Below are 144,179 nucleotides of genomic sequence, written 5' to 3' on the forward strand. Positions count from 1 at the left end.
AGGGTTCGAGGTCCTGTGAGACTCTAACGCCTCCACTCATCTGACAGGAGGTGGAGCTCAGGCTGTAGTGCGAGTGATGGGGAGTTGCTGTAAATACAGATGAAGATTTGCTTGCTCACCCGCTGCTCACCTTCTGCTGTGCAACCCTCCTGCTGTGTGGTCCATTGTGTCCGTGGCCCCGGGGTTGGGGACCCCTGCTCTAGAGGAGGATCCTCTCGTGCCTGTTTCAGCATCTGATGGTTGCCAGCAATGCTTGACTCGCAGCTGAGTCACTCTAATCTCTGCCTCTGTCACCACACAGCCTTCTTTCCTCTGTATATCTGTGTCTAAACTTCCCTTCCGTTACAAAAACGTCAGTTATTCTATTAGGGACTGTCCTGCAGTATGACCTTATCTTAACTTGATTTAGTTCCCTGTTTCCAAATAAGGTCACAGTCACAGATACCAAAGGTTAGAACTTGAACATATCTTTGTGGGGGACACAATTTAGCCCACAGCAGTCAGTGATCATGAATATGGTGTAGGGAGGTGGCAGGCAGGAGAAGATTCTCCCCAAGGACTTGCACTATGACCTTAGACGCATCCTTCAAACAGCTTTAGCCCTCAGTTTCCTCATCTGTACCAGCTGTGAAATGCCCGCTAATTGGATAATGTGCTTGCCCGGATCCCTCCACTTTAACACGTGGGATTCCATGAATGATCTCAAATTCCGTATATGCTGAACCTGAATTCATGGAGGTTTCTCTGTAATCGGAGCCCGACTACTGAAGAAAGCACTGCGCCTGGCGTGCAGAGGCAGGATCAGCCAGGGTGCGTTCACTTGCTGTGCTCGCCTGCCCGGTATCCCGGGAACAGTACCCTGACAGCAGCCTGACAACGGTGGAGGCCCTTCTCACACCGAAACATGTTCTCTATTTCTTTCTTTCATTCCTCAACCACTGAAATTAAAACATATTTTATTTTTACAAAACCTGCCTCCATTTTAGCAGATTACTATAGGGTCCAGCTTTGTTTCAATCATGACTATTGGCAACCTTTTTTTTTTTTTTGACACAAGGTCTCATTCTGTTGCTCAGGTTGGAGTGCAGTGGTGCAATCATAGCTCACTGCAGGCTTGACCTCCCCAGTTCAAGCCATCCTCCAACCTCAGCCTCCAGAGTAGCTGGAACTACAGGTGCACACCACCATGCCTGGCTATTTTTTTTTTTTTTTTTTTTTTAGTAGAGACAAGGTCTTGCTATGTTTCCCAGTCTGGTCTGAAACTCCTAAGCTCCAGTGATCCCCCTGCCTCAGTCTCCCAAGGTGCTGGGACCACAGGCCTGAGCCACTGTGCCCAGCCTATTGGCAACTTTTGAATGCTATTAAGAGCCAGGATAAAACACACAGCTTAAAAAACAAAACAAGACAGAAAAGCTCATACAGGAACTTCAGATGTGTTTGTATTCGTTCTAAGTCTTTTGAAGCCCAACTCTTCGGGGGGTAACACTGATGTCCATGTGGTTCACTGGCTAAAAATGGACTCAGAGAGTCATATCTCATGTGAACCTGAAATAAGAGGAAAAAATCCTTCGGTCTAGCAAACACTCCATAAAGAAAAATATTTGTTTCAAACTTATAAGGCAACTGAATGTATTTTATAGCCTGGAAGAACCCTTAGGGTCTCCCTAGAGCTTTATCGTGAAATAACTTTTAAATTCCAATGCTACTGAAGTCTTAGAAGTTACAGTTTTTATTATGAATGATGTTATTACCTGGGAAATAACCACCAGAATCACATTCTTTGTAAGAATTATATTGAATACAACACAAAGTGTAGATTTTTCTGTATGCAGACATTAAACAACATAAACTTATAACAAATTGATTATGCAATTTTTTTAAATAACCAAATCACAAGGCTTTGCTGTATAAATATATTTCTAGTAACTATATACTGTATTACACACAGTAAGAACTCTATTTTGCCTTTCTATTAAGTTTTACAAGTGTGGCTTAATATAATCCTAGTCAAAATAGAAATGTAGAATTTTCATCGAGAATGATAAAATGCTCTGGAATGAAATAATGAGTAAATCTCACAACTGTGTAATTAATTTCTTGATTTATGAGGAAAGGGTTTGGAAAGGTAAAATTCAGCATGGTTCCTATTAATTTAACACTGATTATGAACTGGGGCATCTGAATTCATGAGGTTTAATTTTGAGTGAAACTTTATTTTTGAAAAAATTTGTTTTGATTATATTAATTTTTGTGGTTGCATTCAGGATGTCTCCCCTAACTGAAAATGCTCACTCATAGTAATCGAAGAAATTACCCCAAGGATCAGGGGCACAGTTTTTAAAGACATGCCCGACTCTTATATTATTTGTGATTCTTGTGGGTTACTCTAATCTCGAGTTTGTAGTTTGTTCCAGAGCAGCCCACTCACTCCCGATAGCTGGGCGGTAGAGTGGTGCAGCCTAAAGAACTTGCACCCAGGTCAAACAGACCTGACTCCAAGTGCTCTTTCCATGGCTTCCTAGGACATAACCTTGGCCTTCCTTAACTTTGCAAAGGCTTGTGTTTCTTATCTGTAAAATGTGTCCAACTTCACAGGATAGTTAACAGGATTAAATGAGATAAATCCGGGAAGCACTCTTTAGTGCCCCGTATAAATGTTAGCCAGTGAGATAGGCCAGCACCAGCTCTTGCTCTTCTATCCCTGGCAGTGTCTAGCACTCATAATTGGCTTAGAAAATGTTTATTGAACAAAACTGAGTTGCCATTATATAGGCTGGAGGGCTCATGGAGGTAAAAGGAGATGGGATAGTTGGTTTGGATGAGATGATCTCACAGAGCCCCTTTAGGTTTAATGCTAGAGGAGCCTGTGTGGTATAAGAAGCAATGGAAATTTGGTCTTTGCTCTGGGTTCCTGGCACAGAGCTCTTAAAACTCTTGGGATCTACCGAGTGACACTGGTGATAGGAAACTCTTGTGTTATTCATAAGGAGCCTCTTTCAACCATACCTGAGTTTATGTTGATGACATAATTCTTGGTGGCCCCTAGATGGGAATTGGCTACCAGAAAGTTCAAGCCTGGATTAGAAGGTTGGAACTTTCAGCCCCATTCCACAGCCTCCAAGGGGATGGTGCATTCTGACTCCACGGGGACAGAGGCTCCCCAACTAGGGACCCTTTCAGACCTCACCCTGTGTAGCTGTTCATCTGGCTGTTCATTTTTATCCTTAGAAGAAACTGTATTGGTAAGGTTAGCATTTTCCTAAGTTCTGTGAGTCATTCTCACACATTATGGAAACTGAAAGCAGGGGCCACCTAAGAACTCTGCAAATTTGTAGCAAAGCCAGACAGAACTGTAGCAAAGCCACAACATTCCATTTGTGATTGGTATTTGAGGTGAGGACAGTCTTTTGAGACTAAATCCTTAAGCCTGTGGAGTCTGATGCTGACTCTGGGTGGTTTGTGTCGGAATTGAATATGACTGTTGGACACCCACTTGGTTTTGAAAAGTCAGAGAATCTGACAGCCTCTGAGGTTCATTTCTGCTAAGTTTTGTAACCCATCACATCTCGGCTGGGACCGGGGGAGGTGTGTGTATTTCTTCTTGGGGTCTCCACAGTATGTGTGCAGTTGCATTGATGGGGGGTTGTGTTTCTCTTCTGGACTGCTGCTATCAGATGGGCGTTTCAGGGTGACAGATTAGTGGCCTAGATGAGCAACGATAGAGCTAACAGTCAAGAAAATAGGGAGGTTGGCTCCCATTGCCACGGTCACCCTTGAACTGCAAACATGAAGCTGCACGTAAACCACCTCACATGACCATAGGTGCAAAACACTGCCCAATCCAGACGGAAAATATGCCTCTCAGCCGCTAGGATTTTCTCATTCACTGTGAATCTTTTTTGGTAATGGACAAGGTGCAGTAAATATATGAATAAACACACAAATAAATAGGTCTCCTCTTCATGTTAATGTCACTAGGATGAGTCTTGTTCTAAGGAGTTTCCATGTCCCCAGAAATCACGTCTCACCTCATGATTCATATTTTCCATTTTGAAATGCTTTCCCACAAGCCATTTTCTTTCAGGTTCTGGGCCTATGAAGCGAAATTAATTTACTTACCTCTTTTCTGTGGTGTCAGCTCAGCCCTGTTAAGTTGGATGCTAGAGGACATATGTTACAACGCTCCATGAGAACTAAAAAGGTTTTCCAACTTGTAAATTGCTTTTTGTTTATTTAATTGTGTCTTTCACGGACTATATATTCTGCATATTCCTCTGAGGTCTTCTGTAAGTTAACAATTCAAAAACCACTGACCTATAATCATATTAAAACTCCCATTTTGTCTCCAGTTTACCCATAATAGAATCCTCATACAGGAGCGGGGCAGAAGTCTTGTGAATAGCCAATCTTGCATCTAAAACACTAGTGCTTTGTGGAGTAACTAGGGATTGTAAATTCAAACTGCGAGCCATTTTATTATTGTAAATACTGTCATTATCATACAATTGCAAAACATTCCAAATTTTATTCATCAAGATAGTCATCTCCTGATCAGTTTATTTATTTTCTTTTGGTCAGTCATCTCCTGATCAGTTTTTTTTTTTTTTTTTGAGACGGAGTCTCGCTCTGTCGCCCAGGCTGGAGTGCAGTGGCCTGATCTCAGCTCACTGCAAGCTCCGCCTCCCGGGTTCACGCCATTCTCCTGCCTCAGCCTCCCGAGTAGCTGGGACTACAGGCGCCCGCCACCTCGCCCGGCTAGTTTTTTGTAGTTTTAGTAGAGACGGGGTTTCACTGTGTTCACCAGGATGGTCTCGATCTCCTGACCTCGTGATCCACCCGTCTCGGCCTCTCAAAGTGCTGGGATTACAAGCTTGAGCCACCGCGCCCGGCCCTGATCAGTTTATTTATTTTCTTTTGGTCAGAGTTACAGACCTTTCCAACAGGTAAAAATGAAAGTAGTTCCTAGTGAAAAAAAGAGCTTCCAGGTTCTTTGCAAGTGATGAATGAATCCTGGTTCTCTCAGTGATTCAAAATCAAGAGGCCATTCTCACAATCACCTGAGGGACTGGAATACATCACTTAAGCAGCTTGTCCTCTCAAAAAGTAGTTTAAGCTTGGGACGTTTGAAGTGTTAGTCGAAATTTGTTTCCCTAGCTTAACTTTGTCCTTATTAATCTTCCAGGTTAGTCCCTTGGCCTGTTTCTGAGTAGAAAATTCAAAGTATTTGTTTAAAACAACAATGACGCTGAATGTCTGCCAGGTTTTGATTACCTAGACAAGTAATAATGTCTGTCGTGTTAATGACAGCATGATCTAAATTTCATAATTCAGTTTTATTGTGAGTTGTATTATGAAAAAAAAGGAGACAAGTTTAAAGCTGCAGGTATACATAGCCATTCATCCAGTCAGTCTCTGTGTGGTGTGGTTGTTTAGACTTTTCAACAATAATTAAGGTTGATTTTTGCACAATTATTTGGATTACTATGTGGTTAAGCCATTCAGTCATTATGACTGCTAAGATAATAGACTATTCTGTTATATTTATATTGGCCATGTTAGGACAAATGAGGCTATATTTTAAGGAAATGTAACTGGCTAATTAAGTGGGATGATCTCAGTGGATACAAAAGGGATACAGAGTTATTTATTTTTCTCTTCATGGCTTTGTCCAATCTGTGTTCCCTGACCCAGGATAGCACCTTAGGCAGGTCTCATTGCTTTTGAATGGCTCTCAGTTGTAAGAACAATCTAAGGTAGTTATGATTCACTTTCAGGAGCTATAATGTCTCCTCGAGTCTCAATCAAAACTTCAATCTCTCATTCCATCCAGAGCTTCTTCCCTCTCCACCCCTGGCCTCACCTTGGCTCAGAAACACAGCAGGAGGGGCCAGTTCCTTCTCTCTTTTTCTCCCTCTCCTTGTCCTTCCGACCTCTTCTTCAAAATGCCCTCTCTGGCCTCTGGGAAGGGGTCTGTTGGGCCCTCCCACTTTGGGCTCAGGGCAGGAGGAAGAAGCTCTCGAACTGGTGCTTGATAACATTCTCTAATTGCTCTTTTCTATCACTGGCCTTTCTTACATAAGCTGGAGGTGGACTTCAGGAATTTTTCTCAATCATTCTCAGCATTTGGGCTATACTCAAACTATGTGATAAAAAGTGCCATTAAACATCTTTTTACAGATGCATATCTCACAGCACAGATATATGCCAGTGTAGAAACTTGTCTTTATATAATCAGAGGCTTGTCTCTTCAGAGACAAATATTAGTCCTAGAAGTTCTTTAGTAGAGTCCCTAGAAGGGACTCTAGGGAGTAGAAAAGAATAGCCAACATGGAGCTTGGGAAACTACTGCTTTTCGCTTTAGGGCCTGGACGATCTGTGTGTCTTATTAGATTGTGTCTGTCATGCACATGGTAAGATGATGCTGGTGTCCATATTGACACGGTGGTCCCCATTTGTTGGAAATAGAATTGGGACCATCTAGTTTCTCTTGGTACCACCTCTGGGGGAGAAGGTGGGTGGTCTGAATAATGTGGAGAGAAATTTTGAGCTTTGTGCTAATTTAATTTGTTTATATTTTCATTTAGCTATTCTGTTGGAAACATTAAATCAATGTGGATGAGTTTTTGAAGAATATAGTCTAGAAAATTCAATTATTTAGTGCCTGGAAGGGTTTTGAAGATTAAAATGCTATGTAAAAATGTGTAAATATTTATTATTACAATTAAATACATGTTTGCTCCATGCAATTAAATTTTATTGTCAAAATGGTTTGCATAACTCAAAACACATTTTGCATTATTCGTGTTTCATCTTTTCCTAATGCTCCCAGGCAGAATTAGAAATTGCTTTCCTCTGTTGTTCCCATAGCTTTTTCTTTATACCTTCATTTTAGTTAGATTCAATTTCATTCGATTTCTTTTCATTTCAAATAACACTTGTTAAGTGTAAACTATGTTCTAGGTACTGTGCTAGGCCTTGAAGAACAAAACATTGAATCATACCCTCCAGCAAGCATTGTGTGTGTGTGTGTGTGTGTGTGTGTGTGTATGTGTGAACTTTAATGCAATTAGTTCCATGGTAGGAACAAAATTAAGGGAGGCAGGGGGGAGGGGACATTTATCATTGTTCCTGGTGCTGAAGAGTTTAAAGGTAAACAATTTTGAATGCTTTCAGCAAAACTGCATCCTTTCTTTTGTGAAAGGATTCAAATCTTTGTGGACGGAGGGAGAAAGTTCTCCTCTTCTCCACTCCTAAAGAAGAGGCACAAGAGAAAACTATGGTGGCAAAATTTTCCTTTCACTAGTTTTGCTCTTGAACTTGATGAACACACTTTTGCAAACTGGAAATATTTCTGAGGTTTCCACACTGTTCAGATTTCCAGCAAGTCTTGCCAGTGGTAATGGCAGACTTCTTCCTGGAGTTAGGAAGTTTTCTTCAGTTGCTCATAACTCTGGCTTGTTTACTGAGGAATTAATCCTGAATATTAAACAGTTGGTATTCTAGAGAAAATCACTGGTAAGGAACAGGACTTATGAGTATAGAGTCACTGCAAATGTCAGAATTAGAAAATCAAGATATGGGCTGGGTGCGGTGGCTCACGCCTGTAATCCCAGCACTTTGGGAGGCCGAGGCAGGTGGATCACCTGAGGTCAGGTGTTTGAGACCAGCCTGGCCAACATGGTGAAACCCTGTCTCTACTGAAAATACAATAATTAGGTGGACATGGTGGTGGGCGCCTGTACTACCAGCTACTCGGGAGGCTGAGGCAGGAAAATTGCTTGAACCTGGGAGGCGGAGGTTGCAGTGAGCCGAGATCATGCCATTGTACTCCAGCCTGGGCGACAAGACAAAACTCAGTCTCAAAAAAAAAAAAAAAAAAGAAAGTCAAGATTTGGACATATTTCCTTAAGAGGATTAGCAGAGTTTTTAAAGGGGAAGGACCTTAAATAGACTAAACAAGCAAAATATATATATATAAAAATATATATATATAACAGTTAAAATACAAAAAGGAAGGATGATAATTACAAACCATTTGTCTTTGTTTAAAAAGCAAGATAGAAGTCACCCACATTAAACATATTTATTGTTGAAATGTTGGATTCTGAAGAGGATAAGAAAAACACTTTTCTGCTTAATTCTTGTCTATAAACATGTTTCATAACATATTAAAAGCTCCTTAAAAGCAAAAACCTTTTTAAACCATTTTGGTCAGGCAACAAGTTTGATGGAATATGGGGTTAACTGAGTGTAAAAGACCAATAAAATAAATAAAATGATGAAAGATAGGAACAAAAGAAAGTGAAGGGAAAAATTACAGAATAAATGAAGTAATTTTCATTTCTTACATGCCCTAAAACAAATTATAGAAGACATAAATTTTTATTCCTTGAGAATTTGGAAAAAATCTACTAGCAAAATGATCTGGTTCCAGATTCTTTTTTGATAAGTAGTTCTTTGATTATTTTTTCACTTTATTTTATTGTTACTGCTGTAGCATATTTTACTGTTTCTGGTTTCAGTTTTGGAAATTTGTATTTCTCAGACAATGTCCAGATTCTGGAATGTATTAGCATAGGGTTAAACATGGTACAAGAATTGCATTATACAAGCTTATACTAATCTATTTAGACAAATTCCCTTCCTATGAATTGTTGCATACTCTACCATTTCTAAATCTGTATTATTACTATTATTTGTCTTCATTTAATTCTTCAGATATGATTTATTTTGCTTATTTTTTCTTAAGTATAAAGTTCTTGAATTTGTTGACCAATTCCTAATCTTATTATTTTGAGATTTCTACCTCTATTATTTTCTTTTTTCGCTTTATTTTAGGTATATGTGATGTTTTTATAGCTTCTAGATTTCAATAATTAGTTTTTGTTTTTTCAGCCTTTCTTGAATTACAGTGAAAGCTTTTAAAACTTTGAATTTGTTTCTGGGTACAATTTTGAGCAAATTCCTTAAGTTTTAATATATACAGTTCTAATTCCTGTTTCTTCTAAATAGTATGCATTTTTATAGTAGCACAGTAGTATGTATATTAAACATACATATACAAATACACTTGTGTTTGTGTGTCTATATTATAAATCTCCAATAGACACTTATAAGCATAGGTATATTGTTAAAATTTTAGCTTCAGGGGGTGCATGTGTGGGTTTATTATATGCATGTATTGCATGATGCTGAGGTTTTGGTTTCAATTGAACCCATCACCCAAATAGTGAACATGGTACCCAATAGATAGTTTTTTTCCTCCCCTGGTAAATATATATTCTTATTTATTTATTTATTTACTTAATTATTTCGAGATGGAGTTTCACTCTTGTTGCCCAGGCTGGAGTACAATGGCATGATCTTGGCTCAATGCAATCTCCACCTCCTGGTTCAAGCAATTCTCCTGCCTCAGCCTCCTGAGTAGCCAGGATTACAGACACCCACCACCACACCTGGCTAACTTTTCGTATTTTTAGTAGAGACGGGTTTTTGCCATGTTGGCCAGGCTCGTGTCGAATTCCTGACCTCAGGTGATCCACCTGCTTTGGCCTCCCAAAGTGCTGGGATTACAGGCATGAGCCACCGTGCCTGACCATAAATGTAAATTCTTAAATGAATACAGACAGGTTTTAAATTAAATATATTGGTCAAATATTCCTGGGCTTCTTTTGTAACTTTACAGTATCTCCCTCCTTCTCAGTATGTAAACATATTTGACCTTAGAAATTCTTCTCTCAATGCTGGTACTTCTTTGAGGAAGTGCTGCCTCTCCCCTTACATGCACTGTATTTAGAAGTGTTGGCCACACTTTCACATACCAGGACTTCATTACTTGCTCCCCTGAAGCAAAAGGTTTGCATCCTTAAATTTCAAACCTTTTAGCATTCATTGAGAATCTACTCAAGGTAGGCAGTAAAGGTGTGATGAGATCTGTGATCTGAAAGAGCTTGCACTGGGTTTGAATTCCAAGGCTCACATCAAGGTCCTCTGACTTTGCTTGGTAGGAGACAGACTTATTCCGAAGCTAGTTAGGAAGAATGGAGAACAAAGGCAGAACAGTGGCTTCTCTGAGCAGTGGCTTCATTACGCTTTCCTCTTCTTACTCTTTTCTAGCTCAGAGAGGTTAAGAGTGGCGAGAGGAAAGGGCAGGCTGACAGGTTTGAGCAACTCTGGCTTTGAGGTCACAAGCATGGACAGCAGGACCAGTCTCCATGAATCTGGAAGGTGAATGCCATGACCAAGCTGCCAAGAACTTTTGTCTCTTTAGCAAGGGGTCAGTGGGACCCAGAGGAGGATATCCAGAGGTTTGGCTGATAATTTGTAGCTGTCAGGTCTTCCACTCAGAGTGGGGGCCCTATTTCCTCTCCTTCTACTTATAGGAATGCGATACCCTTTTTAATGTACTCTGGGACCCCCACCTTAACAGATGATTCTTATCTAATGTTACAGATCATGTTTTTCTGGGCACCGTCTCATCCCTTGTGTGACCCCCAAATTTTTAAGCCACTGCACTACTCTGCTATATATAACCCAAAGTGCCTTCTAATTTAAAATCAGCAAACACAATTTATATATACAATATTTATTTATCTTGCCCTCCTGAAGCAGAGATTGATTATTATAGAATATTGTGGCTAGAAAAAGTGGCATCCCCTATCAGGGAAAACCCCACCTCCAATATTCAACATGGGTTCTTTACTATTTCCCTAAGCATCAGCTGGTCTGAGAAATAAAGGGAAAGAGTACAAAAGAGAGAAATTTTAAAGCTGGGTGTCCAGGGGAGACATCACATGTCAGCAAGTTTCTGATGCTCCTTGAGCCGTAAAACCAGCAAGTTTTTATTAGCAAGTTTCAAAATGGGAGGGAGTGTACGAATAGGGTATGGGTCACAGAGATCACATACTTCACAAGGTAATAAAATATCACAAAGCAAACAGAGGCAGGGTGAGATCACAGGACCACAGGACGGGGCAAAATTAAAATTGCTAATGAAGTTTCAGGCACGCATTGTCATTGATAATGTCTTATCAGGAGACAGGGTTTGAGAGCAGACAACTGGTCTGACCAAAATTTATTAGGTGGGAATTTCCTCGTCCTAATAAGCCTGGTAGCGCTACAGGAGACTGGGGCTTATTTCATCCCTTTGTCTTCAACTGTAAAAGAGAGCCGCCCCTAAAGTGGCCATTTTAGAGGCCTCCCCTCAGGGATGCATTCTCTTTCCCAGGGATGTTCCTTGCTGAGAAAAAGAATTCAGCGATATTTCTCCTATTTGCTTTTGAAAGAAGAGAAATATGGCTCTGTTCTGCCCAGCTCATGGGTAGTCTGGGTTTAAGGTTATCTCCCTTGTTCCCTGAACATTGCTGTTATCCTGTTCTTTTTTCAAGTTGCCCAGATATCATATTGTTCAAGCACACATGCTCTACAAACAATTTGTGCAGTTAACGCAATCATCACAGGGTCCTGAGGCGACATATATCCTCCTCAGCTTGCGAAGATGATGGGATTAAGAGATTAAAGTAAAGACAGGCATAGGAAATCACAAGGGTATTGACTGGGGAAGTGATAAGTGTCCATGAAATCTTCACAATTTATGTTCAGAGATTGCAGTAAAGGAAGGCATACGAAATTATAAACATATTAATTTGGGGAACTAATAAACGTCCATGAAATCTTCACAATTGATGTTCTTCTGCCATGGCTTCAGCCGGTCCTTCCGTTCAGGGTCCCTGACTTCCCGCAACAACCCCCTCTGACCCCGACTCAGACACCCGACCTTTTCAGTGTTTGGGGTTCAAGGCTCCTTTGCCATTCAGGTTCCTCTGCTCTTCCCTCTCACTGTCCAGCCAGGCAGCCCTGCAGGAGCCATGCAGGACTTCTCGTGGGCTCTAGATCACATGACTTTATGTATTTGCATCTTCTTTTCTTTCTGACATGCCTTTGAAGCCTGTTTTTACCTATATCTGACAAACTTCTGCATGGTCTGCAAGACCCAGTTTCCTACAACCTCTAGGAGTCAAGCCTCTGTTGAATAACACTGACAGTCATTGATCTCAAAGTAGCTTTTAGTAAATAAAAATAACTAAATGCAGAGGTGCTGTGACTTCAGAGAATCCCAGAGTTGGTGAGGTCATCAGGACAGGCTTCTTCTCCATCTCAACTTCCCTCCATGTGGATGTCAGTCTCTCTAGGTCACGGTAAGGATGCTTGCTGGCAGCTCCACCAGGCTTGCATGTCCCTATCTCAGAAGAAGAGAGGAACTATTCCATGAGTTCCAGCAGAAGTCTCTGAGGAATGGTTTGCATTGGCCTAGCTTGTGCCATGTACCCATCCTTGAACCAGTGTCTATGGCAGAGAGACACTGTGTCCAGGGTGTAATTGGAAGGGCTCCTTCAAATGATATAAAAAGAGGCACTGGATTACCAGAAGACAGGGGAAAGGGTGCTGAGTATGCAGAAACAACAAAGGTGAAACATTCTACACAAAACCTTTCCTGTCTCTCTTATATTTAGCTACTTCTATCTCTGTTCTCCCATTGTACTTTCTTATTTCCCTCTTAGAGCACTTACTGCATTGTACAGCAATACCTACTTACTTGTTTCACTTTGCTATTTGTAGAATTAAGTGAAGGTTCTCTCTGTTATTTTTATCTATCACAATGCAATGCACATGACAGGTGCTCCATAAAGGCTTACCAAATAAGCCTTGTTTTGAATTAAAAGACAAGAGTTTGAATGTGGGGAAGATTATGGCAAGTGAATGTGGTGGCTTTAAATACAGATGCTCCTCAACTTAAAGGGGGTTATGCCCCAATAAATCAACTTTAAGTCAAAAATATCGTAAGTCAAAAATGCATTTAATACCCCATAAATTCATTGTGGGGTCAAAAAAATCATAAATGGAACAATAATAAATTGGAGATCATTTATATGTCCACAAATTCTTTAACACCCTTCCCTTCCAAAGCTGGAGTCAATTCCCTTTTTCTTGAATGTCGGCTGCACTTAGTGACACACTTATAACAAATAGAATAAAGAGGAAATATTGATGTGCAACTTTGGCAACTTTGGAGACTGTAAAAGACAAATGGCCTCCTGCTCTCTCTCTCTCTCTCTCTCTCTCTCATATCAGATGCTCAGGGGAAAGCCAGCTGCCATGCTGTGAGGATACTCAGGCAACCCTGTGGAGGGGCTCATATGGTAAAGAGCTGAAACCTTCTGCTCAGGCCAGTGAGAAGCAGTGGCATCCCGTCAGCAGCCATGTGAGTGAACCATCTTGAGAGCAGGTCACCCAGTCTCAGTCAAGACTTCAGAAGAGGGTGGCCTCAACTGACACCTAAGCAACCTCATGAAAGACCCTGAGCCAGAACCACCTAGCTAAGCCACTCCGTGCTTCCTAACCCCCAGGAACTGTGAGAGATGATAAATGTTTGACTCTTTTAAGTTAGTAAATTTGGGGTTAATTTGTTATGCAGCAATAGACAACTGTTACAGTGCATAAGAGCTTCACAGAGAAGTGCAATGAGGGTTAAAGAAGGGAGAGGTGATATCCACACATGAGGATAGACAGCAGAAAACTCTCCAAAGGAGAGGGGGGCCGTTGGAGATGGGTCTCTCAGAGGACTGACCCCACTTGTGCATATGGAGAAGAGAAGTAACATTTCAGGAAAAAGAATAAGGAGACGGAAAAGTGAAGATCATGCTCAGGGCCTAGGGACAGTCTCAGTGATTTACCTCAATGGTGCAAGTAAGAAACCAGTGGGAGATGATCAGGAAAGGTGGTGGTACTCAAAAGTAAAGCACCCTATGTGCATCCTCTTTCTCACTCAAACCCCTAAGGACGACCGTCTCTACTGTTTGGTCCTTGAACCTCTTCTCTTTCATTACTGAGTTGCTTGTTGATCTCCCCCACATCTGAGATGTTAATCAATTTCTACTGAATTGTTTAAGATGCAACCCAGTGATTCAGTCTCACACCGCCAACGGTTTGCTTGTCTTCTGCACCTGCATATGCTACCAGCAACTCAAATACTTTGTCTCTTAAATCCATCTTTCCTTCCAGCCATCCTGCCTTCAATCTCAAGAATGGCCCTGCTGTGGTTGACATCTCCCAGGTCGTTACCCCACGGGTTATGAATCTGGGTATAGATGTGGAAATCCAAGAGGCAAACAATCTCATGGAATGTTTCCAAGGACAGAATTTAGCACCACTGGATAGAAGTCTGTGGGACATTTCAGGGGAAGCATTGTCCATATCACTACCTTTAGAGTTTGCCACCTCCACCCCCGACTGAAGAACACACATTTGTCGTCCACATACCTACGCTGTTTACCAACTGTGGGATGGATGCCTGTTTTTGATCACATTGAAAGCAGCAACTTTCCTTTTATTCTAATCCCGAATGCTGCTCTCAGGCATATGTGTATCCATCCTGGTCTGGTTAAAGATGAGGTTAAAGAGGTAGTTAGTCCCTGAGGCTAAAAACCTCATTGCCTTGGCATCTCTCTGCAGTTCAATGTCAAGTCTCATCAATTCTGCCTTCCCATGGTCTCTGGCTTTCAGGCCCTGCCTTACAGCCAGGCTGGGCCACAACCCACAGGTTCTCCACCTGGCTGCAGTTGAGAGTCCCGGAATGTTTTGAAAAACTCCCTTGCCTGGATTTCACCCAAGACCAATTAAATCAGAATATCTGGGGGTGGCGTCTAGACATCTCATTGTTTGAAAGTTCATCCAGCAACTGGAATGTGCGGTCAGGGTGGAGGAGAAAAAGACTTGCCCATGCAGACCTGACCTGGCTGCGCTCGTTAATTACTCCCACCTGGGAAATCATTCGCACTTTCCGAGAATCAATTTGCAATTCTATAAAATGCAATAATACTTTCCAAGCAGGATTACCGAAGGAGCAAATGAAACAGCGGTATGAAAAGATGTGAAAATGTAAAGAAGTAGGTATTACTATTGTGATGATCACACTGTTACTGCTACTCGGTCTAATTCTAGTCTAATCACCTCCATGGGAACTGGGGAAATGGCTTTCTAGTCGCATGCTTTTCCTCCGGTAGCTGCTCTCCGACTCACCCTTTATACCAGGGCCAGGTCAGCTTTTCTAAATCATCCTTTTGCCCAAAAACAATTCTGCTTTTTCATTTCTACCAAACTAAGTCCACCACTCTACACCTACTTAAGTTGAAACCCAAAGAATTTTTCTAACCTTATTTTCTATTTCCTAAATATGGCCCATGTATGTCCAACCGTCACCACCCAGCTAGCCAGTCAGCCAACCAGGGTTTCAGTTCCTATTATATGACAGCACTGTGCTAGAACTGTGGGAAAATGCGAAGATGAAGCAGAGGCACATGAACCAAGAAGCTGACCATCAGAAGCTCATAGAAATGATCAGTTTTAGATCAATACAATCCCTGAAGCCATCTTTAATCTTCCCATCTCTCTGCCTCTGTATTCTCTAACACAAAGGTGTGCCCAATGCTCACTGGCTCTTGAATAATTCTTGAAAAAGCTTTGAAAGATGAATAGATACAATGTTCAATTACCAAATGGAAAAATAATTTGTGTCTGTTCCCCAGATCACAACAGTTGGTAGACCTGGCTTCATGGGCATGTGACCTGTACAATCACACAAGGTCCCACACTCAGAAGGGTTCAACATGTGGTTTAATGCTCTGCTGTCATCATCTTGAAATTCTTAATAACTTTTGGGCAGGCACCTTACATTTCCATTTTGTATTGGGGCCTACACAATGATAGTGAGTGATAATGTTTGATTATTCATCGATTTTCTTTTTTATTGTTTTAAAAAGGATTTAAGGCAGTATTAAAAATGGCTAAAATGAAGGAAGATAAAATTTAAAAGTAGTTCTTTAATGAGGCAAAGGAAAAACAAGATTAGGAAGTTAAGATGGAGTGGGGACTGAGTTCACTCCCTTGGAAAGCATGTCAGGATGGCCAATTCACCTGCTGGAAATTGCCCATGGCAATCCCAGCAGCCATGCTGAGAAGGAAGGAATGACCAGTTATAAGATGTGCCTTAAACATGATCAGTGGCTAACGAAGAAGCACAAATATCCTTGACAGGAGACCAGTGGGAAATTTCTCTCATTGGTCTTCATAATTGGGATACGCTAAAATACTCTTTAGGGACAACGTGACTGGCAACTTCCAAACCGTGAACCCAGCAACAAGTGGCACCAGGTCAGTTCTTTTGATGTTCCTCACACTGGAGGCAACACATAATTTGGTACAATTGCTTAGCATAGCTTTGCCCATGGCAGGGGCTCAGCCCATATGTGCCCACTGAGTGAATGAATGAATAAATACGATGGGGTACACGAAGCAAAGTACATGTCTGTCTCTGGTGGTCTGACTTAATTCTGGGATAGATTTTAGAGTATTTGAAGAACCATCCTGGCTAACACCGTGAAACCCCGTCTCTACTAAAAATACAAAAAACTAGCCGGGCGAGGTGTCGGGCGCCTGTAGTCCAAGCTACTCCGGAGGCTGAGGCAGGAGAATGGCCTAAACCCGGGAGGCGGAGCTTGCAGTGAGCTGAGATCCGGCCACTGCACTCCAGCCCGGGGGCTACAGAGCAAGACTCCGTCTCAAAAAAAAAAAAAAAAAAAGAAGAATGGATGGGGTCCATATTCTTTAGAGAATCCTCCAAAGAGAAATTCTGCTTCTCTTTTGTGTTTCAAAGGATACTATGCACCCTGCAGAATGGGAGAAATGTTTGCAAATCACATATCTGATAAGGAATAGTAATCCAGAATGTATAAAGAATGTCTAAAACGCAACATCAACAAAAACAAACAATTCAAAAATGGGCAAAGGACTTGAGTAGGCGTTTCTCCAAAAAAGATACGAATGGCCAGTCAACACATGAAAAAATGCTCAACATCACGAATCATTAGAGAAATGCAAATCCAAACCACTGTGAGACACCATCCATTAGGATGGCCATTATTTAAAAAATGAAATGAACAAGTATTGTCAGGGTTGAGGAGAAATTAGGACCCTTGTGCACTGTTGGTGGGAATGTAAAATGGCATTTCTGCCATGGAAAACAATAGGAAGTTTGCTCATAAATTTCAAAGTAAAACTACCATATGATCTGGTAATTCCACGTATGGGTATACTTGGAGGAATTGAAAGCAGGGACTCAACCAGGTATTTGTACACCGATGTTCATAGCAGCATTATGCGCAGTAGCTGAAAGGTGGAAACAAGCCAGATGTCCATTGACAGATGAATGAATAAACAAAATGCGATATACACATACCATGGACTATAAGCCTTAAAAAGAAGGGAATTCTGATATGTGCTATGGCATGAATGAATCTTGAAAGCATTAGAGGAAAAAAATGAACCACATATAAAAGAAAAATATTGCTATGAGTCCACTTCTATGAGGCACCTAGAGAAGTCAAATTTATAGAGACAGAAGGGGAAATGGTGGTTGCCAGGGGTTGGAGGAGGCAAATAGGGAGTTACTGTTTAATGAATACAGAGTTTCAGTTTGGGATGATGAAAAAGTTCTGGAGGCTGGGCATGGTGGCTCACCCCTGTAATCCCAGTACTTTGGGAGGCCGAGGCAGGTGAATAACCTGAGGCCAGGAGTTCGGGATCAGCCTGGCCAACATGGCAAAACCCTGTCTCTACTAAAAATACAAAAATTAGCCAGGCATGGTGGCCCACGCCTGTAACCCCAGCTACTCAGGAGAATGAGACAGGGAAAATTGCTTGAACCCCGGAGGTGGAGGTTGCAGTGAGCCAAGATCGCACCATTGCACTCCAGCCTGGGCAACAAGAGTGAAACTCCGTCTCAAAAAGAAAAAGGAAAAAAAAAAAAGTTCTGGAAACGAATAGTGGGGATGGATGCACGACAATGTAGATATACTTAATGCCACTGAACTGACACTTAAAGATGGTTAAAATGGCAAATTGTATATATTTTTTGACTAGCTTTAAAAAACACACAAAGTGTTGTTTCTCTCTGTTGGACCTTTGAAATTCTGTATAGCAGTGAATCTGAGGTTATTTATTTCGAATACTATGATACCTAAAAACTGCTCTTACTGTGGAAAATCAAAGCATATTGGTAGAAAAATCATATTGAGATGATTTCAGCAGCAAATAGCAGAAGGCAACACAAAATGGCTTGAATAATAAGGAATTTATTATCTCACAAAATGAAAAATGGCGCGGGGGTGGGGGGGAGCACCTGTAAGGTTGGTGAACTCAGGCAGAGTGGTACCATTCCGGTATCTATACAGGAAGAGGCTGTTCCCTCTTCTCCCTGTATAATGTTCTTCGAGGAAACTCCGCTCTCTGCTACGAGGTGGTTGCCGACATCCTACCATCATATGCGGATTCGGTAACATCCAGCAGCAGACGATAAGCTGCCGCTTTGCGCATCTCTTTTCGATAGTGAGGAATGCTTTCTCTAGAAGCCTTCTAGTCGACTTCCTCTCATTTTTCATTGTCCAATACTGGTCACATCCCACCCTTAAACCAATCATAGCACAGGAAATGGTACCACCAGAGGTTACTGCATAACTAGTCAGGATAGTCTGAGGCACTCGGGTTGGGGAGGACACTGGAACAGAAAAAGGAATATGCCACATGGGGGAAGGGCAAAATAGACAACCAACAGGACACAGCCAAGCCTTGAAGTTCACTGGAAGTATAATCCTGGGTGACTTGCATTCATATCTCTGAGCCTCAATTTCCACAACTGTGAACTGAGGCTAACAATACTCCCTGCCCCCAATTAGATGGCTGGGAGGATTGAGAGAATGTTTGCAAAGCACCTAATATAGTGATTTCTACACATTACTGTACTGAATATCATCTCATTGCGGACATACACAATAATGCTTCATAATAACAGCTATCATTACGATTTTTCTTCTCCCAAAAGGGAGAACACACTATTTCTTGGTTATCTTCTTCGGTTACCCATGGAGGTAAACACTCAGAAAATAAATGGCATCTAGAGAAAGAACGGCTGCAGGTTGTGGAATCCAATTCTGTGTCAACCAGAGTCCTAGGACATATTCACTTGCAGGGCTACCATGATAAAATGCCACAGACTGGGTAGTTTAAACAGCAGAAACTTATTGTCTCACAGTTCTGGAGGCCAGAAGCTTGGAATCAAGGTGTCAAAAGGATTGGTTTCTTCTGAGGGCTGTGAGGGAAGGATCTGCTCCAGGCCTGTCTCCTTGGCTTACAGACTGCTGCCTGCTCTGTCTTCACATTGTCTCCCCTCTGTATTTGTCTATGCCCATAATTTCCTCTATTTATTTATTTACTTAGAGAGAGAGTCTCACTCTGTCACCCAGGCTGGAGTACAGTGGCACGACCTCGGCTCACTGCAACCTCTGCCTCCCAGGTTCAAGTGAATCTCCTGCCTCAGCCTCCCAAGTAGCTGGGATTACAGGCACCTGCCACCACGCCCAGCCAATTTCCTCTACTTATATGAACATCAGTCCTACAGGATTAGAGCCCATCCTACTGACCTGATCTTAATTTGATGATCTCTGTAAAGACTCTAATCTCCAAACATGGTCACATTCTGAGGTACCGGTGGTTAGAACTTCAACATTTGAATTTTGGGGGACATAATTCAACCTGTCACATAAGGTGAAGATTGGCATTGGGAAGTCCATATTCCTTAAAACCAAGAGTGAGAACTCTCATGTCATGTCGTAACACTTTACCCTACCGACACCCATCCCCTTCTCTAATTTCTGTTTTAAATGAATTTGGAAAATAATCCTAAGTCTCACACTGACAGAGCTGGATCAACTGGGTTGTGATAGATTTGTGAAGAGATAATTTAGGGATAATTTCCCTAGAGGGGCTATAGGAAACATGACTCTGAAAGAGAGAATAGAAAGTCCCAACTGGTCATTTTAAATAATTTTTTTCTTTTCTTTTTTCTTTTTTTTAGACAAAGTCTCACTCTGTCGCCCAGCCTAGGCTAGAGTGCCATGGGTCACTGCAACCTCCACCTCCCAGGCTCAAGTGATTCTCCCACCTTAGGTTCCCAAGTAGCTGGGATTACATGGAGCCTGGAGGAACTGAGTTGTAATAGATTTGTGAAGAGACAATTTAGGGATAATTCCCCTAGAGGGGCATAGGAAACATGACTCTGGAAGAGAAGATAGGAAGTCCTGATTGGTAATTTTTAATGAACTTCTTTTTTTTTTTGAGATGGAGTCTCACTCTGTTCCCTAGGCTAGAGTGTAATGACGTGATCTCGGCTCACTGCAACCTCTACCTCCTGGGCTCAAGTGCTCTTCCACCTCAACCTCCCAAGTAGCTGGGATTACAGGTGCTCATCGCCACATCCAGCTAATTTGCATATTTTTATATGTTGGCCAGGCTGATCTTGAACTCCTGACCTTAAGTGATCCACCTACCTCTGCCTCCTAAAATGCTGGGATTACAGGCATGAGCCACTGTGCCCGGCCCATTTTAAATGAACATTTATTAAACACTGAACGCGTGCAGGGCATGAACACTTTATTCTGCATGATGCTGTGGGGCGTGGGTGTGCATGGGTGGATGAGATGGGTAAATAACAGCTTAGGATTTACTGACCGTTACAAATGTGTGAACAGCTAACTATGATATAAGGCAGAATGCAAGCGCAAAATAAAGCAGCAAACAATGTGTTATAAGAGTGCAAAGAAGGTAAAAATGAATGTGGTTGGGGAAATTTGAGTGAGCCTTGAAGGGGAGAAGGTCAAGGTGAGAGGCAGAGATGTAAATGCCCTCAGAAACTTTGAAATTACCATATCTTTTGGGATTAACAAGTACAAATGTGGGTTGCACTGCTGCATAAGGAAAGGTACAGAGGAGCTGTGAGAATGAGGATAAGGAGGAGCAGATCCACTTGAAATAATGGGGGAGATATGGGGTCCTAAAGTACTGTGAGCTGCAATGTCAGGCACCCTGACCTAAAATAGGAATGGCTTGGAAGAGACTGAGATGCATTTTAAGGCACATCAAGTGCAATTGCCTGGATTCTTTGGTCCATGGGAGGAATCAGTGCAGCAACTAGGGGAAAGTGCTTTGGGTTCAGCAGGCCTGAGTCAAGTCCATGTTCACCATTTACTGGTTACATCATATTGGGAAAGATGCTTAAATTCTCTAGGCATTTGTTTTCTCATCTGTAAAGTGAGGATAATCAAATTACTTCTAGTGATCTTGCAAGGACATGTATGGAAATACACAATCTGGTACATAGACTTAATAAATGTTTGCCAATAAAAAAGAAGTTATAGTCATCTATTAATTTTGGACATGGTTGATATGCTGAAGTTCCCTTGTCCTGTAGCAGAATAATTTGTGTCCTTTAAAACCATCAAATCTGCTGTGAACATTTAAGGAGCTGTGAAGCGACAGAAGGAAAAGGTTTGAGAAATAAACAGGGGGTCTTTACTCCATGCCCTCTCCCAGCACACTTCACCCACTGGCAAGGCAGGGAAGGAACAGCAGAGGAGAAACACTGAAGTCAGAGTTAGAGGAGGTGGGTTTGTGTAGACGTCTTACGTGGCATTTCCCTGTGCTGACCTCCTCAAGGTCTGACCTGGGGGATGTGCAGAGGCTGCCACTTCTCCTCTTGACCACTAGAGGGTGAACTGACTTGATCCCCTAGATACAGGTGCAATATAAACAGATGCTTGGATTCCTTGAGTTTGAATGATGACGGCAGGCAGTGGCTGAAAGCAGACGCATTGGGGAGGAAGAACTGCCTGAAGCTAGGTCTGGGCTTGGGGCAGGTACAGGGGTGACAGGTCCACTTGGATGAGGTGCAGGTGGATTACAGAAGAATAGACCCTGGAGAAACTGGAGCCAAATTCTGTGGACCACCAGAGGGCAAGACATTGGATTCAGACTTGGGGGTCTCAAAAAACAGTGGTGGGACCTCCTGGTTCCTTTGTTCCTTTTCTCCTTTCTCAAAGTGGCACCATTCCATGATCTGGCAGCTGGAGCAGCAGGTTTAGTTTCCAAATGAGGGGAGGGGCCAAGTGGATGCCAGGAATCTGACAGCCAATGGAAAGGAAAGGAGGACAGTTGGAACCACATGGGTGACAGAAGGTCAGCTGGAGGGAAGGTGAATAGGACAGATGGCGGAGGTGGCAGACAGTGGGGTGAGAGGGGAGCTCCACATTCCAACCCTTCCCTGGCTGATCACATGTGGTCACTCCAATCCATTAGGGAGGGTGAACACTGTCTTGTGTTGATTGTACAAGGAATGGAGCTCAGTGTATGATGATTCTCCTCTATCGTACTTATAGCAAAAACAGCAGCAATTTGCTAGTGGATGTGAGGATCTTACTCAACCCCGAATTGCACAAACATGATAAGAACACAGCAGATACCTGCTGTTTAGGAGGGTGTCCAGAGGACTTTGTCATCATAGTCTGAGCTGATATTTAGCCAGGACACACACCATAAAGGCCATACTGATTTTGTATGGCCATTGCCCAAAATGATAGATGGAGGCCTATGCCTGCAGATTGTTAACATGTTGCATGGTGACTGAACATCACTCTTGGCAATGGTCACATCATTCTAGCCAACTGTTTTGGAATGTGTGTTGTGCATATCAAAGATGAGGTTACAAAAAAATACAGAGGCGTGGTGGGGGGACTCATGCCTGTAATCCTAGCACTTTGGGAGGCCAAGGTGGTTGGATCACTTGAGGTCAGGAGTTCGAGACCAGCCTGGTCAACTGGTGAAACCACGCCTCTGTTAAAAATACAAAAATTAGCTGGGCATCGTGGCACATGCCTGTAATCCCAGCTACTTGGGAAACTGAGGCAGGAGAATTGCTTGAACCCAGAAGGCCAAGATTGCACCACTGCACTCCAGCCTGGATGACAGAGGGAGACTCTATCTCAAAAACCAAAACAAAAAACAAAACAAAACAAAAAACAAAAAAAAAGAGATGGCTTTGTTTAATCCACCACTACTTTTAGAAAAGCAATCTGGGTTATTTCCTAGATTGAGGTTTTAAATCTTTTGAGGTTTCCAAAATACTTCAGTATTTTGTTCTAGATGAAGTTTCATTGTCCTAAGTAGCACTGGGTTCTAAATAGGAAAAAGATTAGATAATATGTCAAATTAATACCTTTTGCATTCAGAACACCTTACCAGAATAAGAAGTCTGTGGGATTCGTTTATATAGGGCCCCAAAATAAAAACAGTTTTGAAATGTGCACTATATTGAGCAATCATTACTAGTAAACTTTCTGAGGCTAAATAAACTTTAAGATTTGTTTTTTTTTTTTTTTGAGATGGAGTCTCGCTCTGTTGCCCAGGCTGGAGTGCAGTGGTGTGATCTCGGCTCACTGCAGCCTCAGCCTCCAGGGTTCCAGCCATTTTCCTGCCTCAGCCTCCCTGGCAGCTGGGATTACAGGCTCATGCCACCATGCCTGGCTAATTTTTGTATTTTTAGTAGAGATGGGGTTTTACCATGTTGGCCAGGCTGGTCTCGAACTCCTGGCCTTAGGTGATCCACCTGCCTCAGCCTCCCAATGTGATAGAATTACAGGTGTGAGGACCATGCCCAGACTAACTTTAAGACTTCTTAGACTTTTTAAGACTTCTTAGACTTTTTAAGACTATATATACTTTAAGGTGGCTAATATCACATAAGGGAAAAGTAAATTTGCAGATCAATTTGGTTTAAACATCTATTAGGAAGGATGATAATGTGTTCGGTTAAAGACGACTCTGGCTTATCACTGACACCTTGTGAAAGTTGTCTAAACATGGGATCCCACTTCAATGCTTTTAAACAATTTTTTGAGGTATAATTTACACACCATAAAATCCACTCGTGTTAAGTGTAGAATTCAATGATTTTTAGTAGATTTACTGGGTTGTGCAACTACCACCCTAATTCAGTTTCAAGGTGCAATTTTAACATGTAAAATTCAAACATGTTGAGTAGAAAAGTCACTCTCAATATTGGGCTGGATTAGGATCTGCAGGGATATCAACCACTGAACAGGGTTTGCTTGTTTCCTCATCCCAGTTCCTCTCTCTCTCTGCCTTCTTGCCCCACTGTCTGCCTTCTTCTTAGTGTGTTAGGTGCTGAGGATCCAAGTTGAAAGATGATCTCTGCCCTCCCAGATCAGGAAGACAGTAATGAAAAGTGACTGAAGAGATCATCACATTCTTTTGTGAAAGTGTCATCCCCGACAGAAGGGCTGCCCTGGGTATTATGGGATCACATTAATCTCAGCTCCATGCCAGGTTCTCAGAGATTTAAGGGCTCAGCTCAATAAACATTTATTGGGCACCTGTGCTCCATGCTGCTGGTACAAAGATGAAGAGCTCATCCCTGCCCCAATGTAAGCAACTCTCATACAACCTCAGGTGACTCAGCATCAATCAGTGTTATAGATCTGACTGACCCTGTAACCCAGTTCCAGCATCTCGACCTTTGCCCGTGGGGAAGTGCAGGCACTCCCCACTTGTTCCCTCTGATGATGGGAACAGGCTTTCCCTATTTACTGGCATGACACTTTCCTTTTCTTCCTGCAGTTCTTAGCTCAGAAAACTCCTCTTCAGAAAGGCCCTCCCTGGCCACCGATCTAAAATTTCCCCCAACACACAGACTTCATAATGCCCCACCCCTGCTTTGTTTTCTCCCTTACCTTTTTCACTCTCCAGCCTACAAATTATTTATTTATTATGGGACTAAATTCCAACTTTTTTTTTTTTTTTATCTTGCCCAAATTCCTATCTAAGGGGTCTGGGGGAGTCATGCCCTACAAATCATAAATTCTCATCAGATAGGTTTTATTTAACTCTATATATCATGATTTACTTTCCACCCTGACTCTGGCATAATATTATAAGGCAAAGAAGAAAATCAAAATATTTTACCCCAAAACACGTTTCTTTGCCATATTTTGAAATGGCCCTGCAAAGCTGTTCTTTGTGGAGGAAAATTTGCATCTGTAAAGAATCCCTGTTAACATAGTGAGGTACTTTTCTTCCAGACCCTCTCAATCCTAAAGAGATTAACTAAGATCTGAATGGGAAACATTTGTCACTTACTGTCTCTATGGGCAGCTGCTATAAGACTTCAAAAGAACTGTGGTCTCCACAATCTTGATCTTAACCTGAACATTCCCTTTCTATCTATCTCAGGTCTTTAGACAAACTCAGCCAATTGTCAACCAGAAAATGTTTAAATTCACCTATAGCCTGGAAGCCCCTGCTTTGAGTTGTTCCTCCTTTCTGGACCAATATTTCTTAAATGTATTTGATTGATGTCTCACGCCTCCCTAAATGTATAAAACCAAGCTGCACCCCAACCACCTTGGACACATGTTCTCAGGACCTCCTGAGGGCTGTGTCATGGGCCATAGTCACTCATATCTGGCTCAGAATAAATCCCTTCAAATATTTTACAGAGTTCGACTCTTTTCGTCCACAGTTGTATTGTCTGATTCCTCCATTAGAATATAAGTTCTGTTAGGGTAGGAATTTGGGGGTGTTTTCTCTATCCTAACCCTAGGACTAGGTTCCCAGTACGTAGTCCATACTCAGTGAATATTTGTTGTATGAATTCACGAATATTTGGATCTTTATCTCGGTACCCAGTGCTGGGGTCCCATCTTGATGGCCCATCCTTCAAGACCTGGGATGCAGCCTTGATTCCCTCTCCCTCTCCCACACATGGGCAGTGCCCAGTCTGCAGGCCGATGCCAGATTCTCCGACCATGCTGCCTGCTTGCTCACAGCTCTAAACACTGCCTGGTCCTAACGGCCTTGATCCTGGAATTTCTCACTGAAGACTCTGCTTGGACATGTTGTTGCCTGTTCCTCCTCTGACTCAAACTGTTCTTGCCCGCCCCAGTGTTGGCCTACAACCAGCCTTAAGAACTGGCCTATCCCAGTCTGCCCCAGTTAATTAACCTTCTCTGTGTGACAGCTTTACAAGACTGGACAGAAGGCAGAACACCCATGATGCTCTGTGAATTAAAATCCCAGCCAGTGGCAGCGAAAGACTAAGGATGGGGGTAGTTTTTCCACATCATGGTGAATGCTTGACTCCCCCAAATAATTGTTTCAAAAGCAGCTGAATAAAAGAGCTGAAAAATTTTGGAACAATTACTGATCCCTGAAATTAGCTTCTGAAGAGTAGTCTTTAAAGTCACTCTTGTATAATCATAACATTTCTAGGCTGAACTTTCCTAGTAAAATCTTGGGATGTTATAACTTACCTTCCTCATTCCAACTCCTTGCCAACGTCAGAGTTTTCAAGACCCTCCTTAACTTCTCCTTAAAGTGAATTTCTGGAGCTGGGCATGGTGGCTCATGCCTGCAATTCCAGCACTTTGGGAGGATGAGGCAGGAAGATAGCTTGAGGCCAGGATCAAGACCAAACCAGAGCAACAAAGAGAGACCCCTATCTCTACAAAAATAAAAAAATACAAAAATTAGCTGGGCGTGGTGGTACTCTTGTAGTCTCCCAGTTACTTGGGAGGCTGAGGCAGGAGGAAGCTTAAGCCTAGGAGATCGAGGTTGTGGTGAACCAGGATTTTGGTCACCACACTCCAGCCTGGGCAACACAGTGAGACCCTGTCTCAAAAAAAAAAAAAAAAAAAGAATTCTCCTTCCTGCCCTGAAGTTGAGGCTTAAAATAAAGACTCTCGAAGTCTTCTACTTCAAGATTACCTTAGGCTTCTAAAACGTGGATACAGCTTTCACTCTTTTCAGGTGTACGATAGAGGTTTTAGCTTGGTCAAACAAAGGGATAAGGATCAGTCAGAAGACCATAGAAGGCAACGTTTTAATTGGGATTCCAGGGACAACTGATACCCATGCAGCTTTATCTGTTTCTAGATGACCAGTTTTATGTATGTGCTTAAGGACAGCACTTTTGGAAACCCGATCAACAGATCGTAATTGTGGGACATGACAAGGGTGCTTTGAGTACATTGAGAGTTTTATGGTAGGTTACCTAGATTCTCCATTGGTTTATAGGGCTTCCTCTGAAAAAACAAAAAGCAAACAAACAAAAAATCCCGGGCGCGGTGGCTCATCCCTGTAATCCCAGCACTTTGGGAGGCGGAGGCGGGCAGATCACCTGAGGTCAGGAGTTCCAGACCAGCCTGGCCAACATGGCGAAACTCCATCTCTACCAAAAATACAAAAATTAGCCGGGCGAGGTGGTGCGGGCCTGTAATCCCAGCTACTCGGGAAGCTGAAGCAGGAGAATCGCTTGAACCTGGGAGTCGGAGGTTTCAGTGAACTGAGATCCCGCCTCTGCACTCCAGCCTGGGTGACAGAACGAGAGAACGTCTCAAAAAAATAAAAATAAAAATAAAAATAAGAAAAAAAAAAAAGAAATCTTGGCAGAAGCTTTTCAGTAAGCTACTTGGGGGAGTGAAACTGGGAGCTCTTTCCTTGCGGATACTACCGTAAGACAAAGATGGCTCCACTCCAGCAGTGGGGAAAGGCGGTAAGTACCGCCGGAATCCGTGGGGATCACACACAGCTGAGCCCTGCTTCTGGGGACCGGGAACGTCCGCAGGCTGAACTTCATCTGAGCTCTAGAAGCGAGTTTTAGGTTTTCATTCTGCAGGGAAATCCTTTAAAAAGGCACCAAAGGGTACGGAACCATCTTCTACCAAGGACCTTTCTCCTCCATTCTCCTACTTCGCAGTTAACTCAAGAGGCGGGAGATTTTCTCCGGGGAACAAGACATTCTAAGCACCTTCCTAGGTCGAAGTTAGGTTTTAAGGTGTGGAATAGGGTGGGCCCCGAGGTTCCGTGGGGTTCGCGCTTCCATATAACCCCTAGGACTTGCATCTCCTTACTCCCCTGCTTCTTGTCCCCCATTTGAGGGATTCAAATAGTAGGGTGTCCGTTCGGGCCTCTTTGGAAAGCGGGGCCCCACCCTGGCTGGACTACGTGAACTTTTAGGGGCAACCAAAAAGTATCTTCGGTGACGAGGATGCAGGGCAGCTTCTGGAAACCTGATGATCTCAGCTCCTCCCTCTCGCTGTTCGGGTCCTAGGCACAGGCTGGGCACCCCCCAACCCGCCCACCGCGGCCCTGGGCCCCCACCCCGACCCCGCCCCTCCTCCCAGCCGCCCCGGCCTGCTTTCACACCTGCCGCCAGCTCGGGTCCCGCTTTTGCACCGTAGAGAGACGGCGTCGAGATCCCGGCCTAGGGTGGGCACCAGGTGCAAAGCCGAGGGAGCGCGCAAGAGAGGGCCGGCAGCCCCTCACCCCGGGGGAGGTGGGCGATTCGGGACTGAAGGACAGACGTCCCTGGCCCGCCGGGCTGGGGGCGGGGAGGAGGGGGTGGAGCCGCCGGGGAGGGCGGTGCCGCGGGGAGCGGAGCCCAGCCTCTCCCCCCACCCGCTTTGGTGCCGGAGTCTCAGTGACAAAAAGCTCCCGCTCGGTGCCCAGCGCCTGGCGGCGGTGTCCGACCGCGAACGCAGAGGGCGGCCACGCAGGTGGGGGTGTAGCCCGAAGGGCCGGGCCAGGAGCTGGGGCTGCAGGCTCCGCCGCTGCGCTGTCAGCGCCTGCCCCGTGGCTCTCGGCTGGAGGAGCGGCGGCCGCCTGCCCGGGGCGCGCGTCTGGCTGAGAGGGGCTGGCGCGTCGGGACCACCTGCCGATGCTGTCGCCGCCGCCGCCGCCTCTGTAGCGAGCGCCCAAGCCCGCCGCGGAGAAAGGTCGGTGAGTTTCGGTTTGTTTCTTTGCCCGCTCCGGGTCGGGGGCGGACAGAGGGGCGCGCGGGGATGTCTGCGCCCCTACGGCTGCCGCGCCGGAGCCGGGAAAGCGGGAAAGGGCAGCTGCCGCCTGCTGTAACTGGGGGGATCTTCTGGACGGCGGATGGGGTGGCGGGGCCGCAGGGGTCCCGGGGAGAGGAGCGCGGGGTCTGGCGGGGCGCGCGGGAGGTGGTCCCGGGAGTTGCGTGTCTCCCGAGCGCTGGCGGAGTTGAGCGGGCGGCCGCGGCGGAGAGCGGCGCTGTCGGCTGCTCGGCCGAGTCCTCGGATGCCCCCTGGAGCTCCGGTCCGAGGGAGCTCGCCTCGTGCCCGCGCCGCGCGCGCCCCTGGGTGTGCACGTGCGCGCGCGCTTGTCCCAGCTTCGCCCCCGGCCCGCACACACCCCGGCTCGTCGCCTCTCGGTCCCCTTGTCTCGCGCCTTCTCCACCCCTAGAAGTTGCCCCGGGGCCCCTCCCGGAAGGAGAAGACGCTGTGACGGGCAGATGTTGGGGGTCTTTTGTGCAGACACATTCGCCGGGGGCGCTTGCTCCTGGAAGGACAGCGGCAGGACAAAGCCAGCTGGACTCGTGGGGCGCTGCTCGGAAGCGGCGGTCTCCAATCCCGCCTGGGGTGGGGGCATGGCTTGGGGAGCGCTGCGCGGGTCTGGAGAGAGTAGAGAAATCGCCAAAACAGAGTGACGGTGACTTGATGAGGTAGCGGACAGGGGCAAACGAAAGAAAGATGCTCCGGATTGCCGCGCTGTGTGTCTGTCTGCGCGGATAACTAGGCGCCCCGCATTCCCACATGACCGGGTTACCTAGTAGATTTTGCTAGTGTGTATTTGCCCCAAGATGTTATTCTCCACCCGCTCCGATTTCTTTTTCCTAGGGCTTACTGTTGCTAGTAGACGCTCTGCCACCAGAGGGGAACTCGTGGGCGGGGGAGACTGCGGAGGAGAAGGGAGGTGGTTATTTATCCTATAGAGACAATTAGGAGCCGTGACGCCCCCTTCTCGGCCGCCAGCCCTCCACACCTCAACCGCCTTGCTCCACCTCCCCAGTGTACCCGCTCCAGCCCCGCCGGCCCGGGAGGGCGCTTGGATTTCCTTCTCTGAGGCGCGTATCTAACCCTTCCTGCATGTATTTCACTGCAGGCTGAAGAAAGCTCAGTCTCAATTGTGTTTCCTGCCTGTCAGCCTCTTGCCTCCTAAACGCGTACCATTTCCACTTGATGTCATCATGCAGAAGGGGGTGAAAGAGACTCGGTGACAGATTCAGGTAACCCCCCACGATCTGGGTAGCCGCTTGGGTGTCTCTGGGTCATTTGGGCCGACAGTGCTGGCACAGGGCTGTTTGGGTGGTTTCTGCATCAGCATCGTTCCTATCTGTGAGAAGGTGTGGGGGCTGCTAAAACTCCAGGTTCAGAGAAAGAAATTGCAAATGACTTTATACCTTCCCTTTGAAGAAGCCATTGGAGGGAGGTGCAGGGTGAATTTGGGATTGTAGAAATCCCACCTGGTTTCCTTTGATGGGAATTTTGATATAATTAATACACAGGCGGTTGTATCTGAATGTGAGGTTTCCATAGATGCCTGCTTTCTTATCTGTAGTAATATATTTAGGCTTCAGTCTAGAGGTGGGGTATCCTTTGTTGAAAAGGTGTCATTGGAAGGCTGATTGTACTTTCTCCCAGTGCTTTAATTGAGCACTGGTCAAATGAGGTGACCTTCTTATGAAATACTTTCTCCTGTTCCTTCATTGTAATAGTGTTTGTAATATTAAGAGAGACACCCTAGCAGTGAGTACTGGGAGGTGGAAGGAAGGGCCGTTGGGGGCAGCAGAAAGAGAACAGAGAAAACAGCTTGAGTGAAGTTTCCATTTAGATAGCCATGAACCTCTCATCTGTATTTTATCTTTAGGTTATTGGGGCTTTTCCAAAAACTCTGGCCTGTTCTTTTCTTTCCAAGGATAGTTCTGTTTTGATGTCAGCCTAACCGGATCTGGGGTTATCTTGGTAAGAGTGCAATGAAAAAACATAACCTTCAGACTTAGCAGGATACTCCGGCATTAGCATTTTCTCCTAGAGGGCAGAGTCATGCGCATCCTACACTAGTAGCAGGGAATAAGGATGGTTATGGAAATGGGCTTTCGATTTTTCTTGTAGGAAGACAGATTGCTGAGGGCCAAAGGCTCCCGGTCTACTCTCTTTTACACTGCAGTAGCACCTTGGTATCTGTGACAGATTCTCTCTTCACCATTTTCCTCCAGATCCCTTGAAAAATGAAGTTAAAAACTTGAAAGATTTATTATTCACCTCTAATGTAGTTTTGTTTTGGAAGGTGACTTTAAAACCATAGGTGACACTAGCATTTATCCTTCTACTACAAGCATTCAGGAGTCACTAGTAAAAGTAGTTGGGTTATCTAGTCCCAGGTGAAACAAAGGCCAGTGCTTTGCAAAGATCAGATGAGTAATATGGTGCTAAGCTAGAGGTATTTTTGACAAGTAATTTTTATGTCAGCAATAGTACAGGGTGTGTACTGTGTTGCTGCAAGAAGAAAACACATGTGATGGCATAATAAGGAATGTAATAATGCAATAGAAACAAGGGTGTGGTTTTCTTTTTTAATAGAATAAACACTTCACACACAAAATTCCATATGACAAAACAGTAGCCTGCGCATGTAAATGCACGTCCAAGAACAAAGATAGCCACAGTGCAGTGTTAGGTTTCATTGTGGTTTTAAATTGTGTACAGTGATAAATCATAATAAAGTGTCCATTGATGCTTATTATTATTTTTTTTTATAAGAAGGAGGCTCCCCACCCTCAGATGTGTTTAGCTTTAGGCTGGAGGATCCCTAGACACTATTAGACTGATCTTTGCCTCCAATGCCTGCTTCCTTTCTACAATGCTCATTTATTCATTTAGCAGATGTTTATTGGCACCTGATAGATAATGGACTCTGTGATAGGTAATGGACTCAAGGGGTTGGGATTGGGTGTAGGGGGAGACACAAAATTCAACTCCCTATAGGAAGACCTGATTCTAATTAACTTCGATGGAACCTCAAGAATGGTAGGATTGGACTTCTGGGGAGATAAAATATGGTCATCCACCCTTGACTTTAATGCCTTTTTCACTGAGGAGCTCACTGCTTCATAAATGGCTGTTCCTGTTGTCAGAAGGTGGCCTTTTCATTGTAGTCTTTTTAGCTGAATTCCATACAGTTCAATCCTTACATTGTTGAGGGTCATTCTGGTTTCATTTCTGATTTCCTTAGAGTTGTTTGAACCCACGTATACTGTCAGCAACCTCTGCTTTTCAAGATAGTGTTCCGTTCCTGATGAAGCTGAATTTTGAAACAAATGCTGTTTTTCCGTATTATCTGATTTAGAAAACAGATTGATGGGATGCTTTTGCAGATTTTTCTCTTTTTTAAACAGTGACGTACCAGCAAGATAGGTGAGGTTGTGCTGCAGTAACAAATACCTCCAAGTCTCCATGGTTAAATAGTTTCTTTCCTTCCCGTGCTGCATCCAGTGTGGTTGGCAGGTGGACCCTGCTCATCGTAGTCACTCAAGGAGTCAAACTGATGGAGTCTTGGTCTTGATGTGAGCTTGCAAGATCATTGCAGCATTGGGAAGAAAATGCTGCAGGGTCTTGCTCTAGCAATTATGTGATCTCACCCAGAGGTGAGTTCCATCACTTTGGCCAGAACTTGGCATATGACCCTATTTAATCCCAATTCAATATTTCTTGTGCTGAAAAAGGGAGAAGTAGATATGGGTGAGTAGCACTAGTGACTTCCACAGTGATCTGGTCTAGGTGAGGTTAGAAAGTGTGTCCTACGGGACCTAGCTCAGTGCTTGGTAGGTATTGGATGTCACAAGAGTATTGACTGAATCAACAACCTGTAATTTACAACCTGTATATTTACTATTCCAACCTGTAATTTACTAATATATGGTCCGACCCCAACCTGTAATGTACTACTAATATGTTGATATATTATTTACTAACATGGTTGTATACCGGTCATCAAATAAAATAATTATAATCCTCTCTTTGCCTATTTCAAGTGCATGTTTACTCTGAAGTGAAAGGCCATTAGATATTTTCAAGGCTGATTCACAAGGAGGTTGTGAGCTTAGCATTATGTAATAGAGAGGCGTTACTTACACACTTTCTCTGCCTCACCATCTGCCTCTTGTTTAAGGCTTCCTGAGTTTGTTTGGAACAGCCCAGGGTAGAAAGAGAGTGGCAATGGGCCTAGGACCACCCAGGAGGTAGCCTCCTGCAGCAGAGACCACAGGGCAACAGATAAGATCTAAAGGGGGCAGGAATGTGTTTAGGGTAAGCTTGGGTCACCCTTTTGTTACTTTGATGTTTACAAAAAGAAATTTGGACAAGAGGCTTTTTCTGGTTACAGGACTAGCAGAACACCCAGAGAGTTAGGGGACATTTGTGCTTCCATCAGCAACTGTATTGACTAGGAGGGTGGTGAGTTTTAAAGCCTTCCTTACCTCACTCTCCCTAAAAAGAGTTGGATGCTATGGAATAGGCATTGCAAGGTGCTCTGGATTCAGCAGTTGGTGGCTTGCAGAGATTTTGCTTGGGGAAGAGCTTTTCACTTATACATCTTTGTTCACATTGTGATAACTGCATGCACGGATGAGCATTTTTAAGATTTGATAAATACCTTAAGCATAAGCATAGAATTTAACAAAATGATATTGCTTTTGGTTCAGTACTCACCTTGGCAAAGTCATTTTTATAAAGATAGCTCTCCAAATAAGGAAGTGGTATGGTAAACTATGTTAGTCTCCAAGTCACAGTGACTGAGGGACTGAGGGGATATCAGTATCAACCTAGGGAGGTTGAGACCACCCAGCTTCATTCAAGTGATAAGATGTAGCACCCAGAGGGTTTCTGAATTGGGAGATGAGCAGCTGGGAGACCAGCAGGAAAAACCAGATATAGACCATCCAAAAACCCATTCAGGGTGCCTGGGGTTGGGCTGAGGGCCAGGCACAGACTGAGGGAGAAGGAAAATGAAGCCCTGAGGGATAGTCTTGAACTATATTTGGGAAGCCCCAAAAGGCATTTCTATATTTTCTCTGGCCTCTGCATCCCTACCACTTTAATTTCATACCCAAGTCAGCTGGTCAGGTAGAGGACACTTGTGGCGTGAAAGTGGTTTCTGGCACTGCCGATTGTGACGTCATGGAAACCGGAAAGGAAGAAGGCGTTGGTTTTCCTGCTCCTTTCCCCATGGCTTCGAGAGTTACACTGTGTGATCCTGCAGTCTGACTCCATGATTGAAATCACAACTGGGATAAAGTTGGTAGAGATGCTTCTTAATTTACAGTGGGGCTACATCCTCATAAGTTAAAATAAGTTAAAAACATTGTAAATGGAAAATGCATTTAATACACCTAACCTACTGACATCACAGCTCAGCCTAGCCTACCTTAACTGTGCCCAGAACATGCACATTAGCCTACAATGGGGGCAAAATCTAACAAAAAGCCTATTTTGTGTTAAAGCATCAAATATCTCATGTAGTTTATTGAAAGTGAAAAACAGATTGGTTGTATAGGCACTCAAAGTATGGTTTCTACTGAAAGTGTATTGTTTTCACACCATTGTAAAGTCAAAAAATCAAAAGTCATAGGTGAAACAGTTGTAAGTAGAGAACCATCTGTGTTTGTTAAATGCTTAAGGATTTTCTATTTCTAATTGACTCACTGTCATTGTAGGATTTAAAGAGGGAGGCCTCAAATAGTGTATCTGTGACCTGCATCTCCTTTGGGTGGTTCTTGACATCCATGATTTCTTGGCCTAGATCATGTTTGGCTGCTGAGGCCTGGACTATGTTCTTCGTGGAGTTGTGAGGGGGCTGCTTGTGATCTCCTGGGAGTGGAGAGGATGCCTTACTTACCCCTTGATGTATTAATGCCTGCATAAATAAAACTCGTTGCAAACATCCTGCATGATGAAACTTACTCAAACATCACATAGACTTCCTGGGTACCTGCCTTCCATGCAAAGGAGGGGTTGAGCGGATGAAGATGTGCTGCTGGTGGGAGCAAAGTTATGGGGAAGTGGAATCTCCAAATGCTGTGTTCTGTGCTTGCATTTTCTCTTTCTACAACCTCCTCTCTCCTGCCACTGTCGCATTCCCACCTACCAAGGAAGTGTAACCTTCCCGGCTCAGTTCTGATGTAGACATCCAGATAATCACACTTAGTGCACTCCTCACTGAGGTTTGACAAGAATTGATGAGATTTTGGTGAAAACTTTGACAGGTACTATGGAAATAGGGAATACTCTTCTTCTTCTTCTTCTTCTTTTTTTTTTTTTTTTTTGAGATGGAGTCTTGCTCTGTCACCCAGGCTAGAGTGCAGTGGGGCATGATCTCAGTTCACTGTAACCTCTGCCTCTGGGTTCAAACAATTCTCCTGCCTCAGCCTCCCAAGTAGCTGGGATTACTGGGATAATTGGTTTCTATCTTTAGTAGAGACAGGGTTTCACCATGTTGGCCAGGCTGGTCTTGAACTCCTGACCTTGTGATCCACCTGCCTTGGCCTCCCAAAATGTTGGGATTACAGGCGTGAGACACTGCGCCTAGCCAGGAGCATTCTTCTTAATATTGCTGTTCTGCTCCTTAGCAGATTTACTGTTCCCCCTTAGTGACAGTTCCCACTGCCGCATCTTAGTCAAGAACCTTGTTTCTCTCTGGGCTATAACAGTGGTCTTGCTCACTTTCTGACTTTCCCACCCTCACTCCAGTTTGGAAAATGCTGCCACTCTTAGACCACTAGGCCATTAATCCTTCATCCCCTCACTTAATAACTTTTCGTTGCTCTTGTGGGAGGAAGCTCATACTGTTCAGTCTTGCTTTTCAAGTTTCCGCAGGTTGACCCCAAACTTCCTTTCCAACCTTGACTTTTGCTCTGCCTGACTTTAAAACTGATCATTAGCTGGGATGGTTAATCCACTGTTGCCCAAAATGTTTTTCATCGCCTCTTTCTTATTCTAGCACATTCTGTGGCCTAAAATGTCCTCTTCCTTCCTCTGCCTCTATCCTATCGTTAAGGCCTCAGTTCAGCTCTGAACTCTTCTGAAAAATTTAACTTGATCACGTTAGCCTTTAGCAATTCTTTATAATCCAAAGTTCCCTGGCAAAATTGCCTCCATGTCTCATTTCATTCAACATTCATTCATTCATTCTACAAAGGGCACTTGTCATAGATTATCTTCTATTATCACCTAAGATTGAAGTGTCTTTTTCTTTCTGTTTAATTGCAAAGAATAGAAATTCACTCAAGCTAGTTTGCATAAAGGGAGGTAAATTGAAAAGATATCCCCGGATGTCTTGTCATCAAGCCACATTTCCTAAGAGTTCCGGTGAATGGGACCCTTCCAGTTATCGCTCACCCTGGACCTGCTTAGCTGCAGGAGAGGGTTGGGGCACAGTTCCTTCCAAGAAGACCTGTGGCTGGCTGATGTAGCAATTGTGACCTGCAATTAGCCTACAATGGGGGCAAAATCATGTAACAAAAAGCCTATTTTGTATTAAAGCATCAAATATCTTTTGTAGTTTATTAACACTGTATTGAAGGTGAAAAACAGATTGGTGGTATAGGCACTCAAGGAGATCTCAGTTCTCTTGCAAGCTCCTTAAAGATGACTGGATGAGGCGTTACACTATTGTGTATCTAACAATGTTTGTACACAGGAAGGGCTCAATAAACAAATCATTGGTGACTCTTTGACAACACAGAAAATGATTTTGACTTACAGTGATTTAAAGGAATTTTAGACCCTTTAGCTTGAAGTCTCAAAGGAAGTTAAGAGAGAAACTTATTTTTAAGAGCTTCCCCTACTTGCATTCATAACGATTAAATGTTGAATCAAATTAGAATGACCAGGCTGCAGTGAGTATACCAATGTTTGGGAGGTGAATGAGGGTCATCATTCTAACAAAATTAGTTGTTATTCCAAGTCTGTTTTTCAACTTCCATTTGCCTCCTACTTTGCCCACACACACACACACAAAAAAACCTCTCATTGGTGACATATAACAGCAGCTTCAGGACTTTACAGCCCACCAGGCCACCCCACAATCTAAAAGGGCAGGCATTGATGTCTGGATTTGCAATGACTGGGTGTAATTGCCCACGGCTGATCACCCCATCTCCCTTTATAATTAAGGCTTCAATGCCTTTGTGATATACATCTGTTTTTCCTCTCTTCTTTTGATTGTGGAATACTCATTGACATGATAGAAACTCTTCTTTGATACTCGAAATGCTTGATCATTATGAGAGTGTTATTATGAAAGAGGGAAATAAGTTCAGCTGCTTGAAGAAAATGACCAAAAATACATTAATATTAAAAATAATACTCTCAGCTGGGCGTGGTGGCTCATGCCTATAATCCCAGCACTTTGGGAGGCCGAGGCAGGTGGATCACTTGAGGTCAGGAGTTTGAGACCAGCCTGGCCAACATGGTGAAACCCCATCTCTACTAAAAATACAAAAATTATCCAGGCATGGTGGTGTGCACCTGTAATCCCAGCTACTTGGGAGGCTGAGCCAGGAGAATTGCTTAAACCTGGGAGGCAGAAGTTGCAGTGAGTTGAGATCATGCCACTGCACTCCAGCGTGGGGGACAGAGCGAGACTTCATCTCCAAAAAACAAAACAAAACAAAACGAACAAACAAACAAAAAACACTCTCAGTTTGAAGGGTAGTGAATGGGGTTGAGATAAATGTCTCAGGAACCAAGTATTTGTTGTGATATTCTTTTGTACTTGTGTTGCTCTGGGGTAGGTTTGCAAATTGCTTCCTCAAAGATTAATAATATGAGATTAGAAGTGGTTGGTGAGCACGTGGACAAATTTGTGTACTTTGGAGAATTTACTGCTTTGTTGCATGAGACATAGGATTACTGCTGTTTTAAGTGAGTAATAGTTAATTCAGCCATGCAGTTAAAGAGGCGTCCTTAACTGGGATAAATACTTCTACATCCGCTCCCACTCCTTCGCACTGGTACTTCAGAAACTGAAGGTACAGATCCATCTATTCACCTGTGGTGGTGTGTAAAGTGTCATTTGAAACCCCGAGCATCAGGGATTTAAACCACTTATTGGGCAAACAATTGCATTCATTAAATGTATTTGAATGGCTGGGCGTGGTGGCTCACACCTGTAATCTCCACACTTTGGGAGGCCAAGGCGGGCGGATCACCTGAAGTCAGGAGTTCAAGACTAACCTGGCCAATATGGTGAAAACCTGTCTCTATTAAAAAATACAAATTAGCCAGGCATGGTGGCGGGCACCTGTAATCCTAACTACTCTGGAGGCTGAGGCAGGGAGAATTGCTTGAACCTGGGAGGTGGAGGTTGCAGTGAGCTGAGATCGTACCAATGCACTCTAGCCGAGGCGACAGAATGAGACTCTGTCTCAAAAAAAAGAAAAAAAAAATAATGTTGAATGCCTATGTTTTTCCATGCATAATTCTAACAAAAATCCCTGCCTTCTAGCGTCCTGTATGTATTTAACTCATAATTAAGTTGGTTTTTCTGTTTTTTTTTTTTTTTTTTTGTAATGGCAAAGCTAAAAGGGTAGAGAATAAAAGAAATGTATCTGATATTCTCTCAATTCTTGATACCTTAGCATATGTGCCTGCCTTACATGGCTCTAATTCAGGTAAGTAATTATGAACTGGAATTTTAAAAAGTAAGATGGGTTTGGGTTTAAATTTCACGTCTGCCGTGTGACCTGAGTGCACAAGGTCTGACTGAGCTTTGTTCTTCAGCTGCAAAATGGGGGAGAAGCAACCTCATTAAGTTCGTGTGAGAAAAGGAGAGACTTACATATAAATGCTTAATGTGTTGTCCTCCACAATGTAAGACTAAATAAATGGCAGCTGTTGCTAACGTCATTACACCCAGCATCTACCATCCACCAATCATTGGGCTCCGTTCTGGCAATATCGGGATGAATAGGCATGGTCTCACCTGAAGAAGCTCTTAAGCTAGCCAAGGAGGTAAGGACATCCAAATAACTACAGCCTCCAGCGTTTACATGGGAGTTTCTTTTGCATGTCATTATTATCAGAGTCTTTCGGTTGGAAAGTCTTTGTAAAGCTTTAAGTGGGTCTGAGTTTAAAATGATAGGCCTTCTCAGGAGGAAGCGGGAAAAAGCTGGAAGCAACTGGAGGAGAGGAGTCTGAGAAGGGGTTCTGAGCTAGCCCATAGGCAACCTGGGCCTTCCTTAAGGGAGACGAGTCGCCTTTCTCCTGTGGCTTCACTCTTCCCAAGTGAAATGAAGGACATCTTCTTTCCCAGGGTCTGCTTTCTTGGAAACAGAGTGACTCCCAGATTTGCCCATGACTAAGAGCATACCTGGGTCATGGAACTTTCCATTTTAAAACAGTCCCAGAAAAATTGGGATGAGCTGGTCACCCTCCAGTCTTGTTCTGTGATTGTCGTTTGGCATCCTGAAGCAGGCTTTGTAGAGATCTAACATGGTTAGTAGAGATACAGCCATCCTACAAGAGAGGAGCAAATGGGGCAGAAAAAGATGGGAAAAAAACATCGTGGCTTTGGCAACCCCTTTATTAGGAATCTGCTTTTTGGAATGGGATATTTATTATGATTATTAAAAAGAAGAGAACTGTTTAATAAAGGCAAGGAAACTAGGCTATACAATATAAAGTGAATGAGACCTTTTAGAAATTCCTCTTAAAAAGGGGTAGCTGCTTGGGGCCCGGTACACACTAGACACTCAGTAAAGACTTATTGAAATGGTGGCATCAATTTTTTCTTCAGAAATATTTTTGAAAGCTGCATAGAGAAGTGCAAGGGGCCTCTGAGACCTGCATTCCAGGACAGGTTGAGTGGCTGAACGCTGTGGGCTTTGAACCACTCTGTGCCTCACTCTTCTGGGCCCTTCCATCACTCATTTGAAAATGCATGCGTCTAGATATGCTCTGGGCTTCCTGTGCTGATGTCTGAGTGTGTTTATGTATGAGCTGATGCTCTTCATGACTGTGTTTTTTTCTTTCTGGTGGAACCGCATGATGCTAGCAGACGAGTTGCTTTGTCTTTTGTTTGAAGCTAGGGTGCCTCTGGAACGTTCCTGTGTTGTAAACATGATGGCAGTGTGGGCTGGGTGGAGTGGGGCATTGTGTACTCAGCACCCTGTGTTTTCTTTCCAAAGATTCCAGAGGGTTTTTGTGATGAGTCTGTAATACTAAGTGGTGGTTGGGAAGGGAACCAGGCCTGGTTCCACCCTATGGCAGAGATCTTAGAGATCTCAGGAGCTGGACTCCAATTTGCCAGCATTTCCTCTCTCTCTCTCTCTCTCTCTGAGTCTCCATTACTAACATGTGGGATTGATGGAGACTGTTAAGGCCCTTAGCCAAGCCACCGATTCTTCTAGGATTTCGCTGATACCGCAGATAACTCTTTGTGCTCTCTTTCTCCTTGGAACCTTAGCAAATTGCCAGCAACAGTGATTAGTTTGTTGGTTGCCAGTTCTGTAAACCTCATGCACAGAGCACCTGAAGGCAATTGCCAGACACTTGCGTGTCTCTTTCCCATGTAATCATGATGCACACCAAGATACTGTATTCACTGTGTTCCTGGCACGCCAGATTTCTTCATAGTCTATTACTTCACCGAATAAAAAGGCAAATGACTTGTTTTTGGAAGGGGAATCTTATAGGCAAACAGAATGCATTTAATAAATTGCCTTTATTTTTGCACACAAAGTGCTAAATATTAGTACAAAGAGTTCATTTCTCTGCAGATTAAGTACAGGCTAATCTATGTTTTGGATTTTGGATTTTTTTTGATTTTGTAATATTGGCATTACACTTAACATTCAAACATTATATTTACTGGTTGAGCATTCCATGTCTGAAAATCCAAAATCCAAAGTGCTCCAATGAGAATTTCCTTTGAATGTCATGTTTGCACTCAAAAATTTCTGATTTGGGAACATTTCGGATTTCGGATATATGAATTTGAATGCCCAACTGTAGTTTACTTTTCTTTTTTCCAACAGGGACGTCAGATCTATCAAAAATTAATTGTTCATACACCCTATGTCTTATAACAAAATAATAAATTATTTAAGAATTGCATCTCAAGGCAGTCCACACTGCCCTATAAGAAGTCTGTTAATTAACAAGGAAAATGTCTTCACCGGGAAGGAAATAAGAATATGTCAGATTTCACCCCAAATTTATTTCATCTTATTTGTAGAACTTGTGCGTGGAGATGCTAAACCCTCTCTTTGTGCTCCTTAAAATAACATTCTCTTGGGGTCAAATCTAGTTTGCAATGAAGATTGAAAAATGGATGCCATCTAGACAATTTAGAATTCCTCATAAATTAGGAGGACAGTGACAATCAATTTTGGATTCTCAACCTGATTCAGCCTTCTTATAGTTGCCTCGGCGTTCATTTGATTTCATGTCTTTGACTGTTGCAAAGGACAACAGTATTAGCTTCTGTTACCGCTTTTAGGAAAGGTGAATGTGATTTTACTGAGACAAAAACCCTAGAAATAGGTTGTTTGCCTGCAATCTGCAATTCTCCTCTCCCCGTCAGGGGAAGCAGTTCTGAACAGGCTCTTTGTCCTCTGGGTTCTGGAGTCTGTTTCCCTCATTTTTATTTCTCCCTCGAGATTCTGACTTGTAAAGAAACAAATTTCTTCCTTTTATGAGGCTTTATAGTACCAGGTGACTGGTGTCGTTCGATATAATCTGTAGTACTTAATAGCTAAGTACACTTTGTTTTCCCCAAGCTGATTACAGTGAAAATAAAATGAGAGGGAGAAGGCTGGGCGTGGTGGATCACGCCTAATCTCAGCACTTTGGGAGGCCGAGGTGTGTGGATCACCTGAGGTCAGATGTTTGAGACCAGCCTGACCAATCTGATGAAACCCCATCTCTACGAAAAATACAAAAATTAGTTGGGCATGGTGGCGTGTACCTGTTGTAATCCCAGCTACTTGGGAGGCTGAGACAGGAGAACCGCTTGATGCACTCCAGCCTGGGCAACGAGAGCAAAACTGTCTCAAAAAAAAGAAAAGAAAAGAAAACCAGAGAGATAAAGACAACAGTTTGAGGGAGGAGGAGTGAGTAAAGAGAAGAATAAGGGTAAAGAACTGTGTAGGTGTACAGTATTTTTAAAATTCAGTTTTAGTCAAAATGAAGAACAACTGTTGTTTACATAATGGTGTTGGCTTCATAATTAAAAACATTTTTCCCGATGTTTTACAAAATGACATGGAAATTTATCAGATACTTTTCCTTCCCTAACTATTTTGGATTCCACAATGTATTTCATGACAACCAAAAGACAATTTGGGAGAGTGGGGGAGATAACTGTAGTACAAATATAGCAGTAGATAGTGTTTATTAGACGCTTGCCTGCTTTCAGTTTAAAGTGCTTTAATCACATTACCTGGGAGGCAGTGGAACCTGGAAAAGTCAGGTGACTTGTCCAAGGTTACGTGGTGAGTTTGTACTGGAGCTGGAACTGGGATGTGTGACCTTGGGCAGTCTGGCTTGAGTCCTTCCTCTTCACTGCCTGTGAGCCACACTCACAACTGGGATTAGGGTTCGAAAGCATTTTGAAAACTGGTTCAGTGTAACGTAATTTAGGAAGAGATCCGACTTCTTCGCCGATCTGTCTTTGGGAACAAAGATGGACAATTTTGGCCAGCCATCTGTTGAATGTGTTTGATGTTAACTTAGAGAACGGGTTGTTTGAAAACATGGATGTCAAGTTTTGTAGGGAAATTTGCAGCGAGATTTCTGGCTATTACCTGAGCTTTGTCCTGTGCTAATTCAGGTTTCTGTGAAGTCAGGTGGTGTGAATTGTTTCTAGAAGGGCCACTTAACTGAACACCAGTGTATATAGTTATGTGAGAGATTCTGTCAGATGCTAGGAGCTTAGGACTTTTGGGAATACACTACTAAAAAGTGTGAACAACAATTTTTTTTTTTTCCTGAGACAGAGTTTCACTCTTGTTGCCCAGGCTGGAGTGCAATGGCATGATCTCGGCTTACTGCAACCTCTGCCTCCTGGGTTCAAGCGATTCTCCAGCCTCAGCCTCCTGAGTAGCTGAGGTTACAGGCGTGAGCCACCACACCTGGCTAATTTTGTGTTTTTTTAGTAGAGACGGGTTTCTCCGTGTTGGTCAGGCTGGTCTCGAACTCCTGACCTCAGGTGATTCTCCCGCTTCGGCCTCCTAAAGTGCTGGGATTACAGGCGTGAGCTACCGTGCCTGGCCTCAAAAAACTGTTTTTACAATCCTCCCTCCCTGGTTACTGTTTCCCCCTGACCCCATACCAGAAAGTGGAATAAATCATACCCTTTTTTATTCCCATTCCTTTGTGTAGTTCCCTTTCCCTGGAACACCCTTTCTCCCTATCTTCCTCTCTGCCCTCCCGCAAAACACAGCATAGTGATGGAAAGCTGTAAGTACCACATACACAGTCGTCCCTCGATATCTATGGGGCACTGAATCCAGGAACCCCCTTAGAAACCAAGATTCATGCATGCTCAAGTACCTGATATAAAATGTCATAGTTTTTGCATATAACCTATGCACTTCCTCCTGTACACTTTAAATCATCACTAGATTTCCTCTAAAGCCTAATACAATGTAAATGCTATGCAAATATAATGTAAACATGATGTAAATAGAAATGTAAGTTGTTTTACCATATTGTTGAGCAAGTAATGACAAAATGAAGAAGTCTGTGCACATTCAGTACGGAGGTAACCATTTGGTATTATTTTTCCTGAATATTTTTGATCCATGGTTGGTTGAATCCACAGATGTGCGAACCAGATATGGAGGGCAGACTGTACTTTCTTCGATACTTCATTCCCATTTCACTTGTCCTATTGATCCTCCTCCAGCTCCCTCAGGCGGACTTACTTTTCTTTCCATTTGTTCTTTCTAATCCCACTTACCCTGTGCGTGATAATTCTGCATATGGTTGCCTCTGCAGCTCTATTGTAAGTTCTTTAGCTGTAGGAACTGCTATCATTTGAATGTACGTGTCCCTCCAAAATTCATGTTGGAACTTAAACCCCAAGATGATGGTATTAAGAGCTGGGCCTTTAGGAGTTGATTAGGCCATGAAGGCTCTGCCCTTTTGAATGGGATTAATGCCCAAAGAGGCTTCAGAGAATGCCACGCCCTTCCATTTCTTCTGCCACATGAGGACACAACAATAAAGTGTCGTCTTAGAAACAGAGGCCTCTCACTAGACACTGAATCCACGGGTGCCATGATCTTGGATATCTCAACTTCCAGAACTGTGAGAAATAAATAATTATTTTTTACAAATCATCCAATCACAAGTATTTTGTTGTAGCAGCACAAACAGACTAAGACAGAAATCTTGTCTTGTTCAGGAGTTTGGATGAATGAATGGAGGCTCGAACAAGCAAAGGAACAGACAGATGATTTACACGTGAGTTTGTTGGGATTGCTTAGGGTGTGTGTTAGTGGACGATGATGTTAGACCTGAGGATGGACCTGTGACTGTGGCAGAGGCTGGCTAGATGCTCACCAGAATCTCAGCATTTTGACCTCTGGGGCTGGATAATTCTTTATTGTGGGAAGACCGTCCTGTGCAGTGTGGGATGTTTAGTAGCATCCCTGGATTCTACTCACTAGGTGTCAGTTGTCCCAGTTCAATCAAAGATGTCTCCAGACATTGCCAGATGTCCCCTAGGGGGCAAAATTGCCCCTAGTTGACAATCACTGTACTATACCACTTTCTATACCTAGGTGGGGCCATGTGACTGGTTCTCACCAATGGGATGTGTATGGAAATGAGAGACAGTTCAGAGTGGGATACCTTTTCTACCCTCATTTCTTTCTAATCTGCTGGTCAGTTTCCAGGGTCCAGGGGAGAAGTCTGAAGTCCTAGGATATGACAGAAGGAACCTGGGTTCCTAAGAGACCTTGTGGAGCAGATCCTCCGTTGCCAAGTGTCATTGGAATACACTGTGAAGAAGAGACTAAACCATTACTGCATTTGGCCTCTCAGATTTGGGGGTGTTCATTTCGGCAGTCTACTGTCTGACCTTCCCTGACATTTGGGACGAAGGGACCTTGCTAAAGCAGCCATGCCAGTGAATAAAAATAAAGATTCCAAACTAAAAAATGGGACAGATTTTGTTTTTTTCTTGTGCAGCATCAGCCTTATTGCTATAATGATTATAATTTCTATATTTTATCAGAAAATGAGATGATGATAAAATTTGTTATTCCTACCACTCTAATAATGTTGACGTGTGATTAACAAGCAGCTTTGAGCTGTAAATACTTTTAGTAGAAAGTAATAAAACCTCAAGTGTACTGGCAGTTTTCATTTCACTGTGTATGTATATGTATCTGCAACACAAGTTCAAGTTGAGATATTTGCGGCAATTTATGTATAATGCATTTTAACATTTTTTTTGGAAACAGTGACAGATGTGGTTACCCTGCAGTCACAGCTGTTTCCCACACCATTAATAAATACATCACTGTATGATATGACAGTCTTTGGAATGGACTCTTATATGCTTAGTCCAGCTGAATGCCATGGATTAGTGTCCTGTAAAATGCTGAACCCGAGAACTTGCTCATCAGACTAAATTCAGTGCACCATTCTAAATTTATTCTGCCGCAATCAATTGTATTTGTCATTGTGTCTACGCAGAACCCCTGACCAAAATACGTAAGTCAAATGGTTTCATTTGGTGCCCATCTGGATGACAACAGCCGAGTTGTTTGTGGGAGACAATGGCTATTTGTGGATGAGTCTTTTGGTGGCTGGAAGCTCTGTGTTTGGTTCAGTGGTCTGTGTGCCTGCTCTATTTGCACAGGATTCAATCCTTTGTACAAAGAGCAGCCCCAACTGAGTTTCACCCTACCTGTCAGTCAAAATCCCTGTCTCCAGGAAATATAGCAGATCTGGCTTGAGGATACAATGGTCAAGTCCCTTTTTCTAGTAAATATCCTGCTAGGCATCTTAACTTCCAAATATCTGAGTCTAGTGTTTTGTTCCGCCATATAAAGCATTTGCACAATAATTAGCATAAGACTGACACTTATGCCATGAGTCATGTGCCAGGCTCTAAGGGGTTTGCTATAGTACGTGCATACTCCTCACAGCAATCCTAAGGGGGAGAGTAGACAGTACTATTAATATCTCTATTATATGGGTGAGGAAATTGAAGCACAGAGAGCTTAAATGACTTGCCTGAGGTCACAAAGCAAGTAAAAGCCAGAGCTGGGATTAGAACCCATGCAGGATGTCTCCAGCATTGATGCTGTAAGCCACTGCAGTGTGCTGCCTCAGCCTTGTCTTTTCTGTTAAGGAGATGTGCTTTCTCTGAGATCTCTTGAATTTGCATGACTTCAGCTAACATCTGTATATGGTGCTTAAAAAGAGTTGTTCATATTATTGCTTAATTTTTGTGTGGGCTGAGTGTACTTTCTCAACTTCATTGTCAGCTGATGCTCTTGTATCTTTCCTAACTCTTGGCATAATGCTTCCATGTCAGAAAGTAGTTCATTAGCATGTTGATTTGGTTATTTTTATACCAGGATGCTCCTTTAGGAGTTTACCCTGCAGGAGTAAGAACATGTGTACAAAGGTATGCAAATGTCAGGTGGTATGGGAATGAAACGGTAGTGGAATTCGGAGGATTCAGAATGCTTTCACAAAAGATGTAGTATTTGACAATGCCCGTGAAGGGTAGATAGTAATTGTCTGGACACATGGCAGTGAGGAATGGCATTGGTGACAGCATGGGGATAGGTGACTCCTGTCTTCCAGACAGTGAGTAATGCTTTATGACTGGGACTGGGAGTATGGGAGTATGAGAGTAGGAATAGTATGAAAAAGGATTGGAAAGGTTGGTGGGAGGGGGACTTAGGGATTTATTTGCCAGGAAGCCATTGATGGTTTGGGGACTGGAGGAGGATGTGGTCATAAAGCTGTGTTTTTAGAAGCTTAATCAGGCAGTCATCAATATGGATTGGAGCAGGAAGGGACAAAGGTGGGGAGACCATGGAGGTGGGTGGGGGAGGTCCAGAGATGTAGTGAAGACCTGAACCCCTGGAGAGGGTGGCAAGAATGGGAGTGTGAGTGAATGCAAGAGACGTTTCAGAGACAGAACTAATAGTTGTTTGGAGATTAACTGAATGAGTGGTGAGACATACACAGGTTTTCAAATCTGAGGTATTGGGTGAATAATGGTAACAAATATAAAATTGCAGGGAAAAAAACAGATTTGGGAAAAATTAAGGGTTTGCTTTAGAAACAGCATTGAGTGGACAGGTCAGAGCTGTACCTTTGTGGGTAATCCATGCCCAAATGGTCATTATGAATGTGAGGCTTAAACACCTTGCCATCAGGGAGAGAAGCCCTCTAAACAGCTGACCATGTAAAGGCATAGGTCTGAAGGATTGAAGGAACGAAGAAAAAAAATGTGTTTTCTGGAAGAGAGGACACTTGCATGCACTGACAATTAAATTATATGTCTTATTTAAAGTTAAGATGTAGCTTAACTTATGTTTATTATTCCCAAATTGGTTATGATTTCAACTGGATTTAAAATACTGAAAATATTTTACAGACTGTGCTTAAGGACTGTTCCATATAGGACCCTGTCTGGAATATTGGGAATCTGGTTGGCAGATCTCTTCTCATACAAATTGGTTAACTCATTAGCCTCCAGTTGTTCCCCAAGTTGTTGCCTCATTTAGAATGCCTGCCTTGCCTTTCTTCCTCTATCCTTCTATTCAAACCCTAACTCTTCCTTCAATACCCTGTTCAGATCCCATCTCTGAATCCCTGATTCCGACTGGAAATGGCCTTTGCTGCCTCCAACATCTTGCAGACCATGGCATATCACTGGGGATGGCCAGGTGCTGGCCGGTGATGCAGGTGGGTCTTTGAGGGCTGGACTTATCTTATTCATCTTTGCATCTCAAGAATCTTACTTATTTTTTTCACCAGGTCAGCATAAAGAGTGTTTAAGGTCTGTACCCAATAAAGCTAAACTTCATCTAAGTTGTAAAAAAGCCCAGCTGAAATAAAATACACTGTGGAAGTGACTTTAATATCCTGAAAACACAAGAGCTAAGAACCAGACTGGGATTAGATACCCTACTATGCTTAGCCCTAAACCCAAGTAGTTAAATTAACAAAACTATTCACCAGAGAACTACAAGCAACAGCTTACACCTACTTGGCGGTGCTTTATATCCTTGTAGAAGAGCCTGTTCTATAATCGATAAACCCCGATATACCTCACCATCTCTTGCCACTCAGCCTATATACCACCAGCTTCAGCAAACCCTAAAAAGGCCTTGAAGTAACCATAAGAACTGTTGTGTCTCTCACTAGTTCTGTCTTCTTAGGGATTGTGGTGATCTAATGCTTTTTAAAATAGTCCCACGCTTTTTTGAATATGATTTCTTGGGTGGTCCTGGTTGGTTGGTTGAGGGCTCTTTCATCAAGAAATGTTCTTTCCACTCTGTGCACGCTAACTACACTTTGGTAGCTGAATCCTGTGTCTGTAATCAGAAATACAGTATGTTGGCTATCACCAATGTCTAGGTTTATATTTGTCTGCTCTTCGAAAGACACTGACTACCTTGATGGATTCTTCTCTTTGGTCTGTTCATGCGCTGTTAAACTGTGGCAGCGAGGAAGTAATATTAGGGGAAATTATTGTGTCATTTTGCCTTTGGTTTTACCTAAGATTCCTTTTCAGGAACTGAAGTACACTCAAGCCCAAACAAGTAAAACAGTAGTAAAGTATAAACTTAGTTTTTATATTTCTAAAATTAAATTAATTAGACAAAGTACACTTATTATGGTATGAAGAATGATCATGAATAAGCAGAATGAAACTATGCTTATTAAGATAGATTAGGAAAATACTTTAGAGGATGCAAGGGGTTTACTGTTCCTTTTATGAGATTTGTTTACTAATAAAATTTCATCTCCATTAGCCTCAACAAACTCCCAGTAATTAGTACCGATTAGCTAAGATCTGTTACCCTGGGCTTGGACCGTTCCATTTTCTGGGAAAACAAGTCCACTTTCCTTGGGTTGTGGGGAAGGAAGTTTTATTTCCTCAGAAAATATGTCAGGTAAACTGATGTTCATAACGGACTTTTCAATAATTCGAGTTTACTGTGTCAGCAGAAGAAGAAACAAATGGTGGTGGTAACCCCACTGCTGTAAGATGTGAGGCCTGCCCATGTTTAAGAATGGAGACTGAGGCTGGGCGTGGTGGCTCACACCTGTAATCCCAGCACTTTGGGCGGCCGAGTGGGTGGATCACCTGAGGTCAGAAGTTCAAGACCAGCCTGACCAATGTGGTGAAACGCTGTCTCTACTAGAAATACAAAAATTAGCCAGGCGTGGTGACATGCCTGTAATCCCAGCTACTTGGGAGGCTGAGGCAGGAGAATCGCTTGAACCCAGGAGGCGGAGGTTGCGGTGAGTCGAGACGCCATTGCACCCCAGCCTGGGCAACAAGAGCGAAACTCCATCTCAAAAAACAAGCAAGAAAAAGAAAGGAGACTGCAAAATTTTAAGTACAATTTTAAATATTAAATATTTCTGATATTTGTACTTGTGTAAGTTAAAAAATTACTAATATACTTGGCAATAACTAACTTTTAAGCATTTTGTGAAACTCTGCAGAAGTTACCCAATTTCATTCTCATAATAATTTAGGAGTAGGTTCTGTCTTTGCCCTGTATTTTTTGATGGGCAGACAGAAAGCACAGTGAACTTTAGTAGCTTGCTCAAGATTGTGTTAGCAAGTGGCAGAACCAGAACAGAACCCCAAATCTGGTAAGTAGAAGCATTGATATGTTGTAGTCCATTAAAATACGTTAATCTTTCAAAACTTTGCTGTAAGTTATTGAAAAGTACCAACAAAAGGAAGCTATTATCAGAAACAAAATAAACTAATAATAAACATCTTTAGAGTAATTATTTGCTCACTACAAAAATGAGCATGGTATTAAAAATGAAATATTACAAATTTTAAGAGTTTTAATTTCAGTCATGGTGTGCTATAGTAATAATAGAGTTGTAATATCTTATTGTGGCTATTTTGTTTCTATACCAGAAATTCATCAGGAAATTATAGCACAACAAATAGCTGTGAAAATCATGATAGTAGTAATTATATCAATGACATAGTTGTGGAAGAAGAGAATAATGAGGTTATTTTGAGGGAAGTCCACTACAGTAGAATAGCAAATGCTTTTCAAATGTAGGGCAAGCCAGAAGGGAAAGAGACCTAACTTTGGGTTTATAATGTATCATGAAAATGGGGGATTGGGAGCAGGGGGTGGTTTCAGGAATACTTTGGCGATTAAAAATTGGACTTCGAGGAATTAATTTGGAATTTTTAACCAGACATTTTCAAGGTTGTTAGTAATAGTTTTGGCTCTGATAGTAAAATTTTTAAACAAGCATTGTTAGTCTCTAGCTTGTTGCTCTATGAAGTGTTGGAGATGGGGCCTGGTGAAAGGTGATTGGATCATGGGGGTGGAACCTTCATGATGGTTTAGCATTATCCTTTTGGTGCTGTTCTCCTGATAGAGTTCTCACAAGACCTGGTTGTTTAAAAGTTATAGCACCTCCCCGGTCCTTGGTCCTGCCATGTAAGATGCCTATTCCCACTTTGCCTTCCACCGTGTTTGTAAGTTTCCTGAGGCCTACCCAGAGCCGAGCAGATGCCAGCATCATGCTTCCTGGACAGCCTGCGGAACCGTGAGCCAATTAAGCCTCTTTTCTTTATAAATTACCCAGTCTGAAGTATTTCTTTATAGCAATGTGAGAACTGACCCATATGCTGCCTTTAATATAGGATCCTTTCTTGGAGGCTCCCTCACAAGAGGTTTTAGTTGTTGCCATGAAGATATGTAGCTGTCAGAGGCTTACTACCTCCCAAGTAAATTGCTCTTATTTTATACTTGGAAAACCTGAGACTAAAAGAGGTAATTCAATAGACCAAGGGCTCTGCAGCTCCGAGGTGGACCATGAATTGTCCCCGCCAGAACAAGCCAGGCTGTTCATGCTCCGAAGCCCAGTCTTACCTTCTGAAGGTTTGGCATCGGGATACCATGAACCCCTGCCATAGAATCCCACAACCTGCAGAGTAGCCTGGTTTTACCATTAGAGATTCATTTCTCAATGATGTGGTGAAAACAGCATGAATTTTGTTCATTTGGTCAGCTGAGGGCAATAACCCTTCTGTTTATTTTCAGCCCTGTGATCCTAAGTAAGTTACTCAGCCTTGCTGAGCCTCTGTGTTCTGGTTTAAGGTGAGACCAGCAGTACCTATCTCAAGAGGTCATGGAGATGATGAATCCTGGTTATTGATGTGGTGGAGCACTTGCAAGGTATCTGGTGCTGTTTTCAGTATTGTATATGTGTTACCTAATTCTCAGAACAGTAGTCTAAGGTGGGAATCCAGAGGCAGGCCCAGAGGAATGAAATGATGTGTCTGAGTCCAGAAGCTGATAGGTGGACAATTCAGTGTGAATCAATTCCCTTCTGTTTTTTTTTTTTTTTTTTGGATGGTGGGATGGGGGGCGGTTCACTGTCTGTGAGTCCTATCCTAAACTGACAGTGTCCTTGTGGAGGTAACACGCACACACTTCCGAGAGGTTGTAGTAGCCAATGATTTCAATCGAAGCCTAAGGTAATAGCCTCTAACAGAAAATACAAATGCTTCTAGTAAATTCTAATAGCCTCTCTGGGAAGCAGGTGCAGGGCCTTGGGATGCCATTATCAGGATGGGGTTGGGGATGTCTGATGGAGGGAATGTGGAAAAGACTAAGGTGGCCTATTATCTAGACAGCTGGGCTGAACTGATTTGGGGCTGGAATCATGGGTGTGATGTGTGCGATGGGTTAGGAGTCAGGTGGGCGTCGGAGGTCGAGAAGGAGTTAGGGGGACAGAGAGAAACAGGGATGCTCAGTTTCCCCTGGACTCTTTTGCCTGAACTGGACCTGGCTCCTTGTGTGGGTTTAGCTTCCTTTCTTGTTGGGCCCAAAGAAGGGAGGTCCATAAACCATAGTAGGAAAATAGGACCTTGATCGTTTTTCTTTCTTGGTTAACCTTGAAAGAACTCCCCTTCTCTCTGCATCCTAAAAAAGGAGAGTAAGAATGCCCTGATGGAAAACCTACAGGGGGTAGCTTTCAGAGTTCATGCTTGGCCAAGAGGCAAACGGCATAGCAGGCTTTGGAACCACAGAGTCGGCAGGGATTTGAAGTCTTCTCTCGAGGGACAGCAAGCCAGTGGGTAATGTGACAGGCGTGGTCTCCCCTTTCTTCCTGGGGTGGAAGAAAACCAGAGCAGGGGAGAGCCCAGAAGTAAAAAAATACCATGTGGGAGATGAGGACAGGAAATGCATCAGACATGAAGATTTCCAAGCCTGTGCGTATTTACAGTAATCAATCCCACCCTCATAGGCTGGGATCAGGAGAGCCTGTTTCTCTTTGGAGTGCGGAGGCCACGTCACAGCTGCAATGGGATTTGACCACCAAAAGCTCCCTGCTGTGTTTTCCACACCCCCACCCCAACACAGCTTCTTTGTAATCCTAAAAGCAGGGTATTCGTGATACCTGATGTGGGTGCAGGAACGTAATATTTCCAAGTTTTCAAATTATTTCTTTCCAAGAGAGTGTGAGGTGTAGAAGAAATGGAAATACTTTTTCATGGTATAACAAGTTATATGGTGACTTGCCTGTCTTTTTCTTCGTGGATAGAAATCAGAGTCAACAAGCCCAAGGTAAAAGCCTCTGTCAAGAAATACAAATGCTTCTAGCAAATCCTAGTGACACTGTTTCTCTCATGGTTTCCTGTTCAAGGTCCATTTGCTTCTAAACTTTCTGATTTTCCTTTACATCATTGTTATGCCAAGTTCATGGATGCATGAAAGCTGAGGAAGTTGGTGGGTAAGTGGCTTGTCTGAGTTTATGAAGATGATAAGCTTCCAGGTGTGTGGATATGTGTGCGTGTGTGTGTGTGAATGTGTGTGTGTCCACTCAATTATATGAGTTTTCCTTTTCATTCATTTACTGGACATTCATTTATTTTGAAGTTCCTTCTAAAACCTGTACTTATTCTAATGATCTTTGGTGTCTTCCCGGCACCCTGCAGGATCAGCTAAGTTCTTGATGCCAAACTTTGCTGCATCCTTTATTGAAGGTGTGAGTGTAAAGTAAACCCAAACAAATGGAAATAACACAAAAGTTTGTGTTCCTTTGTCAAGTGGGTCTCTGGGTGTTCGCCTTTAGTGCCGTCTGTGGTGAGGTGACAGGGCATTCCACATTTAGTTCTTTTTCAGTAACAGAATCTCTTTTCAGGTGCAGGAGACAATACCTCCAGGGCCCACATTTATTTGGAAGTAGGGGTGGTTTTTATGTATCCTAAAAGATGAATCTTGGAGACCAGTTTTTTTGAACACTTGAGTTGCTTGGAAATATGACTGGAAGAAGGTCTCTGACAACTTTTGACCCCACCGGTGATTTTGTGGAGTTAGCAGTTGAAATTTGAGGATAGACGTTCCCTATTTCTTTGGATTTTACTAATTAGGGTTTTATGGTCAGTGAAATGATTAAGACTGGGCTTTCCTTTAGCTCATCCTACTTAAAGAGACATGGTGAACTTAGGAAATTTTATATAACAAATGAGATTACCTCTGAGCTGTTAGAATGTTCTCAGAATCTTTTCTGATAACCTCAAATGCTTATGAAAAGTGTGTGTTCTTACAAATGGTGAATGCTTTTTAGTTACTCTAACCGTGAAACTGGGAACCCTAAGCACCTCAAGTATGGGCAATTTATTGTCCATTCGATTTTAAGTCATCTATGAAGATGTGTGGATGCCGCTGGTCTTTTTGCACTGTTGCTTTGTAATGCCTGCTGCTGACTTGACTACACGCTCCACTGCTCTGTCTTTCCGCCACGTAACTACAAGGCACACTACTGATTTATGCTTTTCATTCATTTCCTGGACATTCATTTACTTTGAAGTTCCTTCTAAAACCTGTACTTTTTTTTTTTTGAGACGGAGTCTTGCTTTTGTTGCCCAGGCTGAAGTGCAATGACACGATCTCGACTCACTGCAACCTCCGCCTCCCGGGGTTATGCGATTCTCCTGCCTCAGCCTCCTGAGTAGCTGGGATTACAGGCGCCCGCCACAATGCCCGGCTAATTTTTTTATTTTTAGTAGAGATGGGGTTTCACCACGTTGGCCAGGCTGGTCTCGAACTTTTGGGTAATCTACCCACCTCGGCCTCCCAAAGTGCTGGGATTACGGGCATGAGCCACTGCACCTGGCCTAAAGCCTGTACTTATTCTAATGACCTCAGTGGCTTCCCAGTGCCCTGCAGGATCAGCTGAGGGGTGGCTGGGCTGGGTTTACCTCTGTCCTGTGGTCTCTGAATTGATACTGTGCAGTGTAGCAGCTCTTGAGACATGGAATAAGCTGGGAGGAAAAGAGAAATATTGGGACAAGTTTTTAACATGCTTTTAAACATCCCTGAAACATAACACAGATATATGCTGTAGGTTTACAGCAACCCCTGAAGGCCAACCTCTACAGTGGGCAGCATGTTCTGAATGCCTGTGCTGGCTGCGAGGAAAATGGGGAGAGGAGCCAGGAAAAGCGCAACTGCCCACATTACCGTGAATCTCCTCGGACAGCTTTGTAAGTGAGGAGCTGGGGTATCTGAATTGCCCCAGGAGGCTCGTTAAGTTCTAAGAAGGTGAGCAAAATTGATTTAATATATTATTTGTGTTAGCTAGCATATTCATTTAAGGTTAAATTTACATAATAGTAAAGTTGTATTTTTATGTGTGTTTTGTGTATTTTTATACTACAGTGGGGGTTCCTTATAGAATTAGTGTGCTCTGGACGTTCGTGGCCATTTTATAGGATTTAGGAGCAGTATTTTACATTTTAAATGATTACTGTGAATCCAGTTGTTATTTTTATTTTTCCTGCTGCATTGCTGGTAATATCTAGGTTTATCTGATGCTGAGTTTATAGTCAGAAATGTATCCCAGGATGGTGAGGCCAGCGATGTGGAGAGTTCAGCCTGGTTTACATATGGTTCACCCTGGGTTGGGGGTTGCCATACAGTTTCATCAATAGTGGGTGCTCTCCCTCCTTAAAATTAAAAAAATAAAAAGCAGAACAACCAAACTCCTTTCAAATATCTCTTTGACCCTGCTCCCCCTCCTCCCAGGAAACAGCTATAAAAACCAGACCGAGCTAACAATTCAGTTTGTCATCTTTTTTTTTTTTTTTTTTTTTTTTGAGAGGGCGTCTCGCTCTGTCGCCCAGGCTGGAGTGCAATGGCGCAATCTCCGCTCACTGCAACCTCTGCCTCCCAGGTTCAAGTGATTCTCCTGCCTCAGCCTCCTGAGTAGCTGGGACTGCAGGAGGATGCCACCATACCAACTACTTTTTTGTATTTTTAGTAGAGATTGGGTTTCGCCATGTTGGCCAGGTTGGTCTTGAACTCCTGATCTCAAGTAATCCACCCACCTCCCAAAGTGTTGGCATTACAGGTGTGAGTCACCACGCCTAGTCCCCAATCTCTTTACATTTGTCATGCATGGGTAACTCTTGAGTTCCCACCTCTTGCTCTGCCACAGGCTTTCTTCCTACTTCAGCTGGTGAGATTCTAGGTGTTCTCCCCTCTGTTGATTGCAATGTTTGACGTTTGGTGAGAAAAAATATTCCTGATGTGCAGTGTTAATAAGGCCACATAAGCCCCTTCCCATCCCTCCACCCCTGCTTATAAGGGATCTGACAGTCATTTTGGGACAAGCCCTTAAGTCTGTTTTTTTGTGTTGTTTTGCTTTTTAAAGTTTCACTGATGATTTGCCTTAATGCGTTCCTTGGTGCCAAAGGTATGGGCCGTCTTGTCACATGCTGCTCAGTGGTGGGGACAGCGGGCAACTAGGGGAAAGCCAGAGCCGCTGCTTTGAGGTCATACCCCCAGTGTCACCGCCAATGTTGGGAGGAAGTAGTGAACAGTTGATGAAGGGATGAACGTGGCACTGTAGGAGCACACAGCAGGGAGAGGAGACACGGAGAAGCACAGGGAACACCATGTGCAAGTAACTGATGGAGATAGAGGGCAGATGGAGGGCAGGGTTCAGATGAGGCTGGTAACATAGCCAAGTCACCAAAGGACGCGGAGACCCTGCTGGGGTGTGTGGCCTCCCTCTTGGTACTAAGGAGCCATGGGACGGCACGATCAGGTGGCTCAAAGCACAGAAATGCAGGCCGAGAGTGTGGGTGTGAATCTTGGCCTCACAGATCCTCACTCTATGGCTTGGGGGACTGAACATCTTTGCTGCCAGCTCCTGGTCTGTAATAAGACGACAATGAAGGTGACTTCCTCAAGTTGTCCTGAGGATAAAGGAATCCCCATGTATAAGGCACCTGGTGGAGAGTAGCCGTCCATGGGGCTGCCTGGGCCCAACTTGCTGTCTAGAAGCAGTAGGTTGGATGGTTGGCACTGGGGAGAGATGGGAGGCAGGGAGAACCTAGTTTGCAGGGCTTTGTGATGATCTGGGCAGTGGTTACCAGAGGGGGTGGGGCCCTGTGCCACTCAGCCCTCCAAATTCCCTTGGAGGTGGGAGTATGTGGCCAGGAATATTCCTGCCTGTTCCTCCACTCAGCCATAAGAGTGAACCCAGGCAGTGCGAGGAACAGACCTGAGAGAAATTTTAGGAGGCAGAATAACCAGGGCTTGGTAACATTTAGGAAGCCTTATATCATCTGTTGGACAACAGGGTAACTCTAGTGCCTGATTGTTCTAACAGGGAGATATGTAATCGACACTCAGCTGACTAGCCTTCCTTGCAGACTAAAATAAAATAGGCATTTTAAAAAATGGTTTTAAGCAGATTTTTTTTGTAGGTTTCTTTGGGGATTGGGACAGCTTTCATGGGAATATTTGCCTTCAACTTAAAGTGAGTTTCCTTGGAAGTCCATTAGGCTCCGTGTCTAAACTCTAATGTTCAGAAAATTCTTTTCTGAGGTACAAAGTATTAGTCTATTGTGAAACTCTGTGGCAACAGAGACTCTAAGAACTAAATTCCATAACGGAATGGAAGCTGCTAGCAGGGGATTATCTAGTACTCCGGTTTAGGCAATTTGCAAAAACAATTCAGCAAAGTCTATAAAGGCAATGGGGGACAAATAGTATTGCTTTTTTTTTTTGTGCTGCCAACCAGATTTGTCACGTGGATTAGTAATTTAGATAGGAACAGCCATGAATCACTGCTTAGAGTTTTGCATTTAATTTTATCCTGGAAGCAATTTCCTCTCAAATTCTTGAGCTGTAGTTATTAATGAATTAAACATTATGAAACCCAGAGAACTATTAATTCATTTCGAAATAAGTAGACATTTAAATCTGAAGAAGAAACCTTACATTTTTTTCAGTAGTGTTTAATATTTTCAAGCTGACAAAATGTGGCATGGCATTTTGTAGATGTGGTTTCCCCAGAATGATTATTGGTAGGTATCAGAGTATATGTGCCAGACAATTTGGCTGCAGGTTCTACGGGTGTGATATTGTGATATAATAAGAAACATATATATTTGGTTTTCATCCTCCATTTCCTGGTACTGAGCTCCTAAAACCCTTGTAATTTCCTGCGTGATAGAGGTTATGGGAATATCTTTTGTTTTTCATCATAAACTCCTTTTTTTTTTGAGATGGAGTTTTGCTCTTGTTGCCCAAGCTGGAGTGCAGTGGTGCGAGCTTGGCTCACTGCAACCTCCGCCTCCTGGGTTCAAGTGATTCTCCTGTCTCAGCCTCCTGAGTAGCTGGGATTACAGGCACGCACCACCACGCTCGGCTACTTTTTTTGTATTTTTAGTAGAAACAGGGTTTCACCACATTAGCCGGGCTGGTCTCAGACCTCAGGTGATCCACTCACTTTGGCAAGCATGAGCCACCGTGCCCAACCATAAACTCCTTTCATCCGTACCTTAGCTTATGCTAATATGGTGACTCTTGATGGGCTCTTAGCTGGCCTCAGAGTGCCAGCTGGTTGCCAGAGGAACCAACCCTGTGATTAGAGGGTTGTGACTTTCAGCCTCATCCCAGACCTCCTGGTAGGGAAGAAGGGCTGAAGATGGAGTTAATCCAGAGCGGCCAATAATTTAATCGACCATGTCTACACGATGGAGCCTCCATCAAACCCCTAAGTGATAGGGTTCTGGTAGGTGAACACTTGGAGGAGCTGGGGGAGGGTGACGCCTTCTACAAGGTCATGGAAACTCTGTGCACCCAACCTGGCCCTGTGTATTTCTTCCATTTGGCTGATCTGAGTTGTATCCATTATCATAAACTGTTCCTGAGTTCTGCCAGCCATTCTCACAGAGTTCTGCTAGCCATTCTCACAAGTTATTAAACCGGAGAGGGGGTAGTGAGAAACCCCACTGATAGCCAGTCAGTCAGAAGCACAGGAGGCCTGGGACTTATGCTTGGTGTCTGAAATGGCGGCAGACTTGTGGGGCTGAGCCCCTGACCTGTGGGGTCTGTGCTGACTCCGGGTAGTTAGGGTCACAATGGAATTGAATTACGGGACACCCGATTGGTGTTGGAGAGTTGGAGACTTGGTTGTTGAGGTGGAAGACACCCATGTGTTTGATGTCAGAAATGTTCTATGGGTAGAAACAGATTGTGGCTGTAAGGGGCAGGAAAGATGAAGTCAGGTTCTCTTGATAACCAATGACAGGGTGTTTTTCAGAAAGAGAAAGATTAAAATATATGGAAAAGGCAGCTGATTAGAGTGGGAGCTCCCCACCCAAGTTCCTTATCAGCAGTGCTGCTCAGCTCACCCCTTTCTGTCCTGTTCTTACCTTGGACACCTGCCACTCCGCCCTGGCTCTGCCTTCCTTACTCTTGTCAGGTGTTGCTTTGGGGAAAAGATTTGTCCAGTCATCAGATGTCCTTGGACATCAGTGTGTAATGCACCCACCACTCAAGCACTCTTCGAAGCCCAGCATCAGGAAAACATTCTTTGTACAGCATGCTAGTTGTGGACAGGCCATACAGTTAGACAGGATTGCTTGAAGATTTGGAAGCACAAAATGAGACAGGATGCAAAAGCTGAAGACTTGGCTTTTTCAGCCTGGAAAATGTGCTTAGTTTTTTCCCCCAAAGATATTAAATACTTCATGTAAAAAGTCAGTAGGAGAATCTACAGATTGTGTCTGCAGTGATGTTACCTGAACAACTGAAAAAAGTCAGGGGACTACTTTTTTTTTTTTTTTTTTTTTTGAGACAGAGTTTCACTCTGTTGCTAGGCTGGAGTGCGGTGGCACCATCTCTGCTCACTGCAACCTCCGCCTCCCAGGTTCAAGTGATTCTCCTGAGTCAGCCTCCTGAGTAGCTGGGACTACAGGTGCCCACCACCACACCAGGCTAATTTTTTGTATTTTTAGTAGCGACGGGATTTCACTGTGTTAGCCAGGATGGTCTTGATCTCCTGACTTACTGATCTGCCTGCCTTGGCCTCCCAAATGCTGAGATTACAGGTGTGAGCCACCGCACCTCGCCAAGGGACTACTTTTCAAGAGCAGATGTTTTACGGGCAACACATTTGGTTTGTTTTGGACATGGATGGCTTCCAGAACCTTTGGTTAACCTGTCTTCAAAATTTTTTAAAGATAGTATTTTGGGCTGTGTGTAGGGAAAACTCTCTGTGTTTTTTTCTTTGTTCTCACACGACAACAATCATCAGCACATGACTAGAGACACCAGCTGAGTATCCTCTAATTCCGTTCCAACACTGTCTACCCAGAGATAGTGTCAGATCCCACTGGTTAAGGGCTCAGTCCCCAAGACCGCCCCTACCCGCACACCAGTGATAAGTCTGGGCCTCTCTGGAACTTCTGGCCCACGAGCTTCAAGTTGGGGTCCCCAGAACCCCCGCTTTGGCTTTGATGAATTTGCTGGAGCAGCTCACAGAACTTGGTGAAACCCTTACTTATGTTTACTGGTTTATTGTAAAAGATATTGCAAAGGATACCAATGAAGAGAACGTGGGATGAGGGATGCGGGGCAGGGTGTGGAGCTTCTATGCCCTCCCTGGGTGCCACCCCCCAGGAACCTCAGCATGTTCAGCTGTTTGGAGACTCCTTGAACCCTGTCCACTGGGTTTTAAGGAAGTTTCATGATGTCAGCATTCCTTCCCCCAGGGCACAGGGTGGGACCCCTCATTGGAGGGTCTTAAGACCCTCCATCAGAAAGACAGTAGTGTTCTGCCCTGGGACAGGTGAAAGGGAGGCAGAAGAAGGTCAGAGGCCCGCCCCGAGACCCAACATACCCAGCATTATAACAAAAGACCGTAACAAGGGCTATGGAAGTCATGAGCTGGGAACCACAGAGGAAAGCCAGTACATATCATAACACCACAGACGGTTTCTTACCCTTCCCTGCCACCTTTTGAAAAGCCTCTTGCTCTTACTTCACCTCTTGCTCTTGCTTTGTCAGCTAAAGTTCTTCTCAGGACCATCATCTCCTCTCTGGGCAGTCGCTGATCCCATCTGAGCCTTAGTTTCCTCGTGTGTGAAATGGGAATGAGAATTTTTGCCTCCTTCTCTGCCACGCACATTGTCGTGAAGATTAAATGAGATGATAGACATGAAAGTACTGCGTCTAGTGCTTTTCTGGAAGCATATGAAGCAGAGAGGAAATGGGGGTCAGGATGGAGGAGGCAGGGCTTTGTATTAACATGTAAATAGGGAGAAAGAAGCCTCAACTCCTACCTTTTCCCACTCATGGTCCTTCCCCAACTTAGGACCTGAATTAGATAGAAGGTCCAGCTTCTTCTGGGAAGGAAGGTTCTTCTGAGGGCCTCAGGGAGTCGTCTTCGTTTTTCCAATTTAACCAAGCCACTGCTGTGAAAGGTGTTCCTTAGTGGTGTAGTTTGGATGTCTGACCCCTCCAAATCTCATGTTGAAAATTAATGCCCAGTGTTAGAGGTGGGGGCCTAACAGGAGGTGTTTAGGTCACAGGAGCAGATCCCTCGTGAATAGATGAATGCTCTGTGGGTTGGGGAATGGGTTCTCACTCTGTTAGTTTCCATGAGGGCTGGTTGTTACAAAGAGCCTGCCTCCTCACCCTTGCTTCCTCTCCGGCCATGCGATCTCTGCACATGCCAGCTTCCCTTCGCCCACTGCTGTAAGTGGAAGCAGCCTGAGGCCCTCTTGAACCTTCTGGCCAATGGAACTGTGAGCTACATAAACCTGTTTTCTTTATAAATTACCCAGCCTCATGTATTCCTATCTAGCAACACTAAAAGGACTAAGACACTGAGCGTAACATGTACAGTCATGCCTCACTTGATGACAGGGATATATTTTCAGAAATGCGTCTTTGGGTGATTTTGTTGTGTGAACATTATGGAGTGAGTACACTTACACAAGCCTAGGTGGTGTAGCCTAGTACACCTGTAGGCTATACAGTACAGCCATTGCTCCAAGACCGCAAACCTGTGCGGCATATTATTATACCGAATACTGCAAGCAGTTGTAACACACACAGTATTTGTTTATGCAAGCATGGAAGAGATACAATGAAAATATGGTATAAAAGATAAAAAAGGTACATCTGTGTAGGACACTTAGCATGAATGGAGCTTGCAGGACTGGAAGTTGCTCTGAGTGAGTCAGGATGTGAGTGGATGTGAAGGCCTAGGACATTACTGTGCACTCCTGTAGATTTTACAAACAGTACACTTAGACTACACTCCATTTATAAAAAATAGTTTTCTTCCATAATAATCTTAGCTTACTGTAACTTTGTAACTTTGTAAACATCTAAATTTTGTTTAGCTTTTTGACTCTTTGATCATAACACTTAGTTTAAATCACAAATATTATACAACTGTACCAAAATGTTTTTCTTTATATCCTTCTTCTATAAGCTTTTTTATTTGTAAGATTAATTTTTTTCTTTTACTTTTTAAACATTTTTTGTTAAAAACTAAAATACAAATGCACACATTAGCCTAGGGTTACACAGGGTCAGGATTGTCAATATTACTGCCTTCCACCTCCGTATCTTGTCCCACTAGAAGGTCTTCAGGGCAATACCATACATGGAGCTGTTATTTCCTAAGACAGCAGTGCCTTCTTCTGGATACCTTCTGAACCACTTGCCTGGGACATTTTACAGTTAACTTAAAAAAAAAATAGGAGTACACTCTAAAATAATGATAAAAGTATAGTACAATAAATGCAGAAACCAGTAGCATAGTTGTTAATTATCATTATCAAGTATTATGTACTGTACATGATTGTGTGTGTTAGACTTTTATGCAACCGGCAGCATGGTAAGTTTCTTTACACCAGCCTCACCCTCAACATGTGAGTAATGCATTGCAATGCAACGATGCTCTGATGGCTGTATCACCAGGCAACAGAAAATTTCCAGCTCCATTATAATCTTATGGGACCAGCATCTTCGATGTGGTCTGTTATTGACCAAAACGTTATGTGGTACATGACTGCACTTTCTTTTTGCTATTTGGTGCTGCTTCTAAATTGGGAAGGTTTTATGATTCCTCAGTTGCTTGCTTCCCCCTTATATGAGTTTTCTAGGGCTGCCTTAACAAAGTAGGTGGCTTCAAATAACAGAAACTCTGTCACAGTTTTGGAGGCTGGAAGTCCACAGGCATGGTGTCGGCAGGCCCATGCACTTCTGAGACCCATGGGGAGAACCCTTCCTCCCTTCCCCAGCTTCTCATGCTATTGGAAGTCCTTGGCATTCCTGGCTTTCGGCTCCTGTCATCACATGGCTGTCTCTCCTTGTGAGTCTTTTCTGTATTGAAGGACACTAGTCATGTTGGATTAAGGGCTAACCCTACTCCAGTTTGACCTCATCTTAACTAATGACATCTGCAGTGACCCAATTTCCAAATAAGACTACATTCTGAGATATTGGGGGTCAGGATTTCTTTTCTTTTTTTTCTCTTTGAGACAGAGTCTCTGTTGTTTAGGCTGGAGTGCAGTAGTGTAATCTTGGCTCACTGCAACCTCCACCTCCTGGATTCACGCCATTCTTTTGCCTCAGCCTCCTGAGTAGCTGGGATTACAGGCGCCTGCCACCACACCTGGCTAATTTTTATATTTTTCGTAGAGATGGGATTTTACCATGTTGGCCAGTCTCGTGCTGAATTCCTGACCTCAAGTGATCTGCCCGCCTCGGCCTCCCAAACTGCTAGGATTGCAGGCATGAGACACCGTGCCCGGCTTAGGTGTCAGGATTTCAACATCTCTTTTTGGGAGACACAACTCAGCCCATTCCCCTGCCCCACACAGGTGGGCGATGCTCCTTTGCTCCGAAGCCTCCAGGCCCTTCTTTGAAGGCAGCATCTCCTGCTCTGCATAGGAATGAAGCTCCCCGACTCTCCAGAACCCTTAGCCTTGCATTTATGTCTCTGACGCATGTGTTGGGAGCCCCGGGAACACTGTGTGAAAGAGACGTGACGTTTCTGAAGCATGTCAGGTTTGAATTTGCACCGCAACAGAGCATGCCCTCTCATGCTCTGTTGCCTATTTCACTGCAGTCAACTAAGCCTGAAACTGAGGGCCTTTGATGGTACCGGTGGGAGGACAAAAGTCCTTCCAGTTTTATTTGAAACAATTGGTTTGGTTGGAAGTACCGAGGTGGGAATTTGAGCAAGTGCATACTCGTCCCAGTCTGTGGGGTGGAACAAGTGCACAGTGGCATCTGAATGGTGGTGATGACTTGTAGGCAGCCACCAGCCCTCATCTATAATAGGGGGTCATGGCTGAGGGACATCAGACGGGCCCATGTGGGTTAGAAAGGGCTTCCTTCACCCTCCTGTAATTAGATATTGACATCACCCAGTGCATGAGAAACATGGAGTTTCCCCAAATATGATTTATACAATAAGAACAAAGCCAGGGGACCCCAAATTTAGTTTTTGTTTTGTCGCAGGCTTGCTGACCGAACTTAAGCACATTTCCTATTAAAACGGGATCTCCATTTTTGTGAAAATAGTGAAATTTGCTGCATCATGATGTCTGCAAGGCAATTAATAGGTTGCTGAATGCAAACTTCTGGCAGACCTCAAGTAAACAGCCAGGGGTGATGATGAGGATGGCCGCTCTCCAGCTTCGTCTCCACGGAATACAGAAGTTTTAGGCTGGGACACAGGATTTCAGTAAGAACAAGGCCAGACTTAGGAATGGGTACTGCGGACTGGCTTGGTGGGAGCCCTGAGTGGAAGTTGAAAACTGGGGGAAGTGGAGGGGCTGCAGTAGAGTTGGGGGCCCGGGGCATCCTTCAGGCAGGGTGATGGGTTGGGATGTGAAATCTAGGGAGAAGGTATTGGGGAAATATTTCTAGAGGTGGCTGGATCTCAGGGGCAGATTCCTCATCTAGGGTTTACGGTTGCAGGGGAGATAGGTCCAGAGAGCTTGGGGGAGGGAAGGGCTGAGAGGAATCTAACAAGTGGCTGGATCTCAGGGCAGATTCCTTATCCTAGGGTATACAGTTGCAGGGGAGATAGGTCCAGAGGGCTTGGGGGAGGGAGGGGCTGGCAGGAATCTAACAAGTGTCAGGTTCAAAGAGCTAAGGAATCAAGAAAGCACTCAATGTCACAGAGCTCTGGGCAGGAGGTCACAGCCAAGCCCACAGTCAGCGGGACCTGGGTGGAGTCCCAGAGAGTTATACCAAACTACCTAAATGTCTTTACTAAGTTTAGGGCTGGTCCTGGAAATTGGGGTAGAGGGTTTGCATGTGACTGCAGAGGAAGATTTCAGAAAGACAGACAATTGTCTTTTTCAGCCTCTGCTGGGGTGGCTCTGCTTCATTTATTTAGTAGATTATAGCAGAGGAGACCCAAACATAAAGCTAAACCCATCCCCATTACCTCAGATTGACTAGAGTTGTTTTTTGCTCCTGCTGTTATTGTTTTAGTTGTCTAATTATTTATATAATCACAAGGAAAATGTGTTAATTTGGAAAATGCTCTTGAATGTAGATGTTTATACACTTCCATGACAAATTTACTTTAAATGACTATTGATGAACAGGACTGAGGCTGAAAGGTGTTTTGTGATAGGCTATTATCTGAAACTAGAATGAACAAGCCCGTAGTTTTTTTTTTTTTTTAATTATTATTTATTTATTTATTTATTTTTATTTATTACTGGCGAGTCCCCGGAGGATATGGAACTTGTGGGGTCATTTGCTACTTTTGTGCCCCTGTATTGTCAGAACACGGCCATGAGATGGAAGCTGTGGTCATTTAAAGGAAGTAACGGTAGGTTTGAAGAAAAATTATAGCAATAACGACAGACTGTGGGGGAACATTCTCTTGCCTATTGCTGTTTGAAGAGAAAAAGCCATTTTTATGGCTTTTGAAAATTTGCTTCATTCTGCCAGGATTCAAACTAGACTATTCTGAGGCCCTAAAGGTTCTAAGCAATTCCCAGGCAAAATAGTTGGCAGCTTTTAGTATAAAAATTATTTCAGTTTCACCATGAAAATAAAATCATGTGGACACAGTGTGTGGTTCCCGGAGCAGGCATTGAAGATCTAGGCTTTTGACATGAATTGCCTTTGGACAAATCATTTAATCGCCTTAAGTCTCAGTTTTCTCATCTGTAAGATAGAAAAGTGTCTGCACTTTCTCCCTGTTACAGTGTTGAGGGTAATGGAGACAGAGCTTGAACCCTGACGTGTAATGCAAGTCAGGGTAGGAATTATCAGCACAAAGTAAAAAGTGAGATTCCTCTCTTTTATGCCTGTTCCCCTGCCTGTATTTTAATTATATTCACTCTAGAGTTTTGATTGAATAATGCTGGTTTCTCCTTGTTTTACTACTTAATTAATTTAAAATGTTGCCCTGGGTAATAGCTCTGTATCTAAATGAGGGCTGTTAGAAGAGGAGGGATTGTGTGTACAGATGCTTGTAAATAATGCTTAGGTGACACTATTGTGATAATTATAGCTTTTTGAAGATGAGCTTTATAGCTAGTCCTCAATTTTCCCGTCGCTTCTTTCCTGGGCTCTTACACTTCAGGGAGCACATTTGTTACGTGGAGCTAGCTGTTCGGGGAACTGAATCCCCAGAGACGTCAGCAGCTCTGTGAATCCACTTTTCATTTTCCGTGCCTAACTTTGCAAATCCTCAGAAGTACAGAAGATTGCTCAACCACCCCTCCCCAAACTCCTCACCGCTAGTAAGGATGTGGAATGAGTACGTACAGCAGAAAGAAGGGGTATCACATCTCCTAACCACTCCAGTTTTCAACCCCCAGGAATAGCCATCCCTGGATCCAAGAGACCCGGAAGTCATGCTGGGTCCTTGGTGGCTAGAAGGGTCCTAGCGATGACCCTTTATGTGGGATTTGCATCTCACGACTGTCTTCCCACCCCTTTCTGTGCCTGTGCTCAGGGGGCGCTGAGTGCTAGAGCTGGCATGAAAGAAATAGGTGCTGTGGCAGATGAGTCCCCAACAGGCATCTTCGAAATTAACTCTTGGGACCCCCAGCCTTGTAGTGTTCCCAGGGGAGGAACCCATTGTGTATTTCCTGGTGTCATTTTCCAGCTTACATGTGTTCTCCAGCATTTAGTTTTCAAGAGTCTTCGACATTGGCTTCATTGTCATTGCTTTACTCACCAACTCAATTAGAATCTCATTTCAGATAGAAATCAGCCAGTGAATTTTGTTAATGGATCTTTTGGAAGCTTTTAGAGTCAGAACTGGAAAAGACCTTGGAAGGTCATCACATCCAGCCCTCTCCCCTTGCAGATGAGAACCTTGACACCCAAAGAAATCATGTGACTAGGCTAGTGAGTTAGTGTCAGAGTGGGGACTAGAACCCAGGGTTCTTTAAGTACCTCGTTGTAGGGCAACATGGCGTGGTCATATTAAAGTATGTGGAGTAGTGAATACTTAGCAGGTGTACTCTCTTTCAGTTTACTCAGTTTATTTTTGATGCTATTGTCACGGAATCCTTGGGGAGTCACTTCGCCAGCCGGAAATCTCTGTGGCCAACGGCACCTTCTGCCTAAGTATTGCTCGTGCCTGCTGGGCTCGTTCTGCCCACTTGGCCTGGCGAGCGGCGCTCAGTTCATGCTACTGGCCCAGATCCCACACCTGCCAAGGATGAGCCAGGCATGGAGTGATGAGACTGTATGGTGAGCGAGTGTGGGGTCCAGCCACTGTGCGCAGCCAGGCACACCCGGGGCTGTGGTGGGGCAGGCAGCTCCAGGCGCTGGCACAGGTGCTGGCTCCATGCGAGGCTGCAGCTGCATCATATGTACTGCACGTGGCTTCCACTGCAGGCACCCACATCTGGACGAGAACGCAGTGGCACCCAGAAGGTTGGAGATGCCAGGAACCGCAAAGCCCCAAAGAGGGTGTCACAGCCCTGGCTCGGGGAGCCCCTAAGTCTGGGCTATGAAGTACACAGTCCTGGCCGCGCCTCCCTCACTACAGCTGGCATCCCTGCAGTGGCTGCTCCAGACAGGCCACTTCTCCCATCACTATGATATCATCATAATAATGAATTACATGAACCAGAACTTCCTAATTTTATTCAACTTTTAAGGTTGACTCCTGGTAAACCAGAATTCTCTTACAATGACATCCTTATTGAAAGGCTTTATAAAATGCATTGTTTTAGTTTTCTGAATTAGTGACCACAGTTGACTCTTTCCTAGATATTGGGGAATCTTGCTGTCCTTCAAATCATTCCTCCCACTGGTTATAATTGTGTAAGATGATAGCTTCAGAACATGGCTTTGGCGTGAACACAAGCCAGCAGCTCCCTCTCCCCACCACCATTAGCTTATTTAAAATACAATATTTAGGTTGTTTGAATTCTTCCACATGATCTTTAAAAGCCCTATTGCTGGTATTTTATAGTATTTGAGACAGTCTATGAGTTATCTGTAGTTCAAGAAAGTCATGTAACTTGCTGCTATTATACCAGTTGCATTTTGATGTGACATTGATTTTTTTCCACCCGCTATTTTCACATCAGGTTGAACACAGACATAGGCGAAATATAAGCCTGGCAGCGAGCTTTGCTTGGCTTGTTTACTTCTCTCGTTGGTAAAGTGGCCATGATTCAGCACTGGGTTCTTTTCTCCCTGATGTGCTAGTGGAAGGAGAGAGAGAGGAAATTCCAGGTTACCAATAGCAGTATGACCATTATAGTAGAAAACTGCAAATTGTAGTCACTACCTTCTGATTACCCCAGCTAAAATAATACCTCATTCAAAAAACGACTAAATGAGGCTCCAGATACCACCTTCCAGCCCTCTTTAATTCCCTCAGTTGAGAAAGAAGAAGAGGGGAAGAAACTATGGAAAATCATTGAGAGGATGATTTCCTGTGTAATTTTGAATAGACTGTGTTGAACATGGAAAACACTGGTGTTACCTATTGTGCATTTCCTTCAAGGCTGTTGCTGTGTGTATGTCTTAGCAAGTTCAGATTATTTTGCACTCTCAAAACTGAAAGTTTGCTTTTTACCCCCATATACTTTCTTGCATGACCAGTCTCTTAGATTATTGTGACATTGTAGTCTGTATAATGAATTCCTGCCTTGGTGGGCTTTCTGGTTCCTTTGAACCTTAGGGAAAGGCTTGGTTAGTTTTCATTTGGTATGCATTGGCTGAGAAGCAGAGATAACTGAGGGAAAGTAAAAACACTTCTTGTTAACTGTATAGTGGAAGCTTGGAAAAGAAAAAAATATTGCAAACATCACCTTATCACGGGGAGTCAATAAGCAGTGGCAGAAAGAAAGTGGGGCTTGGAGTTGTAAGATTAGGTATCAGCTTGGACCATTTCCCTGTGTGGACCTGGGCAAGTCATGCAACCCTCAGCCTGAGTTTTCTCAGTTGAAAAATGGGCAGGTGCGCAGGGAGGATGGGCACAACAGGGGTGGCGATATTTGCCTTACTCTGTGGTGAATAACAGACCCCAGAGAAGTCCTTGTCCTCATCCTTGGAACCTCATCCTTGGAACTTGTGAATATGTTACCCTACGTGGCAAAAGGGACTTCAAGGAAGTGATTAGGTTAAGGATCTTGAAATGGTGAGTTTATCTTGAAATATCTGGTTGAGCCCAATCTAATCACAGGGATTTTTATGAAAAAGAGGTAGAAGAGTCAGAGTTAGTAGTAGGAGATACAGCGACAGAACAAGAGTAATGCAGGGAAAGGGCTTGTGAGCTGGGGAATGCAGGCAGCCACTGGCAGCTAAAAAAGGCAAGGAACTGGCTGGGTGCAGTGGCTCAGCTTGTAATCCCAGCACTTTAGGAGGCTAAGGCGGGTGGATCTTCTGAGGTCAGGAGTTCAAGACCAGCCTGGCCAACATAGTGAAACCCTGTCTCTACTAAAAATGTAAAATATTAGCTGAGTGTGGTGGCACGTGCCTGTAGTCCCAGCTACTCGGGAGGCTGAGGAAGGAGAATTGCTTGACCCTGGGAGGCAGAGGTTGTGATGAGCTGTGATTGTGCCATTACACTCCAGCCTGGGCAACAAGAGCAAAACTCTGTCTCCAAAAAAAAAAAAAAAAAAAAAAAAAAAAAAAAGACAAGGAACCAGATTATTCCTTTAGAGCCCCCCAGAAAGAACCAGCTCTGCCAACACCTTCGCTTTAGCAAGGAGACCAATTCAGACATCTGGGCTCCAGACCTGTAAGATAATCAATTCATGTTGCTTTAAGCTGCTAAGTTTGTGGTAATTTGTTACAGTGGCAATAGGAAACTAATAAACTAGCCTATGCCAGTTCTTGTAGTGGTCATATGTGACATTGTATCTTATATATTTATACATTTCAAAGTGCTACATAGATGTTACCCTTTTTAAATGGATCTTTTTACATTCATCTAGATTTCCAGGTTGTGATTAGAATGAGTCAGGAAGACCAGGAGAACAATAAAAAGGGCTTCTTAATTAGGCAGTGAACAGATTGTCTCTGAAAATGTTAAACCCATGTTATTGAATGCTTCTTCACTGTGAAAGTATTCATGGCCATTAGTACCTGTGAGGCACTTTTTAGGGGAGCAGGCAGGTGTGTGCCTCACTTTATGTAGCTGTGGGTCTCAACCTTGTAAGCTCAGTGGAGTCATCTGGAGAGCTTTTAAAAGTTCTGATGTCCAGGCAGCACCCACAAGACAATTGAATCAGAACCTCAGGAAGTCAAACCACAACAATGGAATTTTTTAAATCTCTCTAGGTGATGGAAGTGTGCAGCTAAGTTTGAGACTCACTGCAGAGGTATTGTGTTTGCTGAATAAGATTATAAATCAGTTTCTCTTTGAAGACTGACAATCTAGATGTTCTTTTGAGTTTTGGGGGAAGTGGGTGGTCTGTTGAGGACTCTGTCTTGTATGTTTCAATGATATATACAGTGAGCGATGATGTAATTGTGGCAGGAAATACAAAAGTATTTGTTACCTAACACTCTTGAGTATGTTCAGCACACAGGTTGGTATGTCCTGGTGGCAAACACATTTTCAGTCAGCCAACATTTTTCTCCTCTTGTTGCCCAGAGGTTTTTTAAAAAGCAGTAGTGAGGGGAAAAAAAGGAAGATGTCTAGGCCTTTTCCTCAAATGGGTGAGTCCCTTTAGACTTGAGGAATATTGTTTTTACTTCTGTCTTATGTCCTTATGTTTCCAGTCTGGAGGAGAAATAATCATATTGGAATGTTTTCCTTTGGAACCACTGTTTCTAGAAGCCACGGTTTTTGAAAATTACCATTGCTGCTGGCCTTGTCATATTCCTGGGTGTTTTGAGAGCAGATGTGCCCCCTGGCTGGCTCTGGGCTGCCTGTCACTGAGAGCGCCCTGGCCTTTGACAGTAGGTGATGTCATTTGCCTTATATATGTCACAGGGAGGATATTATAGATAAAATTGTTTTAATAAGCCACAAGGTGCTCTGCAGATGTCGTTGTTGTATTTTCAATGAGACTTCTAGGTTGAGGTTGGAAAGATGATAGAAAGCCTGTAGAATAAGTTTATTATATGCATGTACTGCTGTGTAAGAACAGATGGGGGTTGTTATTTTCTAGTATCCTATGGTATTGACCAAGTAGAGGCTCTAGTGCCATGTAACTTCTTACTGGTTATTTAAGCAATTGAGTTTAATTTTCTCAACTATAAATGGAAACATTAATGCTTGGCTTTTTTAAGGTTGCCCTGGGTGAACTTGGGTGTCCAGACAGTCTGGATTATATTGTCTCAGTTTAACCCTTGGCTCTGAAACTTACTGTCTGGGGGATTCTCAGGTAGTTACGTCACTTATGTGTACCTCCATTTCCTCATCTGTAGAAAATGGATAAATAAGATCCCCTTCCACAGGGCTGTCGTAAGGATGAGATAAGGCACGGGGAAAACTGGGCACCGTTCCTGAGCGTCTCACTGTAGCCTCACCCCTGAAGCTGGGGCAGCCCAGGCACTTGGGTAAGCGTTTTCTCCTCTTTTCCTTCCTCCCTCCTCTCTTCAATAAGCATTTATTGAACACCTACTACTGGTAGAAATATGGTATAGATGCAGTGTTTATGCAAAGTGGACACCCTTGTGAAGGACTTCAGTGATTTAAAGTTTGATGTAAAAAATGAAAATAAAAAAATAAAGTTTGATTTAAAATATTGACACAAAGTAGTGATGGGAGGGAGGGATGGGGTGAGTACAGCCTGTCTCTTTCTAATGGGTCAGAAAGAAAAGACCTCAGAAGGTTTATTTGCTCCGACCAGTGTCAGATCATAAGATTTTTTTGTTTTGTTTTGTTTTTAATCATTGTGTATATCAGCAGATGGTCTCGAGGACCAAGCAGAGAGAGGTTGCTGGCTGATGCACTGGGTGGTAGGTACCCTGGGGAGTGGCCGTGATTCTCTGATTTGATTGGCTACACAGTCAATCATGTATCAAAGCAAACATGGTAATTGGGCATTTCCATGTGCCCAGAGCTTCACTAGCCATTCAGGGGTGCAAGCTGTCTGCTGGATGGAGCTTCCTGAGTACCTGCACACCTCACAGCCTAAGGGTGAGGTGCTCAGGGGGAGGATGCAAGGTAGGAGGTGAGTAAGCTCTCATCAGTTCCATGAGCTCAAAGAAGTGGTTTGGATAAACCATAAAGCTGTCTATATTTTAACCTCTCTGTTTTTAGAGTAACATTCACATACAGGTTTACTTTGTTGTCCTGAATTTATATCTTTTTCATAGCAAACGGTCCAAACTGAAATCCTCCTTTTTCCAAGATTCCTTTAGTAAATATTTGTTGTGCTCTAATCAAGTATATGGAGCTTGAGTCTGCCTCTCAGTAACTTGAAATTTATTAGTGATTAGAACTGTTAACCAAGTTTGATGGTGATCATAATTGCACTGTGTTATTTTTAACTCTGCTTTTCAAGAGTGGAAAAGAATTATTTCAAGGGTATAGAATAATTCTAGCAAATGCTCAAAGAAATTTTGTTCTGTCACCAATTTCACTTAAAAACCAATATGAAAAATGAGAGGATTGTAATAATGATAATGATAGCATTCTGCATTCAAGGAGTTATTCTGTGCCAGGCGATATGTCAAGGGCTTTGCACACATTTCTCATTTTATCAGCCAGAAGCGGTATGACGTCGTGCTTTCTTAGTGTTCACATTTTACTGACAAGGGGCATTGAGGAATAACAAGGTTAGATAACGTGCCCACGTTCAAAGAGCTTCTCAGTGGAAGTCCTTCCATTTGATTCCATACTTATGTGTGCTTTCAACACTACTGTATTCTTGCCTTGGGTAGAATCCACAGTTAGGTGGTTGAGAGAGAAGAAGCTCTAAAAGAGAGAGGAAGAAAATGTTGGCTAATTCACCCCAATATGTCCCTGCCAGGTGTGGATGAAGAGAAACCATATTTAGACATCTTAGAGATAGTAAGCACTGAGAGAGAGAATTGCCTCAGGTCACACAGTACTTGATAGAACTTAACCCAGAAGCCAGGTGCTCCTCAAACTCATTTGATGATGTCAGGGCATGGTGGCTCAAACCTGTAGTCCCAGCCGTTTGGGAGACTGAGGCAGAGGATTGTTTGAGGCTAAGAGTTCAAGACCAGCCTGGGCAACATAGTGAGACCCCTTCTCTTAAAAAAACCCAAGCCAAACCAAAACAACAACCACAACAACACTCATTCAATGAGGATTCAGTCCATACAATTGCGTGCTTTCAAACTAATTGATAGAGGAGAGATCCATTTTGTTTTGGATAATGTAAAACCATAGTTTTAAGAACTTTCCATTTGAGTTAAATTTTGAAATTTCTTTCTGCATATTTTGGAACACTGCACAGGGTTTGGCATCAGCTCAGTGGTACTTTGGGTAGGTTACTTCAACCCCCTTCATATGGCTATTGGGAGGAAGAGGCGCTAATGACACCTAAAGCTTTGTAGGCATTTGTTGTAATTGCTCAGGGATTGGCCACTTGTGATACTTTTGACATAATTTTAGAAAAGGGAGCCAAGTTCTCAAAAGTAATTATGGGTCCAGGGAAATTCCTCAGGGTTAACTTCAAGGTAGCAAAAATGTAGATTTTCTAAAAAGGAAAATTTCTGGCCATGCCACATAGTGATTGGGTCTTGTTTTTTATGTGTTGTGTACTGGAGACCATTTGCCCCAGACAAAGGATTTAGTACTCAGATTATGAGCTGGTAAAGCCCCGTAGGGCAGTACTCCCCCGATTCTCCACCCATCTCCCCTCAGTGGAGTGAGAGAGAGGAGGCAGGGAGTCATAGCACGGGTTGACACAGACTTGGCTCCCAAATCCCGGGGGATTCACAGTTGACAATGACAGGAAAGTAAGGAATGCTCGAAGGCCCTCTCCAGGCTCCCCTTCCCTGTCTTCCCTGGGCTGGTGCAGAGTCCAGGATCTCCATGGGCTATTGGTTTGTGCTGGAGATTCTGCATCCCTATGGATCATTCTGCATCCCTGTGGATCATTCTGCAGTCTTTTGAGACCTCTGTGGGCTGTGTCCTGGCTCTCCTGTCCTCTGGCTTCAGGTTGGGTTAGGCCACTGGCAGGAGACTGAAAGACAAGATGGAGAATTCTGAGTACTTTCCTCCTCCCTGCCTGAGCCTCTTATCCCCATCTGTACATCAGCTCCTGCCGGGCACGCCTCTTCCATGGCTCCAAACTTTCACTGCTTCTGGTGACAGCTGCTGTCTTGCCCCCTCCTCTCTGAGGTCAGTAGGGGCTTTCCACAGGTGCTGGTCTCTGGGGGCCTTGTAGGACCATTAACCCTGCATAGACCTACACACAGTTCCTTCCAAAGCCTCTCCACAAATACTACTTAGGAAGGTAACTGTGTTAGGCTTAGCCCACATACAGTCTGGGGGGCTGTGTGTAGAAAGCATACGGATGTTGCTTGCTATTCTCTTACTGACTTGTGGTTTTATCTGGGGGAAGGTGATGGTAGCAGGGTGGCGTTGATTTTTTTTTTCTTTGACTATATTTGACATATAAACTTAGAGCTTCTCTTTTAGGCTATGGAATCATTAAAAAATGTGGCATAATTACTAATGGTTAGAAAAATTGTGGAAGCACTGATATCTTGCAAAAATATTGAGAAAGCTAGAAAACTAGCTGTTGTGGTGGGTCAGAGAGAGAGGGAGAGGGAGAGACAGGGCAGAGTTAGTTAGAGCCTGCTCTTCATGCTACCTCATAGCCTCATAGGGTTTTAGTTAGCTGATGTGAGAAGAGCCCAGAGGCACTTTTAAAATCAGGTGTCTACTGTGCGCCAGGCACAGTTCTAGATGCTGGGAACGCAGCCCCGATTGAAACACACAGGGGGCTTATGTTCTGGGGAGATAGCGGGCGACACCAAGTAAAATCAGATGGGTAGATTACATAAGGTGTTAGAAGATGATCTGTATCTGGAGAAAAATAATCACAGAAAGGGAAGTGTGAGTGTTGTGAGAGTTTGCAATGTGTGAAAAGGCAGTCGAGGAAGACCTTCTGAAGAAAGTGGTATTTGAGCTCAGACTTGAAGGAGGTGAAAAGGAAAAATACATCAGCATCTGAGAGAAGAGATTCCAAGCAGAGGGAAGAATAGGTAGGAAGGCCAGGCCATTGACTGAAGGGGAGGACTGTGGCTAGAGCAGGTTTGGGAAGTGGATGGGAGGGAGACTGGGAATTCCATTTTGGAAATACTAGCTTTGAGACACCTGTGAGAAACCCAAGGAGTGATCTCAAACGCATGACTATTGATGTTTAGTAGTTTTAAGTTTCAAATTGTATCACTGTTGGTGGCTTGCTTTCTCTGAGGTGTGTTTTAAGAAACATAAATGTTTACACCATGGTTTCGGTAGTGATTTTGAGAGTAAGCCTAGGGGCAGAATATGCAATGCCTGTATCCTCCCTTGATAGGAAAACCACCTCTGCATAGTTAACAGATTTGAGGACACTTGCGGGAATTTTTTCTGAGCTGAGAGATTTCTGCCACTGTTTGACCAGCTCTGACTGTAACAATACCAAACCCTTTTTTAGAGCAGAGCTGTGTTTTATGGCATTATGCAATGAAAGTTTCAAGTCGCCCACAAAAGCAGACCCCATGCAAATAGAAATAGCACATTTCTCAAAGCCCCAATTTGCTTGTGTGTTAAAGCTTTGCTGCCCTTTTAGATGTATTTTTGCTTTTAAATGTTACTCTGGTACTTCTTTTTTTGTATGTTTTTCTCTCCACTTCTCTCTTTTTATTTATTTCTGAAAGTTCTGTTTTCTTGGTGGCAATGTTGCAGTTGCTCCGAATAGTGAGGTGAGGCTAAGTTTGGGGGAGGAGTACCAGTGTTTGCTGAACAGCTACTATGTGCACTTCTGGGCTGGATACCTTGCTACTTACCCCCATTTAATCCTCATAACAGTATTTTGATGGAGGTGTGATTGTCCCTGAGTTACAGATGAAGAAGCAGATACTCAGTAAGCTTAACTTGCAGAAGGCTGCATTACTAATTGGTGACAAGAGTTGAGACTCAAATCCAGACTAGTGGATTTCCAAGCTCCAGAGTCTCCACAGCTCAGGCAAAGCTTTCTCTGCAGGCAGTTTAGTGCTTCTAGATATCAGTGCATTGCATTGTCTGGCTTTCGTACTAATGAAGGTGAGGAGAGCAGTATTAATATTTCTATGTCTGGTGCTTCTTTCATAAATGTTTCTATGAATTTCCCAGACTGTACAGAACACCTGTCCGGTGCCAGGTGTTTGCTCAGTGTTGAGTTGGTGGCAGCAAGGACTTCTGGAGCTTCCACCCTAGCAAACATTTAGTAAGGAATCACTCAGGAGAAAAGTGTTGCGGGGAAAGGAAGGAGTAGGTGCTCAATGAGTGTGCATCTGTGAGTTGGGGACCACTTTTCCCCTTACCTCAACCTGTAAGACAATGAATTGTCCAGGTCAGGGAGGTAGAGAAGAAACTCTTGGCAGCAGAAGCAACATGAACAGAGGCTCAAGGTAGCAATGAGATGAGATTGAATGAGATGAGATTGCACAGGCACAGTGGGTAGAGGGAGGTGAGAAGGGGGCTTACTATTTGGTAGTGACTGTGTGACTGTTGTACCTTTGACTTTTTATTAGATGACACCATGGGAACTCCCCAAAGATAGTTTTTTGGGATTGTTTTTTATTAAAAAAAAGAAAGAAAACATTGAGGAAAAGGCAAGAACAAGAGAGAGTGATTGGGTTGAGAATTATGAAGTGTATATCTTTGTCCTTTGAGGCTGCTATGAGAAAATACCATAGACTGGGTGGCTTATAACAACAGAAATTTCTTGCTCACAGTTCTGGAGGCTGGGAAGTCCAAGATCAAGGCAGATTTGGTGTCTTGTGAGAGCCTATTTTCTGGTTCATAAAGGGCATCTGCTGTGTCCTCACATGGTGGAACGAGATAAGTGAGCTCCGTTGGACTTATTTTATAAGGGCACTAACCCCATTCAGGAGGGCTGAGTCCTCATGACCTAGTCACCCCCCCCCATCCCCCAGCCCCCACACACAAAGTCCCACCTCTTAATACCTTCACATTGGTGATTAGGTTTCAACATATGCATTTTGGAGAGACACAAACATTGAGACTGTAGCAGTGTGCATTGACTAAATTTTTGAACAGGCCTATGGTCAGGTTCATCAAACAAAAGTGATTCCTGAGAGGAGGGTTGCAATGAGGAGTACTATTATTCGGACTGCCTCTGCTATGGGAGGTCAGTTCCTTGAAGAATGAAGATGGCGAGTGCATTATAGGGCAGTAATCTATAGCCTTGTTTTGGTGAAAAATTGACTTCACATAAACCCTTCAATGTCTTAAAGTACAAATGTATCTGCCATTTTAAAATGAAACATTATAAAAACTTTCCAAACCTGCTTTAGGGGAAGCAGCCGTTTTGACTATAAACTTCAAACTTCACCTAAATAGAAGAGAGATTGATGTTTTCCTAGCACAGAAGCTCCCAGGTGGCTGAGTAAGTTTGAGCGGCGGCGGCCTCAGTGGTCTGCTCTGCGTGCCCAGCTGGCTGGGGCTGGTGTGTGGGCTTGGCAAGAGGTCTGGCACTCTGAGCAGACTTCATTGTTTAATGAGGTTTTATTTGAGATCCCTAGCATTGCTCTTCTTACATAGCACAGCCAAAACTGTCACCTCTACAAGTGAATAAGAAAATCGTCTTGGGTGGGAGCAGTGGCTCACGCCCATTATCCCATTGCTTTGGAAGGCTGACGGGGGAGGATAGCTTGAGCCCAGGAGTTTAAGGCTGCAATGAGCTATGATCAGGCCACTGCACTCCAACCTGGGCAACAGAGTGAGATCCTGTCTGTAAAAGCAAACAAAAAACCCACCACCCATCAACAAAATAAAATCATCTTAACTCAGCCTTTGCACTTGTATAACAATCCTCCAGTGGCACCAATGTTTTTAGCCCTCATGTCCACTTATGGCCCTCAGGAGGAACGGAAGGAATAAAATGAATGAAATAGGCTCTTTGTTAGTTGCCCTTCATAAATTGTTAATCACTGGGGCTAGTAGGTGAATAAATGCCTTTTTTTTTTTTTTTTTTTTAACAAGGCCGTTGTGAATATCTAAAGGTCATCAGAGCCTTTTAAAACTGGGTTAAAATGCATTTTGCACCTTCCCTTGATAAATCAAGTTTCATCACATCTTACTGCCCTCATTAGACATACAGGTTTTAAGCACGTATGACCTACCGACCCATGCTCTGGTTACGCTTATTCTGTCGTAAACCCCAGTCATTGGGTAGACACAAGATGAACAATTTGTTGGCCTGTTTGTGCTAGTGATTTCAAAAAGGAAGCTTAGCTTTTACATAAAAAATGCTACTGTAAATATTCTGCAGTCCTGAACATGTTTCTTACACACAAACAATAATACCAACAAGCACATGAAACTCACCAGAACCAGCGTGGCTTTTTCCACCAGATCGACATAATGGATGGTTTTCTTTTGCCAAGGTGAAGGATAGTGGTAAGGTATTGTTTTTATGATTGTCCAATAGTCTTTTACTCATAACTCCTCTCAGGTTTGTTGGTGTGAGATGTTATAAAAGATATTTGCTCATGAATTTGACTTTGACTTTCATATAAAATGATTAGTATCTTCTTTCTTTCTCTTTCTTTCTTTCTTTCTTTCTTTCTTTCTTTCTTTCTTTCTTTCTTTCTTTCTTTCTTTCTTTCTCTCTCTCTCTCTCTCCTTCCTTCCTTCCTTTTTTCTCTCTCTCTCTCCCTTTTTCTTTCTCTTTCTTTTCTCTCATTCTCCTTATCTGCTTATCTATTTATTTTTACTGTGGTAAAATACAAATAACATAAAATCGAGCATTTCAACCATTTTTAAGTATACAATTCAGTGGTGGTAAATACATTCACAATGTTGTACAACCATAACTTCCATCCATCTTCGTAACTCTTTTCATCTTGTAAAACTTAAACTCTATGTCCATTAAATAATAACTCCTCCTTCCCCATTCCCTGGCAACCATGATTCTATTAATTCTTTCTGTCTTTATAATTTTGACTACTCTAAGTACCTCATGTAAGTGGAATCACATAGTATTTGCTTTTTGTGACTGGCTTATTTCACTGAACATAATGTCCTCAAAATTCATCCATGTTGTAATGTGTCAGAATTTCCTGCTGTTTTAAGGCTGAATAATATTCAATTGTATGGACATACCATATTTTGCTTTGCCATTCATCTGTCTATGGGCATTTGGGTATTTTCCCACGTTTTAACTGTTGTAAATAATGTTGCTACAAACGTGGGTGTAGAAATACTCATCGAGACCCTGCTTTCAATTTTTTGGGGTAAATACTCAGAGGTGGAATTGCTGGATGATAGGTTGACTTTATATTTAATTTTTGAGGAACTGCCATACTGTTTTAAAACAACAGTTATTGCTATAGATTTTTAAACAATAGCCAACAATCCTGAAGAATGTTAATATCTAATTTAGTGATGCTTAAGTTGAGAAACCAGTGAAACTGACTAGAAACACACCACTGACCGTAGTCATTTCTAGTGAGAGATGGCTTTTCTGTAGGGTGTGCAGGAGCTGAAAAGAAAATAGTTTTCTCAGTCATTCAGCAACAGTTGTTCAGGTGCTCTTGGCACATACCTGGCATTCTAAAATCCTTCCCACAAAGCAGGTTATCAGATACCTGGCTAGCTCTGAACTTTAAAATGCAAGACACTTGGAAGGAAAACACATTTAAACCACTTCCATTCTGTAGAGTCAGGTTGTTGTGAATGGAGAGGTTACCAGAACGAGTCATGAAACAGGATGATATGGTTTGGCTCTGTGCCCCCACCCAAATCTTGTCATGTAGCTCCCATAATTTCTCCATGTTGTGGGAGGGACCTGATAGGAGATGATGGAATTATGGGGCTGTGTCTTTCCCGTGCTGTTCTTGTGATAGTGAATGGGTCTCCTGAGATCTGATGGTTTTAAAAATGGGAGTTTCTCTGTACCAGCATTCCCTTTGCCTGCTGCTATCCACATAAGATGTGACTTGCTCCTTCTTGCCTTCCACCATGATTGTGAGGCCTCCCCAGCCATGTGGAACTGTAAGTCCAATAAACCTCTTTCTTTTGTAAATTGCCCAGTCTCAGGTATGTCTTTATCAGCAGCACGAAAATAGACTAATACATCGGAAGAACAGAAACTCACTCATGAAGGTGCTCAATAGTCCAGCATTTGACTTTTTGCCATGAAGGAAGAGAGAAGCCAGAGAAGAGTCTCTTGCGGGTCCTAATTTTTGTGGAAACAAGTCTCCAGGGAAACAAAGCCCTTGTGACTACCGGCTTGGGTGTGACAGCTGCCAGCCTTGTTCCAGCAATGACAGCAGCCTCCAGAAGAGAAATGGGCCACTGGGGAACGCGAAAGAATGTGTTTTGCTTTTATGTCTGGTATGTGGTCAGCTGTCAATTAATAGAACTGTGCTGTGAGTTAGAAAACTAGGCCACAAAGGGGCTTTCAGGAAATGTTTATAGTGTGGAATTATTCTGACACTCACTGTGATGGCTAGAAAATGGAACAATGGCTTGTTCATGACAAATTGTTCAGTAGGAAAAAATGTCATAAGCAGAATTTCTGGTTAAGAAAATAAGAAAGTGAATATGATAAATTTGTGGTAAAAATACATGTGATCCCTTAATAAAGCTCAGAGCTGGATTTAGTTTTGTGATTTGCTGTTAGATTCCTTGTGCTAGCTTTAAAGTGATACCTTTTAGTATAGCCCAGGGGTCAAATGCAACCCACCTCATGTTTTTGTAAATAAAGTTTTATTGGAACACAGTCATGTCCATTTGTTACATATTGTTAATGTCTGCTTTCTGTTAACAGTGGTAGAGTTGAGAAGTTGTAACAGATGCTGTGTGGCACACAAAGCCTAAAATATTACCATCTGTCCCTGTACAAAGAGTGTATTGACCCGTGTTCTACAACTTTGCCACTGAAAGCAGGATTAGTGATTCACTGGCATGTTGAAGTTTGAGACCAGTTCTTCACTTGTGGTTTCATGGAGAGGCTTAAGTGATTGCACTCCATGAAATTATACACACAATTCTGTTTTTGTACAAATGTGTATTTTTCTGCATCTCTACCCACTCAGAGGTAGAGGGGTCTGTAAGCCTTATCACTTTCTCAGAGTGACTTCTAACCCCCAAAAGTTAAGAATCCCTAGATTAGAAAGGGTGACCTTGACTCAGTACAGGTTCATGTCTGAAATGATGGTTGGAAAGATCTTACTCTTCTACACCAAAAATAGATCCAGCTCAAGTTCATTTATTCGTTAGTCTTAAATAGTATAAATTTGCAGCACAGCACAGAGGTGGGCTATGTCATTTTGTAGCTATTATTAATGGAGAAGGGACTATTTCATGAATATTGGCTCCTTGTGCCTTAATAACCAGTGTCATGTTATGTTGCAGGTCTGCAGATATTTATTACATGCCTCTCCCACCTTGATAAAGTGAAAACTCTCTCATGTCCAGAATTTTAGGACTTTGTAGTGACTTTTAATGGGAAACTAGAAATCACAGCTAGTTAGCTTGACAGTCTTATTAAACTTCCATCATGTATGGAACCCTGCAGGAATTTCTAAAAAGCAGAAGATGAAATCTGAAATGGACCGAGCCTGACTTCTGATCAGCTTCCCTGTGAACTGCTGCTTCATGTGCCCAATGGGTCTTTCTCACCCCATGCCAGCCTCCTGCAGTAGGTAGTAGGAACCAGATAATTTATGTGTGGTTTTGTGTTACCCAGATGGACAGGTGCTTCTGGAGATGGAAGCTGGGAAGAACAGTTAAGGGAGGAATAACAGTGGTGCTTTTAGAAAGCTGTGTTTTCACAGGTAGGGAAGGAAAAAGACTCCGAAATGCAAAACTAGCCGAAGAGAACAGACCTTGTCACTTCCATGAACCTAGAAAGGTACATGCTACACTGTCTATCCATTAGAGATTAATGTAGGGAAGGATGGACTATTGCTATTAAAAATATACATCCTTTTTGGATTTTTCAGTGGGAGAATTCTCTAGAACAAATAGGTCCCTGGGTGCTAGGCTCCCTTCTAGGAGCTGGGTTCTGGGAGCTGGAATGGAATTGTGCAAGGTTCAGGACTAGTTCTCAGGCTCCCTGGGACCCAGGGACTCCAAAAAATCCATCTGTGAAGTCACAAGCTAGAAGCATATGCACAGAGTATGGCAAGGATGATGCAGTCAGATAGAACTAGGAGTTTCCAGACTAAAATGTGAAGAGAAGAAGGACCACTTAGAGACAGAATACCCACCCCACCCCCATCCTCTGCCCTGTACCCCCAGCCCCTTGGGGTTCTGGGTTATGAAGAAGAGACAGACCAGGATCCTAGGAGATTTTACAGATGTTGAGGCTTGCCTACTTTGTGGGAGCAAGACTTTGGACACTGTGGTCCATTCAGGCTGTTATAGCAAAATACCATAGACTGGGTGGCTTATAAACAACAAAACCCTATTTCTCACAATTCTGGAGGCTGGGAAATCCAAGATCAAGATACTGGCACATTCAGTGTCTGGTAAGAACCCATTTCCTGGTCACACACAGTATTTTCTTGCTGTGTTCTTACATGAGGGAAAGAGCAAATAAGCTCCCCTGGGCATTTAGGTTACATTTATTTCCTAGCCGTGCCCATGGGCATGCATGGGAGCAGTGATACCCAGTGGCAGTGAGCACACCTGTTACCCAGGCCTTGGTTTCTAAGTGACATTTTTCACTAAAAGGAGCCAGGGCTCCCTGGAGAAATGGCTGAATCTGGGCCTGGGGATGGGGAAATACAAATTGAGCCTGAAATATTTTTTCATGTCACAAAGTAAGACAGTGCTCAAAGAATGATGGGGACATATCAAAAGCGCACAGGAGCCAGCTTGGAGGTGGTTGCCCTGGCCAAGCACCTTGGCCTGAAACCTGAAACCTGGGACAGTTTCAGCATCAGAATAAAGATAGTGTAATAGATCATAAATCACTGAATAATATGAAATCTATGAGTCCATATCACTATAAATATATAGGAAATAAATGAGAATGTTCTAACTTCACTAGAATGCCAACTAATAAATGTGGAAGAAAAGATGGGATTTAAAAAATCATTTGGCAATTATTACAGTTGTAATTAATTTAGGCGAGACATTTTTAAGAGTGATAGATTAGTGGGCAAAAGTTTGATAAAGAATAGGATATTTACATAGTCAGGGTATTGCTCCACAAAATACTTCTTAAATGTAAAAAGAGGAGGAGAATCCAAGGAGGGACAGGTAAGCAAAGTTACTACAACACCACTACCTGCTAGGATGGAGTGGGAACATTATGGCATTGCTTCTGTAATAGCTCCTCCTCTCCAAAATAAAAACAAAAACCAAGGTAAACCTGAATCCATTCATGAGAAAACATCACACAAACCCAAACTGAGGGATATTCTATGAAATATTAATAACTTCTGGAAATCTTTACAACTGTCAACGTTATGGAAGTCAAAGAAAGACTAGGAACTGTTGCAGATTGAGTAAGACTAAAGGATTATGACAAGTAAATGCAACCTGTGATCTTAGGCTCTATCCCTTTGCATTCTTGGAGGAACACTGGGTGAAATGTGGATGAGATCTGTGGTAGTGTACCAAAGTAGATTTCCTGATTTTAATGACCGTACTGCAGTTATGTAGAAAGTACTTGGAGCATAGGGGCATAACGGGACCTCAGGCCTGCAGCTTACTGTCAAATCATTCAAGGAGGGAAAGTTATTAGTACTTTTTTTTTTATTTTGCCACAAAGTGGGATCTGATGGGTGAACATTATGTTTATTGAAGTTGTAGAAGATGACGGCCAAGTTCAGCTTGGATTGGAGAAGTGTAAGGAAGGTGAGAGTGAATGGGCAGTTTCTAATATTATCAGCAGAGAAGCAGGTTCTCACAGGGACAAGGAGGATAAGAGGGCAGGTGGGATGTGCTGTAGCCAATTTAGGGTCAAGAAGCATCAGCTGACAAAAGGAGGGAGTCAAGGAGTCAAGTCATGAGAAAAGGCTGGATGAAGACTGATAGATCTGAACGTGGAGGTGAACAGCGGAGGGAGGTGCATCAATCTTTGTCGGCCCTCTAGTGCCATCCTGATAAACCGCAGCTCTTCCTTCTCTTCCTGGCCGTGAATGTTAGTGCTGTCTGGGGACTGTCTGTGGCTATCTATAGATGCTTTGGGACCAAGTTGGGGGGTTGCCAGGGACTTCAGAGGAATGATGACTGTTCGTTCTAGAAAAGGAGGTTGGTTTAAGCTCACACTGAGGTCCATTTCATTGAATCTTGGTTCTTTGAGATTCATTTCTGCTAATGTTAATGAAAATTTGGCTGGCTGGAAGTGCAGATCCAAAATGGGAGGATGTAAGTACGACTCCTCTGTCTCTGGTTACAGGGCTGATCTCTGGAGTCTTTTATGATTGCTGCTTTGGTCCCTTGAACATGCCAAAGCAAATGAAGAGCCAAAAGAGGAGTCTGAAATTGAATTAGGATTGTTTGTGTTTCATATTAATTCAATTCACCAAAGGATATGAATGCCTAGTATGTACTTTGGATGCGGCAGTTTACAAAGATAATGAACATGTGTTTCTTGCTCTACAGGAAACAAAGTCTGATGGGGGTGAGAATGGTGAATGAACAAGTAATTATCATGCAGCACAGGAATTGTTTAATAGGGACTGATAAAGGCTGAGGGTTTGTGAGGGAAGGAACCTCTACTTTTGTATGTGGGGGCGGGAAGCCTTCAAGTCAGAGGAACCATGTGTGTGTTTCTTCAAAGACTGGCACAGAGGCAAGACATCAGAGGTTGAAGAGTGTGTGGAGCCTTGGTGAAGACAGGAGGGCAGGAGATGAGGCCTAGGTTTTGTTGGATCCAGATCCCCAGGACCTTGTGGGCCATCCTTGCAAAGTCTGAAGGGAAGAGTGCATTTGGGTGCTGTGAGCCAGGAACTCTGCTAGACACTTTGTCTGCGCAAAATAGAAATTATATCAAGAACAGCACCAAGTTAGGAAGCGTTATTTTTGTGGATCCTCACACAAGTTGTTTAAAGGGCTATTGGCAGCTTTTCTAGAAGCACAAGAGGCTTGCTATCCCTGTTTTGAGGCTTTCTCCTATCAAGAATCTTAGAAATAAAAGGAACAGGTGGAATGGAGATCTGTGCGAGGGATTTTGTTATATGGGGATGCAGGTAAGTCCATAGTAATTAAAAAAATACTTTGAAAAATGTAAAATATGCAGAAATGTGGAGAGATTGATACAAAGTCAGCAGTCTTAACATTTCATCTCATTTGCAGACATCATGACCCTTTTCCCTGGAATACTTCCAGTAAATATCTCCTGATAATAAGGACATTCTCTGACATAATCGCACCATTATGACACCTAAGAAATTCACATTAATTAAATAATGTTATCTAATATGCAGTTCATATTTTAAAATGCCTTGTATCACTGTGGGCATTTTCCCCACTCAATCCTGGATCTCATTGTGGTTCATGAATAAAATTTGGTTTCCTCATCTTCTTAGTAAAATCTAGAACAATCTCTTTGCTTTTTGTTTTCCTTTCCATGACATTGACAGTTTTGAGGACCGAGGACTAGTCCTACATGTCTCATCATCCCTGTCATGACTGGATGCAAGACGAACATTTAGGCCTGATACCTCATAAGGGATGTTGCCTTCTTCCCATTGCATCACCTTGGGAAGCATGATGTCAGCTCTTCCATTATTGAGGGTGCTAAAGTTGATCTTCAGTTAAGGTGATATCTGTAAAGATAACTCTCTTTATCATTTAATAAGCAATCTGTGAGCTGATACTTTGAGACATGTAAATATCCTGTCTTTCAAAAGCTTTAATCTAATGATCTTAGCATCTATTGATGATTTATGCCTAAATTGGTGATTACATTGGAGATGGTAAAATGGTGGCTTTCAAAAAGTTTAGTCAATTGTAATTCCCCCTCTATCCCTGCCTTTCTTTCCCCTTCTTTTTCTGTATGTTTTCCTCTTTGAGTGTTACTATGGAGTCAAGGATTTTTTTTTAATTCAATGTCTTATAAAACATCACCATCTGTCTTAGCTAGCTTGGGCTGCCCTAACAAAACAACATTGACTGGGTGGGTTAAACAAGCATTTATTTCTCATAGTTCTGCAAGCTGGAAAGTCTAAGATCAAGGTGCTGACCATGGTCAGGTTCGGGTGGGAATCTTCTTTCTGGTTTGCAGACAGCCGCTTTCTTGCTGTGTCCTCACTTGGCAGGAGAGAGAGAGGGTGCTGATCTTTTCTTCTTCTTTTAAGGGCACTAATCCCATCTTGGGGCCTTACCCTCATGACCTTATCTAAACCTAATTACCTCCCGAAGGCCCTACCTCCAAATGTCATCATATTGGGGGTTAGGGTTTCAACATATGAATTTTGGGGGGACACAGACATTATGTCTATAGCACCCTTTTTTTTTTTAATATTCAGATGTTTCCAAATTTGGCCACTCCACTGTGAGCTGGCTCCTGGGGCCTTTTGACATGTACCCATGTCCCCACTTGATAGCACAAAAGGACATTCCAGGCTCACTTTGTATTTTCCCTCCCGTAGACCTGGAATCAACCATTTCTCCAAGGATGTCAGCTTCTTTTTAGTGAGAAATGCTATTTAGACACCAAGATCTAGGAACTAAGTGTGCTCATTGTTACTGGACTGTCACTGTTTCTAGGCCTTTCAGTTGACAAGGCTTAGAAATTTACGTATTATTTTAAATCATGGGCATAATCTGATGGTTCCAATTTAAATTCAGTACAACTATGTTCCTTCTCACCTTCTCCCATTCTAAAATTTTTGTCTCTCCTTCCACAGTGAGAAAGTCTTGGCCTTGTTTTCTGACAATATCAATCTAGTTGCTTATTTGTTTTAGCATATGGTCTATACAAAATAGTTTCAGAATTACTACTATACTAGTATCAATACCAATACCAACAACTAACCAACTAGGTAAAGTTCAAGACTGCTTTACAGTTATTGTTACAGAATGTACCCCACTAAAGGCGTATGGAGTGCTTGTATTCAAAAGAGATTTGAATGTGGTTCTATTGTTGAGTTGAATCCAGTTTACTTGTTTCTGTTTGTATTTAATTTTAGGGTTTGATTTTGTTCATCCTTTTTAATTTATTATGTTTGATATGTAATATATTTACATGGATCAAAAGTCAAAAATTCAAAAACGGCGTATTGAAAGGTCTCCCATGCCTTTACTGTCTGTTCCCACCTGCCTCCTTATTCGTGACCCTTTCCTTTAATTGATTTGTCCTTTCTGTGTTTATTTTTGTAAAAATAAGCAAATATATATTCTTACTCTTTCACCTTGAAATAAGGTGAACTCTTTCACGTAACAATATAACCTGGCTCCTATTCCAAAGCCATTCATAAACATCTTTCTTATTCTTGTTTTACAAACACATACTACTCCATCAGGTGGAGAGATACAGTTTAGTCAGATTCCTATGGATAGGAATTTAGAATTTTTTCCTATTGCAAATAATGATGAAATGAATTACCTTGTAAATATGGTGTTTTGTGCTATGGAGCTGTATTTTCAGAGTGAATACTTACAAATGCAATTGCGGGGTCAAAAGTTAAATCATACGTAGCTTTATTGGATAATGCCACATTCCCCTGCTACCATTTTGTCTTCCCATTTAGCAATGTTTGAGAGTGTCTATTTTGGGGCAAATTGTTAGAGCCCTTTTTAGTTAGAGTGAGGAATTATCAGTGACTCTCAACCCTCAATTGGCATCAGAATCACCCAGGGAACCTTGCCTTTTTGCAGATCTTTGCAGCGGGACCTTACCCCCAGACACTGATTTATCAGGTTTTCTGTGGACATTATGAAGCATGGATTCAGATTATTTTGTAGAAGTACTAGTTTAACATCTGAGTTTAGTTACCTACCTAGTAACTCTTTCTTTTAACTAACCATTCTGCGAGGAGATATAATAAAAGCATACTCATCATGTATGAATCTTACTATACTCATGATTTCTGAATTGCCTACAAATACTGGTAGCCAGATATGCCTAATTTTTTTTTTTAAAAATGCCTAATTTCAGTTAGTTTTCACCCCTTCTACAAGCATTTATTGAGCACTTACTGAGTGCCAGTCATTGCCTACGTACTGCAGAAAGAATACAAGCCAGACCAGATCCCTGTCCTTGGGGTCTTCTTTGTAGCCAAGGGAGATGAAGGTAAATAAAGGTCAACAGAGTCCATCAGTTGGCTAGATGCTGGGTGTATTCCTGCCCTTTAAGGAACTCACTTTTCAGTGTGGGAGACACAAGGACACAGAATATGATCATTCTAGAAAGGGGTCCTAGGAGAACATAGAAGTGGTGTCTAAGCCAGCTGGTGGGGAATGGGAAGGCTTCTTGGAGGAGGTGATAGACATTTGAGCTGAAAGCAATGTGCCTCTCTCATCTGTAAGCCATTCTTTCTCTTGGCTTGGGATGCTGTCCTTCTCTTTTTTGGTTCCAGGCCAAAAGGACAGCATCCCAAGCTAAGAGAAAGAATGGCTTAGAGATGAGAAACGCACGTTGCTTTTTGAGATGTGCAAGTGACTCAGAGTTGCTGGAGTGTGGGATTCAAGCCAGGACATAACAAAAATAAGATTGGACAACTAACCAGGGGTCACATCTTTTGCTCCAGTGTCTGGTGCATAGTAGGTGCTTAATAAAGCACTGGATGGTTGATTGAGTGAATGATGACTTGCTGATTTGTGGAAAAGAGCAGTTTTGCATTAGAGTTTTGCTAACCACACATAATTAAAGGAGTTGGTGTTCTTAGCGTATCTGATATTTTATCGTGTGGATAAAACTTTTTTTTTTTTCTAAAAAGCCCAAGTGGCAACCAGATTATGAAAGTAGCTATAATTGAGAGAGGTCACCTGAGGTGATATATCACCCCATTCTAGATCTATGGACAGAAAGAAAAATCTCTTCAAATTGTTGTCACAATGCTTTTGTCTCTTTATCTGCTTATTATAATCCAGCTTCAGGGATGGATGACATTTTTAAAATGCATAGTCCCTTTGGCCCTGAGAGCTCTTGTAATGTTTCCCATCAGCTAAAGAAAAACAAACAGATGAGACTAACAGACGGCCCTCGTGTTCAGTTATGTTAGCCCTAGAATCACTTCCTCAGGAAATCGTGTTTGTGTGTGTCTGTGGTTCTGTGGTTTCATTGATATTCCATTAGGGGGAAATGCAGAGGAGTTTCGACAATTAAAACGATCATTTGAAGGACAGGAGTTCTTGGTGGAAGCTGGAATTGGATTTGCAGCTGTGGCAGTGGGGCATTGTGAATCACCTTAAACTTGGATTTCTTTGAGGCTTTGCTACCTCTGCCTTCTTTTTAATGTAGGTTAAATTTCACCTTGTTTTATTTTAAGTGACTCAATAACTTGAGAGTATTAGTTAGAGAATTATTTTCTGAAATAGACTGGCTGTCTCAATAAGCCAATTTAATCTGATTCTTGAGAGCTACATCAGCTAATGGTTGGTGAGAAATCTATCTTCATTTAAATCTGTATTTGTTGTTTTACTCCTAGTATTGCTGCATCCCCAGGAAAGGCGTCAGAATATGCATAAAGCAAGGAAATAATAGTTTTCTCTGTTGGTAGAAGTCAGTGCATTTTAGTAGAGACACAGGCTGAGGAGTGGAAGAAAGCACGCTGCCATCCCTTAACTGGCACAGTGACTGAATTAATATATGCCTTACAATTTCTTCTGCTTTGATAAATATCTTGAATTAAGCAGATATAGATTTTCCATGTTATAGGTACTCATAAAATGGGAACAGACTGATAAAAGCCATAGCAATATCCCTGTGTGGAGTGAAGGTCATGATATGCCGAGTGGCAAGATGTATTATCATCTAATTACTATTTGGTGATTGAAACCATGTTCTTTGTATCTGGCGAGACCTAGTAATACAGGTGGGCTCTAAACACAGGGTGGCTTTTAAAACCCTGTCAGTTTTATTTGCTGGCCCAGAAGATTCTTGTAAGGATTTTCTGCCTATAAAATGCATGCCTGTTAAATCAGGCTGTTTTTTTTAATTCATAGGTAGAATTAAATATTCTACCTGTGGGTAATTAAAATATTTTGGGTAATTAAAAAATATTAACTTATTGATTTTAGATACTTTTCATGACTATTCTGAGAAAGATAAGTTATTGAGAATATTTTCACAAAGGAAATGAAAGCTGAAACTCAAGATGTTATTTGTGGATTAAACAGGCTTAATTCTACAGGGTATGCATAGCTATTTGGGAAATGTTTTTGTCTTACTGAATTAGAATAGCAGTTTTTACCAAATGAAACTTAATTACTTTAACTAAAATGACTAGCTTAGGACAAATAAATATTTTATATTGTAAAAATAGACATTTTTATTTTTAAAGTAGTTTTAGTTAAGTAGTACATATATACATGTGCACTTAAAAACGAAAATCCATATACTGTGAATAACACTAGTACAGACTTTCCTACTTGTGCACATCTGAAATGCTTTAGAATGCATTCACCCCAATCAAAAATATATCCTTTTGCATTGGTAGAAATTACTATTAAGTGTTGATCATTATCGATTAATTCAGATGTTTAATGGCTCTCAACAGTTTACAAATATGACTTGAATATTTTACTTCCCCTAAAATTGAATACATTTGATGTTATGAAGGACAATTGCAACGACTGTAACAAAACCAGTTCAAGGCTTAGGAACTGTGTCTCGTAGTTTCAAGAAAATGAATTGGATTTTATTTGGCCTGTATGTGTGAGTATGATTATAGATCATGACATACTCCCCTACACACACCCACACCCCCCCCCCACATACTACTATATTTATGATAATATTTACATTTTAAATAGGTTACATAATTTTTAAAAATGTTCCGGAAGTAAATCGTTTCTTTTTTTCTTTTTTCTTTTTTTTTTTTTTTTGAGACGGAGGCTCGCTCTCACCCAGCGGGAGTGCAGTGGCCCGGTCTTGGCTCACTGCAAGCTCTGCCTCCCAGGTTCAGGCCTCCCAATTAGCTGGGACTACTGGTGCCCGCTACCATGCCCAGCTAATTTATTTGTATTTTTAGTAGAGACGGGGTTTCACGATGTTATCCAGGATGGTCTGGATCTCCTGACCTGATGATCTGCCCGCCTCGGCCTCAGAAAGTTCTGGGATTACAGGCGTGAGCCACCGCGCCCAGCCAAATTGTTTCTTATTGATGACAGGACTCAAAGTTTTTACCATTTAACAGGACACTTTTTAAAACAGAAGTCATTAACATGTAACATTTTTAATTAAATGAATTATTGTTTTCTATCTGACATAGAAAATGTATTTACAGTGGTTTTTGTTTGTTTTGCTTTGCGGGTAGTTAGTGACAGTAGGAGGTGAGCATTGTGTTCTCAATTGCTTATTTTTTTTCTTACATCTTAAATACTTTGTGTATAGTCTTGGATATAAAAGTGTGAATAATCCATAACCTCACATTTCAGTTCCTGGATCCTTAGAAAGTTGAATATTCTTATTACGGAGATAATGAGGGAGACAATAAGAGCAGGGTGCATTTTCATCCTGGTGTTATTGAATAAATTAGTGCCCAGTGTGTGCCATCTACTGTGCTGGGCAAGCTTTCATTAGTCTGTAAAATGTGTCCACTCAGAGAGGAGGAAGGAGCTCAAGCTGAATAAGCAGCAAAGGGAAAGATGATGAATCTGAGCTTTTCCCCTGGCTGATTCTGTAATCACAGCCCAGGGTTTAGAGCGGGAGGGATTTACAAGACGAGAAGTGGCTGTGGTCTAGAGACAGTGGTGATCTGAGGACCTAAAGACCAGCTCCAGCCTGGCGCACAGAACCCCTTCTAAGTACTTAGCTGAAGCTTTTCAGAGATGAGGAGAATTTGAGTGCTGTTAAGGTTTAATCTCTATAAACATAAATATTTGTGATTCATAGTCTCTTCCATATCCTTTGTTTCTTTCTAGAAGGCCTATTAATGGAAATACCTATTTCTTTATTGTCTGATAATAGACCTGGTGAAATATAACTTCATATAAATAAAATTATAGGGTAAAGCTAGTTTCCCAATAGTTGTCTAAATTACACATACAAGTCAGGACTTTGCTAGTTACAAAATCTCAAGGGGCAGGAGAGTATTGGCCATTTCTGTAACCTTCAGATACCGCTCTCTTTGCTGAACTTTGTCATAGCTGTGCCCCTCAGAAATGCTTCCTCCATCCAGTTGCCTCACTGGGAAATCACGGATCTTTTCTATACTCCTCCCTTACTCTCAGCTCTCTGTACTTCAAGCCAATCTCCAAGCCTTCTTCCTCCTCCTTCATCCCTACCTTCATTCCAGCCTTGCCTCTCTCTCCTTTAGTTCAGGCTCTGCCAATTCATGTCTCACTCTACTGCCAGAGTGGCTTAAAAAGAAAAAATAATACACAATCAAATATTACTCAGCCATAAAAAGGAAATTCTGATACATGTTACAACGTGGGTGGACCTTGAAAACATGCTTAATGAAATAAACCAGACAAATATTAGGACACTGGTCGAAGGATGAATAGTGTACAGTCCCACTCTTAAGAGGTACCTGGAACAGGCAAATTCATAGAGCCAGAACAGTGACAGGTTAGTAGGGGCTGGGGGCAGGAGAAATGGGGAGCGGTTGTTGAATGAGTATGGAGTTCTGTCTGGGATGATAAAAAAAAGCTCTGGAAAGGGCCGGGCACTGTGACTCGCGCCTGTAATCCCAGCACTTTGGGAGGACAAGGTGGGTGGATCACTTGAGGTCAGGAGTTCGAGACCAGCCTGGCCAAATAGCGAGACCCCCCCCCCCCCATCTCAATATACAAAAAATAGCCAGGCACGGTGGTGCACGCCTGTAGTCCCAGCTACCCGGGAGTCTGAGGCAGGAGAATCACTGGAACCCGGGAAGCAGCGGTTGTAGTGAGCCAAGATCACATCACTGCACTCCGGCCTGGGCGACAGAGTGAGACTCTGTCTCAAAAAAAAAAAAAAAAAAAAAGGCACTCTGGAAATAGATGGGGATGGCTACACATGATGGTGACTTAAAGCCATCAAATTATACACTTTGAAATGGCTAAAAGAGTAAGAATATTAATAGCAATAATAACGCAGTTATAACAGTTACACTTGCCCTTCCGAAGTCTTCACAAGCCCCACAGCCTACAGGACAAAACCCAGATTACAGAATAGTAGGGGACCGACCTTTCTCTTCCATTCCTCAGATTCTCGCTGCTTCTCACAACATAAGAACTTCCGCTTCCAGCTCCTCCTGGAGGCCTGGCGTTTCTCAGCACCCCTTGCTTTGGATTGGAAGAGGAGGGGAAAGGTTTGGATGGCATCCTGCCCCTTCTCCCCTCTTCACTCACCTTCAACTGCCCTACGATGTCTCTCTCTTTCTCTCTCCCTACCATCTCTCTCTCTCCCTCCCCCAATCTCTCTCTCTCTCCCTCCCCTAATCTCTCTCTCTCCCTTCCCCAATATCTCTCTCCCTGGGCCTTGTTTTGCTCTCCGCTTCTGCTGCCCCCTAGTGACCTGGCCCATCCCTGCTGCAGGGACAGCCGCTCTGGTCCTCCGGACCACCCCTGCTTTAGAGCGCTGGGGCCAGCAGAGTGGACCTTAACCCCCGTCTGTTTCTGGGTCTGTGCCTCCTCTGGCCGAGCTGATTAGTCATCCTGAGAACTGCCACACCGCACACCGCTGGGCAGGCCAGTCCTCCAGGCTGTGCCCTGCGTCTCCTTCCCGCCTCCCCTTATGGTGATATTTGCTGTGAGAAGAGCTAAACCACCTGCCGTGTGCCGCCCTACATGCTCAACATGTGTGAATGCATGTTAATCTTAACAACTCTATTGCAGGGGGATTTGACTTACTGGAGGTCCCAGGCTCTGGTCCCTGCCCGTAACCACCCCAGGCACTGCCTCCCCTCGTCTTGGTCTCTGTGCCTTTGTGTCTGCTGAGTCCTCACCCTTGAAATTGAAATGGTATTTTTTCTTGAAAAATCCTTCCTGGCTGCCCCAGACAGACATAAGTTCTCCTTCTTCCAGTTCAACCTGATACTTCCACGTGAAGCCCAGATCAATCACATGACTGCAGTTTCTTCATGTTGAGCATGGCTGTCTGTATTCCCCACCGGCCTTAGCAGGAGAGGACCCTGTCTTTTTTCTTTAGATTCCACAAACCTAGAGTAGTGCCTCATACTCAATATGTATTTGAATATGCCTGTGTTAATAGTTGTATTTGTTACTCTATGGCTTTCTCTGGGAAATACGAATATGAAGTTGGACGAAAACTTTGTTTCTAAAAGCACACTAAAGTACCCTGAGAATATAACCACTTTTTTTTTTTTTTCCTAAACCAATACCTATGGATTGGGTTTTAAATACACAAATTTGCCAGTGAAATGGTGTACACCTGTAGTCCCAGCTACTCCGGAGGCTGGGGTGGAAGGATCACTTGAGGCCAAGAATTGGTGGCTGCAGTGAGCTATGATTGTGTCCCTGCACTGCACCCTGGGCAGGATGGCAAGATCTCATCTCTACAAAAAAATGTTTTTTGGAAAAGTAGCTGGGCATGGTGGTGTGCATCTGTAGTCTCAGCTACTCGGGAGGGTAAAGCAGGAAGATTGCTGGAGGCCAGGAGTTCAAGGATGCAATGAGCTATGATTATGCTTGTGAATAGTCACTGTACTGGCTTGGGCAACATGGCAAGACCCCGTCTCTTAAAAAAGAAAGGAAGGAAGAAAAAAACACAAATTCAAATTCTCTGGAAAGCAGAGCAGTGGCCATTCGTGGCAGAGATAGGGGTAGATGGATGAACTGCACGAGGCACAAGGGAACCTTTTGGGGTGGAGGAAATATCTTGATTGGCATAGTGGTTACACAGGTGAGTACATTTGTCAAAACTGGTTGAACTGTACACTGAAAATATGTGCATTTTATTGCTGATACACTTTGCCTCAAAATAAATTTAAGAAAGCAAGAGGAGAAATCTGGGTTTTTTTTGTTAGGTTAGAAAAGGTGGATTAATGATGGATGGTGTTGGGTTGCACTGTGTTCCATATCTAGTTTCAAGGTTTGTACTTTTTTCTTTCCTTGTTACCTTGCCTAAATGGAAAATCAACCCTCATTGAGTTACTGCAGCTGGAAGTAAGAAAAAGCAGAAGTAATGAGCAGACTGACAGCTGACTCCCTGTAGTGCTTAATTTTAGTACCAATGCCTTTAGGAATTCTTTGCAACTTCAGTGTAAGGCTTAACTCGTGCGATGAATCATCAATATTGAGGGTAGGTAGAGAAATTGCAGCAATAAACACTCTGTGCTCAAAGAAAATGAGGTTATGAATGGCTTTTGAATAGACTTATTTAAAGAGATATCTATAAAACCCACTGGGCTTTTACTTTACCATTCTTTCCAAATGTTACTATAGAATGTTCTCTGGGTAATTTGAGGAAATTTAAAGAAATACATATTTTTTAATGTGTGACAGTAAATGAGTCTTAACAATTAGGTAGGTTTTTGTTGTTATTGTTGTTTGTTTTTTCATTGAGCCAAGATTTTCCCTCTATGCATCTCCTTCCAGTCTTAGGGTACCTCAACTTAATGAAGCTCTACTCATCATAAATCGTACGTGTTCTTTAGTATTTTGAAGGAATACTGAATGTGTTTGGGCAATTTATTCAGTGTCTCTTCTTGATTGTCAGGGTGAACCACCATACGATACTGCTGTGTAGAGTGAGATTAACCTGGCCAAATCGAAATTTATTCAGCTACTTTGTAGCCTGCTATAGCTATGCAAGGGAACACGGGAATTATGGCCAAAGTTCAGACTGTAAGGAGGAATTTATTATCATGTCTTTGTGAGTTTCATCAGATAAGGAATTAGCTTCAATCTGGAGCTATCATTATGACTTTTGGTATCATTGCACATATTGTTGAAATAATAGATCCCTATTTCAAAGGATGAAGAAAGCTTGGACCCCTTCCTATATGTTCTCAATAATGACAAATAATGGCCATTGTTTATGTTCTTTGCTCAGCTCTTTCTGGTTGTCTGGAAACAGTTACTTAAAAACAAAATTGCATCTGTAAGCCTTATTGTCTCCAAAATAGAATGCACAATAATTTTGAAAATATTTTGCATTCTGGATCTTGACAGAAAACTCAGGTAAGGTAACCACTGTTAGAGCAACAAGCTGATTTCCAGGTAGGTGTCTCCAGAGTAATATACTAAATTTAGGAGAATCAGGAAAGGGCTAATGGAAAATGGTATAGATCTGAGGTCAACAAATAATAGCCTGTTTTAATAAATGCAGTTTCATTAGAACTGTTGGGGAGGAAAAGTTCTTGTCCTAGGTTCAGTGTCACGGACATGCAAATGAAAGTAACCAAAAACATGTAAAGAGGAGAAAAAGTTTATAGATGCATACAACGTGTGCCCAGATGAATGTAAGGATTACATACCTAACTTAGTAGGGGAAAGGGAGGGGGGTGAGAAAGGCCTCTATGGGAAGAACAAATAGGTATCTTTAGGAAAGACAAATGGGTTTTTAGGAGTTCAAACGGGAGATAAGAATGTTTGTGATTTGTGATAAGATGTGTGTTTGCATGTGTGAGTGGTTTTTCTCTCTTCTTTGTGGCCATGAAACTACCCTGGAGAGGGGATTTATGGTGGATTTCTCTTGGTTTCTCTCCTGGAAATAGACCTGCCCTAAAGAGGGAATTTATGGCAGTTCTCATTTCTCAGAAGTTTCTGCTTTTGGTTAGATAAGGGATGTTCCACAAGTCTTCTTTCTGCATCTATTGAGTCTCAAATGCCTCCAGCTTAAAATAGTCTTTATACCAACTCTGGGGTTTCCATTTGGTCCCCACAGAACACAGCCTTGCTCATTCCTTGAGATACTGTCTATGACTGCTTTCACACTTTGATGGCAGAGTTCAGTGTCTGTGAAAGACGCTGTAGGGTCTTCAAAGCCTAGAAGCTGCATATACTACCTGCCCATTTCCAGGAAAAGGTTGTGGGTCCCTGACATAGATAAAATATAATGGGAAAATATTTTTGAAAGCCAACAAATTGACTTAAGGTTTCAATTTGTTCTGGAATTTGTGGTTGGTAAAAAAAATTAAGAATAGGGAACATGTGTAGTTCATTTTATTAAAATGTAAATTTGTACATGGTAACTTTGGGCCTTTGGGGGCCCTGTATATCTTGGACATGAAGAGCAGGGGCACTGGAGGGCTGTAGCAGAGAGAGGCCTTTGCTTTCCAAGGGAGCCTAGCTACTTGGAGGCCCTTGCAGCCCCTAAGGCACAACTGTCAGCCCTCAAACTCTTCACTTCCAGTGATGACTTTGTGTGCTTCCCTGGTCTGTGGCTGCCTCCAGACCTTAAGTTACCATCTTAATATCTTGCATCTCTTGAGGTTTGTGGTTGGAGTCTACCTGTATGATGCTGACAGGGTCAGTTGTGATGTTTAATCAAATAGAGGAAATGCCACTGTCCTTCCTTCCCCTGAGTTTTCTTCTCTCTCCAGTATCTCCGGAGTGGAAAGAACAATGGGCCAGCTTGTAGGCTCCTTAAATTCCAAATGTGCTTTCTGGCTCTGACAGGCGATGATAGTTCTGTTTAATGTTTCTGCTTAATCCCTATGTATGATCAATTGGACATACAGGCTCAGTTGAAGAAGAGTCTTCTTCCAGTGTTCTGTCTACCCTTCTCTCTTTCCCGTGGTTCTCTTTGTATGGTTCTTTCCTTCTGGTTGTACATCCAGGCTCCTTGAGGGTAGGACTCTTGTTTGCCATGGCAACCCCAGTGCCTTGAAGAGTACACAAGGTGAGTTCACAATAAACATCTGCTTACTCACCACTATGTGCTTTGCAGCCGTTCAGCTGCTGGTAAGACTTAGTAGGATTTTTGTTTTTCCATCTCTTTGACTTTCCCTGTGTGCTTGATTTGTCAGTTATTTCAACTCTATTCAGAATTCTAGCAGTCAGGGTAATTGATCATCTTTATTTGCTCTACCTGTCTGTCTGTCTGTCTGTTGGCATCTTTTATCACTCCCTCTTTCCAGGGAGCCTGGGGATCTCCTGACAGTCTTTTGTAGCTCTTTCCTTCTTTAATGACCATGAGCAACTTTTTCTTGACTGTCATTGAGTGATCAGAGCAAATGAAGATAAAGCCATGTGTTTGATAAATGCCAGTGCTAACCTTGGCTTCCTGCACAAGCCAGAAAACTGTGCAGCTTCTTTTCAAGGTAGAGTTGGGAACCCCTTCATCCGGTAACAAGTTTGGGTACTAGGAATACCTTTCTTCATCTGGGAAGGATACTGATTAGACTTGAAGGAGTTTTTCTTTTGACAGTTGCTAAAAAATTGAAGTTGTAGCATTTTCTCTTAGGGTATGGGCTCTAGCTAGATGCGTTCATTAAGTTGAAGGCATAAAGGGAGAACTTTCTAAGTAGTTTACATGCCCACTCCCCCATCTCACGTAAATGTGCATTCTTGCCAGATCACTAACAGATAATATTTGTAGATCATCTGTCAGGGATGAGAAGCATAGAATAAGTGGCCTGGTAGTACTGCCATGCAGTTGGAAACCCAGCAGTGTTTTAAGCAATTATTTAGGTCTGAATATTTTTACTAGAAGGTGCTTTAGGGGACCATCTAGTCCAGAGTCCTCATTTGTCGGGGAGGAAATAGGAGGTTCATCTGGAGTTTATTTGCTTAAGGTAACCTATCTACGTGAGGACAGAATAAGAGCTAGAATCCTTATCTCCTGATTCCTAATAGTAATGATTGGCAGATGTCCAAACAAAAACCAGTAGTTATCATCACTCATTGCAATAATGACATGTGGCTTTAATTCCTAAAAATGTCTAGATTCCAATATACTTTCATTTTTAAATATGCATCACCAAACCGTGGAGGGGTCAAATTCATTCATTGTTTGTTAATTTGACCTAAATGAAATGCACCCGGGGCTGGGTAAATACCTCTCTGGTGACCGTGGAGCTTGATGAGTTGAGTTTTGTAGTGACAGAATTGGCACATGCCCTAGCAGAGTCCCCTGGCACAGGATGCCCTTGGCTCCATGGCACATGCAGATGGGGACAGCACCTAGGCTGCAGCCAGGCCAGTTGGGCACACATTTTTCCTAGCGGGCTGTGCTGGCAGGGCCAGGCCTTCAGTTGTGTGGTGAGTTCCTGGGGTGACCTTGGCCTTCTAGATGGTGTGCTGCTTTTGTCTGGGTCAGCCACTGTTATTCTCTCTGTCCCATCCTGCCTGCCTCCGCCACCTCGGTCAGGTGGCCTCCAGTACTGTCAGCATCCCCTGCCCTATTCCCTGTTTAAATATTTAAACATCTTAAATAACCAAAAGGCCGGGCATGGTGACTCATGCCTTTGGGAGGCTAAGGCAGGCAGATCACTTGAAGTCAGGAGTTCGAGACCAACCTGGCCAATATGGCGAAACCCCATTTCTACTAAAAATACAAAAAAAATTAGCTGGGCATGGTGGTGCACACCTGTAATCCCAGCTACTCAGGAGGCTGATGCAGGAGAATAGCTTGAACCCAGGAAGTGGAGGTTGCGGTGAGCTGAGATTTCACCACTGCATTCCAGCCTGGGTGAGTGAGAGTCCATCTCAAAAAAACAAAAAAACATGTATAAATGACAGTTTTCACTTTCTGGATTCTTTGCTTCATCAAATACAGCAAAACCAGGATGCTCATAGGAGGAAACTGTGCAAATATTAGAGCTCGAGCCAATGGAATTCTCAGTTGAGATTTGTCAGAGTCCTGCTCCATTAAAACAATGACTGTAGTTACATCAGTTGGACGATGCGTGTATGCAGCAGTTGTGTCCTGGAAGGATTGCTTTTTGCTACCAGAGGACAAAAAGTCAATGACACATCTGTCACCGGGCATTCCCATTCTTGCCACTAATTGGAGTGTTTGCTAAGATCCAATATAACTAAGTGGCTGGCAAGCCAGCTGAAATATCAGATGAAATGGAATTGTGATTATTTTGTTTAATCCCATTTCAAATATTTATATTTTATTGAAGATTTGAGTAGATGGCCTGTATCAGAAAGATGTGCTATTTCAATAGGAAAAGAAAAGCAACATAGTGCCTAGTTTAATCTCTGCATCTGAGTTTTTTCCCAACACAACCATTGAATTTAAGGTCCTCATAGAGACTATCAACTGGAACGCTTCAAGGTCAGCCAGATGTAATCAATATCAGATAAGGCCACAATTCTACAGAGAGGCTTCATAATTAACCCCACTGTCGCAGAATGTATGAAGGTTCTTAAGAGTGTAAGCAGAGTAAAACGATCTGGATTATCTACTTCACTGGCTTTTTTTGTCCTTGGGCTCATATGCCTGGACTTCTAAAAGCAACTGGGATTATAAAAATTCAATGTTGGAGAGCTTTGCTATTTTACCACCTACCAAATGAATGGGCACACTTTGTCACACCCGTACCTTTTCAAAAGATGAATAAAATTATGTATAGTTTCTAAAAAGAAATTTTATTTTGTGAAAGTAAATTGTTATTGTAAAGGACTTTCAAAAGTACCCAATATCTATGGCCTCAAAATAACAACAGCAACAACAACACAAAGACCCCTTTTGTTTATCTGTGTGTTGTTCAATTAATATTGTTTATGTAACTAGGTGCTGTTTTATGAGGTTATGTTTGAAATAAGTTCTATCTTGGGAGCCATCTGTTTTTTGAGAATGCCCTCCCTGAGCTACTGTTCTTCTCTTTGTGGTCTGTTTTTCTCTTTGACCTTGACTTTAGGTTATTTTCAAATAAATTGTGGTGACATTTAAAAATTGTTCTCACATATTTTCTTATATACTTGTTCTTATGCATTCTACTGAAGTACTCTTGCCCTTTAAATCTTAATGAGTATTTTATTGGAGTATCACATCTTGCTCTTCCTGTAAGGTAAGCAACGCCAAACACAGGTCTCTGAAGCCCCCAGCCTTTTTGGCACCAGGGATGGGTTTTGTGGAAGACAATTTTTCCACAGGACGGATGGGCAGGGAGCAATGATTTCAGGATGAAACTGTTCCACCTCAGATCATCAGACATTAGTTAGATCCTCATAAGGAGTGTGCAACCTAGATATCTCACGTATGAAGTTCACAATACGGTTCATGCTCCTATGAGAATCTAATGCCATCGCTGATCTGACGGGAGGTGGAGCTCAGGCAGGGATTATCTCTCACCAGCTGCCCACCTTCTGCTGCGTAGCCCGGTTCCTTACAGGTTGTAGACTGGTACCGCTTGGTGGCCTGGGGGTTGCAGACCCCTGCCCTAAAGTAATCACTGATATGTGTTTATTATAACACACTTGATAGGGAACTCTGAATTTCTTCTCTGGTCTATGTGGACTTTGTTTCCATTCTTTCTTCTATAGTTGACGCACATCTTTAGACTTTATGATGAAAGGGTTTGGAAAGAATGATTTATCATTAGCTTCACTCCATAGCCTCATAAATTTCCTTCTCTTGACCTAACGAATCATCATCATTACTAATTATGCTCCAGAAAATAAACTGGAATGCAGTACAGGCTGGCTTCATGTAGAACACATCAGTGCATAAATCAGAGAGGCTGCTGTCAAAATGGCTTAAGTGGCTGAGCGTGGAAAATAGGAACTTTTTCCCATTCTGTTTTTACGTTCAGCTTGAATTGTAAGGCCTAGAACTTACTTGGATAGAGTTGGAAATTGAATAGGATAATCTAATTTTAAGGAAGCTTAACACAAATCAAGAGAACATTACTTGGAACATAAATTTATGAGTAAAATTGCCTAGTGGTTTTGTTGACAAATGATGGTGCGTAGGTCTCGGGGCAGGGCCAGGAAGAACACTTGCGTGCCTCCTCCTAGGCTGTTCCAAGTGGCAGCTCTTTGATAGCCAGGAAGGGCCTCTGGGCAGCTCTGTGCCTCAGCGCAGAGCACTAGACTGAGTGGAGAGGAAGTGGAGAACAAGCCCTGTCCTCTCTGAACCTTTCACTGTGTGGAAGTATGTGGATCCCCTGAGCTCGCTTGACCTTCAACCACAGCTCCATCATCCTTGCTTGGCCAGGGAGAAAGCAGCCTCAGAAAAGGTAAATGACTTTGGTCTGGTGTCACAGCTGGTTAGTGACAGAGCTAGGCTTAGAGCCCAAGGTTCTTTGAGTCCGAAATGTCGGTTCTTCCCACCCTGCTGAGCTGCTTCCCACATTGTTATGTAGAAGTTAAGGCAAATAGTATGGAAGGAAAGAAGGTTAATAAGTAAATCGGTGGTCACTGTTTTGATAGAATGTCATGAAACATTTTTGTCCTCAACCTCATTTACAATTGAGGGTGGTTGTCCTGGGTGCAGTTGTTAAGGAAAAGTCTCTCCAAATTCATAAAACTGCAGGAGTCTGTAAAATTTTATACCCTGCCTCATTTTATTGTTTCTACCCACCCGTAGCTCAGCGTGATCAATCCTTCCCCGCAGGCACAGCCACATCTCCGTAGGGTCAATCATAGTCTCACCTGATCTCTGTCTGTGCACTTTAACCTGGAGAGAGATAGAAAAGGATTCACCAACGAGCCCTGTATTTTGTTTTAAGAAAAAAAAATGTATTACCTTGGGTATAAAATTATAGAAGAATTTTATCCTACTCTCTTTGACTCTTCTTTTTTTTTTTTTTTTTGTGAGATGGCATCTCACTCTGTCATTCAGGCTGGAGGGCAGTGGTGCGATGTTGCCTCACTGTGGTCTCCACCTCCCAGGTTTAAGTGATTCTCCTGCCTCAGCCTCCTGAGTAGCTGGGATTACAGAGGTACACCACCACACCCAGCTATTTTTTTTTATTTTTAGTAAAGACAGCATCTCACTATGTTGGCCAGGCTGGTCTTGAACTCCTGGCCTCAAGTGACCTGCCTGCCTTGACCCCCCCAAAGTGCTGGGATTACAGGTGTGAGCTACTGTGCCTGACCTTCTCTTTTACTCTTTAATATCTTCCTGATTAACTTAAATACCTTCCCCAGCACCTCCAATGGAATATGGCCCGAACAGAACTCACTGTATTTCTCTTCGTGATCCCTATTTCTCATAATGACACTACCTTCCTCTAAAGGCTTCATTTTTGGCTTCTTTCCCTGTACAACCTCATTGTAATACCCTGCAAGATCCTGCTGGAATTCTGTGAACCTCTTCACACATCTCATCATTCCGTGCTAATCATCACCATTCACTTCAGCTACACATTAACTCTGGCCTAATGTTGTGATAGCCTCCCAATAGGTCTTTCCAGTCTTCCCTTGAATGAATTGTTCTGCTACCCTTAACCTTTCTGGTGTCTTCCCATTGCTCACTCCTGAATCCTTGGCCTGAACTGGGAGCTGCCCATGGTCCGCAGTCTGTGGCCTCTGCCTGACTAAGCTCATTTCTCCCCTCCCTGTGTGATCTGCTATCACTGGTTGGTTCTGGGGAGAGTGCTTGCAGGTTCTCTGAGAGTTTTATTTCTTTAAAAGGCATCTGTATCAGAGACTGTTAGGAGCTAAACCGATCAAACTCTTAGAGAAGACTTCTGTAAGTTACTCTAGTATTAGAAACAATCCTCTAGCCAGTGTCCCACGTAGAATAGGAAGTAATTCTGTAATCACTCAACCATCTTTCCTTTGCTCATGCTGATTCCATAACACCAAATCCCCTGATTTTATGTGTCTAATTCCATAATCCAGAGTTTTCACTAAACTCTCCCTGATTCCTTCGGCTCCCTTAGGGTACCTTGTATTTACGTTACAGTTGTCTAAGTACTTAGCACTCCCATCTCTAGGCCAGGACTTTCTTATGGGCAATGACAAAATCTTAGTTACAAGGGACAAAAAGAAACATCATGCTTGACACATAGCAGATATTCAATGAAAATTTGAATGAATAAATGAATGAAAGAAGAAAATACATTCATGTGTTCCTTCTTACTGAAGTTTAAGTTGTTTTCAGGTAGAATCTGGGTCTGATTTATATCCTACAGTATTTAGCATTGTGGTTTGTGCATAATAGATATTCCATAAATATTTTTTGAATTAGTGGATAGCTATGTAGTTGATCCTGATATGAACTTTCTGAATGCTACATTACTGTATTTCACTTTCGGTAACTTAAGTGCTTTTAGTGTAGCTAATATATTTTATTTTAAAGTATGTTGATCTTTTGATTGTTACTAGTTTTTAACAGTGGTTATTTTTGTCTTTGAACTGGTTTTTTTTTTTTTTCATTGTTGTTTTGTTTTGTTTGAGACAGGGTCTCACTCTGTCATCCAGGCTGGAGTGCAGTGGTGCAAACATGGCTCATTGCAGCCTCAACCTTCCAGGCTCTAGTGGTCCTCCCACCTCAGCCTACTGGGTAGCTGGGACTAGAGGTGCGTGCCACCATGGCTGCCTAGTTTTTGTTTTTTTGTAGAGATAGGGTTTCACCATGTTGCCCAGGCTGGTCTGGAACTCCTGAGCTCAAATGATTCCCCTTCCTCAGCCTTCCAAAATGCTGGGATTGCAGGTGTGAGCCCCCACATCAGCCAGGTTGGCTTTTGCTGCATTCTTAATTTCGATTGTTAACACTTATGTGTCATGGGTGGAGGTGCTTTCTTAATTTCACAAAGGAAATTAGAAAGAAAAAAGAAGAGTTAATTTTAAGAAAAATGTGAAGGAGCTTATCTATTTGTTATAGTTCCCATCTCTAGGTGTTGGTGGGGTTCTAGGACTAGCAATTTTTTCTGCAATAGTGATTGAGTAGTTCTTTCTAGAGTCATCATGACTCCATCCAGGGACACATAATTTGGATGCTTTCAATGGGAAACTGAATCAGGCAGCCTTTATTGAAATGCCAGTGGAACATTAGAGGGCATTCCCAAACTTCAGTGAAGCTGAACTGAGTTTCTCTGCCTCCCCTCCATACCAGGATGCTAACAGTTTTGTTTGTTTGTTTTTGTTTTTGTTTGTTGTTTTTTTTACAATGAGAAATGCTTGCCAGTCTTCCCTGACAACCTTTAACTATAGAATATTTTATTTCAATTAGTCAATTAATGGTTCAGTCATCTCTCTCTCTGAGGGCTTTGGTTCCAGGACCCCCATGTATACCAAAGCCTGCAAATACTCAAGGCCCACAGTTGGTACTATAAAACCCAAGAATATGAAAAGACGGCCCTTGGTATACAGGGACTTTGCATCCTGAGAATGCTGTATTTTAGATGTCATTTGGTCGCAGATGCAGAACCCACTCATAGAAAGGGCTGACTGTATCTATTCAAAAAATTCGTACTTAAGTGGATCCATGTGGTTCAAACCTGTGTTGTTCAAGGGTCAATTATACTTGCTTTTAGTCATGCTACTTGGTACATGCCTAAGTAGTAATGAAACAAAAAGAACTGACTGGAAAATGTCAGTGATGCGTTTGTGATGAGTGTGCCTTTGTGATCCACACTGCCTTAAGGTTCACTGCTGCTTTTGGTTTTGTTGCTGTTTGGGGGTTTTTGTTTTGTTCTCTTCAAATGGTTTGGTGGGAAAGATGAAAGATGCCTTCACGTGCTTCTTCTGTAGTGTCACTTTAATTCTCTGTGAAGAGGAATAGTCCTAACCCATATATGTAAACTGAGCAAGCTAGTTATACCTAGGTTTGTGAAGTTGCCTAAATCTTGCAATTAAGACTTACGAGTGAGTAAATAGAGTCAGGAAAAAAGGTCAGAGGATCTAAGGAGAGGAATTTACTTCTAGGAAATGCTATGAACTTATTGGAAGCAGGAGAGTTTCTCCAGTATATTTTAGAAGGATGACCCAGAGTTTGCTGAAATGTACAAAACAGAAACAAAATACTCTCTCTTTATGAAATGCAGAGGCATCATCTACACCTGTTGGAGGTGTTCATTTTTTTTAGAAATGAACGAAGTATTTGCCATGACATGCTCTCGGAGACAACTTTCATTTACCTTTCACTGGGCGTTATGGGAATCCTGTAGTCTCAAGAGTGGTACATTTTTAGACTTTTGACCCAGTGTCAAGTCTTTTGAGCAATGGTATAAATCCATTAGATATGTTGACATCTCAACTTCTTTGAAATGATTAAGATTGTTTGCATTGTTTGTCTCTCTCAGAAATGAACACACCTGTGAGTACTGGATGCCCGTGAGCTCGCCATCACCCGCACTGCAAAGACACAGGGCGGCAGCCTCTGAGAAGCAGCTCCTTCCCCTTCACCTTGGCCTTGCCCTTCCTGCTCACAGTCCACCATGGAGACGCTGTCCCAGGACTCTCTGCTGGAATGTCAGATCTGTTTCAATTACTACAGCCCCCGGCGCAGGCCCAAGTTGCTGGACTGCAAGCACACCTGCTGTTCAGTGTGCCTCCAGCAGATGAGGACCAGCCAGAAGGACGTGCGGTGCCCCTGGTGCCGCGGTGTCACCAAGCTGCCCCCCGGCTTCTCCGTGTCGCAGCTCCCCGATGACCCGGAGGTCCTGGCTGTCATCGCCATTCCACACACTTCCGAACACACCCCGGTCTTCATCAAACTTCCCAGCAATGGGTGCTACATGCTGCCCCTGCCCATCTCCAAGGAGCGTGCGCTGCTGCCCGGAGACATGGGCTGCCGCCTGCTGCCCGGGAGCCAGCAGAAGTCCGTCACCGTGGTGACCATCCCTGCTGAACAGCAGCCTCTGCAAGGTGGGGCTCCCCAGGAGGCAGCGGAGGAGGAGCAGGACAGGCGGGGCGTGGTGAAAAGCTCCACCTGGTCGGGGGTGTGCACTGTCATCTTGGTGGCTTGCGTCCTGGTCTTCCTCCTCGGCATCGTGCTCCACAACATGTCTTGCATTTCTAAGCGCTTCACTGTGATATCCTGTGGCTGAACAGGGCTACAGGGAAGTCTCTTGTGGGTGCCAACTTAGGGGTTGAGCAGGTTGATGATGAGATCCCGGTGAGAAGATGGGGGGCGACACTGACCATTTGGTGCTGAGCGCTGGCCTCTGCATTGCCTCTTGATTACCCCAAAACAGACACAAAGGGCAGAAGGTGAGGTCTCAACAAGATACCAAGCGAATTGTTCTGAGTGTTGATGGCAACAGCTTGGAAGATGATTGCATGCATCCTCATAATCATGTATTCAATGGACTGTAATTTATGATTTTTCAAAATCATGTTACAAGATAGACATATTCTACTTAGACGTGAAACTGTACAAGTGTGTACAATGTGACCTTCTCTAAATGTGGTAGATTCAAACAAAGATGCTATGTAGACAAGTAGAATTAAACCTGCGAATCCGTGTAAAAATTCAGTGAAGACATGCACTGCTGGCTTCTTTACTTTTTTTTTTTCTTTTTATTGAAACCCAGTCTTCATTTAGTTGCTAAGGCTTTAATACGTTTTGAATGGCACCAAAACAAAATAAGTCAAAATGGACAGTCCTTTTTTTTTTGGAGAAAATATTTGAACAAGTGTCTCCAATGTGTTGTGTTTTGTCATGAACCTTCATTTTCTTCACTTGTAATTAGAACTTGCTACGTGTTTATGAAACTGAAAGCTCAACAGGGGAGCAATAAACCGAGAAATCATGAGAAATGTGTAATCCCACAGGAAACCTGTATGCCGATTTTTCTCAAGCCATCTCACAAACAAGAATTTCAAATGTAAATACTGTGTATTTGTGTGTGTATGTATGTGTGTCTAATTTGATTTACCTCAGGTGTTTGAGTCTTTGCTGAAGAATCCTGGATTAAGACTTAATTGGGCATGAGTGAGTCCAGCCTCTGAAGCGGTGGCCACTTCATGGACATCTTGACCCAGCAGGGAGTCTCCTGCCCGTCACCTGCAACACTCACCCCTCATCTGTGTATTGAAGTCCTGCCTTTTGTAAGAGGCAAATGGAGAGTAACAGAAGAGTGTCTTTTCTTCTGGTTTTGGAGTCTCGTGCTGGCCATGAGTGTTGTGATTGACGGCCAACCCGGGAGGGCATTTTAATAGATGGTCTGTGATTCTTTTTTGAAAGATGCTCTTCCACAAGAGTTAAGCCAGTTAGAATTCCAGTTTCTTCTTGTTGATATAAGAGAGAAGATCTTCTGCATTTTAACAGTTTTTACTGACAAAAGTGGCAAGGTAAACTAACAGCTGAAATTCCCAATATAAGTGGACCAGTTCCTCATAAACTGTCAAATATTCTTAAATGTGTAATGATCTATAGATGCTCATGAAGAAAGATCTGCCAGAAGTGAGTGATAAATTCCTATCCCTGGGTGCATGTGCATTCAGAAATAGCTGTGAGCTTTACAGTTCTCATCTAACTTCTTTTAAGGAATTCATGAAGCAAGTGGTATGTGACAGGGACTCCACTTATAAATATAACTGTTTTTATGTTCCACTGAATCCCTGAAAATGGTGAGGAGGGTGGGGGGAAGTGAAGGAAAGACAAGCAGGGCTAATTCCAAAAAGCAAGGCTAGAAAATAGCCCTGTGAGGTCAAGACAATTTAATTTATTTACATGCTACCTGTTATTTTCAAGCAGCACAAAATATGCATATAAAAGTGATGGAATTAATGTGAAATAAAACAAAAATATAGTGACTACAATACAAAGCTAATACCGCTAATTGGCATGAGAATTTCAACATAAAATTATGAGCTATGATTTTTCAAATTTGTCATAAAACCTTTAGGAAATGTATTTGAAAGCTCAAAATAGAAATTAGGTTAAAATGCCATTTTATTGTGTAAGCTCTTGGGCATTATACAACAAATAATCTAGGATTTCTTTGGTATTAATAATTTAGGTATCATATTAGCCGAATACTATCCTCTATTACATAACATAATATACTGTTGGGTTAGTGTCAGTTTCTCAAACTCTCCCAGGCTGCTGTAATGCATGTCTGACCTAATTTCTATTTCTCTTGGAGGAAAATACACACACACACACACACACACACAAACACACACACACACAAACACACACCACAGAAATGTTGCATTGAGAATGCTACATTTCAAATAGACTTTACCCTTGCAATTTTAAGCTATGCCATATTCAGATTAATTTTGTGAGTGATATCTGCATATGTTTCTGTACAGTATGAAATGACTGATTCTGTAGTGTAGTATGTGATAGAGTTCTACTTGTTAAAGTAGGTTAGATATAGACACTAATGTGTGTAATGATAGTGTCCTGTGTTTCTTAGTGCAAATCTGTAAAAATGTCCATAGAACTTTTACTTAAAAACAATCCTGTGCTAGAGTTGCCATTAAGCGTGCAAAATTAATCGGCTGTATGGTAGATTCTTGACCTTAAATTTAACAATAACAACCCAAATCAGATTATTAATTTTTTTTTTGCGAGTCTTACTGACCTAAGAAACATTGTTTAAATTGTTTAAATGGATTCTACCTGCAGTTATTTGTGTACCTGTTTGTTGGGGTGTGCATTCTTGTGTGTGTGTGTGTGTGCGTGTGTGTGTGTGTGAGAGAGAGAGAGAGAATCTCAGTCTGCCAGATAGAATTTTATAGGCTTAGTGATGTTTTAATGTTGCTTGGCATCCCATTGCTCTGGCCTCTTCTGGAATTTACCAATGACCCTTACCAAACACATCTACCCATGTGACCAAAGTCCACTGACACAAGAGGCCAGAATTCATACTTGCACATTAATGAAAAGTCACAACTGGAAAGCACAGAAAGTTAGAGCTGAAAGCAGCCTCCGGTGGCTTCATTTTGTAGATTAGTCCATTTTGTAATTCTGCAGACAAGGGGGGATATGAACTTTGCACTGCAGTGTCTTCTTGTTCCATTCTAGGTCTGTCTACATCTCTATCTGGCTATGATCCTTTTTAGGGTTGATGAATACCCTTTATTGAGTCAACTACTACTTCAAAGGATTTTTTTGTAGGTTTATGTACTCATTTTAGTTAGCATCTACCTCTCTGGGAAAATGAAAGGAGGGTTGACTTAGGGATGAGTATAGATGTTGAAAGACAACTATCAAACCATGTGGTTTGAGTTTTTAAAATTGTAAAACATTGGTGTCCAAACCTCCCACCCCACTTGTATGTAAAGGACAGTGAGTGTTGTGTAAATAGTAAACTATAAGAAGCATGAGTTTTCATCTTTATTAATGATCTTGAAATAAGTAAGAGAATGCTTAATATGTTAAGTAGAGCCAAGAATGCTACTAAGAAGCATTGTCTTTGGAAAAATTTTGTATAATGACTTGGGGCATAAGTTGTGATGAAAAGGCAACTCAGTTTTCGGTTCCAGTCATACTTAGTGATCAGAAAGCTCTAAGATATTTTCTTTAAAAATAGAATTAAGTTTAATTTTTTGCATGGCTTACAGATTGGGTCCCTTGAAGGTTAAACCATGTGATGGTATAACCCGTGAGATCTTCTAGATGGGCTCTGTTCAATAGGGCTTTCTGTGATGATGGAAATGCTCGAAAACCTGTGCCATCTGGTATAGTAGCCACCAGACTTTTAGGCAGTTAAAATGGGGTTACTACAAGGTAAGAATTGGATTTCAAATTTTATTTAATTTTAATTAGCTGAAATATAAATAGCCGTATGTGTCTAGTGGTTGCCATATTGAACAATGCAGTTCTAGGTGATTGTGCTTGGAGATCTAGCATCAAGGTATTAATGGCGTAGCGGTGAGGCTAAGAAGAGAGTTTGTGGGCTAGGAACATGCAGGTAGAAAAAGGCAAAAAATTCCTTTCTGGGCTTAAAAAGTGTATGATCTCAAGTATGACAGTAAAAATTCATTGTTGCCCTTTGGAACTGTTGCTTATAGACTTTAGACCAAGGAATGATCAGTGAAGCTTAAAGAGTGCTTTATTAAGCCGCTTTTCTGGGATCATTAGTTGCATGTGAACCTGTTGTCCAAAAATAGTAGTTAGACAGTAGCTGTAAAACGTTTGACTTGCAAGCTATGCATGACCCGTACTGTGAAATTGGGTCTTGTGGCCAAAAAATAAATGTTACAGGGGAAAAAAAAAAAAAAAAAAAAAAGCCTAATGAAATCCCTGTTCACTTCCAATATCTTATCCAAACTTCATTGCTGTATTAGTAAGGTGCAAATGTAAGAGCAAGCATGCTTTGCAGTGTTCAGACTGGTTTTGTTTGCCCTTGAAGGCCAGCTTGTCATTGTATTTGGTGTGGGCATATGTGGGCATCATTTTTCAGATGCCAGACTAAAATGTAGGTACTATTTTTAGAATGAGATTTGACATTGTTTTAGTCACTGTCTTTTTTAAGCAAAAATTTCAGTTATCACTGAGAGTTGAAGATTTGAAGCTTTGCACAAAAGCACTTCTTTTAACAGTAAAAGGTATTGTCCATGAAATTTAAAGACTTGAAGGTTACTAAAGCTACAAGAATTACTTTTTAGCTAAATAAAAGGAAGCAGAAAATTCAGTTTCAGATATATTTTCCCATAAAGACCCGATTCTTACTGATAATCTGGTATTTATTCCAGTCTAGATTTTGATTTGAAGAGTTCCCATCCCTTTATTTGAAAACTTACGTTGTTTCAAAATTGGTTAGTCTACTTTTCATTGTTTTCCAAATGGAATATATACAAAATGCATTTACTTCATTTTAGCAGAAATGGGTTGTTTTGTTTTTTGGGGCTTTTTTCTAGAACTCATCAATGGGCAAGACTTTCCTTCTTAGCTTGCCTTTAAAAGTCATTTATTTTATTTTATTTTTCGCCAAGATAGTAATCTTTCTTTAGCCTTAAGAGGAAGATAGAAGTTCAAAAGTTATCAGTGCAAGAGGAGTGATACACAAAAGACTTCAATTTCTATCTTTTCTCAGAAAAATGATGCTGCCCACCAGTCAGCATTTTGTTTCCACATAAGAAGTGTCAGGTAGTCAGTCTGTCATCCCTGACCTAGATAGAGAAGCTGTTGCTTGACATTTCCATCATTCTCAGTAAATTGTCACCCACAAGGTAATTCTTACCAAAACAGAAACTACTGAGAAGAATAAGGTAGTCAAGATAATTCAGTAGCTGTTTTGAAAGTAGTAGTCTATTTCAAAAGCAATGATGTTCAGTTGCCGAATTTTGTTCAACATGAGACACTTATTTATATATTTATTTATTTATTTATGAGATGGAGTTTCACTCTTGTTGCCCAGGCCAGAGTGCAATGGCGTGATCTCAGCTCACTGTAACCTCCACCTCCCAGGTTAAAGCTATTCTCCTGCCTCAGCCTCCCGAGTAGCTGGGATTACAGGCATGCGCCACCATGCCCGGCTAATTTTGTATTATTTTAAGTAGAGACAGGGTTTCTCCATGTTGGTCAGGCTGGTCTCCAACTTCTGACCTCTGGTAATCTGCCCGCCTCAACCTCCCAAAGTTCTGGGATTACAGGAGTGAGCCACCGCACCCAGCGGACATGAAACACTTCTAAAAGATAAGTGGAAATTCAAGCCATTGATTTTTCTGACACAACTGACTTACTACACACACATACACACACACCATGATTTAGCTGTAATTGGAGTTAAAAATCAAGTAAAATCTTATTAGTCATGTTTTCCAATTTGTGAGTTATACAATATTGGATTAGATGTTAATTTCTTAACCATTGCTATGGGCTGCATACATTACGTCAAACTAACTACCTTTGGGAGTGTCCATATAAACACTTGAAACTTTTCAAATATATGAAGAGGTAGGTTCTACTGTATACATTTTATTGGAAAGCCGTTGATCATTAAAGAACATTAGCAGGTGGGGCATTTAATTTCTTCCAAATACCTTATTTTTGGATCTGCTCAAGTGTTTAGGGCAAGTGCACCATTATTCCTGAACCCCTGCAATTTGGGTTCCCATTTTTCTGCACAAATTTTCTTGCTCAGTCGAGCCAATGACTTTTTTTTTTTTCAGAATTCACTGCCTGGGGTATCCCACTATATATATATCTCACCTATGATGTAGTGGTGCTTGAAACACTCATCTCATAAGCTAGATTTTATTATTCTAATCTAAGGTTTTTTATATTATTCATACTATTATATTTTTAGGGACAATCAGTAATATTTGGGGCAGAGTACTGAGGGACCTCTTGAAGTCTGCAACAGCATGCATTTTCTTTGTTTTTCTGGGAGTGCTTCCCTGTAGTTGTCTTTGTTCTAGAACACTGCTCTAAATTTATTGCCATGGGATGTAGGGCTAGTAGCCCATGTGAAAGTCTTCTGTAATCTCCTTGGGGTGTGAGTTATTGGGTTATTCTAACAGGAGTTTTCCAAAGGGATGGTCCATTTTTAATTCAACATTTGCTTTTTGAAGATCCAGAAGTAGACAGTTGGATATAATAGTGGTGGAAGAGCATGGGCTGTAAACAGAAGGAAACGGAGATGACCAATGCCTCTTAAAGGGGATCTAGTTGATACCTCTGTTAAATAGTGGCAGAACACAGTAGCTGGTACCTTACACTGTGCTTTAGGAAAATTCTATGAAGATTTCATTTACAAATCCTCATAGGATTTTCTGGATTGAGGGACAACCCAACTATTAAATAGAGGGAGAGGGAGAAGGAGAGGGAGAGGGAGAGGGAAAAGGAGAGGGAGAGGGAGTGGGAGAGAGAGAGGAGAGGTGAAGCATTGGATCTATGTCAAGGGACAGGCAGATATACCCAGAGAGGGAAAAAATACTTAATAAAGGAAGAGTACAGCTGCAAAACAAGACATACAGGAGCTGAAGCAGACATGGCAGAAACCAGCTGGAGAAAGCACAGGACAACTAGGACAATTTAGTTAAGCACAATCTGTCATTCCAGTATGGACTACCAAGTTCAATTCAGGATGCTTCAGTTGAAGACACGTGGGGTAATGTGCTCAGCTGACGAGGGTCCAAGGAGGCCCCATTTTCCCTGTCACCCTATCCTATGCTCGTGCTTTGGATCGTTAGCACACTAGGCAATTTCAGAGCCCGCTCTAGAGTTGGTTGCCACATCAGTACAGACTCTAGAATCCTCTTAACCATGGAATGCAAGGCCTATTCCTGTGGATCTATCCTGACTTGATTATGTCAGTACTGTTGGGAAAATGAGTTCAAGAATATTTCAGTTTATGTATCCTGGTCGCTGTCATATATTTTTTCATTTCACCACTTGTTTGTGTTTGCCTCACTCAACAGTCATAGGTGTGGAAGCTGGTTTCAGCTTGGGACTGTTACAAACTCCCAACACAAGCCATGTAGCTGCAGCCCAGGGTTTCTCCCACCCTACAGCTTCAGCGGTGGGTTCCCTGGCCCTCTTGATAACAAATATTCCAGTCTAATGGCTAGATTAATGCTGCTCAGAGGCTATTAACTCAAATCCTTGATGTGTTTCATTTACAATTATGTGGATTATTTATTTTAGGAGCTTTTTTTTTAAGGGCCAAATAGCCCGACAGATAAATGAGCTGCTGGGCTGTGTAGAAAATACTGTCCAAATGTTGCCAAATATTGACTTCATAAAGGGGATATCAAGCTGCTGTTTATAAATCTGAATGTCTTAAAAGCATTCTTGCTTGCTCTCTCTGTTATAGATGGTGTCTTAGCCAGTCCTGAGTTTTCCAATGAACCCAATTTTAATATATGGTATTTTTGTATGCCAAACTGGTGTCTTGTCCTTTGTATATGTGGTAATGTTGATTTTATGACTACTGTAAAAACACATTTGCTATGATTAAAATTCATAAAATGATTTCAAATAGACTCACGTATTGTTTTTTTCCCCCCTCCTAACCCCAGGAAAAGAAAAAAAATTGGTGAGATTTTCATCATCAGTTATTCTAAGGATTTTAGTAGACTTGGGTAATAAAGCAGTAAGAAGATCCTGAGCCAAGGATTTCAAATGGAGGTGACTTTCAAGTAGATCCTCTGAGAGGCCAAAGAACACATCTTTAATGAGTAAGCCCAAGCTTGTCTTTGCAACTTGGGTTTTCATGGCTTCTGGTGGCCCTTCCTTTATCCTCCACTGTTTAGAAATTGTGCTGCATGCCCCAGGCCCCAGAACCCTCTTGTTGCACCGTATACAGAACAACTTCATACAGCCCCTGTGTAGTCAGGTAGAGTGACTTGGCCTCTTGGCCCTGAGTCTGGAAAGGTGTTCTTCAATTAATGTTCTCATCAATAGGGTATTTTGGAGAGCCTTTTTTGACAAAAAGCATCCTGTCTTTCAATAACTGGATCATATCAATGAATTTCAATTTAGTTTAACAGGTAGCCTACTTGTAATTAAGGGCTATCAATGACCTGGTATGCTTGGGTGCAGGTGTAAGCATGCTCTGGCTTTCTGGGAAATTATAAAGTAATCCCCATAGTTTTAAAAGTGAGATGTGGCCAGGCACAGTGTCTCATGCCTGTAATCCCAGCTTTTTGGGAGGCCAAGGCTGGAGGATAACTTGAGGCCAAGAGTTTGAGACCAGCCTGGGCAGCATAGTGGGACCTCTGTCTCTACAAAAATTAATGAGGAAATTAGCCAGGCATGGTGGTGCATACCTGTAGTCCTAGTTTACTCATGAGGCTGAGCCTAGAAGTCACTTGAGCCTAGGAGTTTGAGGCTACAGTGAGCCTGATTGTGCCACTGTACTCCAGCCTGGGTGACAGAGTGAGACCTTCTCTCCTAAATAAATAAATAAATAAATAAATAAGAGACATTACTGTGATTCAATACCCACTTCTTATACCAAAAATGCAAGGAGTATTGTATTGTCTGTATTCTTAAATGTGCCAAGTTTATTTCTGATCTGTGGATTTCCCTGGTTTCAAGTAGCATGGGGCAGAGGTGGGTGGGTGGGCAGGAATTTCTTTGCTAGAGTTGGTTACTCATTCTCGAAGCTCTCTATCAGCTACAGAAGAACTTGATTAGAGGAAGGCAGAGAGGCATTTAAGGAAGGCATTTAGATGCCCTGGCTTCTCCAGGTCTTAGCTCCTTCATGCCGGGAGCCAATGGTATCTACACTCTTATGTTATCAAGACTCACCTGTAGACTTGATGGGGACAGAGCAAAGGAGAGGGGTTCTTGGGAAAGCTCTATAGGTGCATCTTGCCTGGGAATAGACACATTGGCAACCTCTTCAGATGACACTATTGGTGGTGGCACAGGTTTTCTGCCTCTGGATGTGGGCCTGGAAGGAGAGGATGAGGCCATGCTAGCTCCAGGATCCCTGCAGAGGAAGAATGCGTGTGAGTAGCTGAAGATTAGGCAGAGGGATATGAAGGTGCAGAGAGAGAGGGTAACCAGGTCTGGCATTCACTGCATGCCATCGTCACCCTCAGGCCTCCCACACACACAACCCTCCAACACTCCACCTAATTTCCTGAAATGAAAGCCCATCTACCTGCCAATACACTATTTTTCTTAATGCTTTTGTTTTCAGAGATAATTCTTGGAAGAGAAACCCATTTTCAGTGTACACAATATAGCACTAGGCTATGTAAATGGCAGGGGAGGAGTGGAAGGGTTTCTAGAATCAAGACTGAATCTCTGCTTTGCTTTTTATAGATTTGAAAACTTTTGCACAATTTTACTTGACCCATATAATGACACAGCTATAATTCGATTCAGTCTCTCTCACTCCCCAAAACTGCTCCTTGAATCCCCTCTTTATTGTGTTGGCACATGCGTATTTGTTTTTATTATTTGCAAGAGTAAGTGAATGTATAGACATGTATGTGTGCATGTGTGTGTATACGCATGCATATGTGAACATTTCATGGACTCTTGGCATAGATTTTTTTCAAGGTTAAGAGGGTGAAGATCTTTAAAGAGGGATCAGAAAAACACTCTGATTTGGGATTACTTCTTTTACTTTTTGAGATGGAGTTTCACTCTTGTTGTCCAGGCTGGAGTGCAATGGTGCGATCTCAGCTGACTGCAAGCTCCGCCTCCTGGGTTCAAGTGATTCTCCTGACTCAGCCTCCCAGTAGCTGGGATTACAGGCATGTGCCGCCACACCTGGCTAATTTTGTATTTTTTAGTAGTGACAGGGTTTCTCCTTGTTGGTCAGGCTGATCTCAAACTCCCGACGTCAGATGATTCACCTGCCTGGGCCTCTGAAAGTGCTGGGATTGCAGGCATGAGCCACTGCACCAGGCCAGGAAAGGATTATTTCTATGGAATAATGAGGAAAATTAGGGAGAAGGAAAGCCCCTTCAACCTTTTGTTACTTCACGCAGAGTTTCCATGATGGGCGGGGACGATGGCTGCTGAGATGAGCAAGGTGGGAACAGCCCCTGACCACGTAGGGAGAAAGAGAAACTTCTTTTCTCACCCATCACAAGGTTTACAGCTGACACCCATCAATAAGATAAGTGCATAACACATTTATTTAATATAAACTTTATGTGACATGGGAGCCTTCAGAAAAAGGACCCAAAGACTCAGAAGAAATTATTTTTATGGACGCTCATGCAGAAGTATAATTGGAGGACAAAAGGGTCTAATCTAATGGTGATAAACTGGGGGTTGGGGGAACTTAGTAGGACCCGTTTGTTCAGATTCCTCCTGGAATCCCTGCATGCCATTTCTTTTCTCTGGTTATAGGGTGACGTATCTGTCATATGGGGATCTTCAGGGGAGAAAGGAGGAAGAAGATCAGAGAGTGAGCTTCCTAGATTTTAAGGTCTGCTTCAGAGAAGAAGGGGCAGGTGGCATTCTAGTTTCTATGGCCCAGTTCAAGAGAAAGAGGGTGGAGAAGGTCAGAGAGACCTTCCTGCTTTCGAAGTTTTCTCAATTTCCTTCGGCTTAAAATACTCAGTATGCCAAGGTGCCATACATTGGGGTATCATGTTCTGAACCCTGACTTCATGTGAACCTTAGAGTCTTGTAGGAAAGACAGGCAATGATAATAAACAATGTCCAGGTCCAGTGCAGAGGTGTAGGGGATTTGAATGCATGTAAGAAGGAAGACAGATGGAAGCCTTGCCTGATGGGCTTGCCTGATGGGTTTGGGGTAGGAGCAGAGTCAGAAAAGGCGTTCTGGAAAAAGTGGCTTCTAGGATAAGAGCTAAGGGATGAACTGGGATCAGTGAGGAACATTTCTGGAAACACACTCAAGAAGGCATCACAAGAGAAAAAGGAGGCATAGGGCATGGAGACTTCTCTCTGAGGTAAGTTGGCTTCTCTTGTCAGCCTCCCTGCAATTTGTACATTGTCTTGTGCCAATTATACTGCAATTGATGATGTTTCAGTATGACATCCCAGTCCCCAACAATATCCACTGCGAAGGTCTGTATGTTATGTCCCCCTCCAAATTCATTTGTTGAAATGCTAAACCCCAAGATAATGTTGCTAGAAGGTGAGGCCTTTGGTGAGGTGATCAGGTCATGAGGGTGAGGCTGTCATGAATGGGACTGAGGACCTTATAAAAGGGACTCAAGGGAGCTGCTTTGCCCCTTCTACCATGCGAGCACACAGCTGGAAGTCACCATCTATGAACCAGGAAACGGGCCCTCACCAGACACCACATCTCTCAGCACCTTGATCTTGGACTTCTCAGCTGCCAGAACTATGAGAAATAAGCTTTTGCTTATAAGTCACCCAGTTTGTAGTATTTTGTTATAGCAGCCCAAACAGACTAAGATACCCATAGAAGAGCATTTTACAAAAGCACAACTATAGGGTTGATTTTATAGGTAGATACTTTTTCATAAGACATAATTACGTGTGAAACTGGCTCTGCAATGGACATTTGCTTCATCATGTTCATATAACATGTAATTATTTTCTTCTGCCTATGCTCTGTGCAGAAGAAAAGAATGCACAGAATCTTTTATTCCAATAGTTGTGCCACTAGTTTCTGAATCAAACAGATTCAGACTCCAATATTGCTGACACGGGCTGCAAATAAACCTGTCTAAGGTACAGTCTTGAAAAGGGCATTTTCCAAGCTGTGTTTTGAGATATTATTAATAGTAGGTATTTTATGAAAAATATTTTGTGATTAAATAAGCTGGGAAAACACTGGGTTAAACAGTTTTTTTTTTTAATTGCATAACTTTTCAGAGCCTTTAATATGTACATTAGTCAGGGTTCTCTAGAGAAATAGAACCAACTGTGTGTGTGTTGGGGGTGGGGGTGGGGAAGGGGAGAGAGATATTTTAAGGAATTGGCTCACATGATTGTGGATTGTGGCAAGTCTAAAATCTGCAGGGTAGGTCATCAGGCTGGAGACCCAGGGGAAAAATAATGCTGCAGCTTGAGCCCCGGCGGCCTGTTGGAAGAATTCCCCTTTCCTTGGGGGAAGTCAGTCTTTTTTCTCTTAAGGTCTTCAGTTGATTGCATGAGGCCCACCCACATAATGGAGGGCAGTCTGCTTTACTCAGAGTCTACAGATTTAAATGTTAATCGTATCTAAAAAATGTCTTCGGGCCGGGCGCGGTGGCTCAAGCCTGTAATCCCAGCACTTTGGGAGGCCGAGACGGGTGGATCACAAGGTCAGGAGATCGAGACCATCCTGGCTAACACAGTGAAACCCCGTCTCTACTAAAAAATACAAAAAACTAGCCGGGCGAGCTGGCGGGCGCCTGTGGTCCCAGCTACTCGGGAGGCTGAGGCAGGAGAATGGCGTGAACCCGGGAGGCGGAGCTTGCAGTGAGCTGAGATCAGGCCACTGCACTCCAGCCTGGGCGACAGAGCGAGACTCCGTCTCAAAAAAAAAAAAAAAAAAAAAAAAATGTCTTCACAGCAACATTCAGAAAGGTGTTTAACCAAATATTTTAGTATTATGGTCTAACCAAACTGACACATAAAATTAACCATCACAATATGCTAAGGGGCCCTGGATATCTCTAAAATGGGAATATAATATGTATCGCTTTCTCCCAATTTATATGAGTAAAGAATCCATCATCTGCACAATGTCTATTGATGTCTAGTAGAACATGGTTGGGGGAATACTGGCCTTGAATGATAATTCACTGTTTTGACTTACTCCATTCATTTCTGCGTTGAAGTGATGCTCAAAGGCTGGCCCAAAGCAAACCAACCACCAACCTATAAATTAAGTGCCCATATTTACATAAGAAGATTGAACCATTAGCTCGCGTTTTGTAAAATAACCCAATACTTATATTAGATTTACCTTGATGACATATTGTAAGTAATTTGCAAGCTAATATGTACTGCAGACATTACCAATGAAATTTTCTCATATGAGTAAATTATGGGGGAAATATGTATACATCTGCTTTAGCAATAAGAGTATGGATGAATCATACTTAAATGCAGTGCAAACATATCAGAGTCTAGTTTTAGAAAATTATAGCCTGAAAATTTATAAATATTCATTACTACATATTGTGGGGTTAGAAATAACCCACAACAAACTAAACTGATAATGATGAGCAAAACCAACAATAATTTGCTATTAAGCAAGAAGAATAGCAATTTAAAAACATGATCAATTCAAGACAGCACTGATAATAAGTATCCTTCCCACAAATTGTAGGAATTTCAACTATTTGCACATGCAGTAGGAGCCCAGCAATGTTGGGAAAATATCGAATTAACAAAATACAGAATTGGAGCCATTGCTAAACACTCTAAGCTCTGAAAAGCACTCATTTTGGTTCAAAAATGCAAAATTTAGCAAATCATCTGTAGGCAGTTATTAATGAGTTGATCTCATTCAGGCATTTAACAAGTTTTGGGGTTGCTAAGCAACCTGTTAATAAAACCTATTGGCCTTCCTAAGTGGGCAGAGGGCCATGCATTGAGAACCGCTCCCTAGAAGATTAGGCAAACAAAAAAAAGAAATTTATGAACATGGGCAATACATATAAATGAGAAATGGAGCAATTTTCCATTTCATAAAACATCACTTTAATAGAAATAAAATTTCATGGAATAAAATCAATAGTTGTAATATTTACTTTCAAATATGCTCAGGATATACTCAAGACAAGAACTATCCATGTTCTATACATTTCTATCAGTTTTTATGTACTTTAAACACATAAAATCCCACTATGCATTGGCTAAGTTCCCTATGAAATTATACCCCCCACCCCAACCATTTAGGACAAATCACACCTTCTTTCTAGCTTTATGTCAGACAACCAAGAAATTGTCTACTTTTTAAAAATCCCATATTGTTGCCTCATCACCCACATTTGGAAAGGTAAAATTCATTCCTATGTAAAATGTTTGTACCTCCTTAAGTTTCAGTCCAGCTTCTCCAGCCCTTCACAAAGAAGATATTGATAGTTTTGTATATTTATATGGAAATGGTTATTAATTTTACAATGACTTCTGTTTATGTAAGTGATGTTTTGCTTACAAAATATAGGATAGACTAAATAGTAAATTTTGCAGAGAAGCAGAATTAGTGAATGTGGTGTGAAATGGGGAAGACTTCCTATGAGAGATTTTGAAGTAAGCACCACTGGCAGCGGAGAGCCTGTTGCTCCTGCCTGGAATGTCACTGATAGACTGCATCTATCCATTCTTGCCACTCACCACTGCATCCCGTGGCACCTAAGAGAATAATTGCTATCAGTAAATATTTGCTGGATGAATGAGTGTCTAAGTCATACTGTCTGCTGAGACAATTGAGTAACATTAGGCTTCGGATGCACCAACAGTTTTGGAATATTCGGGGTGGCTGGGTCTCTTTTCTTGGCAGATCTCATCATTTTCTGCACTTAAGAGTCTTGCAATTGCTGTGGGGAATAGTTCGCTCTCTCTTTCCCACCCATCAAACCCATTTTAATGAGCTGTTTCTGTTCTGCTGTCTTCCTGAAATAAAATCATTTCCTCTTCCTCAGAATGTTCATGCTCAAGGCTGACTGGCTTGGCAACTGGGTTGTTAATCAGAATTAACTAATGTCAAGTCTCTATCTGCCCTATTACTTTGACCATTTACAGATGCTGTGCATTTTCCCCATAGTCCATTAATTTGAATACATGATCACACTCCATTCTGTTGTATTCAATTACGGTGCTTGCTTGGTATGGGTTTAGGAGGGAGGGGGCAGGGCTGCACTAGGGTGAGGCAGGCAAGGCGCCTAGGGTAGAACATTTTAGGGGGCGCTCACTCCTTCGGGGGTCTCCCTTGCCTCACCCCATCCTGGCACTGGGAGGGGAAAGATTTGAGTGTGTGTGAGCATGTGTTAGTCTTGACTGTAACTAGATCAAAAGTAAGATCAGATACACATCGCTGGTTCTCCCAACAGTTGCCAAAGCAATCTTCTCGACATAGTGCTCGGTAAATACGGCATATGCCAAAGTGTAAAATAATCCAAATTACAAGGTGATACCTTATCTTTCCAGTGAGAAGACCTGACAAACAAAGCACAATATGATTTAGGCCAACTTGAAGATGTCAACTTTTGTAGATGCAGATGTGAAATGTTCACTTTACGTATGATTCACCTTCATTGTACAACAGGTTTTAAATCTTATGTTTTTCTATTTGCCTTTTTAAAAAGCCAATTATATCAGGTGACCTGTATAAGAATCTAAAACTAGCAGTTTCTGGCCTGGTGCAGTGGCTCACACTTGTAATCCTAGTACTTTGGGAGGCCAAGGCAGACCAATCACGTGAGGTCAGGAGTTCGAGACCAGCCTGGCCAACATGGCAAAACCCCATCTCCACTAAAAATACAAAAATCAGCTGGGCATGGTGGTGAGTGTTTGTAATCTCAGCTATTCAGGAGGCTGACGCAGGAGAAACACTTGAACCTGGGAGGCGGAGGTTGTAGTGAGCTGAGATGGCGCCACTGCATGCCAGCCTGGGTGACAGAATGAGACTGTGTCTCAAAAAATAAAAATATAAAAATAAATAAAGTAAAATAAAACAAACAGTTTCCTCATATTACAATCGGGGTAGTAATAGCAGCTGATTTAGAGGGTTGCTGTGAGGATTAAAACAATTAAGGCAAATAAAAGACTTAGGACAGTTCCTGGCATATTGGGAGATCTCAGCAAAGCATTGCTACATGTGTGCATGTATGCTCACACGTGTAGGTGTTTCTAGCCCATGTGTCTAACCCAGGTAGAACTTTGTTGTTCAAAGCATCTGGACCTCATACTAGAAAAGACAATGATGATGTAAATGAGGGTTACCTCTTCCTTTCTGAGGGCAAGATCTTGAGGGGAAACAACCTTCCCTTTTCTCTGGGAATATACAGTATTTATCAAGTAACCAACTGACACCACTTGAGAAGACCTGCATTCAAATCTCAATGGGAGGTTCTAGAGAGATAAGCTGAACTGAGGTTGAGGAAAAGGCAGTTGGGAGACAAAGCCCCCAAAATAACAATGACCGATTCTCTGTGCACATAGGACTTCATTGAATTTTTCATGCCTTTGGAGAGCTTTTTCCCCCTTTTCTTACTTTTCCCTCAAATAAAGAACCTGTTTCTCATCTCGTTACCATCTCCACTTTACTCTTCAAGACTGAGTGACTGGATACATCTAATTCAACTGGATTTATTTGAGAAGCTTAGGAACTAATTTATTTCATTGATTCTTACAGCTTGCCCACTACCCAGGGATTCTGGGCACATACAAATGATCTGCTTGAGATTGGCAAACAAGAACTGGTGATAGATGAAGAGTAAGCAAACAGTCTAAAAACATTAGTCAAAAGGACTCTTCCCTTCTAGAAATGCTTGGTTAAGCAAGTTGGTCTTATAATTTTCTTGGATCTGGGCATTTAGGCTCACACTGCTTGTCTTTTTACTGACATGCACAAGAGAAGTGTTTCTAAGCCCCAGGGTAAAAGTGGAGTAATCGGAGAGGAGCCTCGTGGGGCAGTGTGAGGGCAACAGGAGGCCAGGGGCACCTGCCACTCGCCCTGCAAAGGTCTGGGCTCTTCCCCTGGAGGGCTATTTGTTTTGTGATTCAATAAGGGAAAGGCTGTGGGGCAGATGATTTTGTGTCCTCCAAAGGTCTCTAGTAGTTTCAACCTGGATTCAAGGAGAAAAAGGGAAAGATGCTAGTCCACACTAAAGAGAGGCCAGGAAGGAACAACTCTTCCCTTGTTGAAGGGAACCAGAGTTGAAGATTGTCTGAAGATTCCCATTTGGGAGAAAAGCACTAATACTGAAACAATAGAAATAAAACCAGAATGCTGTTTTTGGTCCTCCTTTTAAGTCCTTCCTGGGCTGAGGAGACCTTGGGATACCACACTGTTCCTGTCACTTGCTGTCAGTCTTTGAGCAGGCCACCTAGCTCTCTGGGCCTCCATTTTCTTATATGAAAGATGATGAGGTCGCCCTGCAGTAGAAGTTTTCAAAGGATGTTCCCAGAGAGCCCTAGGAGCCACCAGGGAACGACTAGGGAAGGCTGTGGCCACTCCAACCAATCCAGCATACATTTTGTCTGGGAAAAGGAGTTCTACTGGAAAAAGGTGATTTCTTGGTGATTTCTAAGGTGCTTTCCAGTTCTACTATACTTTTTCTCTAGCCAGTCTTTTCCCACGAATTTGTTTAACTAGTTTGGATCCAAATGTGGACTTGGGCAGCTTCTCTCAAAGGGATTCCCGAAACAAACTGCTAACATACCCTTCTTTAAGGTCGTTCCCTCTACCAGGTGGGTCAGAGGCCTTTTGTTTTCTTCACAGTCAAAGTTCGATGGGATAAACTGGCTGATTTTTTAAAAGGCAGCCTCAGAACAATGAGGCTTTGAATGGGCCTCTCAGCCCAAAGTGCTCTCTAAATGGAAAATATTATTACAGCAGGACTAATCCCTTTTTATAGCAATAAACGCAGACCCAGTCATGTAAATACATTGGCAGAATCAGCCAGATTTAACTCTCTGAATGGAAAATGTTTTTCAACAAGTAGGTCCAGGAGCAACAAATAAATGATGTGCTTAGCAAGAGGGGAAGATGTGACCTTGGCCTTTTGAATGCACTCATATATGGGATGCAGGAGAATGGAGACACCAAACAAAATTAGTGTATATTAATGTGCCAAACAACAGCACACTTCTCATGATGTCAGAGAAGCCTAAAAGCAAATTAAGCCTAAATAGGGCACCAGATGCTTTTTGGTTTTCTTAGTGATGGAGACAGATCTTCACAGCCCTATTAGCCTTTCCATTTAAAGCAGAAATTTTACCCAAGCAGCAGAGAGGAGGTGAAGGCCTCCTGTCAAGCACCTCATAAATTCTCATTCACTGTGCCAGAGCCATGTGTCTGTGCAAGTGGATTCACTGTTTATTTAAAAAGCAAACCAGAGGCACTCTTGCATTTCTTCCCATTTGCCAGGCCATTTGTGTCTAGATCAGTAACTCTGAGACTTCTACAGTCTGTTAAAGTTTCAACTTTCTTTAAAATTTTTCATTCCCATGACTGATAGCATATTGTTGAGCAAACTTTTATTTTCTGGGGATGCATAAGTAGGAAAATTGTGGGGAGGGGAGGTTTGTTTGTTTGTTTGTTTGTTTGTTTTTGACACAGGGTCTTGCTCTGTCACCCAGGCTGGAGTGCAGTGATCCAAACACAGCTCATCAATCCATGGGCTCCAGTAATCTTCCCACTTCAGCCTCCCATGTAGCTGGGATTACAGGTGTATGCCACCACACCTGGCTAATTTTTTTATTTTTTGTAGAGACGAAGTCTCACTGTGTGTGTTGCCCAGATTGGTCTCAAACTCCTGAGTGCAAATGACCCTCCTGCCTTGGCCTTCCAGAGTGCTGGGATTACAGGTGTGAGCCCCACCATACCTGGCCAGGAAATTGTTTTGAGCTGATTATTCTATGGAGTGATGGTGGAAGGAAACCTGGACCACAGTAAGCAGATTTGGGTCTAACTCGTACTTTTCAGTTTGCTATCTGTATTGACCTTGGGAAAAATGAGTTCATCCCTCTGAACCTCAGTTTCTTCATCTGCCAAATGGGGACGATAAAACCTATTCTTCTTGCCTATCATAATTACTCTGGGCATCAAGAAATATAATGAAGCTTGCAAAAATGCTTCAAAAAGCTGAAAAGTATAACATAGGTTAATGAAATGCTTCCCTTAATAGCGAATGCTCATTAAATGCCTGTTAAATGAATGATTATAAAGACCAATAAAAGAAGCACTGTCTTTGTTTATTTTTCTTTTATTTCTTTATGGCCACTGCCCTGATTTAGATGTTCATCAGGAATTTCCAATCTCCTCCTGACTAATGGCCTTGTCTTCTGCTCTGTCTCTACCACTGGCTCTTTACTAAAGCTTGTACATTCCTTCAAAGACCACAGATTTCTGAGGATGCCCCTCTCCTCATTAAACCCTTTTCTGGCTCCCTGTTGTCAATAAGACCAGGGTCCAGGTAGCTTAGCATAACAACACCCAGGTTCCTTATGAAACTCCTCCTACCTATATACCCCTCCAGTTTATTTCTAAGCTCCCACAGCGTTAAACTATTTTAAATGTTCCCTGGATGCATTCGTTCATATGCTGTTTCTCCCTGCCTGTCAGTCTGATCTGACTGGGAAACTCTTTCAATTTTCAAAATCTAGCACAGATGTCATATGCACCAGGAAGCTTTCCTGACCCTACAAGAGAGACCTCAGCTGTCTCTCCTCTGTGGTTCCCTGGTAAGTTAAGGATTTGTATTCTCATGCTTATCATCTTAGCATTCATTGGCTTATGTGTGTCTGTCCACTACTAGATTGTGATCTGCCTGTAAAGAGGGATAGGATCTTAGTTACATTTTTTCCTTCTGTCCACACCACCTTGTGCAGTCCTTGGCTATCAGAAAAGCTGATGCTCTCAGGGGCCATTGAAAGGCAAGTCAGGATTTCTGCACCTACATTGAATGGCTGCAGCTTGTTCTACTTGGATTCCTTTTTATTTGCTTGTTTTCGTTTTTTCGAGACAAGGTCTGACTGTTGCCCAGGCTGGAGTGCAGTGGTGCAAACACAGCTTATCACAGCCTCGACCCCCTGGGCTCAAGTGATCCTCCTGCCTCAGCTTCATGAGTAGCTGGGATCATAGGCCCCCACCACCATGCCCAGATAATTTTTAGATTTTTTTTGTAGAGACAGAGTCTCACTATGTAGCCCAGGCTGGTCTTGAACTCAGGGGTTCAAGTGATCCTCCCACCTCGGCCTCCCAAAGTGCTGGGATTACAGGTGTGAGCCACCACACCAGGCTGGATTCTCCCTCCCCCACCTTCCTTCTTCTGTTCCTCTCTGCCTCTTTTTCTTCTTTCTTTTCCAAATATTTTTTGTCAACTTCCCTACTGAGAGTTGTCCCTGTGAGCCTGCTGTGTAGTGTCCTCTGTTTCCAACTTTCAGTGTGAAGGCTGAAGATGAGGCCACTGTATGTCTTATGGGAAATGTGCATGGGCCTGGGTAGCTCTTATCCTTACCATTAACAATCCTTTATCAATCATTAGTCTCTGCAAATGGTCTGGATTAACTAAAAAGGACTAATTTAAATAAATTGTCTAGAGTACTTAAATATATTTACATATTTATAAAGATCAGTAGTTCTGTATCCTGTAACCAGTCCCTGAAATGGAATGAAATTACTAAAAGTTTTCTGAATAAATACATGCTACCATGTACATGTATATGCAAGTTATGTATGACATTGGCTATTAGAAATATTATTATCCTAGTTTTTCAGATGAGGGTGCTAAGGCACAGAAAGGTTAAATAACTTTCCTAGGGCCTTATAGGTAGCTAATGGTGGCAAGGTTAAAATCCAAGCTGTCTGAAAATCATAGATTTCAATAAATCAATATCCTTTTCTTTTCAGAGAATTAAAGCTTTGAATGATGTCAGTTTTAATGCCAAAAGCATTATTCCTTTTGTATGTATTTACAACTAAAATAGAAAAAAAGGTGAAGGAAATATGGGGGAAAAGAACAATATTTTTAAAAAGTGGGATACATGCTGCAACATGGATGACCTTGAAAACATGCTGAGTGAAATAGGCCAGGCACAGAAGGACAAATATTGAATGATTACACTTCTATGATGTTCCTAGTATAGGCAAATTCGTAGAGCTAGAAAGCAAAATAGAGGTTACCAGGGACTAGGGGAGGGGAAATAGGAAGTTACTGTGTAGTGGTTACCAAGTTTCTGTTTGGAATGATGAAAAAGTTCTGGAAATTGATGGCAGTGATGGTTGCATAGCACTGTGAATATACTTAATGCCACTGACTTGGCACTAACACTCAAAAATGGTGAAAATGGAAAATATTATTTCTATTTTTCCACAATAAAAAAAAATTAAAATAGGCTGGGCGCGGTGGCTCACGCCTGTAATCCCAGCACTTTCGGAAGTCAAGGCGGGTGGATCACCTGAGGTCAGGAGTTCGAGACCGGCCTGGCCAAAATGGTGAAACTCCATTTCTACTAAAAATACAAAAATTAGCTGGGTGTGGTGGCGTACGCCTGTAATCCCAGCTATTCCAGAGGCTGAGGTGGGAGAATAGCTGGAACCTGGGAGGCAGAGGTTGCAATGAGCTGAGATTGTGCCACTGCACTCCAGGCTGGGCGACAGAGCGAGACTCCATCTCAAAAAAATAAAAAATAAAAAAATTTAAAAAATTAAGATAAAAAGCAAATGAGGAAGAATGCTAGCAGTTTTGTAAGACTAAAGCTTCCTCCTGAGGCAGCCAAAGAGGTGAGAAGTGTAATAGAGACTCTGACACTTGCTCTCAGCAAACAGAGTTTAATTAATCAGGGCAAGGCCTTTTTCACCAGCTCTTACCAGTGCACCAAAGGCTCAGAACAATTACTGATGACAGAGCAAAATCATGTGGCAGGGAGAAAAATATCTTAAGTTTCCTCTTTAAAATTTGGGAATTATCCAGAGTAAATGCACTGTGTCTATATCAGGGTAAGCGGGGTTAAATATATTGTGCGCACACTAAAACTGAAGTCATTTGAAATGCAAAGTGTTGGATGAGAGAAAAAGCTGCTCATTTAGCTGACCTGGGTCAAAGCTGCAAAGCAGTCGTCCCATCCAGCCAGAAACTGTGTTTCATTTGACGTACAAACGTGTTTCTCTTAGTTGCCAATACTTTAAAATCTGGCTATTTCTTACAAATATTTGGATTTCTAACTTTTCTTGAAAAATCAGAAGATGTGTGTTACCAGTATCATAGAGTGGGTATTGGTTCTTCCCCATCTCCCTGGATGTGCAGAATTAATATTTCTTTCCTATTCTTAGTCTCATTCATTTATGTTCTCTGGTTGGCCTCTGTGGCCATTTGAGTTCCCCATATCAGATTTAAGTCTTACCTTTTCCTTTTTGTTTTAATACATTTTTTGTAGAGATGGAGTTCTCGCTTTGCTGCCCAGGCTGGTCTCGAACTCCTGGCCTCAAGCAGTCCTCCTGCCTTGGCCTCCCAAAATGTTAGCATTACAGGCATGAGCCCCTGCGCCTGGCCTTACCTTTCCTTTATCTCACCTCCTCAGTAAAACTTTTCCGTCTTTTGACTTTCTTCCTTGGTGTCTCTTCATTCCTGTAGTAGTTATTATGTCTATACCATTCTTGGTTCTTATCACATATTATTTTTTATAATGTAATGTAGGCATGCCAGAAAGTTCCATATTTTCTAAAAACGAAAATTTAATTATTTTGCCTCACTCTCTATTTCTGTTTCTGAAGACAGTCAATGAATATATCTGTGTCATGACCCCAGCAAGATTGTAAGACCCTCAAGTGCATAGACCATACCTTAAGACATGTTTGTTTTTGTTTTTGTTTTTTTTTTTTCACCAAGCATAGGTTGAGTTGTTGTCAATAATAAATTAATAGGTTTGGGAATGTCTTTAAGAACAAACATGACTCATGAGTGCAGACAGGCTAGATTATCCATGGCTAGAACATAGATGAAGAAATGGACTTCATCTCTTGGGAAGTCAAGGCATTTTCCATATCCGATGGAATTAAATTATCATGTCTCATCCTTTTGCCAATACCTGTCCTTGTTTAAAGGGCAGAAAGTATGATGGACTCATGCAAATTCATCCTTCAGTCCTGGGGGAGGAATTCATGGCTTCTGGATTGGCTTGATTATTTTTGCACAAGGAGGCTCTCCCTAAGATGATAAAGGCATTTTTACCAAAAGAAGATAGCAGCTGTGTGAGTTCATGCTATAGCATTTTCAGTGAATCAATGTTTAATTATGATTATAACTCTGTAACTGATATGACTTATGTGTTAGGAAGAATGGTGGTTTGGAGATGAAGAAGGGAGGCTATGACAAACAGAAATTTTAAGAGAGGGTAAATGAAGTTCATTGTTATTGAGAAGTCACAGTAATTTATATTAATAGGAAAAACGTTCTTGAAATTTAAAGAAAAAATGTGAAACTAAATAAAACGTTGCAAAAATTGAGTTCCAACATCTTGACCCTGTGTGGTTTAATACTCTCTAGTAAAGTCAAATACAGGAAATCCTTGCTTTGCATGGCCCCAATTAGTGTGATTTTGAATAAATTTTTTTTCACTTAAAATATTTTTTAGTCCTCACGTGTGGAAGGCACTGTGGGGAGTGAGATAAGATGGGGTTATGGTATAAATTTTGCCCCTAAAGGAAGGAATTTTAGAATGAAGAAAGGAGATGGGGAATATACAAAGGGATTATAATGTAAGTTAAATATGATTTTCTTTAACGATAAGAATTAATATTTACTATCAGCTACGTGCCAGGCTCTGGGCTAAATACTTTCCACGATTTAACTTATCTAACTTTCACAACCACTGGGTACCTCCTTTTTCAAAACAAACAAACATAAGATGTGACTTAAAGATGGTAAATGATTTGTCCAAGGTAACACAGCTAGAAAGTTGTGCTCTTAACCATTGTGCCCTGTTGACTTGTCTAAATGTGATAAATATCAAGACGAAGGTGTAACTGGAAGGCAAGAGTCTGCTTCTACTTAGGAGAAGGGAAATTAAGGGAGGCTTCTTGGAGGAAGTGGCCTCACTAGTGGCATTTGACTCTACTATATGCAGAATTACTTGGATTCAGGGAGAGGACATTCAAAGAGGTTTTAGTATAAACAGAGGCAGGGTGTTAAAAAAAACTTAAGAGTGCATTTAGGGAGGACAAGAAGTTTGTGCTTGGCTGAAATTGGAGGATAAAAAAATGTACAAATAAGCTTAGAAGGAAAATTTGAGGTAAGATCACACAAGAAGGCTTAAATGCCAGGCAAAATAGTTTGAACTTTGTTGAAATCAATCAATAGTACCTATTGAAACTTTTGAGCAGAGAGGTGGAATGAGGAAGGGCTGTGTCTTGCAATGAATACACTGGCCAACTATGCAAACGGTGGATTTGATCAGGACGGTCTGGTCAGAGAGACCAATTAGGAGTCCTGAAAAGGGCATTGGCAGTGAAATGGAAAGGCATGAAATGAGAGGCAGAATGGATGGCATTTGTGATGACTGTGGCAGGGGAGGGTCCAAGAAAAGGGAGGGTGGAATAAAAGATAACTCAACCTGGTGAGAAGTCTAGATAATTCTGTATTTTCTTCCAATTTACACTTTGTTTATGCTTTAACATTTATCTTTGATCCTCAGACAGAAGTCAAATCGGAATTTTATTGCAGAATTCTTTTGTGAGATTCAGTGAATGCCAACGGAACAAAGCTACTTAAATTATGAGCTGTAAAGCTTCACATCTCTTTTCCCAGTGAAAATCTCATTAGCCTACCATTTGAAAAGTAGCACATGCAAATCTGACTTTGTTTGGCTTGTACGATTTGATCCCCTTAAAGTGATAGTTTTTTAGGAGTGTGGCAGGTAGCCTGAAATTTCAATTAGATAAGCTAGAGGTTTACCTGTTGGAAGAGAGAGATATTATCTTCCTGTTGCTAGGTGATGGGTCTCTGAAGCAATAGTTCAGTCTTAAAGGAACAGGGCTATTTTTAAGTTCCTTTTCTTTTGAAAACAAAGATCAATTTAAAACTAACCCCAAACGCTCTGCTCGAGTTGTACACAGAATAAGACAGCCTGCCTGCTGTAGATCCACCAAACCTTCCATCCACCCCAAATTTTCATGGAGAAGCCTCCTTTACTGTAACTATAGGGGATGGGCAACATGACTAGGATTAATGCTGGGAGCCGTCCTCATTGCTTTGTATGCATTGTTGCTTCCTAATTTTACAATATAGGTACTATTTTTTCTTCCCCTTAACGATAGTGTGACAGTTAATTTTATGTGTTGACTTGGCTAGACTATGGTACCCAGCTGTTTTGTCAAACACAGTCTACATATCGCTGAGAAGGTATTTTGTGGATGTGATTGACATTTAAATTAGTACACTTCGAGTAAAGCAAATTACTCTCCATCATGAGGGTGGGCCTTATCCAACCAGTTGAATTGAATCTTAAGAGCAAAGATTGAGGTTCCTTGAGGAAGCAGAAACTTTCCTCAACACTGTAACATAGAAACCCTGCCTTGAGTTTCCAGAATGCTGCCCTGTGGAACTCAAATTCAAGACTTGCAACATCAACTCTTATCCTCACTTCTCATCTGCCAGACTGTCCTGCAGATTTCAGACTTGCCAGCTCCCGCAACTGTGTGAGCCAATTTTTTAAAAGACATCAATCTCTCTTTCTCTCTCTCCGTTTCTTTTTTTCTCTCTAGAGCTATCTGTATCTCTATCTACCTACTTATCTATCTACTATTAGTTCTGTTTCTCTGAAGATCCCTGACTAATACAGATGGAGAAACTGAGGCCTGCACAGGCCATTTTGTTCAAGGAAACACAGCTAAAAAACGGCAGAAGCAGTACCTGAAGGGATTCTGTTTGCAAGAGCCTAGTCTCCTAACAGCTAGACTAAGCTACCTCGTGCACACGGATAGAGGGTGACTAGTGGCAATTATATTCTATATCCAAAGCCCAGATAAGGAACATTTATTAAAGGAATTTTAAATTCCAAACAAGGAGACGTAGATACTAGAAGAGACTCTGCTGGCCTTCTTCACCTGATTACGCCTCTTCTTGTCTTTGAGGCAGGAGCACCAACCTAAGTCTGCCCAGGAGGTTTAGTTGCCTCTTTTTCCTGAGCTGCTTATTTGACCAAGTTCCCATGGATTCTGCATCTCCAATTCCCTACAAATGGTTCTAACAGTGACTTTTGGCTGAAGAAAGAAGACAGTTTGTATTTGAGTCCTGAGATAGGGATATTCACAATAGTATCACAAATATATTTATCTTCTTTTAAAACACAGTGGCTTGGTCTCCTTGGAGATCAGGGCTATATATACAATTTATAAAGCCATTTTAAGATAGGAAAGCCTAGGCTTCTGAGGTAGAACTAGTATGGTTTAGGGTATGCAGGGGGTGTGCCCCTCCAGATCCTGGAACTACATGAAGGATGGTGATCCTGAAAGGTGCCATCTTCCCTGGACTATATTCACCAGGAACAATGAGAACTCAGTGTATATGGGGCCCAGGACCAAACTGGGAACTTCTCCTATAAAAGAGCAATTTCTGGGGAATTCGCCCCTAAAAATCTATATCCTAGCAATGGGATTCTGGGGTAGATTGTTTGTGCATATGGCCACGATAATTTCCTTTTCTGTCCTCGGGTAGCACCCTCCCACACTAACTCTGGATTTGGCCACATGAGTTGTTTTGATTGATGGTACAATAGCAAACACGACGCAATCGGAAACTAGAAAAGTAGTCCCACTGAATGTTAGGACCTGATCTTTCTTTCTGTTTTTTTGGAACCTTTAGACTACTATGTGAAGAATCCCAGGCTAGCCTACTGGAGGATAACAGGCCATATGGACCTTCATGATAAAAACCTTAAAAGAAAACTGGATATAGAAGGAACATACCTCAAAATAATAAAGTCATATATGACAGACCCACAGCTAATATTACGCTGAATGGGGAGAAACTGAAAGCCTTTTCTCTAAGATCTAGAACAAAACATGGATGCTTACTTCCACCACTGTTATTCAACATAGTACTGCAAGTCCTAGCTAGAGCAATCAGACAAGAGAAAGAAATAAAAGGCATCCACCTGGGAAAGGAAGACATCAAATTACCCTTGTTTGCAGATGATATAATCTGATACTTAGAAAAACCTAAAAAGTCTACAAAAAACTAATAGAACTGATTTTTTAAAAAATGTAGTTAAGTTGCAGGAGGATACAAAATCAACATACAAAAGTTATTAGCATTTCTATATGCCAACGGTGAACAATGTGAAAAAGAAATTTTAAAAGTAATCCCATTTACAATAGCTACAAAAATTAAACATCTAGATCTCTATAATAAAAACTGTAAAATGCCAGTGAAAGAAATTAAAGAGGACACCAAAAAATGGAAAAATATTTCATGTTCATGAATTGGAAGAATTAATATTGTTAAAATGGTCACACTACCCAAAGCAAACTACCGATCCAATGCAGTCCCTGTCAAAATACCAATGACATTCTTCACAGAACTAGAAAACAAAATCCCAAAATTTAGGATTTGTTTCTGCATTCTCTATTCTCTATAGCCAAAACTATCCTAAGCAAAAAGAACAAAACTGGAAGAATCATACTACTTAACTTCAAATTATACTACAGAGCTATAGTAACCAAAACAGCATGATACTGGCATAAAAACAGATACATAGGCCAATGGAACAGAATAGAGAACCTAGAAACAAATCCATACACCTACAGTGAACTCATTTTCAACAAAGGTGCCAAGAACATACACTGGGGAAAAGACAGTCTCTTCAATAAATGGTGCTGGGAAAACTGGATATCCATACACAGAAGAATGAAAGTAGACCACTATCTCTCAGCATATACAAAAATCAAATCAAAATAGATTATAGAGTTAAATCTAAGATTTCATACTGTGAAACTACTGCAAGGAAACATTGGAGAAAATCTCTAGGACATTGGTCTGGGCAAATATTTCCTGAGTAGTACCCCACAAGTATGGGCAACCAAAGGAAAAATGGACAAATGGGATCACATCAAGTTAAAAAGCTACTGCACAGTAAATGAACCAATCAATAAAGTGAAGAGACAACCCACAGAATAGGAGAAAATATTTGGAAACTACCCACCTGACCAGGGATTAATAACCAGAATATATAAGGAACTCAAACAACTCTATAGGGAAAATCTAACAATCTGATCACAAAATGGGCAAAAGATTTCAATAGACATTACTCAAAAGACATACAAATGGGAAACAGGCATTTGAAAACGTGATCAACATAGCTGATCATTAGAGAAATACAAATCAAAACTACAATGACATAGCATCTCACTCCAGTTAAAATGGCTTATATCCAAAAGACGGGCAATAACAAATGCTGGTGAAGATGTGAAAAAAAGGGAACCCTCGTATGCTGTTGGTGGAAATGTAAAGTAGTATAACCACTATGGAAACAGTTGGAGGTGCCTCAAAAACCTAAAAATAGAGCTACCACAAGATCCAACAATACCACTGCTGAGTACATACCTAAAAGAAAAGAATCAGTATATGGAAGAGATGTCTACATTCCCATGCTTGTTAGAGCAAACTATTCACAATAGCCAAGATTTTGAAGCAAACTAGGCATTCATCAACAGATGAATGGATAAAGAAAATGTAGTACATATATACAATGGAGTACTATTCAACCATAAAAGGAACATCCTGTCATTTGCAAAACAGGGATGGAACTGGAGATCATTCTGTTAATGACATAAGCCAGGCACAGAAAGACAAACATCACATGTTTTCACTTATTTGTGGGATCTAAAAATCAAAACAATTGAACTCATGGACATAGAGAGTAGAAGAATGGTTACTAGAGGCTGGGAAGGGTAGTGGGTGGTTGGGGAAATGTGGAGATGGTTAATGAGCACACACAAAAAGAGAAAGAATGAATAAGACCTACTATTTGGTAGCACAACAGGGTAACTAGAGTCAATAATAGCTTAATTGTACATTTAAAAATAATTGAAAGAGTGTAACTGAGTTGTTTGTAACACAAAGGATAACTGCTTGAGGGGATGGATACCCCATTTTCCATGATGTGATTATTCTGCATTGCATGCCTGTATCAAAACATCTCATGTACCCCATAAATATGTACACCTACTATGTGCCCACAAAAATTAAACATCAAAAAAAAATTTTAAAGATGCCATCTGGAGCAGAGATGATTCATCTCAGTGGAGGACCCTGGACCAATCAGCCTGCCAACTGCCAGTAATCTGAGTGAGGCCATCTCACCAGATTGGCCATAGTGCATGGGAGTGCTGGACAGATTTAGCTTAGCCATTCCAGAAGAAAATCCCTGCTGACCCACAGAATTTCAAGCTAAATCAAACGTTGTTTATTTTCTTCGTTTAAGAGATACTTGTTATGCAGCAAAACTAACTGATAGATACCACTGCCCTTCATTAAATGGATACCATTTCTGTTTTAGAAACTTGCTGAGTTTCTAAAACAGATGTCTATCAACTTAAACAGACCCAAGATACCCACAAGCTGTTAACCTTAAGAAAGGAACTTGAGTTTATTTCCTTTCTATACTTTATATAATTTATGATTTATACTTAATCCAATTGTTACAGCACACCAATATCAAAGCATATTAACTTTTTCCAAAGTAAAACTTCAACAATTAAGAATATTTAATAGTAATTTTTGGAGTTTCTCTTTTATCTTGATGTTGGTATGATAAAAGGACATAGCAATGTCAGTATTGATGACATTTGCAATTGAGATAATATTTACATTTCCAAAAATATCCAACTGCTGTTAGACAATTCTAACAGTATTTTGATAAATAGATATAAATATATATTCTAATATGTTATCAGAATAAAAGTTTTATAAGAGCAGCCCTCTTGACTGTTTGAGTCATTGCTTATCCACAGCACCTAGAATGTGGAGCAGAGTAGATGTTCAGTAAGTATTTGTTTAGTGAATAAATGAATGACTATGGACCCAAATGACTTGGTTAAGTGTGTAGCTCCTTTAGGGTACGTTAGAACATTTTAAAACTTTTTCTATTATTTATCAAATGGATCGATTGCTGCCTTCACACTGCTTAATTATCTTTTCAGCATGATTACTAGGGTTAAAATATTCATATATTGCTTTTATAGAAGTAATATGTTAATTCTCCTTAAGTTCTGCAAATCATCAACCATTCCAACAGAGCTCTAGACTGTCACCGCTTGTATCATCTCTATTTATATTCCTCTTAATCTAACAAGGAAGAGAGCTCTCCAAGACCTGTAATAATTGATAAGACCATTAATTATGCAATCCGAAGGCACCAACCACAAGGGTAAGCAAAGTCGTTTTTGTCTGAATGAATGCCAATCATGTTATCAAGCATGGGCTGCTCTATTAAGAAAGAGTATTGAGAAAACAAAGAAGCATTTGGGCTGTGGTTTCATCAGATATTTTTTAAAAGGCTGTTGGATTCCAGCTGTGTAGGCAATGACTGAACTGAAACTGAGTTCTTAGCCCTGCCTGCCTGATTTGAATCACTCAGTGTTTTTAAAAAATATTGTCTATGGTATATTGGTATGAGTATACAGGAACTCTCTGTACTCTTCGCTCAATTTTTTTTGTAAACCTAAATCTGCTATAAAGAATGAAGTCTACTAATTTTAAACAAAAGAAAGATGCTAACACACATGTTTTTGTTTAGTGAATAAATGAATGATTATGGACCCAAAGGACTTGGTTAAGTGTGTAGCTCCTTTAGGGTACTGTAGAACATTTTAAAACTTTTTCTATTATTTATCAAATGGACTGATTGCTGCCTTCACACTGCTTAAACACACACATACATACACACACGCAAATGCTGATTGCTGGTTCCCACTCCAAACCAGATGAATCATAATTTCTGAGGCTGGGGTCTGTGCATCAGAATTTTTTTAATGCTCCCTAGAGGTTTCTAATATGCAGCGAGGTTTGTGAAGGATTGCCTTAAAGGTACTGTAGCTTTTCCGGCTGATGGAGTAGCCCCTTGTTGGCAAATGGGTAAAGGAGTTTGATTTTGCTTTAAAATGTCTATTGGATGTTGACTGGAAATGATGGATAGAAGCGTTACAGGCCTAGAAGTGTGCTAATGTCTGAAAATAGGGAAGCACTACTCAGCAAATCATTAATCACAACTGTGCTTACACGGAATCTTCTAAGAAGGAGCCCCGTTGAAATCAGTGATCGCCTTACTGTGTGACAGCCTCTGCTGCTTGTCTGTGCAAGACAATGGGCCTGAATTTAGCAACTATGTGCACAATGTGTTCAAGGGGACAGCCCCCGCCCATTCCCATATGTTTACAGTCAGATAGCCTAAGGGTTGGCTTTGGGTCCTAATCCTTCAAGATAAACTGCAGGCAGGATTCTAATTAATGAGCTCATTTCATCTGAAGCAAAAAGTCCACATACTGCACAAGAGAGACACGTATCCATCAAGTATGAGTGAGGCTTGGGGCCCACAGAATATGTTCTATTCATGCCATTTAATGTCTTTTATCAGTGGCTCTCAGAGCACTTTATAAACATTAACTCTCACTGCACTCTTAGGAAAGTTACTGATAATGTGGGAAAGCTCTAGCCTTGGGTCACCCCAGGAGATCCAGCTGCTACTGCTCCAGATCATTCAAGAGCTGCTCACAGCCCAGCCTGGGGGAGGCAGGAGGAAGGAATGAGCAGTGCTTGGTAGGGAAAGAGAAAGTGTGGAAAGTGACAATTCTGGTCCATGTTCTGACTCAACATTGGCAAATCTCAGACTTCAGCATCTCCACTGAGAAATAGGGTGATGTCTCTTCTTCCCAATTTCAAGGGATTGTCCCAGGGTGGGGACTCTGCCTCTCTTAGGGGGTCCACTTGCTCCTTCAAGCCCTTAACTGTGGTTTCCTCCCAGGCAATCCAGTACCAGTGAGGAGTGTGAGAGTTAGTCTGACTAGGTTCAGGTTCTAGCTCTGTGGTCTCAGGCTAGTGAGTCAACTTGTCTGGGCTGCAGACCCCGCTCCACACCACACCCCCAAATGAGGTTGATCCTATGACTCATCACACGGGGCTGTTGTGAAGATTAAGGTAAAGGAGGGTTAGGATTCTGCCTGTGCCCTAAACTCTATGCCAGCTGCTTAAGACACTGTCAGGAACATAGTTCTCCATAAATGTGACGGTTATTGCTGCTAAGATTTCTCCTTATCCTTGGCCTATGACAGAGGTAGGGAGACCAGTTAGGAGACCATTACAGAATCCAGGCAAGATGGCACGGAGGCCTAGTTTGGAAAAGTTGGTAGATCTGAGAGCCATGTGAGATACAGAGCATTGGTTAGGCTGCCATTTAATCCATGGTGGAGGCTTCAGGGTCTCCCTTTGGGCTTCTGCTTCCGTCCTTTCTAGGGAATCCCCATTGTATTTCTTTCCTAAGGCTGCTGTAACCACAGACTAGGGGGCTTAGAATAATAGAAATTTGTGGCCTCACAGCTCTGGAGGCCAGAAGTCTGAAATCAAGGCTCCCTCTAAGATTCCAGGTGAGGATCTGTCGCATACTTCTCTTCTAGCTTCTGGTCGCTTCTGACAATCCTTACATTCCTTGGGTTGGAGCTGTATTCCTCCAATCTCTGCCGCCATCTTCACATGGTCTTCCCTGTGTGCCTCTGGGTCCAAATTTCTATTAAAATGTACACAAATTAGTCCAAATTTATGAAGACACCAGTTATTGGGTTAGACCCACCCTACTCTAGCATAACCTCATCTTTATTTGATTATATCAGCAAGACCCTCTGTCCAAATAAGGTTACATTCATAGGACTTACGGATTAGTACTTGAACATCTTTTTCAGGGTCACAGCTCAACCTGCCTACAATATCCTTTAAGAATGCCAGTTGGCCGGGCGCGGTGGCTCAAGCCTGTAATCCCAGCACTTTGGGAGGCCGAGATGGGCGGATCACGAGGTCAGGAGATCGAGAGACGATCCCGGCTAACACGGTGAAACCCCGTCTCTACTAAAAAAATACAAAAAAATAGCCGGGCGAGGTGGCGGGCGCCTGTAGTCCCAGCTACTCGGGAGGCTGAGGCAGGAGAATGGCGTAAACCCGGGAAGCGGAGCTTGCAGTGAGCTGAGATCCGGCCACTGCACTCCAGCCTGGGTGACAGAACAAGACTCCGTCTCAAAAAAAAAAAAAAAAAAAAAAAAAAAAAGAATGCCAGTCACGGCTGGGCGCAGTGGCTCACGCCTATAATCCCAGCAGTTTGCTAGGCTGAGGAAAGCGGATCACCTGAGGTTGGGAGTTTGACACCACCCTGACCAACATGGAGAAACTCTGTCTCTACTAAAAAATATATAAAAATTAGCCGGGCCTGGTGGCGCATGCCTATAATCCCAGCTACTTGGGAGGCTGAGGCAGGAGGATCGCTTGAATCCAGGAGGTGGAGGCTGTGGTGAGCTGAGATCGCCATTGCACTCCAGCCTGGGCAACAAGAGCGAAACTCCGACTCAAAAAAAAAAAAAAAAAAAGAAAGAAAGAAAGAAAAAGAAAAAGAAAAAAAGAATGCCAGTCACAGCAAAAACAATTCAGTAGCCAATGGCATGGTTTTGCTTTCATGAATTGTATTGCCAGCACCCACTAGATGCCTCCTTTGCCCCAGGTAGGCTGGGAAGGTGGGTGTTGGCAGGTAGGATGATGCCACCCTCCTTGGTGATACACTCCCTCTGGGTGAGCCCCAAGTGTTTGAGCATCAAAGAGACTCTGGAAACTTGGATCAGCCTCTCACAGGCTTTGCAGGAGGCAACAGGGGATTTCCTTAACCAGCTCTCACAGGCAAGCATCAGCCAACAGCTTCTTGCTACTTTGTCAGGGCTTTGGGGCACTAAAACTGATGCCTTATCGCCTAACGGCAGATGTTCTTCCTGGGGCTTCTAGAAGTAACATCACGTTCACCAATATTAAACATACACTTTTACAACAAACTCAATTCAAATGCTTCAAAAGTAGACTTCCAAGAACATACACAACAGGATTACTACATTACCCTAAACATTTCTTTTTTACAAATACATGTCAATTCTTTTGAATATTCAAGTCCTGTTTCTTAAAACACAGATCTGACCACCATTAAAACATTTGCTTTTTACATACAATTCAGCTTATAAATGGCCTACCAGATAGGCAGAGCTTATAAATTTTCTTCTCAGGGGCACTGGCCTACCTGAGGATTCTCTCATGCCTCAGGAGAGGTATAATCAATGTGATTATAACTGATGGGAAGTGGGCATGAGAGAGGGGGCGAAGTAAAAGATGAGGTGGACTTTCTGGTTTGGGTAATTTATGGTATATTTGCCATTTCAACGGATGGCATATTGGAAGAGGAATTGGTATGCATGTGGAGGTATGTTGAAAAAACAGTTTTTCCTCTTCTCTCATGCCAAAGTGTGGGGAGGGGGAGTTTCCTAACACACCAAGCAAGCAATCAGTTTTTTTTTTTTTATTTTTATTATTTTATTTTATTTTTCCATAAGTTATTGGGGTACAGGTGGTATTTGGTTACATGAGTAAGTTCTTTAGTGGTGACTTGTGAGATTTTGGTGCACCCATCACCCAAGCAGTATACACTGCATCATATTTGTAGTCTTTTTTTTTTTTTTTTGAGATGGAGTCTCGCTCTGTCACCCAGGCTGGAGTGCAGTGGCGTGATCTCGGCTCACTGCAACCTCCACCTTCCGGGTTCAAGCAATTCTCCTACCTCATCCTCCTGGGTAGCTGGGACTACAAGCGTGTACCACCGCGCCTGTTTAATTTTTTATGTGTGTGTTTAGTAGAGATGGGATTTCACCGTGTTAGCCAGCATGGTCTTGACCTCCTGACCTCGTGATCCGCCCACCTCGGCCTTCCAAAATGTTGGGATTACAGGTGTGAGCCACCGTGCTCAGCCCATATTTGTAGCCTTTTATCCCTCATTCCCCTCCCACTCTTCCCCACAAGTCCCCAAAGTCCATTTTATTATTTTTATGCCTTTGCGTCAGCTTAGCTCCCACATATCAGTGAAAACATACAATGTTTGGTTTTCCATTCCTGAGTTGCTTCACTTAGACTAATAGTATCCAATCTCACCCAGGTCACTGCAAATGCTGTTAATTCATTCCTGTTTATGGCTGAGTAGTATTCCATCAAATATATATATATATATATATATATATATATGCGCCACAGTTTTTTTATCCACTTGTTGATTGATGGGCATTCGGGTTAGTTCCACGATTCTGCAATGGTGAATTGTGCTGCTATAAATATGTGTGTGCAAGTATCTTTTTCATATAATGACTTCTTTTCCTCTGGGTAGATACCCAGTAGTGGGATTGCTGGATCACATGGTAGTTCTACTTTTAGTTTTTTAAGGAATCTCCACACTGTTTTCCATAGCGGTTGTACTAGTTTACATTCCCACCAGCAGTGTAGAGTGTTCCCTGTTCATCCACGTCAGCATCTACTGTTTTTTAATTTTTTGATTATGGCCATTCTTGCAGGAGTAAGGTGGTATCGCATTATGGTTATGATTGCAAGCAATCAACTCTGCAGGGAATACCAGCTGGGTGTCCTCCAATTCAATTCTGACACTGTCTACCTGGAGATAGTGTCAGATCCTGCAGGTTGAGGGCTCAGTCCCACGAGACTGCCCCCAACTTCCAATGCCTATCACAAATCCCAGGTGCTTCTTACCAACCAACTGTAAATCAAGGTTCCTAAAATCTCCTTTTTGGGGTTGATTAATTTTCTAGAGCAACTCACAGAACTCAGGGAAACAGTTACTGGCTTACTATAAAGGACATTACAGAGAACACACATGAAGAGATGCATAGGGCAAGGTATGGTGAAGGGACTCAGAGCTTCCATGCCTCCAGATGTTCAGCTGTCCAGATGCTCTCTCTATATAACCCGTCTGCTTGGGTCTTCTATGGAGATTTCGCTGGATAGGCATGATTGAAGATGGAACAACTGTTATTGGACGGAAAGGGTAGGAGCTAATACTAATGGACTGTGTCGGGGAAACCCAGCAAGGCCTGTTCAGGTTCTTCTTGGCCTCTTAGTGCAGTGTTCCTCCTCCAGGGGATAGGGCAGGACCTCTTCTGAAATGAGGGTCTCATGACCTACAATCAGACCAGGTAGGTCAGAGAATTTATGACCAATTTCGAGGCAAAACTGCAGGGGAAATTAGAGCATATTTTTAGATTCTATGACCTGCCTTGGGGAGAAAAATAAAAGCAGGTGAAAGGAGCGCAGGAAAAAAATCGGGGAGAGAGAGAGTTGGCTTTTCAAGGCCTGCTTCTGAGGCCTAAAGCACCCCAACATTATGGTAAAAGACTGTCTTTCACCTTTATCGCTCTGAAATTGCTTTGGAACCGAGGACAAAAGGCCAAATACCTGAACAAAAGATACGCTTATTTATTGTTTTGGTTACTTAGGAAATAACAAGGATGATGAGAGTTAGAAGCCAGGAACTCTGAAGGAAAACTTGTGTGTATATATATGCACACACACACACACACATATATATACACACACACATATATATATACACACACATATATACACACACACATATATATACACACACATACACACACATATACACACACATACATATATATACACACACATATACACACATATACACACACACATATATACACACACATATACACACACACATATATACACACACGTACATATATATACACACACATATACACACACATATATACACACACATATATATATACACACACACATATATACACAAACACACATATATATGTTATATACATATATACAAATTATACATATATACAAGTTATATATATACACAATATATATACACTATATATATGTATATAAAATAATGTCACAAGTGGGGAGGGGCATTTAAGTGGAGCCATCTGGAGTTCAGGGGCCCTGTGGGTCTAAAGTTCTGAGGTCTCTCCTATAGATGTTGACTTAGGCGTCATCAGCATATGGCAGTAACTGGGCCAAAGAGTGGATGTGATCACTCGAAGAGTGTGCAGAGAGAGAGTGAAATTGAAGCTGGGATGGAGCTGGGGGTTGGGTGGCTGCCAGCACTTATGCAAGGAGGATGAGCAGCCATGGGGAGCCTGCAGGACCGGACCACGGGGCGGGGGGCAGTAAGGGGCGTGAGAACCACAGGTGGGAGACAAATAGGGAGTCTGTTGTGACAGGAGAGGGACAGAAACTATGAGCTGTTTG

At 42.3% G+C, this 144,179-nt stretch overlaps 1 protein-coding gene and 1 long non-coding RNA gene across 21 annotated transcripts; one reads left to right on the plus strand and one right to left on the minus strand.

Annotated features, from left to right (window-relative positions):
* Positions 1-28,472: 28,472 nt before the first annotated feature.
* RNF152 (ring finger protein 152) lies at positions 28,473-114,730 on the plus strand. 20 transcript variants are annotated; one of them, XM_065533680.2, is made up of 6 exons: positions 28,473-28,737; positions 29,920-30,043; positions 54,423-54,619; positions 71,246-71,347; positions 80,016-80,318; positions 106,148-109,359. In XM_065533680.2, the coding sequence occupies exon 6, from the start codon at positions 106,283-106,285 to the stop codon at positions 106,892-106,894; it is 612 nt and encodes a 203-aa protein (XP_065389752.1). In that variant the 5' UTR covers positions 28,473-28,737; positions 29,920-30,043; positions 54,423-54,619; positions 71,246-71,347; positions 80,016-80,318; positions 106,148-106,282; the 3' UTR covers positions 106,895-109,359. The 20 variants fall into 20 exon arrangements, with proteins under 20 accessions (XP_065389752.1, XP_065389750.1, XP_073878631.1 ...); XM_065533678.2 differs by having other exon boundaries at positions 28,473-28,733; XM_074022530.1 differs by lacking the exon at positions 80,016-80,318.
* LOC141409036 (uncharacterized) lies at positions 73,086-93,394 on the minus strand. Its single transcript, XR_012427149.1, has 2 exons — positions 93,223-93,394; positions 73,086-73,950 (listed from the first exon to the last, which is right to left on the minus strand). It is a non-coding gene; the product is annotated as an uncharacterized lncRNA (long non-coding RNA).
* Positions 114,731-144,179: the final 29,449 nt, after the last annotated feature.

The sequence above is a fragment of the Macaca fascicularis genome, chromosome 18 (genome assembly GCF_037993035.2).
Source record: "Macaca fascicularis isolate 582-1 chromosome 18, T2T-MFA8v1.1".
Lineage (NCBI taxonomy): Eukaryota > Metazoa > Chordata > Mammalia > Primates > Cercopithecidae > Macaca > Macaca fascicularis.

Bases quoted from the DNA above. Each gene is read 5' to 3' on its own strand.
- RNF152 (XM_074022524.1), top strand. From the start codon at position 106,283: ATGGAGACGCTGTCCCAGGACTCTCTGCTGGAATGTCAGATCTGTTTC.